This window comes from Eschscholzia californica, unplaced genomic scaffold (genome assembly GCF_041429995.1).
Source record: "Eschscholzia californica isolate CP2 unplaced genomic scaffold, dmEscCali1.0.p SCAF_5, whole genome shotgun sequence".
Classification (NCBI taxonomy): domain Eukaryota; kingdom Viridiplantae; phylum Streptophyta; class Magnoliopsida; order Ranunculales; family Papaveraceae; genus Eschscholzia; species Eschscholzia californica.
The window spans coordinates 33,400,680-33,544,173 of record NW_028238472.1 but is presented as its reverse complement, the minus strand read 5'-3'; the positions used below and the strand labels follow the sequence as shown (position 1 = coordinate 33,544,173).

General features: G+C 37.1%; 11 protein-coding genes, 1 long non-coding RNA gene and 2 other non-coding genes across 30 annotated transcripts in view; 4 read left to right on the top strand and 10 right to left on the bottom strand.

Annotated features, from left to right (window-relative positions):
* Positions 1-4,657, top strand: part of LOC147538730 (chromatin modification-related protein EAF1 B-like) — a 14,488-nt gene extending 9,831 nt beyond the window's left edge. For all 11 annotated transcript variants that reach the window (XM_086638979.1, XM_086638971.1, XM_086638977.1 and 8 more), the window contains 8 exons: positions 109-162; positions 246-326; positions 489-626; positions 771-887; positions 1,052-1,158; positions 1,303-1,500; positions 1,595-1,979; positions 2,538-4,657. In XM_086638979.1, coding sequence (XP_086495105.1) covers positions 109-162; positions 246-326; positions 489-626; positions 771-887; positions 1,052-1,158; positions 1,303-1,500; positions 1,595-1,979; positions 2,538-4,067 — 2,610 coding nt within the window. In that variant the 3' untranslated portion in view covers positions 4,068-4,657. The remainder of the gene's footprint in view (positions 1-108; positions 163-245; positions 327-488; positions 627-770; positions 888-1,051; positions 1,159-1,302; positions 1,501-1,594; positions 1,980-2,537) is intronic.
* Positions 4,658-7,179: 2,522 nt separating this feature from the next.
* TRNAF-GAA (transfer RNA phenylalanine (anticodon GAA)) lies at positions 7,180-7,252 on the bottom strand. The gene has a single exon. It is a non-coding gene; the product is annotated as a tRNA-Phe (tRNA).
* A 1,042-nt stretch (positions 7,253-8,294) lies between these two features.
* TRNAM-CAU (transfer RNA methionine (anticodon CAU)) lies at positions 8,295-8,382 on the bottom strand. Its single transcript is given in 2 exon segments — positions 8,295-8,330; positions 8,345-8,382. It is a non-coding gene; the product is annotated as a tRNA-Met (tRNA).
* A 13,243-nt stretch (positions 8,383-21,625) lies between these two features.
* LOC147538727 (putative protein phosphatase 2C 60) lies at positions 21,626-25,822 on the top strand. Of its 2 annotated transcripts, none has more exons than XM_086644690.1 (5): positions 21,626-22,329; positions 22,711-23,139; positions 23,331-23,698; positions 24,424-24,660; positions 25,224-25,822. In XM_086644690.1, the coding sequence occupies exons 2-5, from the start codon at positions 22,821-22,823 to the stop codon at positions 25,470-25,472; spliced, it is 1,173 nt and encodes a 390-aa protein (XP_086500816.1). In that variant the 5' UTR covers positions 21,626-22,329; positions 22,711-22,820; the 3' UTR covers positions 25,473-25,822. The 2 variants fall into 2 exon arrangements, with proteins under 2 accessions (XP_086500816.1, XP_086500817.1); XM_086644691.1 differs by having other exon boundaries at positions 21,654-22,232.
* A 1,046-nt stretch (positions 25,823-26,868) lies between these two features.
* LOC147538726 (protein CHAPERONE-LIKE PROTEIN OF POR1, chloroplastic-like) lies at positions 26,869-30,227 on the bottom strand. The gene is made up of 3 exons (XM_086644692.1): positions 29,516-30,227; positions 27,890-28,250; positions 26,869-27,165 (listed from the first exon to the last, which is right to left on the bottom strand). Exons 1-3 carry the CDS (start codon positions 29,870-29,872, stop codon positions 26,990-26,992), a joined length of 894 nt encoding a protein of 297 aa, XP_086500818.1. The 5' UTR covers positions 29,873-30,227; the 3' UTR covers positions 26,869-26,989.
* A 2,705-nt stretch (positions 30,228-32,932) lies between these two features.
* LOC147538725 (uncharacterized) lies at positions 32,933-34,051 on the top strand. The gene has a single exon (XM_086642995.1). The coding sequence runs from the start codon at positions 32,933-32,935 to the stop codon at positions 34,049-34,051; it is 1,119 nt and encodes a 372-aa protein (XP_086499121.1).
* Positions 34,052-52,164: 18,113 nt separating this feature from the next.
* On the bottom strand, positions 52,165-55,993 carry LOC147538724 (uncharacterized). The gene is made up of 2 exons (XM_086642994.1): positions 53,819-55,993; positions 52,165-52,557 (listed from the first exon to the last, which is right to left on the bottom strand). The coding sequence occupies exons 1-2, from the start codon at positions 55,991-55,993 to the stop codon at positions 52,165-52,167; spliced, it is 2,568 nt and encodes an 855-aa protein (XP_086499120.1).
* A 3,535-nt stretch (positions 55,994-59,528) lies between these two features.
* Positions 59,529-62,685, bottom strand: LOC147538723 (uncharacterized). Its single transcript, XM_086643737.1, has 4 exons — positions 62,607-62,685; positions 62,386-62,490; positions 61,482-61,671; positions 59,529-59,958 (listed from the first exon to the last, which is right to left on the bottom strand). Exons 3-4 carry the CDS (start codon positions 61,628-61,630, stop codon positions 59,733-59,735), a joined length of 375 nt encoding a protein of 124 aa, XP_086499863.1. The 5' UTR covers positions 61,631-61,671; positions 62,386-62,490; positions 62,607-62,685; the 3' UTR covers positions 59,529-59,732.
* A 1,438-nt stretch (positions 62,686-64,123) lies between these two features.
* On the top strand, positions 64,124-67,847 carry LOC147538722 (protein DETOXIFICATION 33-like). Its single transcript, XM_086644689.1, has 9 exons — positions 64,124-64,435; positions 65,151-65,692; positions 65,937-66,023; positions 66,117-66,173; positions 66,252-66,490; positions 66,815-66,933; positions 67,029-67,115; positions 67,336-67,407; positions 67,504-67,847. Exons 1-9 carry the CDS (start codon positions 64,178-64,180, stop codon positions 67,516-67,518), a joined length of 1,476 nt encoding a protein of 491 aa, XP_086500815.1. The 5' UTR covers positions 64,124-64,177; the 3' UTR covers positions 67,519-67,847.
* Positions 67,848-76,072: 8,225 nt separating this feature from the next.
* Positions 76,073-85,895, bottom strand: LOC147538721 (uncharacterized). 2 transcript variants are annotated; one of them, XR_015226327.1, is made up of 4 exons: positions 85,155-85,895; positions 78,292-78,513; positions 76,858-76,930; positions 76,073-76,562 (listed from the first exon to the last, which is right to left on the bottom strand). It is a non-coding gene; the product is annotated as an uncharacterized LOC147538721 (long non-coding RNA). The 2 variants fall into 2 exon arrangements; XR_015226328.1 differs by lacking the exons at positions 76,073-76,562; positions 76,858-76,930 and adding an exon at positions 77,762-78,210 and having other exon boundaries at positions 85,155-85,867.
* Positions 85,896-107,465: 21,570 nt separating this feature from the next.
* Positions 107,466-110,823, bottom strand: LOC147538720 (peroxidase 64-like). Its single transcript, XM_086644276.1, has 4 exons — positions 110,470-110,823; positions 109,839-110,027; positions 109,516-109,678; positions 107,466-108,065 (listed from the first exon to the last, which is right to left on the bottom strand). The coding sequence occupies exons 1-4, from the start codon at positions 110,674-110,676 to the stop codon at positions 107,671-107,673; spliced, it is 954 nt and encodes a 317-aa protein (XP_086500402.1). The 5' UTR covers positions 110,677-110,823; the 3' UTR covers positions 107,466-107,670.
* Positions 110,824-124,170: 13,347 nt separating this feature from the next.
* LOC147538719 (expansin-A11-like) lies at positions 124,171-126,399 on the bottom strand. Its single transcript, XM_086642573.1, has 3 exons — positions 125,921-126,399; positions 125,372-125,693; positions 124,171-124,897 (listed from the first exon to the last, which is right to left on the bottom strand). The coding sequence occupies exons 1-3, from the start codon at positions 126,063-126,065 to the stop codon at positions 124,591-124,593; spliced, it is 774 nt and encodes a 257-aa protein (XP_086498699.1). The 5' UTR covers positions 126,066-126,399; the 3' UTR covers positions 124,171-124,590.
* A 1,767-nt stretch (positions 126,400-128,166) lies between these two features.
* LOC147538718 (Pentatricopeptide repeat (PPR-like) superfamily protein) lies at positions 128,167-131,876 on the bottom strand. The gene is made up of 2 exons (XM_086642572.1): positions 129,702-131,876; positions 128,167-128,941 (listed from the first exon to the last, which is right to left on the bottom strand). Exon 1 carries the CDS (start codon positions 131,559-131,561, stop codon positions 130,014-130,016), a length of 1,548 nt encoding a protein of 515 aa, XP_086498698.1. The 5' UTR covers positions 131,562-131,876; the 3' UTR covers positions 128,167-128,941; positions 129,702-130,013.
* A 7,630-nt stretch (positions 131,877-139,506) lies between these two features.
* Positions 139,507-143,494, bottom strand: part of LOC147538717 (uncharacterized) — an 11,855-nt gene continuing 7,867 nt past the window's right edge. For 3 of the 5 annotated variants that reach the window (XM_086641006.1, XM_086641008.1, XM_086641007.1), the window contains 8 exons: positions 142,182-142,268; positions 142,003-142,077; positions 141,630-141,713; positions 140,943-141,007; positions 140,609-140,855; positions 140,422-140,510; positions 140,107-140,221; positions 139,507-139,956 (listed from right to left, as the gene is read on the bottom strand). In XM_086641006.1, the coding sequence (XP_086497132.1) occupies positions 139,915-139,956; positions 140,107-140,221; positions 140,422-140,510; positions 140,609-140,855; positions 140,943-141,007; positions 141,630-141,713; positions 142,003-142,077; positions 142,182-142,268 (804 nt within the window). In that variant the 3' untranslated portion in view covers positions 139,507-139,914. The remainder of the gene's footprint in view (positions 139,957-140,106; positions 140,222-140,421; positions 140,511-140,608; positions 140,856-140,942; positions 141,008-141,629; positions 141,714-142,002; positions 142,078-142,181; positions 142,269-143,494) is intronic. The other 2 variants (XR_015225359.1, XR_015225360.1) reach the window with 1 other exon arrangement.

The following is a 143,494-nucleotide window of genomic DNA, read 5'->3' as shown; positions in this document are numbered from 1 at the left end:
AGTTGCAACAAAATTTCTCTTCTCATGGGAGGATATCATGCGGTATATCACCACTATATGTTGGTAAGAAATTATTACTGAACTTAATATACTTTATTGTCTTTGCAGATTCCTACTGGACAGTTGGGGTCAGAGAGTAAATGGTCCCATATTGAAGATCAGGTCAATGATCTTCACGCTGTCTTGATTTCCGGATTATTGTTTAAACTAAAAAGTTTCTGAGACATTTTAACTTTGCACTCCAGGCACTAGTTGTACTTGTACATGATATGGGTCCAAACTGGGAACTTGTTAGTGATGTTATCAACAGCACTATAAAGTTCAAGGTAATGTATATTTAGGGTTTCTTCCGTTACTCCCTGATTTCAGATATTGCTAAGTTCTCAACTTCTCAAATTAATTAAAAAAAGTCATACTAAGCGTCATCGACTCGTCAATTCCTCTTTGGGTACTAAAGACGCTGCTATATTTTATGTATGCACTTGCAGTGCGTTTTCCGGAAACCTGAAGATTGCAAGGAGCGCCATAAGAACTTAATGGACAAGAATGCTGGTGACGGAGCTGATAGTGCCGAGGATTCGGGGTCATCCCAACCTTATCCATCCACTTTACCTGGGATTCCAAAGGCATGATTCTTTTTTTGCTTGTTGATTATTTGAACTTTTTTGCTTTTGTCGTGGTCGTGGGCAGAACTTTGAAGCAACCTAAAGGATTTCAGAGTTAAGCATGTTAGTGTCTATAACCTCATATCTTGATGATGCATTCCTCAGGGCGGTGCGAGACAGTTGTTTCAACGTTTGCAGGGTCCAATGGAAGAGGATACTCTTAAGTTTCATTTGGAGAAAATCATTTTTGTTGGCCAACATCAATATTCTCGTAGGAGACAGGTTCTTTTCTTGCTTTTGTCTTAAAGTCTTTATCATTAGATTCATCATTCATGACTTTGTACATAACTGCCATAGCATTTTGTTTCTCTCTTGCATTTTTGTACTTATGGAGCGATGCTAACGAATTTGATTCCTGTTCTTTTGCCGTGGTTGGCTCTGTGAAGAATGATAATCAGGATCAGAAACAAATACCAATAGTGCCAGTCCACAATTCGCACGTTATAGCTATGTCTCAAGTCTGCCCAGATAACTTGAATGGGGGTTGTCTAACGTAAGTTCCAATTTGTTTTTGCACAGAGCAGTCTCTGTGACTTTCTTGTTGCCATTCTGTTCTTTTGTCCAAATTTCCACATTTCAATAATTTGAAAAACCTCAAGCTTTCTTCTCTCAATAACTTCGTTATTTGATAATGAAGGCCTCTCGATCTTTGTGATGCAACTACTTCATCCCCAGATGTAATTTCCCTTGGCCAAGGGTCTCAGCCTAGTGGTTTAGCAATATCAAATCATGGTTCAGGAACTCCTGTTGCTAGCTCCACGCTACAAGGATCTTCTGGGATGGTCCTTGGTAATAGCCTACCTTCTTCCTCTTCTTCACTCAATGCCTCTTCCAGGTATGCATTGTTAACTACTCCATACAATTACTGTATATACAATTATACATAAATAGCTCATCCAGACGAGATTTTATGATTACGTTTCTTTCAGGGATGGTCACAGATTTAATGGTCCAAGAACCCCAACTTTATCTATCGATGAACAACAAAGGATGCAACATTACAATAAAATGATGTCTGGTAGAAATGTTCATCACTCTGTTCCTGGGACATTAGGAGGAGCTGATCGTGGTGTTCGCATGTTACCTGGTGGAAATGGTATGGGTATGATGAGTGGAAATATGAATAGAAGTATGCCGATGCCTCGATCAGGATTTCAAGGAATAGGCTCTCCAATGTTGAACATGGTTTCTTCTGGTAATATGCTTCCTACAACTGGTACTGGGATTCCAAACTCTATACATATGCAAAATGGATCTGTCTCTGGTCAAGGAGCTACAATGATGAGACCTCGTGATAGTATGCATATGTTCCGGGTGAGTGTTTGAAAGTTCGAACCAATTTCATTCCATCTCATTTTTGGAGGAGCAGATAATGTTTTTTCATGAGCTATCTTTGACTCTAAGTACTATTAGTACTGCAATATTAGATTCTTTTTTCTTTTTTCAGTTGTTTTCACTTTCATAGATTAAATCAGATCTGAGTGGACTTGGCAACTTGAGTAAGATCTCAGCTTGTTTCTTTTATGTCTAACTTATGGGCACCTGGCTTGTCTGAATGGCTGACTCGGGTTGACATTTCGGTTAATTTCGGGTCGAACATAAAATAAGTCAAAATTAGAAGGCCACTATCTGAAATAACTTGAGATGACTATTGTACTCATCACCAGAACAAGACAGACTCAGGTGCTCAAATTTAGATGAGTCAGACTCAGACGATTCAGATGCAGATAATCGGAAAAGACAAACACCACCCTAGTGCTCCAAAGATTTCACCTGATTCTACAGTTATTCGGCAATTCCATTTTAGCTGAGACTTAATTGTCTTTACTGGTTATTACATTTCTGACACTTCTTTTCTTTGTTATATAATAGCCTGGACAAAATCCAGAGGATCAGAGACAGCAGATGATGCAAGAGCTTCAGATGCAGCAAGTGACACAAGGAAGTAGCCAAGGCCTTCCTGCTTTTAATGCGCTGAGTCCGGGATTCTCTAATCAAACTGCCCCGCCACCTGGTCAAACGTTTTCAGTCCAACATCCGCAGCAGCAACATCAGATGACCCATCAACAATCCCATGGCATTTCGATTCCCCAACAGGCCCACCACCCCCATCTTCAAGGAAGCAACCATTCTACCACCACCCCTCAGCAGCAAGCTTACATGCTTCGACTTGCTAAGGAAAAGCAACTCCACCAACGTCTCATGCATCATCACCATCAACAACAACATCCATTTACTACCCCCAATGCTTCTATCCCTCATGTCCAAACACAGCCCCAGCTTCCAATGCCGCCTTTGCCAAATAATTCTCAGATTCAGCAACAAGCATCTTCACTGCCCTCATCATCTTCTCCCTTGAATCAGATAACTCCGCAACCCCAACTAAAACAGCACCCGCCTTCTCATGGCCTTGCTCGGGGTCATCAGGGTAGCACTGGTAACAACTTGGCTAATCAGATTATGAAGCAACGGCGTCAACAACAGCAACTTCAACAACGACAACAATCTCAACCGCAGCAACAAGCTAAATTGTTTAAGGGAATGGGAAAAGGAAATACGATTATGCATCAGAATCTCACTGTTGATCCTTCCCATGTGAATGGGGTTAGTGAGACGACTCGTGCAAATCAAGTATCATTTGAGAAAGGTGAGCCGGTTATGCAGTCGGTGCAAGGAAAGCAGGGCCCAGTTTCAGGTTCAAATCCCTTTCAGCCAAGTAAATCTCCCATGCCGTCTCAGTCTTCGAACCAAAGTTCGCCACAACAAAAGCTGTTTTCTCGCTCATCCTCTTTGTCAAAGCAAGTTCCACATATATCTCCGGCAGCAGTTTCTTCAGGTCATAATACAGTGTCGGTTTCTCAGCAATCTCATCTTCCATCAACTATGAGTTCTGCCCAGCAGAAGCAGGTTGGTCATTCGCCTCATAATGTACAGAGAATGCTACAATCCAATCTGCAATCTAGTTCTGATTCACATATGCGGTCAACAGTTGACCAACAACCTACAAATAGCACACTTTATACCGGGGGAATTAGAGCAGGACCGCCTGAAGCCTGTACAGAATCATCAACCAGTGTTACTCTTGTTTCTTCTGCAAGTGGTGCACCTTCTAATTGGGAATCAGCATCAGAACCAGTATGTGATTCAGGAATTCCAACCACGGGTAGTCACATGTCTGCCGTTGGAAATCCACCACCCTCAACTAGCACAGTGGAAATAGTATCAGAACCTTCCTCATCTGTCCAAGAGATCAGCCAGAAACAGCTGTCAGGAAACCTCCCCACACATCCTGCACCATCAGCTCCACTACCGCAGTCCCCGCCACCACAAGAGCAAAAACAGTTGCAGTCGCCCCAACCACAACAACAAAATCCGCAAGCAGGAAATGGTGAACTATGCTAGGCCCGTTAACACTGGACCAGGATGAAGCATCTAATAGGGTATGCAATTCCCAACGGTCGGTCTAGCCTGCTTTCGTCCTTGCCTTGTTACAGAACTGTACAGATTAATTACAAACTGAGTTCCATTGTGCCTTGTAAGTTACATCAAATGCTTATCACACTTATGAAGATATGATGGGGGCAAGACAGAGACAGTTTAGGATGGGTGTAAGATTTTCGCCTACATTTACATCTTTTTATTCAGGCATGGGTGATGGTTTCCCCCTTTGGATTTGACACTAAGATCTGAAAGTAGCTTTAGGCAACTGGGATGAGCAGATGGAAGCTAGTAGGTAGGTAATGAACTCGAGGCTGGTTTATGTACAGGGGTCTGATCCATTTTTCCTTTTTTTGGTTCTTGGCTGATTCCCTTCATATGTTTCTGTATAGGGTAGAGAAGGGAAGAAAGAAAAAGGGAAGGGTTTAAATTGTTCTTCACTTTCCCTTTTTCTCTTAAGTTTTCCCATAGATGGTCAATGTATTATTATGGCTTTTGAATTAATCTGATAATGCACGAAAAGCCATCTTTCTAATCTTAAAGACTTGTCTGTATCCCTTTTGTTGTTTTTTTTCTTCTGTCTCCTCTCATTTTGTATATGCTTTTGTTAACTGTGGTTTTATTTTCTTTATCCTCCCAATTATATAGCTATAAGCAATTTATAGGCTTCTATAAATTGTGTAGGCTTGCTTATATTGTTACAGGATTGGAACACGAAGAGGTTGATCTTCACTTATAAGGGGGGCCTCTAAAATTTTCCATTATCATGTCATACGATAGAATTTGGACCGCCTGATGTCTAAACCTAAAAAATGTCACTTTAGGTGGTATGCCATTGGGCTGTTGAGGTTAGAAGAAAACAATTTGTTTTGGGTTGGTAGTATTTTCGAAAGTCAGGTTCAAACTTTTACTCCCTGACTAGTTAATATTTCCGGTGACCTTATGTTTGTTTTGTTACTAAAATTGTCTTTCTTGTACAAGAGAGTGTAGACTGTCATATTTGTGTAGCTCTTCATATTTCTTTAATTCTATCTTCATCTTCGTTATCATTTTTAGATCTAATCTTTTCTATCTCTATTTTTCCTTCATTACTTACAATCATTTCTCTTCAAGAAGGGTTGATCTTCACTCAGGATTACTTTGATTGAGATCTTTTAGAGGCAAATAAGGTTGACACAATTTCATTGATTCAATTTCTTGTTGTTCTTGTTATTCTTGTTGATCTTCACTTAGAATTAGTTTACATTATTTCCTTCAGTACTAAAAATGACCCCTAGAAAGAGGGGGGCCGGTGCAATGGCACCGGTTGCACCCTCTTCGACGTCCCTGGTTTTGTATATAATGAACCTATAGCTATGTTTTTATCTAATGCAACAAAATCTATTGCTAGATGTTGTTAAGAATAAAATCATAATACAAGTAGTAGTCAAGCATTAAAGCAGAATGCTCAAAGGAGTTCTCCTGTGCTAGCTTCACAAGCCAGCAAATCAGAACCATTTAAGCCGAAAAAGTTGCAGCAACCCACCCAAGAAGTTGAAGTAAAGTTGGTTGATGATGGAAACCCATAAAACTCTCGGCAAAGGTCTTCAAATCCTTTCTCAGAAGCTAAAAAAGAAGGCAACTGCTTAGATTTTGCAGTGACGGGGTTAGAGGCTCATGTGAAGGTGATGGAGATGGTATGTTATCTTGAATTTGAGTTGATGTCTGAATAAATTCGAGTAGGATTTCAAAATGTTTGCTTTTGTTTGAATCTTGATGCCTATAGAATTTGAATTGTTGATTCGGGTTGATGTTGGGCTTCATCACTCAGACGGTACAGATTGAGACAAGTAAGATACTCACAATGAGAGAACAAAAACATGACCTTAGAGCATCTCCAATGCAACACTCAACAAAAACTCTACTAATGCAATGTGTCATAGGTGACACTATGGAGATCCTTAATTCAAAATACTTCTCCAATGCAATACCAAAAAACTCACCATTTACTTTAGATTTACTCTCGTTATTATTTTAATATATAAAATGATGATGTGAACTAATTTAGATACAACAATAAATGTTGAGATACTCAATATTGAGTATCTCAACATTTATTGTTGACACATCATATTGAGATTCTAGTTGAGTGTTAGAGCATCTCCAATGCAACACTCAATTTGAAAAACTCAATTTGACACATAGGATTATTTGAGTTTTTAACAAAAAAAATACTCTCCAATGTAACACTCAACTAGAAACTCAATATGATGTGTCAACAATAAATGTTGAGATACTCAAAAGAACTCAACATTTATTGTTGTATCTCAATTGGTCCACATCATCATTTAATATATTAAAATAAGAAATAAGAGTAAATCTAAAGTAAGTGTTGAGATTTTTTGAGTGTTGTATTGGAGAAGTATTTTGAATTGAGTATCTCAATTGTGTTGCCTAGGAAAGAGAAACTCAATTCATACTTGACACATTGGAGTAATTGAGTTTTTGTTGAGTGTTGCATTGGAGATGCTCTTACATTGGATAGTTTTTTTCTATTAAAAACTCAAGTAATCCTATGTGTCAAATTGAATTTTTCAAGTTGAGTGTTGCATTGGAGATACTCTTAGGTTGTCAGTACTTAATAGAGAAAGATGCTTCAAAGTTCGAAGTATGTTGTTTACCAAGAAAACAGGAATAATCTTGCCTATTGACCTTAGATCAATTATAATTCCAATTTTCCGAAAGCATAGAGAGGTTTTTTTCACAACGAAACAATGAATTTTGAGAACTTTAGAGCTATCATTCTCGACTCTCGCACTTCGATCTCTTACTCAACTAGTCAACTCTCTCTTTCTCTCTAAAATGCTGTACTTCTCCGCCATGTATTGTCCTATTACAAACTTGTTCAACCATGGTTGAATCATAATGAATTCGACCATGGTTGAATATTGAGATGACAGTTCTTAAGATTTGTATACAGAAAAGAGTAAGGATCACATTTGAGCAATTAAGCAAAAGGCAAAAAGGAAGGAGATTGAAAATCGGAGGGAAAAAACATAAAAGAAGATCGAAAGTCGGAGTGAAAAAAACATAAAAATGCGGTGAGCGTGGATCGAACACGCGACCTTCAGATCTTCAGTCTGACGCTCTCCCAACTGAGCTATCCCCGCTTTGTGATATAATTGGAAAAGTGTTGGATAAGTACATACTTTACATGGAGAAAAACTAGGGGTGAACATTGGTTGAATTACCGACTTTTCGAACCTATCCATAGTCCGATCCAAAGGGTTCGGTTATTATAAATCTCAATCTGTTCATGGTTTGGTTACCGAACCAAACTATGCAAGAACGGTTTGGCTCGGTTGGAAAACCGAACCAAAGACTTGCTTTTGACACCTAGACCCAAGCTCAAATGCTATAGGGTTTTCATGGTAAAAGCTCCACGAGCCTGCCCAAAAGGGCTCGTCGCTTGGTATGCTTGAGCATGCACCAATAGCCCGAACGGGTTGTTAAGCAAAGTGGGACTATAGTAGTCCCTTAGTCACCCGAGAAGTACTCGTCAAATATAGTCTCAGCCAAGATTGGTGAACTGTGCTCAAGCTTCACTTCCTTCTAGTTTAGGTGTTTTAGGGAGAAAAATGGTAAGAGAAGGGAAAAGTTTACAGTACAAAAATGTATAGAATTATACATGATAACTAAGAACAAATTGTCCAACTACTTAGGTACTCACTTTTTTTTTTTTGATGAAGGGGGTACTCACTTATATAACCCTAAGTTACAAAATCCTAAACTTTAAACATTATACTTTATACATAATAATCTATATAATGAAAATAACATTCACAAGAAAGTAAGTGTACCTCCAAGTTCGTCAACATGAAAATAACATTCACAAGAGCTTCACCATTATTGACTAAGCAATCATCTGACTACTCTTGGATTGATTAACCTAGCAGAACTAAACCATGCACAGCCTACATGTATGTTTGATATACTGAAACCAGATACACATACATTCAATTGTTGTACCTGTACATGTCGGTATGCCGTTGCAATGGAGTCGTGGGGCCCTGATACATGACATTTGTAGTACATATTTCACCAACCCGATTCGTCAATCCTTAATTTACTACAAAATTTTGAAGATTAAGGAAAAACCACATTCTTAAGATAAAAGGCAGCCAGATAGATGCAAAAAAAGAAAAAAGTAAATGGGGTGAGAGAGGCTCGAACTCTCGACCTCAGGATTACTCGCTTTAAGCTATGAGACCTACGCGCTAGCCAACTGCGCCACCACCCCATTTTATTATAATTTTATAACTGATTTATTTATTAAATTTAAATGAACGTTTCCTTACCTAGTCACGGTGATCCGAGTAGTTTAGGATGACGATGATGATCAACAATGTGATCTCTAATGAAGAATCAGTTTAGAGAGAGAGAGAGATAGATTTAGATATTTAGTGGGGAGTAGGTAGTTTTTAGAAGATATATATATATATATATGTATATAATAAAACAGAAGGGAAAACGATAATTGGGACAAACATCATTTTTTAATAAAGGATACTGTCTAGAAGCCCTTCTCAAAATTTAAAATACAGTCCTTCGTAGAAATAAAGTTAGCTATTTAAAAAACAATAATCCTTCCTTCTTAGAAATAAAATAACTAATTTAAGAAAAAAAAACAAACAAAATAAATTTCAAGGGTTAAAAAAAGAAATTAGAATCTCTCTATCTCAATAAAATAATAACTAATTTAAGAAAAAAGAAACAAAAAAATAATAACTAATAAAAAATAATAACTAATAAAAAATAATAACTAATAAAAAAGAAATTAAAATCTCTCTCTCTCAATAAAATAATAACTAATTTAAGAGAAAAGAAACAAAAAAATAATACAAAAAAATAATAACTACTCTTAATAAAAATCTCTCTCTTTCAATAAAATATAACAATAAATTTCGTAACATTTGATTGATACAAGTGTCTGTGCTCTAGGACACGGGATATACCTAGTCTATATAATAAAACAGAAGGAAAAACGATGACTGGGACAAACATCCTTATTTAATTATGTATATTAGTTAGAAGCCCTTCTCAAAATTTATAATATAGTCCTTCGTAGAAATAAAGTTACCTATTTAAAAAACAATAATCCTTTCCTTCTTAGAAATAAAATAACTAATTTAAGAAAAAAAGAAATAAAATAAATTTCAATGGTTAAAAAAAGAAATTAAAATCTCTTTCTCAATAAAATAATAACTAATTTAAGAGAAAAGAAATAAAAAAAATAATAACTAATAAAAATCTCTCCCTCTCAATAAAATATAACAATAAATTTCGTAACATTTGATTGATACAATTGTCCGTGCCCTAGGGCACGGGATATACCCATATAAAATAACTATTTGTCGGGACAAACATCTTTATTTAATTATCTATATTGTCTAGGAGTCCTTCCCTAATATTACAGTATAGTCCTTCTTAGAAATAAAATAACCTATCTAAGAAAAATAAGTTATATAAAGAAATAAAAGGTTTCTCGAGTTTAGAAATAAATTAACCTATATGAAATAACTATTTCTTGCACAACACATGTTTAGAAATAAAATAACCTATTTCCTTTTTCTTTTTCTCATAATATCTGTTCCAAAATAACCTATCAAATTGAAAAATAATAGGATTCCGGTTTGATTTCTTCATTATTACATTTCTTGGTAATATGTGTTTATGACAACTTGGGTTATGTTTGATAGGCACTTTTTTAAGGGAAAAAAGAATTTTTTCTCTCAAATCTCTATTTTCCTAGTGTTTGATAGGTTTTATGGGGAGAGAAACTTAAAAGAACACGTGAGTTTTTTTCCCCTTTTCTCTCAAAAATGGGGAATTTCATGTGTTTCAAAGAAGAAATTTTTTCTTCAAATCGGTTACGGATTTGACATAGTCCCTCTCCCTCTTTTTTTTTTCTCTCTCTCCTCTCCCTCTCTATCACTAAAATATATACAGTATAGGCATCTATACAACCTAATCTACAAGAAGGACCAAATGATACACAAGGCGTCCAATGTTTGATTGGTTGTTGGTCTTGTTGATTATGATTATATTCAGGCATAGATGGATAGGAAGATTTGAACCTCATTAATGAGATAAAAATTAATGGAATTCAATTCAAAGTAAAAAAAACAAAATAGTTCTTTTCGTTTCTTACTTTGTTTCTTTAATGGTGATTTTGTTAGTCTGGTTTTGAATATCTAATCTTCTTGGTCTATGGTGATATGCAATTGTCACTTACTTTTACCGATTTTGAAGTTGCCTTAAAAGTTTATTTGGCTAAACATCTTCCCATCTCTCTCTAAAACCCCAGTCTCTCTTTTCTAAAAGAACATTTTTTTCTTTGTATAAAATCATTTGAGCTGACAATGGATTATATTCACCACCACCTCTATGATGTGAATCTTAAAAATTTCTTTAATGATTTTGATTTTGTGTGTAGAGGAGCATGTGATGATGAAGCTGAGATGTTTGTTAAAATGTTTGTGAAGAAAACAAAGAAACAAGTTTTGTTTTTTCCAATTGAACCAAACAGTAGAAAATTAAAAAATATTTGTGAAGAAAATTTTTCTCCAAGAAAAAATTTCTCGGAGTAAATATTTCTCCATTTTTTTCTCTTCCCTTAATTGGTATCAAACACAACCTTGATGTTAGTTTGATTTCTTCAATAATTTCGTTGAATGTTGATTGATATAACTGTCCGTGCCCTCGGGCACGGGCTATACCCTAGTATATATATATATATATCCTTAATTTACTACAAAATTTTGAAGATCACAATGCGTGAAGCCAATAATACTAATGATAACAACCATTCTTCTAATTCTTAGAGAAATTAACAAGAGAGTAGAGAGAAAGAATACTAGTACTTGACTACTAGTAGTAGTCTAGTACTACTAGGGAATGACCATATGAATTATGTACCTTGAAGACTTTACCGATATTAGGACTACACACCTAAAATGAATATATCTATGACGTTGATTCTACTTCTCGATTTTTCCGTTACATATCAATTAAGTGGTTCGTGTGTCAACCACATGCTTGGCTTATGACAAAAATACCCTTCAATTCTTATTTAGGTTTACTTAGACAATGACCCCTAATTATTTAGTAATTTTAGGACTACGTCCCTAAAATGAAAATATGTTTGTAGTCGACTCTTATTCTCAATTTTCCTTCAAACACCAGTAAAGTAGCACGCGTGCCAACCACATGCATGGGTTTTTATATTATAAGTAACAAATCTAAAACTAAGTACTAGACTTTGTATCTAACGATTAAATATCCGAGACTTTATCTAATCTCTTTAATCAACCAAACTTATTGGATGGCCAAATAGTATTGGGGTAAGCATTTTTTTTATATGTTTCCAATCGGTAGCCCATCTAATATATCTAGCCAGGCGGATTGAACCTGTCTCGAATTTCGGGTGGCTTATTTTCCTTGATATTTCTTACTTATTAGGATCGGGTTCTCACTTTCTGTAGAGAATGCAGTTTGAGATCTTAGATTTTTATGTTGTTAGATTAGGATTAAATTTTTCATCACATCTGAAAACCTGCAAAAGTAAAAGGAATATTAAACCGCACGTTAACTACTTAATTGATATTTGACGAAAAAATTGAGAATGATAGTCACCGCCAAACATATTTTTGTTTTGGGAGTGTAATCCTAATATCAGTAACTAGTTGGGGGTCAATGTCTTAACCTAATATTTTATGCAGGGTATTTTTGTCATAAATCACTCATGTAGTTGGCACGTGAACCACTTAACTGATATTTAAAAGAAAAATAAAAGATGAGGGTTAACGTCGTACATATTTTCATTTTGAGAGTGTAGTCCTAGTATCGCTAAATAACTGGGGGTCATTGTCTATTCCCTAAAAGTATATTGACAATACAAGCAATAGGGCACCGATATGGAAAGTGCAATTACAACTAGTTTTTGAACTAATCAAACCCTAATTTTTATCTAGGTTAGACGAAATCCATTAAAATTATTACAAATGATATATCACAGATGTTTCAATACATATCAAAAACCCTAATTACTTCAACAATTCGTTAATGTCAGTATTACATCGCTAACTTAAACTATAATTGGAAAAAGGAAAAAAATTGAAGAAAATCAATTGAAGTAAACAATTTTGTGGTTTTATGCCTATTGAAAAGGGAGATTTGCTATTTGGACCCCCTTTTCTATAATTCACTTGCTGTTTGGACTCCTTTTTTCCAGTGTTGCACTTTAGACTCCCTTTTGATAGAATAATTAAGGAATATTCCGTCTCTAAAGTTATAATGAAAAGAAATCCCACTTTACCCTTACATAACTAATATTGCTGTTTGGACCCACTAATTTATAAGTTTGTTTCATCTCCATTGAAATTTTGATCAACATGTTCGTCGATAAGTAATATAAAACAAAATAGAGAGAGAGAGAGGTGGAAAAAGTAAAACATAATAGTAATTTATTGATTTTGAAATAAAAAAAAGTCCATTTCCAGATGTTGATTTAAAAATTAACTTTAATTTGAACACAATTGAAGTAGTAGATCTAAAGCAACTTCAAATTTTAAAGAATACAGAAATATTGATTGGATTACACAAGGTTTCTCTCTCTAAAAACCATTTGATTTGTGCTAATACACACAATTTCTTTCTTCTTGTATTTGTTTGTGATGCATCTTCACTTTGAAGCAAAAGTCACAAAGTGGGATTTTAATTACCCATTTGCATTTGTTGCCACCTACTACCATCAGAGACACAACCATCGTAATGTTCCCTATCAAGACAAATCAATGCCCTAAGTTCTCTCAACTTAAGCCCGTTAATCCTAGTTTCTCAAAACCCTAGGATTATACCTCTAGATCTTCCTTTATTGTTTCAATTGCAGTCGAAATTTGTTGTTTTTATCTTACGTTTTGGTGCACTATAATTACACAATTTCTCTCTATCTCTCTAACTATCTGCTAAAGAATTTTTGTTTTTGGTTTTTTGTTTATTATTTGAATTGTTAGGGTCTCCATCGCATGGTAATACCACCATGAAGAAGAAGAAGAAGGGTAAAATAGTCCAAAATATTTTGGAACTGTTATATCTAATTTTTTTTAACAAAAAGGGAGTCCAAACAACATGTGAATTATAGAAAATGGGGTTTAAACAACAAATGTCCCTATTGAAAATAATGCTCTTTGAGTCACAATTCTGAATGGAAAGTGTAATTTTGTGATAGTAAGGTTGATTTCTTAGCTTTGATTGTATTTAGGGTTTCGGTTATATCTTAAAACTTCTCCCAAGTAAACAAATATGTGGTTAATGCGTCTACCTCTGATGATAAATAACCATAGGTATTGGGTTCCAAGCTATCTTAATTTCTCTAAGATTAAGATCATCTCTCATGCTAAGCTTCCAACTTGAGTATTTAAGATCATCTATTTAGTCATTCTAGTAAAATTCACCGACAACGAGAACCTATCCAAAATCCCTCTGTTCACCATAAAAACACTTTGAAACGGAGAAATGATTGACCTTAAAACCTTAGTCGTTCCAACTTGAGTATTTAAGATCATCTATTTTAGAGATAATTTTCCTCCAACCAGACTGATCGTTCAAACTGTTAGAGAACATGTTTAAGAGGTTAGATGAATAGTCCCACATGGACTAAGTTAATACTATGACTCTCTTGTAGAGCCTATATAAAGGGCCCAAAATGTAATAGTGAATTAATCTCAATCAATACAACTCTTCTCCCTCTTATATTATTTATCCCACATGGTATCAAGAGCATTGTTACTCTAACGAGTTCGATCCTTGGGTTTCCGACTAACAGGCGGTGGTAGTCCGTCAATGACTACCGTTCGCCGAAATATTATCGGTCTAGTTATGTAGTTTACTTTTTCTATCCAAATAAATTAGATTCTTTTTAGTAGTCAAGTTTAGTTTCAAAGAATTTTGATTGTTTATGTAAGTCTTCAACAATGTAAGGTTTTTCACCATTAAAAGCTTGAAGATTTGAAGATCAATTTCTAACTCTTAGATCTATCTATCCTTACTTGTTAATAGTAGGAGATGAAGATCTAAAAGAGTAAAGCAAATAACTATTTTTTCTTGGTCAACTTTAATGATGGTCTTCTTTTCAAACCCACAACGTCAAAAACTAAACTATACCGATGAACTTCTTCTTCTTCTTGGTGGTTGTTTTTCACAAATGTTGTTCTTCTTTTTCTTCAAGAAAACTCAAATCAACAATAAAACTTCTTCTTCTTCTTGGTGGTTGTTTTACACACTTTATATAGATCTTAAAGTTCACAAGTATCGTCACTTTTCCAAATCAAGTCCATTTCTCTACTCCACTTTTCTAAAAACAGAGACAAGGTCATAGAAGGGAAAAATCAGGTGTCTAAATGAGGGTTTTTTGTGATATTTTGGTGAGATTTTAAAAGATATTTTGGGAGTTTTTTTTTTCTGGTTTTTGGGTTTATGTTCGTCAACCGATTTTGTGTTTTTTCTAAACAAAACGTGTTATTTATGATGGAAATTACTTTTAGAGTTTTTGGATCTAGGATTTCTGTTTTGATTTTACAACATTTTTTGTTAGCTTAGAACAGATGCAGAGATGTTTTGTACAATACATTATATGAAATTTTCAACAAATGATAAAAATTGTTAGTCTTATGAGGAAATTCTTTGTAATTTCATTTGAAAACACAAGTAATGTATTATGAAGAATATGGTTTTTAACTTCTTATTTTTGTTTCCTTCTCAATAGTTATGGGTATGCATGCACACTGATTTGTACAAGAAAAGCCCAAGACATGCTGATAAATACCCAAGACTTCGAAGATGGTCAGTTGATGATTCATGGATGGGATGGAAAAAGATCTGGCTGGCCTTGAACTAGAAAATATATATATTGATCGAATCAGTACATGTTCTTTTATTAGAAATAACACATAGTGATTGAAATTTTTTCATCTAAATATATTGTCCATCGTAAATAATGTATATTATTTAACACAAAATACATTTTGGTATTGTTTTGTTTAAAATTGAATATACATAATATGTTATTTATTAGATATTTTACATGTTACACTGAAAATATATTCATTAATGTTATTCATTTGATACAGGTAAGTGAGAGAGTTGTTGATGAAGAAAGTGAACAAGAAATATATGGTTGAAGTTTACAAAGAAGATGATTATTTATTTAACTCGCGATTGAAGTTCATCGTCTCCATTATATGCATATGAAGCATCCAACATCAATGTAATTGGAAGTACCCTAACATGTCGAATCTTGTTGTTGAATGACTCTGATAGTCGTGAAGATATAGTAGTGTGCCTATGTAACAATAATAGATTAAAACTTGTTTATGATTTATCTTAAATGTGCACAGGTAGATAAATTATGATATGTCCACTAGAAATAATGTATAATTTATGAACAATTCTCTGTAATTTGAAAACATGTTTTATTTTGTAAGTGTAAGAACGATTATTATATGTTGAAATATGAAAATTGTTGAGATCTCATTACATTTGACCGGAAAGAATGAGTCTGCCCATGATGCTGGGTCTAGGGATTGAAAGAAATTGACAACTTTTGACCCACCCATCTCTATCGTTTGGGTAATTGTCGAATCGAAATCGTGGCTTGTTCTTATACTATATTGACGAAGGGCGAACCGAAATGCTTTAGCACCACCTGAAAACAACTGACCAACTTGACTGAAGATTTTACACCAACCATCGGATTTGAGAATGGTCTTCTCCACTACGTTGGATAATTCTGTTGAAAATTTCATAACTAAATCTTAAACTGTAAAGACAAAAATGAATTATATAGTCACCGAAATGAATAATTCATATAGGAAAACACAAAAAGTATGATACATTTTGTAAAATTGGTAATGTTTTCAGTAAATAAAATGTTTAATTTTTGAAAAGACGTTTTTTGTTATGTCATGAAATATTAAACATGAACAATAAATAACAGATTATTTAGGAAGCAAAACAAGAATTAGTAAAAAAAAAATAGTGTACTGCAACTACATAATAACCAACCAACAAATATGTGTTTTGTTATATATAAAAAACAAGTAATGTTTTGTAAAAATATTGTATTCCAGAATCTGTTAGAAAAGAAAAAACGGTACGGAAATCTGGTTTGGATCAAAAGATGAAGAAAACAATGATGAAAATAAACTAAAAACTGGTAAATGATGAAAATGAACTAAAAATTGAGAGATGTTAAAGACATAATCGAAGATGATGAAAGGACAAAACGGATTTATACATGATGAAGACACAGATGATGCATCTTAGAGAGAGAAAACTCATAATAATGAAAGAATGATGATGTTTAAAGATGTTTGAAGATGATGAAGAACCACGTTAAGTTGAGACAGATTCTACTTCTCTAAGCAGCTGGAGTTATTTTCAGAGTTACAAAAGTTGAGATTTGATGATGGAGAACCAAAGAATGATGATGTTTGAAGATGATGGTGAAGAACAACGTTAAGTTGAAGCAAATTCGTAGACCCAGTAATGGAGAAATTGATTGTGGTTTCAGTTTAGAAGTAGGGTTTCAGCTTTAGAGAGATAACACTAAGGTCATGTTTGACGCGCGGGAATGGCGTGGGAATGGAATGTGATTCTTGGGAATCACATTCCAGATCATTGTTTGGCTTGCGGGAATGGTGTGGGTCCGGGAATGTAATTACCTCAAAAATGGGTAATAGTAAACCCAGGAAATGAGTTTGTGATTCCCATTTTCCCAGAATTACATATATTAAATATTTATTGACAAATATATCCTTAACAAAATATTGAATTACCAATTTTATTTTTTTGTAGGATTTGGTATTAATAAGTACTATTTATGTTTATGAACAAAATTTTATTTTAGATAAATTTCTATTTAGGTTTACGAACAAAATTTTATTTTAATAAATTTTTATTAAGATATTTATTTATTATCTTTAAATTCTAACCCGTTGATGTATCATGTTATTATTTCTTATCTACGAATTTGAAAAATAATAATGATTTTAATATATAACAAAGTAGACATGTATATTTTATGCTAAAAAAAAGAGTTGATGTATATTTTATGTAGTTAAGTAAGGGTAAAAGTAAACTTTTACAATTATTTACATTCCTATACGAACCAAACACCTAATTAGGAATATGTCAGGAATCAAAATTCTCATTACTGGTCAAACCAAACATCAAACTACAGTAATCTGATTTCCAAGAATCACGTTACGGGAATGTGATTCCTGAGAATCACATTCCATTCCCGCGCGCCAAACATGGTCTAAGGATTTCAGTTATGGTGAGGAGATTGGAGAGAGAAAATGTGAGATAAAAAAGAAAATAGAATTTTGGGAATTGATTTTCAAAAGAGGGTTATATTTTATATATAAGGTCATAATGAGTATTATGATTAAATATGAATTATAGAGATCTGTTTTTCTATAGAGATGGACCCATTTAGACTATTTTTTTGTTTATTAATATTTTACATATAAGGTCATAATGAAGAAAGTGAACAAGAAATATATTGTTAAAGTTTACAAAGAAGGTGATTTTTTATTTAACTCGCGATTGAAGTTCATCGTCTCCATTATATGCATATGAATTGCATCTAACATCAATGTAATTGGAAGTACCCTAACATGTCGAATCTGGTTGTTGAATGACTCTGATAGTTGTGAAGATATAGCAGTGTGCCTATGTAACAATAATAGATTAAAACTTGTTTATGATTTACCTTAAATGTGCACAGGTAGATAAATTATGATATGTCTACTAGAAATAATGTTTTCTTATTAATAAATAATGTATAATTTATGAACAATTCTCTGTAATTTGAAAACTTGTTTTATTTTGTGAGTGTAAGAATGATTATTAATGTTGAAATATGAAAATTGTTGAGATCTCATTACATTTGACAGGAAAGAATGAGTTTGCCCATGATGCTAGGTCTAGGGATTGAAAGAAATTGACAACTTTTGACCCACCCATCTCTATCGTTTGGGTAATTGTCGAATCGAAATCGTGGCCTGTGCTTATACTATATTGACGAAGGGCGAACCGAAATGCTTTAGCACCACCTGGAAACAACTGAACAACTTAACTGAAGATTTTACACCAACCATCGGATTTGAGAATGGTCTTCTCCACTACGTTGGATAATTCTGTTGAAAATTTCATAACTAAATCTTAAACTGTAAAGACGAAAATGAATTATATAGTCACCAAAATGCATAATTCATATAGGAAAACACAAAAGGTATGGTATATTTTGTAAAATTGGTAATGTTTTCAATAAATAAAATGTTTAATTTTTGAAAAGACGTTTTTTGTTATGTCATGAAATATTAAACATGAACAACAAATAACGCATTATTTAGGAAGCAAAACAAGAATTAGTAAAAAAAAAATAGTGTACTGCAACTACATAATAACTAACCAACAAATATGTGTTTTGTTTTACTCCCTCCGTCCCAAATTAAGAGTCCCATATTGGTAATCCAACTTATTTTCATATTTTTTCTTCTTCCAGATTTATCCTTATTTATTGACAATTTTTCTTGAAGTAATTCAAGGATTATAATTTCTAGTTTTGAAATACATATTGTAACTTTTCTTGAAGTAATTAACTTTTCTTGAAGTAATTAAAAGATTACAAAGAAAAACTAACTTTTGTAATGGAAAAAATGTCAAATATCTTAATTAGCTTAACTAATGCACCATATATTGAAAATATCAAAAAAGGGTATTCATGGAAAAGTAAGTAATTTTATATAATATATAAGGAATGTGACTCTTAATTTGGGACATCCAAAAAAGGAATAATGGACTCTTAATTTGGGACGGAGGGAGTATAAAAAACAAGTACGGAGTAATGTTTTGTAAAAATATTGTATTTCAGAATCTGTTAGAAAAGAAAGAACGGTACGGAAATCTGGTTTGGATAAAAAGATGAAGAAAACAATGATGAAAATGAACTAAAAACTAGTAAATGATGAAAATGAACTAAAAAACTGAGAGATGTTAAAAACTTAATCGAAGGTGATGAAAGGATAAGCAGATTTAAACATGATGAAGACACAGATGATGCATCTTAGAGAGAAAAATCTTATAATAATGAAAGAATGACGATGTTTGAAGATGATGAAGAACCGCGTTAAGTTGAGACGGATTCTACTTCTCTAAGCAGCTGAAGTTATCTTCAGAGTTACAAAAGTTGAGATTTGATGATGGAGAACCAAAGAATGATGATGTTTGAAGATGATGACGAAGAACAACGTTAAGTTGAAGCAGATTCGTAGACCCAGTAATGAAGAAATTGATTGTGGTTTTAGTTTTGAAGTAGGGTTTCAACTTTAGAGAGATAACACTAAGGAATGTTTGGCACGCGGGAATGGCGTGGGAATGGAATGTGAATCACATTCTAGATCATTGTTTGGCTTGCGGGAATGGTGTGGGTCCGTTAATGTGATTCCCTCAAAAAGGGGTAATAGCAAACCCAGGGGGGAGGTGGGTTTGTGATTCCCATTTCCCCGGAATCACATATATTAAATATTTATTAACAAATATATCCTTAACAAAATATTGAATTACAAATTTTATTTTTTTGTAGGATTTGGTTTTAATAAGTACTATTTATGTCTATGAACAAAATTTTATTTTAGATAAATATCTATTTAGGTTTACGAACAAAATTTTATTGTAGATAATTTTTATTAAAATATTTATTTATTATCTTTAAATTCTAACCCTTTGATGTATCGTGTTATTATTCCATATCTACGAATTTGAAAAAATAATACTGATTTTAATATATAACAAAGTAGATATGTATATTTTATGCTAAAAGAAAGAGTTGATGTATAATTTATGTAATTTAAGTAAGGGTAAAAGTGAACTTTTACAAATATTTACATTCCTATACTAACCAAACACCTAATTAGTAATATGCAGGGGCGAGCCCACATAGGGGCCCGTGGGGGCCCATGCCCCCACGATCCCAAATGTGAGCTCCTTTACTATACGAAGAGGTGCCTTTAGTTCCCTGCCTAAATTAAAATTGTAACTCACCAAGCCCAGTAACTCCAAAGACTTCAACCCACCATTAATTACAAAAGCTAAAAATTCAAATGGCCCACCAACTTATGACCTTTATTTATAACCCTCCCTATATCCACTTATGACCCTTGACTGGCCACGGATTCAAACAAACCTAGTGCCCACATCACAAAAGTACCAAACCTACGGTAAGCTCGCTTAAACCCTAATAAATTCTTTGTTTTAGTTTTTAGTTTTAGTTTTTTTTTTGATGAAGGAGTTTTTAGTTTTAGTTAAAATTGGTTTCTCGCTCACACACAAATTTAAAATCAACATTCTGCTCCACCGTTATACACTGGTTTAAACTCCAAATCCAATCCAAATACAAAAAAAAAAATATAAAAAAATATAAAATTTTGGTAGTCACGTTGTTTTTTCGAACCGACAATCTCATTTTTGTTCTTGGTCGTAATTCATGATATCAAAAGAAGATATCGATTTTTTTTCTGTTCACATCTTATTTAATTAAATTGAAGTTCGTAACATCTTCAATTTGTTTCATTCAAAACTAAAGTATTTTTTTTTCTCTCTCTCTCTCTCTCTATGTTGCAAAATATTTTAGTAATTAGTTTCTTATTTAGCTCTTTTATGTTGCAAAATATTACTATATTTGTTAGTAATTTTGAAATAATTACTTTATGTTATGTATGTTTATGATGGGTGTTTGTTCATATTGTAAAAACAGATTACGAAATCGACTGAGAGACGAATAGATAATAATAATATACTTGCATATATTGAGAATTATATATTTGACAGACTTAGTATAGAAGTTGTTATGCAACAATTTCAGAAGTTGAAAACTTGTCGAGCACAACTATAAATATGTAATGGAAAGAAAATTTATATGAATTAATAAAAGTCGAATTTCTTATAGCATATGAATTTGATATTTCTTTTGACCTTAATGTGCCCCCACATCAAAAGATTTCTGGCCTCGCCACTGGTAATATGCCAGGAATCAAATTCTCATTCCTGGTCAAACCAAACATCAAACTACAGTAATCTGATTTCCAGGAATCACGTTACGGGAATGTGATTATAGGAATCACATTCCATTCTCGCGGCCAAACATGGCCTAAGGGTTTCGGTTATGGTGAGGAGATTGGAGAGAGAGAATGTAAGATAAAAAAGGAAATAGAATTTTGGGAATTGATTTTCAAAAGAGGGTTATATTTTACATATAAGGTGATAATGAGTATTACGATTAAATATGAATTATAGAGATCTGTGTTTTCTATAGAGATGGATCCATTAGATCTTTTTTTTTTGTTATTAATATTTTGACTTAATATCCTATATTATTAGGGTGCGAGTAAATATGGGTTCAAGGGTAGATTTTTGGTAATAAACCCAAAAATTATTTCCTTTATTTATAACTTAGGTTAATAAGATGACAAAACTCTCTCTCTCTCTCTCTCTCTCTCTCTTCGTCCTCTTTCTGCCTTCCTTCTTCTCTCTCTCTCTCTCTTAAAAAAAAAAAAAAAAGAGAAAAAACTTTTCCTCTTTCTCTCTTGAGTCTTGACTCTTGTTACGTGGAGCCGGAGCTGTCCCTCTGCTTTGCTGGCTTTCAGTTCTCTGTTTTGGTGGTTATTGTGAGTCTTTGTCGTTAGACTATAACACCTTCTTCTTCACTTCCCACCAATCCCTACTTTTTCCTACTTTCAGTAAACCCTTTCTCCCCCTCTCTCTCTCTAGTTTCTCTCTCTAATTTCTCTTTATCTCACCCAAACCTTAACCCAAGGGAGGGGAAAATTGTGATAAGAAAGAACAAATTTTTCCATCTGATTCGATGGATCTCTAGATCTAATGCTTTATCAATCACGTGGGGATGAGTTTAATCTTTATGTATCTCAATCTTTCTTTTTCTAGATCTCAATCGTTCCCAGCTGTTTAAACAGTGGAGTGAAGTTGACGGAACCACAAATTAGGGCAAGAGAAAAAAAACCCTAACCGGTGAATTTTCTCTTTATTTCTTACTTTCTATAAGAAATTGTGAATCGATTTTTCAAGATTATATTTACTGGGTTTTGATCAGATTTTGAAATTGAAGGTGGGGATTTTTTTTCCTTTTTGGTTAGTTATGATTTTGGAAGAGAATTCTTGAACTAGGTTAACTGACCAAACACTTGTCTTTGTGAAAAAGTAAAGGAAAAAAAAGGTGGATTTGACCTCTACCGTTTTTCAGCCATCTCTTTGTTTTCCTATATTACTCTAGTTTTGATATTCTTGTGCTTCTTTATAGTTCTGAATTTCTGTTCATATTGATAAAGATATAGGGTTTTAACTGTTCAAGATTTCAGACTTTTTGTCTGCATAACTTGAGAAGAAAAAAAAAATATCTTCATATACTGTTCCCTTTTTGTTGTTTATACTTTAATTCTATGACCTTTAGTGTTACTAACTTTATTTCCTTTTTCTGTGGATTGTCTAGGAGAATTGAAGGTGGGTTAGTTTGATTCTTATTTTGGTTTGTGGTGAAACTGCTTTTGCATCCATTGTTGGATGTGTTTAAATTGGAGGTTGATGTGGGTGAAATGAGGGATGTTATCTGTGTTGATGAATCTTCTGAGGGCCTGTTGGCGGCCGTCATCAGACCCTTTTGTTCATACTGGTTTGGATTCAGTGGGTAAACAAGATGGACTTCTTTGGTATAAAGATTCTGGGCAACACTGGAATGGGGAGTTTTCTATGGCAGTAGTTCAAGCCAACAATTTGCTTGAAGATCAAAGCCAGATTGAATCTGGGTCTTTAAGCAATCATGATTCTGGTCCTTATGGGACCTTTCTTGGAGTATATGATGGTCATGGTGGACCTGAGACTTCAAGATTTGTCAATAATAATCTCTTTCACCATCTCAAGAGTAAACATCTTCCTCAATCTCCTATTATTAGGGAATAGAATTAATTAGATGTATATTATGTCTGCGAAGTGAATTATTATTGTTTTAGTTACTTCAATGTAGTGTGTGGTTAGTTTGGTTTGATGTTTAGACCTAAACTAGATTTTGAATTGCAAAATTTCAATTGTGGTATTGGGTTTGTTGCTTTACAGGGTTTACGTCTGAGCAACGTTCAATGTCTGTCGATGTGATAAGGAAGGCATTTCAAGCAACTGAAGAAGGGTTTCTCTCACTTGTTACGAAACAATGGCCAACAAATCCCCAGATTGCAGCAGTTGGATCTTGTTGTCTAGTTGGTGTCATCTGTGGAGGGACTCTATACATTGCTAATGCCGGTGACTCTAGAGCTGTTCTGGGAAAGCTTGTTAGGGCAACTGGAGAGGTTTTGGCTGTTCAGTTGTCGTCAGAGCATAATGCGAGTATAGAGTCAGTGAGACGAGAGTTGCAGGCTTTACATCCTGATGACCCTCATATCGTAGTCTTAAAGCATAACGTATGGCGTGTAAAGGGTCTGATACAGGTATTTAATATGGAAATTGGATGTTAAAACTTTAAAACAAGTTCGACTCTCCAATTTGTGTCTCTCAATTCAAGTATCAATCTCAAGTTAATTTTCCCTGTTCAAATCTGATAAGAGTTATCGACGGGTGTTACTTTTACCATCAACTTAGAGAAGTCTTTGATCAGTTCTATGTTGCATAAAGTCTACTCTTTTTGTTTTGCTTTATCGTGATGAATAGTATAGGTATGCTTGTAGAATCATGTCTCTGGTGAGAGCCAATGTCTCAAGTTCTTTTCATCCTGCTATAGATGCAGATTGATATAAACTTTTACCGATATCCACTAGTTAAACTTGGAACCCCTCGTGCATAGGTTTATGAACGCTAACCTAGCATACCATTTCAAAGGACAAGAACAAATGGTTGTATTCTTAGGGCCACTTGTAGTTAACACTACAGTTCATGCCCCTCCATTCCATTTTCTTGCCACCTTCATCTTTTCATAATCAGTTACCTGACAACTACACTGTAGCTCAATACTTCTACGTCTTGGGTTTCTAGATGTGCTACAATTCTTGATAGATTCGACTTCAAATTGAGGAACTGACTTAAAGGACAATGTTATTGGATAGTAATATATGGAGTGTAATTACTTGCTGTCTTATACATCCATTGATCGTTACTGAGTTTTTCAGCTTCACCTTCTTAATTTTCTTGTCTTTAATGTTGGTATTTTATATTACAGATTTCGAGGTCTATCGGGGATATATATTTGAAGAAGGCCGAGTTCAATAGAGAACCTTTATTTGGAAAGTTTCGTCTACGTGATCCTATAAAAAGACCTATATTGAGTGCCGAACCATCGATCTACGTTCAGGAATTGCAGCCACATGATCAGTTTCTTATATTTGCTTCCGATGGGCTCTGGGAGCACCTTACCAATCAGGAAGCAGTTGATATAGTTCAAAGACACCCGCGTAATGTAAGATATTTATCTTAGATTATCATTTAGTGTTTATTTCTCAATTGTCGTAACTGAGTCGGACTTGTCTGGATCAGAGCGGCCTTGGTCTTGTTTTTGTTAAGGGCACAACAGAGGTGTCAGGTTATATAGATAATGGGTCCGGAATTCAGACCTATATTACACCTAACTCGAACAAACCCAAAATCAGCCCGATTCAGCCATTCAGACGAGGCAATAAAGTATTATCATTCTGAAATCTAAGTCGAGTGAATTTAGATCTCGAGTCAGATTTTAGTGCAGATCTGAGGCTAAGAGGCTCTATATATAATTAGCAGGCTTGTTTCCTTTTTTTTTCAAAAGATAAGGTTTGCTTCTGTTTTGCTTTTGAAATCAAAAGGGCAAGTTAATGTATTATTTCATCTTCTTTTTCTTAACACCCACTTCTCATCATCTTTTATATGACTCGTACCTGGCTCCCATTAACGGACCAACTTTCACTTAATTACGCTTAATGTCTGAACAGAACATCGCAATCCATCTCTGTCGAAATACTTGATACTTCCATTTTTATGTCCATGCAGGGAAGTGCTCGGAGACTTGTGAAAATTGCACTTCAAGAGGCAGCCAAGAAAAGGGAAATGAGGTATTCGGATCTAAAGAAGATTGATCGGGGAGTCCGTAGGCATTTCCATGATGATATCACCGTTATAGTTGTATTCCTTGATTATAATCTCATTAGCCGGGCTAGCTCAATAAAGGGTCCAACTATATCTGTTAGAGGCAGTGGAGTTACCATACCCACTAACACTCTTGCTCCTTGTGCCACTTGATCCTCGTACCACCACATGAAGAAGCCTATACCCATATTCGTGCGTTATAACTTGTATCCTACAAGGATCCACTCGCATTATATGATTCTTCTGGTTTCTGGTTTTCCAATAGAACGATTCTTTGGCTGTGTATTGTAAGAATCTAACTGAGTGGACAGGTACTTTTAGTTTTCAGGCAAAACAAAGAAAGATAAATAGAGAGAAAGCTTCAAGGTGATGAGTTAAAACTATTTCCTTAGAACATTACTTACTAATTCATCTTCTTCTTTTTGGGTTTTTGGGATTTGTAAATTGTGCTGAGACATCCTTGACAATCTAATATTACTCTTTCTTTTTTGTTTCGTTTACAATACTTTTGTTGCTAATCTAGTAGGCGAAAGATGATTCTGATTTAGCGACATTGATATCTCAGTAGCCGATCGAGAGAAGCAGATATTGTTCTTGTTTGATCTCAGGCTATCTGATTGGGCTGGAATGACAGATCCTCCCAAAGGCAGCGAATTTTACTGGTCGAGTTTTATAGCTAAATGTTTGTCTTCCTGACTTTTTAGTTGATATTGATCTGAAAATGTTCTTGAATCAGACTGATTCATTAAGTACTACAACCCAGACCTGAAGTGCATCACTGATTAATGCTATTTTGGTTGTCCTACAGTACTAGTTAGATTTTGTGGCTGCTACGGCTAGGGTTTTTTAGGGGTCCTATCGTTGATTTGTAAACAGGTTATGTAAATTGATTCAACACCAAAAATGATAAAGAATTGCTACATACTATAGCAGGAGACTCCATATGGTTTGAGGATACCCAAATTTGATGCGTTTGTTTAATTGGCGTTTGTCGATTTCTCATTGTTTAAGCGTCGTTCCTCTTAATCATCTACATCAAATAGACTTAAAGATCGATCTGACTGGCCATCAAGAGTTAGATAAAAATATGTACTTCGAAATCTAATGTAACTTTAGATTTCAAATCTAAATTTTATGTTTCATTTAGGCCAATGTGCCAAGAAAGAAGAGAGAACCATTTGATGCAGTTTGTCTTAATTTGCAGTTGAGCGAAGAGAAAATCATCAAAGGCAGTTAAATGTTTATGGCTAACTTTTCATATCTTCTTCTATTTTGAAATTTAAATCTCACAGAGAGCAACAACAATATTGTGGTCCAAGGATGTTGAAACTAGGAAGCTTAAATTCTTCTCAAGTAGATCATAAAAAACAACAAAAAAATGCTTCACTTTCTTTATCTTTTTCTCTTTCTTCCTTCTTGCTCCAAATCTTCTTTATTTAATATCGGCATGTTTTCTCATTAAAAGCTCAAAAATAGGCTCACAGATCGGAGTCAGACCAGTGACAGCCTCTGATATTTCAACCCAACTTTTACTAAATTGGCACAATTATTCGACAACACCAAGCAACCCATAATATATATAGAAGATTAGAGAATGAAGGAGGTCAAGTAGTTGAAATAATACTTACAGGTTTAGGGTTACAATATGAGGTTTTGTTGTAATTCTTTTTCTACAATAGGTACAGGGATACCAGGAACTGAGAGAAGAGTATGAATTCACTTACTACAACAGCAGGGGATTGTATGCCTAGAAATGGAATAATGTCCACTTGCAACCAATTTTCTACTGCTGATCCTGCAGTAGCACCCACGACAAGGCCCCCAATTGTTATAATCGTCGATTTTCCTGCCCAAGGAAAAAAAACACAACCAAGACAGTAATTAGATTATTATAGAAAGAAAATGAACTTGTCACCTCAGTGGTATTTTGACATGCTTTGCTTTCTCTATGGAAGAGGTTTTGGTGTAAATATTATGTAACAATCATCTAAGAAAATGAATAATCTAAGCATTACTCAAACCCTGTTAGCATGGTTCGATATAGTGTAGGTTATTCTTCATAGCATGGGCACTCCCTATGCCACCCACACTTGCCCTCCGGACAGCCTAGGCGCCAAAACCCACTCAAAGGCCTGGCAAATATATACGCATATGTTTTACTTTATTAGCTTATAACAGGTTTGGAATGCCTATTAACTCTCAAGCAGTGCCGGTTAGTGTTTGTGTTTTGATTGTTTGAATCTGACTCCGCACAAATCTGTCGTGGAGGGCTAAAATAATTTCAGGTTATGTCATACAATGAGCTCTTAATGAGACTTATTTTAGGTATGACTCGGAGAGTAAACGAGTCAGGCGCACAGGCCAGATAGTAAACGAGTAATTTGTCTCGAATCCATTTAAAACTTGAGGCAGATTTCATATGAATTCGGGAAAAACAAATAAACATACACCACGTAAGAGCAAGCAGTTCGCATGACCCTCACGTTTCCCATGATATCATCATCTGGCCTTCACCTTATGATGAATAAGATTAAACAAGAGGTAATACACATATCAGTATGGTCTCTTACCTAGACTGATATTCTTTTTCGTCAGGAAGTATAATGATGCTCCAAAGCTACCTGCTAAGATTATCCCAGGAATATCGGCCCCAGCATATGGGGCCGATGAAGCAGCGGCAGCTCCATTGATATATGTTAAGCCCATTAAGGCCCCATATACCCCTGCTTGTATAGCTAAGTTACTAGCAGTTGGTGGTTCCACTGAAACTGGTACATTCTTTACTCTAGCCTGTAGCAATTGTGGCATTGAACTCATCCCTGGACCATTCACTGTTTTCACATCAGCATAACGAATGCTGTTATTAACAACTTTTCCTGCCTGGCGTTGAATTAAGCTATGCATGAGTAATTTATCATATGCAGCCTCTACCTGAAACAACGGAAACAACTTTACGCCTACGAACAAATACAATTTCTGTTGTTAAACTATACGCACGGGAAACTCGGTTATGTGGACTGGAGACTTTCTTCGAGAAATGATCAATCCAGTTGAAATTGGAAAGAGAGCTCCGTCACAAAAACCGTCCACAAGCAATCTTAGAATTGAAAAGTTTGCTCTTAAAATTTGGTCCAGTATAATCAAGTCTTCCATCCACATAACGCCAGACAATATGATAAATAATGTATTAGTAGTTGTTGTGACTGTAGATTGAGCACAAATTGAACCGACTTTGGAAAATGTCATGGCATTAATAGAAATGGGAGCACCTACCTCTCCTAGAAACAATCAAACATTTCCTTCCGTTTAATAGTCAGTAACAAGAAAGCACTAAATGAGCAATATATTCCTACAGTACTAGACATAAAACCTGTCCTCTTTGGGAGCTGACATTGTCCATCTGAGTGCAAACAAATGTACTTGGTCGTATATTATAGGTGCACTCACAGCTATATCAAAACCTTAAATAATTGCAGTATACCCTTATATGACCTAGTTATGGTTGTATCACAAAAGTACCTATGTTTCCAAAACCGCCTGATGGTTGGGACAAATGTACGATCATTGATTACGTTTCATTAAGTAACTGATGATCATGGTAAAACACAAAAATTTTCTACCACACAAGTGATCCATTTCAACATTTCGGGTAAATTCAGGAAATCGATCAAAGAAACATTACGTCCTTCAACTAATTACCAAACTTACGTTGTTAGTAAAATTATACTTACAACGTGCACGAAACAGGATTTTCGAAACTCGTACTATGTACGGAAATTTTATCTCCAAAAAGTTAAAAGCAAAATAGAAATTTTAAATGTGCAGCACAACAAAAGAACATTTCGAGTATAAAACCGATTATATTTGCAGTTAGGGCACATTTAGGAAAAAGGGGACCAGATTTTTTGAAGATGGTAAACTAGATAATCAAATTTTTAACAAACCAATGAAAGTTTTGAGTTTCTTACCTGGGTTCGCATAAAGCTAAAAGGAACAAGATTTAGGTCATTAATCCAAATAAACATGTATAGTTCCCAATTTAGCAAAATTTTTACCATTTTGATGGAAATTTTTAGTTTCTTAAGTAGTTCTTTCTCAAATTGCCCAATAATATAGTAGAATTGGTAAACAGAATAAAACCCAAATAGTATTCATCATTCATTTAATCATTCATGTGGGTTGAAGGATAATTTTACCTGTTCCATAATCTCTTCATCATCTTTGGAGGAATCTAGAATTGAGTTTTTGGCAAGAAGGATTTCATCAAAGGAAGCACCTTCGATAACACCAAGAAGTTTATAAGCGTTTTCGAGTGACATCTCAAAAGGAGTTGAATCTTCATCTTTTGATTTAGCAAGTACTAAAATGGTTGAGGTTCGACCTAACGTGAGAGAAGAGGAAGATAAAAACCTAGTTCCCGGCGATGGGTAGTAGTTGGTTCTGATCCGGAGAAGAGATGTAATTGGTGAAGGAAAATGGAAGGTTGGAGTACGAATTGGTAAGCTAGGGTTACGGATGATGATGGAGTTGAGAGAAGCAACCATTTCCTTCATCTGTTTTTTCTATCTACCATAGACGTGTCCGTTTCATTACTTCTTGTTAGAGAGAGAGAGAGAGAGGGAGAGGGGGGGAGACAATTTGAGTATTATTTGGAATTGGTTCCATGACAAAAAAGGGAATGTAAGAAACATTTCTATGCTTGTGGTAGAGAGTGGTTTTGACAAAACACTCTTTTATCTTATTAGTGAGGTCAATCTTAATTGAGAGATATAAAATGTGTTACTCCATGTTCAACTGAATGGGTAGAAACTTAAAGGTAAGGTACCCTAAGTTAGAGCATCTCCAATGCAAAACTCAAAAGCAAAATTAGTAGTCATATTTTTCAAGTCTAAGTTGAGATTCATTCTCATTATTGAGAATGGACAGTTCACGTCTTTAATACAACACTCTAAATTTTTTAAGATTATTTAAGTGATATCTCTTGGATTGCTAGTTTTTTTAATATAGAAAATGTTGATGTGGATAGTTGAGGTCTCAAGAGAAATCTCAAATATTGAGTTTGTTCTTGAAAAATCTTAGAATTTAATATTGTCTCATCATCTTAGAGTATCTCCAATGCAAGACTTTTTTTTTTTATTATAAGAGTCACCTACCCAAACCGACGGGTTTTTGAGGAGAGAGAAGCTCTCGGTTGACGTCAGCTAGGCGATCGAACTTCCCTCTCCTTTCCCCCAAATCGTAACCCTAATTTCATCTTCCTCCATCGATTTTAATCCTTTGCACTTAATCCGAATCCAGACTGAATCCTTATCAACCAATCAGGCACGCGATTGTCTTCATCAGGCTAGAAGTCGAAGGGTTTAATCCTCGGGAACCAACGCTTCTCTCGCGAATCCAGGTAAGAAGATCGAGTTAGTCAGGTACGCTTTAACTCCATTTAATTAGATGCAGTTAATTTTCAACATGTGTAATAACTAGAAAGTTAGAATTGGACTGTTCGGATCCCCACCCCCTTGCATGCGAGAGTTCTTGAACCGAGGTTAACATCTGGAAGAAGATTATAGGAGGTATTTGACGAACCTCCAAGTGTTCGTTGGGATTTCTGGCTTTCGAAGAAGAAACTTTATCATGGCACTTTCAGCGTGCGGGTTTGAGTATGCAGGTTGGATTGTCATTATGAGTCAGATTCTCGAGGTGATGTTGATCCTTTCCAAGAGAAGATGTTATTCCCATTTGCTTATTCCCTGGGTTCTTATTGCCTCTCTCCTTCTCTTACTTAAAAGCCTAAGTTCATACCTCGACAAACATCTTCTCTCCCCTACCAGCCTCATGTCGTCCTCACCCTCTGCCTTCAACGTCGATAATCTGTCTAGCAACATGGCCCTCCAACTCAACCTCTCTGACTACGGAAACCTCACCATCACTTACCCTAAGCCTGCAGAAAACAAAGATCTTAAGGAGATCTCTTCTGGTTTCATAGCAAGGTTATGCTGCCAATATAACTACGGCATAGGCTTCATCAGGAGACAACTCTACTACCAGTCCAAGTTTTTTCGAGAATGCCAGGTCACTCCTATCAATCAAGGTCATAACTTTTTCTTGATCAAACCCAGTAATCAAATAGTAATGACGGAGATCAACCAAGGCCGTCCCAGGATCATTCGAGGTTTGCTGATTGTTATGCAAGAGATTGAGTTCCCCTTTGATGGAGTACTTCCAGAGCTGATGCAGGAGCCCATGTGGTGCCACTTCTCTGACCTGCCTTCTTCGATCCAGAACCAGCATGACCTGGAGATCATTTTCTCGTGTATGGGTTACATTTTGCAGATTCTGCCAAAGAACTTCCACATGTTAACCAAGCCTTTCATCAAGATCCAATTCATGTATGACGTAAGGACTCCTCTTCTGTCTACTTTGACCTCTATTTTCACAGATGGTGGTAAACCTATTAACTTTAGTTATCTTCGGTTCCCCAAAGCTATTTGCCATATCTGTCGAATAGTTGAACATCCTATGACCCCTTGTCTTCGAGCCACCCCTAGGAACCAGGGTACCCCCATGGACACTTCTTCCAATCATCCTCTTCCTGTGTCAAGTTGGGCTCTAACTGTTGCAGAGATTCCTCATCCCCCCAAAGCTCTCTTATCCCCTCAGGACCTCTTTCACCAAAGGGGTAAGAGGAAGGAACCTCAAGGTCTGATTGAAGTCAAAATTGAAGAGGGAGAGATCAGGAATACTTTTGCTAAGAAGCAAAGAGAGATGTTAGTTGGGGGTAGCTCGTCACAGGGTGGAAGTCAGTTGCAGTGGGTTTCTAAGAGTTCTACTGATTCGTTGGGGTTTACACCTCCAATGAATGAAAGTTGGTATTGTTCCCCTCCTGAAGATGTTGACAGTACGGAAGAAAGAAGGAGACATCTTTTTGCGGATTCTCTGCTGGCCTCTCCTAGTCAAGTTTCGGAGGCAAGATCGGGTGGTGGAAAAGGACAGTCCAATTCTCTTGTTTAGCTTGTTGATAGTGTCTTCTGTTCTCTTGGTTGTTTTTCTAGTTAGTTCTGTTTAGTTAAGTTTCCTTTTCTTTTCTGTGTGAGTGGACTGGTACTGCTTCCTAATCTGATTGGTCTTTGACAATCAGATTAGTGATTTTGATTTTTGTTTTTTGGTGTTTATCTGGGTTTAGCAGGACTTTGTATTTAGTTTAGTTTGTTTATTTCTTCTGTCTGTTTATGATATTAGCTACTTTCTGTCAGTTTTAGTTTCTGGTTCTGCTTTCCCTCCTGTCTTCTGTTTCCCTCTTGTTGTTCCTTACTGTAGTGAGTGCTGGGACTGGTTTGGAGGGGAGGTGTGCTAGTCAGGGCTGCCTTCAGTAGGGGGTGGGGGTGCAGTCAAGCGGTAGTGGTTTAGGCCCAGTGGGGCGGCCACTTGATTGGGCCCGAAGCCCAGGAGTGCCCCTAGACGGAGAACACTCCCTTGTCTCAATGGACAACCCAACGATTCTTAGCTGGAATGTTAGAGGCGCCTCCTCCTTTATTACGAAAAAACACATTATGACTCTCATCAAAAAACAGAATCCGGACATTATCTTTATTTCAGAGACGAAAAATAAATCGAATACTATGATAAAGAATATTCCCATCCGAAAACATTACTCAAATCACTTCGTGGAACCGATAAATAAAGCAGGAGGGCTTGCTCTATACTGGAAACATAACCTAGATGTCAGAATCATTTACGCGGACAATAATATGATTCATACGGAAATTCACAGTCCCAAATATCAACAGACTATTCTGATGACAGGATTTTACGGTTCTCCCTACGCTAAGAGTAAGCTCAAACCTTGGAAAACCCTTATGAACCTTCGAGTCAATTTGGATCTTCCCCGGATAGTGATTGGAGATCTGAATTGTATCCTGGACCCTCAAGATAAATGTGGAGGAGCTACTGGGTCTAATTCTCATACTGACAGGATCAAGGAGATCGTCAGTGACATGGGTCTTACGGATCTGGGCTTTCAGGGTCATCCTTATACTTGGAGTAACAAACAGTACGGGGATAATCTTATCCAAGAGCGTCTGGATAGAGCCTTGGTGAACTTTCCTTGGCTTGGTCAATTCCAAGAGTCTACCATTGCTCATTTAGAGACAGTTGGTTCCGACCACTTGCCTATCTTTCTTACGAACAAGGACCAGAGCCAATCCCAACCGAAGCCCTTCAAGTTCATCCGTACCTGGATGAACCACCCAGACTGCTTCAACTTCATAGAAGAACATTGGAATATTATTAAGCAGAAGAGTATACCCAACAACATACAATGGGACCTCAAGAAACTCAGCAAGAAATTGACTTACTGGAATAAGCACGTGTACGGCAATATAGAAAACAACATAACTCAAGTCACAAACAGAATTCAAAATTGCAACTCGAGGGAGGATTATACTAAGCTTCAATCTGAACTCGAAAACCTCTATCTTCAACAAGAAAGTATCTGGAAGGAAAAATCCCGATCCAACTTCATTTCCTTAGGAGACAAAAATACTAAATACTTTCACTCGCAGGCTATGCAGCGTAACAGGACCAACAGAATAAACGCTATCTTAGATAGCAATGGAGAGTGGAAAGATGAGGTTCAGGAGATCCAAGACGTATTTTCCTCTCACCTCCTGAATATCAGCTCAACTATTAACCCCAAGGAAGACCCTGCAACTAACAGATTATTCAGGCCGAGCATCTGACCCAGTCAAAACATCAACCTGGTGGCTATCCCTTCTATAGAGGAAATTGATGGGGCCATAAACAGTCTAAAGAAAGAAGCAGCTCCGGGTCCAGACGGCTACCCCCCGTACTTCTTTCAATCGAATTGGGAGACAATTAACGAGGATATCTATGCTCTGGTCAGAAACTTCTTCACTTCTGCTTGTCTTCCTCCAGGGATTAACCATACTCACATCTGCCTTATCCCTAAAACTACCTCCCCTCAAACCCCATCGGACTTCCGCCCGATTAGCCTGTTAAATACCACCTACAAAATCATCACGAAGGTTTTGGCAGAGAGATTCAAATCAACATTAAACCTCATCATCTCACCTTTCCAAGCCGCCTTTGTTCCAGATAGACAGATTACAGATAATAATATTATGGGACAGGAAATCATACACTCGTACAAGAAGATGAAGGGTGCGGCGGGATATTTCGGGCTCAAGCTAGACATGTCTAAGGCGTTTGATAGGATCGAATGAAAATATCTTTTTGATATTATGAGTAGGCTGGGTTATTCGGATCACTGGATTAAATTGATTCAAGCTTGCATTACTACCTCCTCTTTGGCAGTGCTCATTAATGGCCGTCCAGGTAAACCTTTCTCCCCTTCTAGAGGTATCAGGCAAGGTGATCCCCTCTCGCCATTCCTATTTACGCTGGCCATGGAAGGCCTTAGCCGCAAACTGATGGACACGGCTAATCAAGGCAGGTTCCTAGGCTTCCCCACCAATCATGTTGATATGGAGATCTCTCACCTTCTCTTTGCAGATGACTGCATTATTTTTGGGAAGAATACGTTAGACAACGTCCATAACCTTAAAAATATTCTGCAGGAATTCAGCGAATCTTCAGGACAAATGATAAATTATACTAAATCCAATATATTCTACTCGAAAAATTCGCATCCTAAATTCAAACGTATGATCATGCGATCTCTGAAAGTGAAATATGCTTCTACTTCGGAAAAATACTTGGGATCTCAACTTTTCATAGGAGCACAGAAAACTAAGGTCTTTAAAGATCTATTAGAACAAATACAGAATAAACTCAATAAATGGAATCATTGTTTCCTTTCTCAAGCAGGTCGCACAGTGGTCCTTTCGGCCATTGCTGCTGCCGTACCCCGATATCAGATGCAGTGCTTTGCAATTCCGAAAGGGATCAGTAAAAGCATCAAGTCCGCACAACGGAACTTCTGGTGGGGTAAGTCTAGAGGTTTGTGCCTTAAAGCTTGGGCTCATATTTGTCTACCTAAAGTCCAGGGGGGACTCGGTCTACACCTACCTGAACTCGACAACCAGGCGCTACTATGGAAGTTGGCCTGGAGGCTTAAAACTAATCCTGAGGATTTATGGGCCAAACTTCTAAAAGATAAATACTTCCCACACTCTACAACCCCGGGCCCGGCGAAACCTCATCATTCGTGGATTTGGAAGAATATCAGGAAACACTACGCCTACATTGAGGAGTTTTCTCAATGGGAGGTCCAATCAGGAACAGATGTCAACATCTGGGAGGACAATTGGATCCCCGATAGTGATGGGAAAGTAAGTAATCTCTATAACTCTAATCTGACCACAGTTTCACAGCTGATTACTAATAATAATTGGGATGAGGATCTCCTGAATGCAAACTTCAACTCGGCTACCCAAAACCTCATCAGATCTATCCCAGTTAACCCTGACGGCAAAGACCACCTTAAATGGAAATTATCTAAATCCGGCAAATTCACGGTATCCTCGCTATACAAGCACTTAAGCTCTACCAATAATAACCAAAACAGCACCTCGCGAAACTGGAAATTCTTATGGACCATTCCAGCCATCCCTCGCATCAAATTATTTATCTGGAAGATTTGCAATCAGGCTCTTCCAGTGAGAGAAAAAATTGGCAAGTATGTTAAAATCAGCACGAACTGCCCTAATTGCATTTCCACTGAATCAATCGAACATGCACTATTACATTGTGCGTTAGCGAAAAATATCTGGTTCCACTATAACATCATTTCTGAAAACATTACCTCCATAACGGATTGGATCTTTTCGTGGGAAGATCACCCGGACAGGTGTCAAACTGAGGAAAACATACATTTCACCACCATCCTTTGGATTATATGGAAAACTAGATGCGACCACTGCTTTCAGCACGAGATCAACGAAGTCACGAAAATAATCAAAATGATAGACAACTTTCCGAAAGTGAATACTAAACCGTCCAAACCCAAGAATAAACAGGTAGATAGATGGAAACCCCCTACAAACGGATATATAAAAATCAATGTGGACGCTTCTTTCACTAACATTTCTTCCATCGTTGGCTTAAGTCTCATTGCTCACGATGATAATGCTAAATTTATTCATGCTCAAGCGAAAACTTCTAGAGGAAGAAACAGTGAAGAATGTGAAGCCAAGGCAATCCTTTATGGGCTGGAATGGGCCAAAGCCCATGGGCATCGCTCTATTATAGTCGAAAGCGACAACTTCAATCTTATCTCTCATCTTCGAAACCACCGTCACACCATCCAATGGCAATCGCTGATCCATGTCAGGAAGATCCAAGTCATCAAAAAAGAATTCGAAGCAGTTCAATTCCATTTCACCAAAAGAACAGCTAACTCTAACGCTGACAAGCTAGCGAAGTGGGCAAGGAAGTGTAACAGGAGCAAAGAATGGGTCAATATTCCTTGTATTTTAATTGATCGCTACTGTAATAACGTTCTGTTCCATTAATGTTATTTTAGTTCAACAAAAAAAAAAAAAAAAGAGTCACCTAGGACTTCAGAGTTTTTTTAATAAAATTATAAGGGTCATTTAAGACTTCAGAGTATTTTTAAAAAAAAAAAAACTTTGATGCAAAACTCAATTGAGATCTTAAGATGATGTAGAAGCATTTAATTTTAAGATGTCTCAATTACAAACTCTATTTTTGATATCTCTTTCGAGTGTCTTGGAGTGATCACAAGAGGATTCAATAAAGCATAAAAGAGATAAAATTTCAGAGTGATTGAAGAAGACTCTAATGTACAATAGAGAGAGAAAGAGATTTGAGCTGAAATTTCAGTAAGAAAATCTGAGACAGAGAGGGAATCGTTGGGGGCTGCTACCGGATTCTTCTGGTTTGGATCTTCTCTCACATATAAAAAACAAAGTGCAAGAGAGTGGACATCATCTCTGGGACAAGGATTGAAAGAGAAGAGTGTCGATTTTATAAGTAATGAGATAAATTAGTAATTTAAATTTCTTCATAAACACATAAGAATCTAAGGACTCATGTTTGTCACAAAATCAATATGGAAATAAATATGCACATCAAGTAATTAGTATATAAAATAATATCATGTCATATCTGATGATGCATAAAATGTCCAGACGTTGACTGACATCAAGAAGTCAAGAATAGACAAGAAGTCCAACGGGTCAACCCAGCTTAAGGCAGCATGGCTGCTGAACCCGCAACGCTTCGCCACCTACGTCCCGAACTAGGACGTCGGCCAAGATCAGCTAAGAGGTATCAGCCCTGTTTTGTCTAAATCACGATCAAATCAGCCTTGGAATCTCTAAAAGAATTAGGGCGTCCACGTAAGATAGGTCGATGCCTCACGCCCTAAACTAGGGAGGCAGAAGCGCGACGAAAGCTTACCGGCTCAATCCTGGAATCTCCCTAAAAGATCACAGTCGGTTAAAGATCTTAAGTGTTTAAGCAAGCTTGGACTTCAAGAGTCACAAAGGAGGAAACATCTCCTAGAAGATCTATCACCTCAACAGGATATCTACGAACTATCCTTGAAGTTAGGAACTTCTATTTATCCTAGATACGAGATAAACTATAAGGAAAACCCTAACCACGAATAGCGGGAAACTTCCTCAAGCGGAGGATCACAATTGCCTCATCTACACCGTCTATCACAATCAGTCTAATTCAACTTATAAAAGGGCCCCCATCGTCTTCCACAAGACAGGTTCATTTCATTGAGTAACTCATACTCGCCCCCAATGAGTAACTCATACTCGCCCCCCAAAAGGTTCAATCAATATTCAATCTTTTACTGCAAAGAACAGTCTAACTGTCTTGAGCGTCTGAGCGGTTTTTGAACCCTTTGCAGGTCCCCCGGCCCCCCTATCGGGAACAGACGAACAGGAGCAAAAAGCAAGGAGTTGGAGCAAGGAGCAGGAGCCAAGAGCTGGAATAAAGAGAAGCAGAGCTGGAAGCAGGAACGTCAGGCTATTCAACCCCCAACATAACGGAGGATTCATACATAACGGAGGCTGTCATGCATCAACTCCTTTTTTCATGCTGATCTAACGGAATGCCAATTTTTGACATCAACATTTGGCGCTAGAAGGAGGGCATCTCTCCAGCAAAACCTCAATTCGGTAACCTGAATCTTATTTATCAAACTTTCCAAACTAACTACTTCCCTGAGTCCCTCAGGCAAACATGTCTTCAGACGAACACATCCCACGTGGGTCACCACACAGGCTCCGCAGCTCAGTCGAGCTCACGACCGAGCTAGAACAAGCCAAGGCCGACTACCTCCGAAGGGATGAGGAGGCAAAACAACTGGAGGAAAGCCTCCGCAAAGCAGAGATGGTCAGGAAATCCGCGACACCCGAAGAGAGAGAAGAAGTAATCAGGAGATACGAGCGGCGACTTTTCTCACCTGGTAATGCATTCTCTTCTGGAGATCTGACTTTACAACCCGGCGACCAGATGCGCTTGGAGAACATCCTGGAGGAATACGGAGCATTAGATCCCAACCGACCGTACATCCCTAAATAGAAGGGGGTTGACCAAGGCTGCACGGACGACCCGACCGTCTGCGAAGTGCTCATACATCAGGTAACAGAGCTAACTCGAGAAAAAGAAAAGGAGAGATTATGGGGGAAAGCAGTAACCCATCAAACCCCTCTCTGCCGAGAGATATTAGAATTTGAGAAGCCGAAGAACTTCGAGGTCCCAGCATTAGATCATTACCACGGCCTGGAGGACCCGGTGGTGTTCATCAACAACTACAATGCAGTAATGAACTTATACACGACCAACCAGAACATATGGTGCGTAGTCTTCGCCACAATACTAAAAGGACCAGCCCAATGTGTTTAGTTATCTCGTGATCTTCCCTTGTTCAATCACGTCCTTAATAAAGCGATACCTGACGTCAATGTGTTTAGTTCTCTCGTGATACATTTGATTTTTGGTCAAATGAATAGCACTCTGGTTGTCGCAGTTGATGATGCATAAAATGTCCAAACGTTGACTAACGTCTGAAAAGTCAAGATCCTGAAGTCTACAGGGTCAAGCCGGCTGAAGGCAGCAGGACCGCTGAGCTCCTAATGGTCCACCAATGTTCCCCCAACAAGGAAGTCGACCAGAAGAAACCAGCCCTGCAAGACGCCCTTGGCATGGACATATCAGCCCTGGGGTCTCCAAAAGAGTGAGGGGGGTCCACACAGGTTCGGCCAGTGTCTTAAGCCCAGAACTGGGGAGGCAGCAGCGCCAAGCAACCTACCGATTTAATCCCCGAAACTTTTAGAAAGATCTCAGTCGGCTACACATCTCGAATTGTTTAAGCTAGTTTGGACTCCACGTATCTAAAGGAGGAAACTTCTCTTTTAGAGTCTATCACACCGGCAAGATATCCACGAAAAATCCTTGAACTTAGGAACATCCACTTATCAAAGATCCGGGATAGACTCTGAGAGAAACCTTAGATACTCAAGAGAGGAAACTTTCCCTTCGGATTGACGGCAACCGCCTCACCACCGCCACTAATCACAGTCGGCCTAACATCGCCTATAAAAGGCCCCCCACATCGTCCTTCACAGGACACGATCTCTTTACCCCAAAAAGATCACAAGAAACTCAGAGTTCTCATAACTCTCCCCCAAAAGGATCAATCAATATTCATTCTTTTACTGCAAAGAGCACCCTGACTGGCTTGAGCGTCAGAGCGGGTTTAGAACCCTTTGCAGGTTTTTCCCTCCTCGGGAACAGACGAACATGAGCAAGGAGCAGGAGCCAGGAGCTGGAATAAAGAGAAGCAGAGCTGGAAGCAAGAACTCCAGGCTATTCAACCCCCAACATAACGAAGGCTTCATACATAATAGAGGATGTCATGCATCAACTCCCTTTTTCATGCTGATCTAACGGAAGACCAATTTTTGACATCAGCAGGAATAGTAAAGAACAATCAAGAACAGAACACAGAGATTTACGTGGTTCGGTTGGTGAGACCTACTCCACGGCGACAACAACGCGATGATTTTCATTGTGATAAGCAAACAAGTTACACAAGAGATTTCGTGAGATTGTGCTACTGATATCTCCTTAGGGTTTAGTTTATATAGCCACTAAACCCTAATCCCACCGCCTCACCGACTCTCTCTCTCTCTACAACCGACATTACATGGATACGCTAACACTAATAACCGACATAAACCTAGCTTCGCATTCCAACTCTGTATCGGAGTCCAGCTCTGCCTTGGAACCCTGTCTCAATAATCAGCTCTGCTAACGGGTCAAAAACTCGGCGCTGAAACCTTCGATTTTGGCAGGCAATTACCATTGCCTTATAAGCGGGTATGCGGGTCTGCGGGTCGTAAATCGGGTTCAATACCGATCCATATTCGAGTCACTTCTAACACATATGAGTGAAAAGTAGTGGTGCTTATTGGTCCCGGGTCGGCTTCAGACCGACCCGTTCCTTACAAGTTTGACCTGTACAAAAAAGGGGCCTGATCAACTTGGGTTTCATCCTAGGCCCGAGTTGGGCCTCTGTTCCGAGCTTGGCAGGCTAGGCCTGGCCTAACCCATCAGAAATCTGGGTTGGGCCTGACCCATTTTTTTTCCTTTTTGAATAAAAAAATTGCTATTAAGGATTTTTTATTTTATTTTTTATGTATGATGTCTTTTCTTTTATATTTGTTATATTTAAAGCAGTATCTTTTATTTTTGAATTTTTAGTTAAATGACACCATCTCTCAACAAAACAAAACAAAACAAAAAAAAGGTAGATTACACCACATGATATATTTTAAATTTTAAGCTTTCAATTTACATTTTTAAGGTAAGTTTACCCATCATCTATTACCCATATTTTTTTTTTGGAAAATTTGGTCAAAACTCCCTACAAAATTGGAGTTTTGGTTATAAAGGATTTATCAACTTTTTATAGGCTTCAGCTCCCTATGACATTTTTGTAAATTATCTAATATAAGGAAAAGACGAAACTGACCTTATTGCAAACCAGTTTGCAAAGCTCTGCAAACCAGATTAGAAAGCTCCGTAAAGTGTGTGCAAAGTTTTGCAAAGTCATTGCAAGGAAAACCAGATTGCAAACCAGTGCAAACCAGTTTGCAAAGCTCTGTAAATCAGATTGCAAAGCAGAGAAACCAGTTTGCAAAGCTTCGCAAACTAAGATTCTAAGGGCAATTTCGACATTAGAAATGGGAGAGCTTTTGAAATTGTCCTTCAAGACTATTTTCGGCCTAAAAGTCCAAAAAGATAATTTGTCTTGTTGGCAAAAAAAAACATGAAATAGGGCCTCCGGTCCAATTTCCTGTTCTTTTTTGTATCTTTCGGTTAAGTTCTTTATTTACATTTTTTCAGGTAAGATTATATTCCATATATTAGGTAAGTTTTTAATTCATGTTATTTTAGGTGAGTTTTTTTTTATGAGAGGAACATTGCATTAACGAAACCAAGAACATACAAAATACAAACAAAATAACTAGAGTAAAGCAGAAATAAAGAAGGTACAGTATTCCACACATTTCTGTAATCATTTCTTCTTCCCCACTTTGCAAGCGCATCTGCAGGAGGATTGCAGTCTCTAGGAACAAAGGTGAAGATGATGCCCTCGAATTAATCTATAAGGACCTTTACTTGTTGCATAATCTTTACGGCTTGCCAGTGGAGTCCGACACTTTGACCGTTGATGAAATTGATAAGAGATTGGTTATCGCTTTCCATATGAGCGTGAGTGATATCCAATTGTAACGCCCATTGGATACTGGAAAGGATGGCTAGGCTTTCACCTTCTTCCACATTTTGGCACCGCACCGAGTCCGCTGCTGCTATAATGAAGTTAGACTCTTCATCCCTAATGATACATCCAATTCCGACCTGATCTGTAATATTGGTAAAAGAGGCGTCGACGTTCAGCTTTAAGTATGGTGTCGATGGAGGTCTCCATATTTGTTGCTTAGTGTTCTTCCTGCATTTGTTAGTGATAATAGTCTCAATCTTGAGAGGAGTGATAGAAGCATTATTTATTCTGTCAATCATTTGTCTCGGGTTTTGTTTGTTCGTGTTAAAACAGTTTTCACAACGAGCTTTCCATATAAACCAAAGGATCTTGGCATATTGATTAGTGATATCCTCATTTAGATTTCTCCATTGTTGAATCCATTGATTAGTAGAGCTAATGTGATCTGTTCTAACCTGAAAATGAAACCATATTGCTTTTGCAAAAGTGCAATGAAGCATTACATGATCTAAAGTTTCGTTTTCATCACAGTTAATGCAAGAGTATGAGTCTCCAATGAATTTGCCTATCTTAGCTTTCACAGGTAAGCTATTGGTACAACACATCCATAGAAAATAGTTTAACTCGAGGGATAGTATTCATGTTCCATATAAAGAACCAGTCGGTTTGATCCTGCATTTGATTTGTGCTTTCTGTTCTCAGATAATTATACATTGATTTTATTGAAAAATTACCTGATTTTGTTAACGTCCACGTCGGTTTATCCTCTTGATTATTTTGAATGTTGATGCTCAGGATTGATCTGCATATCTCATTGTTAAAGCATCGCTGTAAAATCTGAAAATTCCAACTGTTATTAGTAATAAGTTGCGAAACCCATTTAAGGTTAGACTCACTTTGGTTAGTTATGGGAGGGGGGTGGTTCGGGATCCAAAAATCCTGCCAAATGATAATATTTCCTCCTTTATTGATATCCCAGAAAATTAGACCTTCCATTTGATTGTAATGCTTAGTAATCGATTCCCAGGGCCAGGAATGATTGGCTTAGGGAGGAGTAGGTTTATGAGATTTGGGATAGTACTTACTTTTGAGGACGCGAACCCATATGGCGTTAGGGTTATTGATAATGCGCCAGTTGATCTTGTTAAGGAAGGCCTGATTATCAAGAAGAGGGAGGCGAAGCCCAAGTCCACCCAGCTTCTTTGGTTTGCAAATAGTCGACCAGTTGATAGTGTGGAAAGTTTTGGATTTTCCCCACCAGAAATTCCTTTGGATGGACTCAATGCTGTTACATATGCCTTTTGGGATGGCGAAACACTGCATTTGGTATCGGGAACAACCGCTGCGATAGTTGAAATGACTACCGAGCGACCAGCTTGGGAGAGGAGGTTGGATTGTCATTTGGCCAGTTTGTTTTTAATTTGGGTGAGAAGAGGTTGAAAGACAGATTTTTTGTTTCTGTCAATGAAAAGATTAGTGCCGAGGTATTTATCGCCAGCCGAGGATTGATGAACTTTAAGCTCCCGAATTATCATACGCTTGAATTTCGGGTGCGAGTTTTTAGAGAAGAAGATATTGGATTTAGAGTAGTTTATCATCTGATCCGACGCGTCACTGAATTCTTTCAGAATATTTTTGAGATTGTGGATGTTATCTAGGGAATTTTGACCGAAAATAATACAGTCATCGGCTAAAAGAAGATGGTTGATGGTAAGATCCGAATTAGGAATAGGGAAGCCGATAAAGGGGGTTTGGCTATTCTGCTTATCAAGCAGACGGCTAAGGCCTTCCATCGCTATCGCGAAAAGGAAAGGCGAAAGAGGGTCACCCTGTCTAGTCCCCCGACTAACATCGAAAGTTAAACCGGGGCGCCATTAATCAGGACAGCCATGGAGCTAGTGTTGAGGCAAGTACTAATGAGCTTAAGCCAACTAGGGGAGAATCCCATCATATGCATAATTATCTCCAGATAATGCCATTTAATACGATCAAAAACTTTGGACATATCGAGTTTAAGGCCGAAATAGCTTTTCGCTCCTTTGATTTTCTTATAGGAGTGAATTAGCTCTTGGCTTATGATGATATTGTCCATGATGTGCCTACTAGGAACGTAAGCGGCTTGGAAAGGGGATATGATGTCAGTAAGGGTGGGTTTGAGCCTGTTGGCCAGAATTTTGGTAATGATTTTATAGGTGGTATTGAGAAAGCTTATAGGTCTATAGTCAGCGGAGTTTGGGGAGTTTTAGTTTTGGGGATTAGGCAGATGTGAGTATGATTAGACATCGTAGGGAGAGTGGCTTCTCTGAAGAAGAGGGAAACCATATGGATGAGGTCATCTTTGACAGTATCCCAGTTGGCTTAGTAGAAGAGAGGGGGATACACATCCGGGCCAGGAGCTGCTCCAGGTTTCAGAGAGAAAGTGGCCTTACAGATTTCCTCCAACTCAGGAAGGGCAGTTAAAGTTTCATTTTGGGATTGAGAGATCTGCGGGTTGAAACACTCAATGAGATTGTCAGATAAGGTGGAACCAACTGAAGAGAAATATTCTGAAGGTGAATAGCAAACACAGTGGATATCTCTGCTTCATCATTGGTCCACGAGTTTCCATCCGTTTTGATGAAATGGATTTGACTTTTACGATTTCTCGTGGTGGCTTTAGCATGGAAGTATTAAGTGTTTCTATCACCTAAGTTGATGTTGGCTATTCTCGATTTTTCTTTCCACATGCTCTCTTGCTGGAGGAGGAGGGTTTCAATCTGGGTGAAGGTAACTTTGAACCTTTCAACATCTTTAATGGATTGAAGTTGCTGAATGAGGCTCTTAATGTTATTGTCAATATGCCCAAAGACATCTTTAATCCACTTTGAAAATTTAATAGTCAGAGAGTTAAGTTTGGTTTGGATCGGGGTGGGGATGGTAATCCAGTTAGTTTTGATGAATTGCGCACAATTTGGGTGGGACATCCACGTACGAATGAATTTGAAAGGTTTACGGCCAAGGGAGGAGTTTGGCTTGGTAGAGAGAAAAATGGGGTTATGATCAGAACCTAGAGTCGGAAGATGGGTGAGCTTAGAGTGGGGGTAAGTGGTAAGCCAATTGTAATTCACTAAAGCACGATCCAGTCTCTCTTGGATGAGGTTGCCACTAAATTGTTTGTTAGACTAGGTGTAGGGGTAGCCTACAAAGCCAATGTCCTGGAGACCCATTTCATTAATAGTTTGTTTACTTTGGATTATAGAAGTCTGAGAGACCTCTTTGCCTCCTAGTTTTTCAGACTGGTAAAAAATGCAGTTCAAGTCACCTATGACAAGCCAGGGGGTGTGGGAAGTAGGGGCTTGTTGGGCCATGATTTCCCACGGTTTCATTTTATCCTTACTGTATGGGCTTCCATAGAAGCCCGTGATATGGAAGATGCTTTCCTTGACTGTGTGTGTACCTTGCACATGAATCATATTATTGTCAGAGTAGATAACCATTATGTCAAATTGGGGAGACCAGTAGAGAGCAAGCCCACCTGCTTTATTAATAGGGTCTATCACATATTTCTCATAAATATTAGTCAGGTTCAGTAATTTGTCAAGGTTTGTGTTAAGGCATTTGGTTTCAGAAAGGAAAAGAAAGTCAGGGTTATGCTCTTTAATGAGTCTGCTGAGGTGTTTACGATTAGCAAAATTACCACAACCACGGACGTTCCAAGCAAGGACAGAGAGCTCCATGGATGGGATGAAGAGGTTTGTCGCAGAAAGTATAGGGGCAGGCCACCTAAAATCTCAGACCACAGAAGCCGAGGGTTCACTAAGTCTAAAGCCACCACAAGAGGCCCAGAAAAGGCCTAAATGCGGCTAAAACTAACAGAAGTCAAAAGGCAACCAATCCAAGACTACCCTAAAAGCTAGGGTCAAAGATGAAGATTGACTCCACCGGTCAAGATACCAATAAGTCTGACACCACCTCAAGAGGCCCAGGAGAAGGCCCCCAACTACTAAGACTAGTAAATGAGTCTAAGGGCACAACCAATGATTTGAAAGGCAAAAAAAGAAAAAGATATAAGAAATAGAAGAGAGAAAGAGGAAGAAGACTAACAGGATAAACTAAAGGATAAAGAAATATGCTTAAGACAGGAACTAGAAGGAAAGAAAATAAACTGAACAAAAACCAACTAAATAGTCTGAATATTATCTCAATATAGCTACTACAAACAGGATGATTGAAAACTGAGGTGTCTAGTACCACCCAGTTCAACCTATCACAACTTAAGAAATCAAAAGGTCCAGCTATGGACAATAGCTAACAGAGATACAAATCAGATAAACCACAAAAAACTGGTACCAAAGAAACCCCAAGATACCAAGTCACTGAACTGGACTAGCTAAAGACAGACTGAGAACACCAAAAAAACAGGGAACTAGAACATAGGGACTACTAACTAGATAACATAATCATTAAAACTAGACAGAAAGGAGAACACCAAGAAAGATTACTGAGAGGACGAAACTGAAAGTGCAACTTCATCCCCATCCCTTGCATTGGATAAAACATTGAGTCTGTGAGTCAGGAGCAATGATTTTTGTGAGAGACGACGAGCTTCCACATTCTCTAGCATTGTAACATCCTCCATAGAGCCATCCAGAGAGTGATTGGAGTTGGCAGCAGAAGAGGGTCTAGAATTCTCCCTCACTCTCTTTCCAGAGGCTTGAAACAGTTGATGAGGAGGGATGACTCCATGGATAGGAGAGGGTGGTGGGGCAAGGAGTTGAGGAGGTTCCGCCACCACAGAGATCGAATCTACCATAATAGCTTCCATGGGTTCAGGGTTGGAATCAGACTCTTCATCAGAAGAGTTAGCAGAGATAGGACATCTATTGAGAGGGTGTTCAACAATGCGACAAAGTTTACAGATAGCACCTGGGAATTTCTGATAGCTAATCTTGATGACTTTCTCTCCATCAGAGAAGATAGGGTTGATCACTGCAAGTAAAGTGGACCTGATATCATACATAAAGTGAACACTGACAGTGTTATTATTCACTCTACCAAAACTCCTTGGTTTGATGCTTATTATCTTTCCCATGCAGCTAAAGATGAATTCAAAGTCTTCCCGATTTTGAAGAGCTTGAGGGACCTTGTAGAGAGTACATCGCATGGGTTCGAAAAATAAGTCATCAGTAGAATCAGTAAGTGGGAAGACCACTTCTTTGAGAACCAGAAGCATACCTCTTAAAACCCATGGACGACCAAAATTGAGAGCATCAAGAACGAACTGACTTTTAGGCTTGATGAGGAAACTAGTGTTAACAGGACCAACGGTAGGGTAATAGTCACAATCACGAAAGAACCGTGACTGTGGGAAGAACATCTTTTTAATGAAGGTCAAACCTACATCATAAGGACAAACCCAACGAGCTATGAAACCAGTGTCAATGGGTTGCAGCTCCTGTTTAGAGGAAGGTTTGATAAACTTGAGGGTTAACTTGCCATGGGTAGAAAGAGAATATTGAGAAGCCATAGCTAAACAGAAAAGGTAAGTAATAGAACAGAGAAGGAAGTTGGTGATGAGAGGGAAATAGGAGCTATGGGTTAAATAGAGGAGTGGAAGCTCGAAGAGATCAAAACAAAAGAAAATCATTGCTCAACATGCAAGGGATTAGGGGTTTAGCTACACTCCAGAGCCGTCTACTCGGCTGAAGTGGAAGTGACCGGTGACATACTCGATAGAGAGAGAGAAGAAGAAAATTAAGACAGAAAAAACAAAATTAAAACTAACAACTAAGTAGTAATACCGGCAGAGAAGAAGAGGAAGAGTTGTTTGTTACCTTTACGTGGTGATAATGGCAGAAAAGGTGTCTAGATTTTGACGCGTAGAGCTCGTAGACTGCTACTCGAGTTGATGCTCCCCCAATCCCTAGGGTTCTTGACTTGAAAAGCGAGATTCGCTGCTGTAAGTACTAATTGTTGCTGACTGGTGCAAAATCTTTGTGGGGTAGTAGGTGGAGAGTATTAATTATGCTTTAGTTTGCTAAGATATGAAGAATTTATGGTTGAAGATGGTGAAAACTAGGGTTTTGAATATGGGGATCTAGAGGTGGCCTAATTAATAGTTGATTGTTCGTATATGTAGATGAGATGAAAGGGAGTAGGTGGATGTGATTGCATGTGAGCTTTGGGTGGTGGAGTTGATGATTTAGTGAAGATTTGTTGGAGTTGTTAGGGTTTTTTTTGTTGTTGAACTGGAGTTGTTAGGGTTTGCTGTGGAAAGGAGAAGGGAAGAGACAATCGTCTGCTTACGTCAGCCGGGTCTCTCTCTCCTAAAAAAACAGCCTCGTCAACCTATCTATTTTAGGTGAGTTGTCTCCTACTTTTTTTTTTTGTTGAAAGAGTTGTCTCCTACTTTATATCCCATATTTTTTTAGATAAGTTGGCCCAGAAAGTGTATCTGTGAGTTTTGGGTAAATTTTGATTTATATGTTGTCCCACAAATTATATCACATGACATTTAGGTAAGTTGTTCCATATGATATAGTGGCTATAACCCATGCTCCTAGGGCACACAGTTGTATCTAACACATTAGATAAGGTTAATGGTTTTGGAACAGATAAGTAGGAAGAGTACATACTTCACCTTTGCAAACAATAAACAAAAAAAACAACAAAGACAAGCGGGAAGAAATGAAACTAAGAAGTTACAATAATTCAATAGTTTTGAAATTAAAAAAAAATTAAATAGATTATTGGTGTTGAAATCAACATAAAAATTTCTTATAAGCTTTTAATTCATTTATACGAGGAAACAAATGATTGTACTTTTATCAGAGGACATGTATATTAATTAGTTCTTATTTATTAGTTAGAAGTTTACAATGAGAGAGGAAAACATAGTTATAAAATTAAAAAATCCAAAGTAATTAATGATTTGAAACTAACATAGAAAATATAGCGAACAATAAATGTGTTTTAAAGGATTGAAAAGTTATTTTACTTTTCAAAAGAAAAAGTTGTAGTTACGAGAAATAAAAGATGAGTATATAGAGTAGTGGATGGGCAGAAGATTTTTTTTTTTAGTTCATTAGAATTTTCATTCACATGTAGGAATTCGATCTAGTACATCACATGGTTTTGAGACTTTTGACTCCTTTGAGTACAACATGAGATTTACATAAGTAAATTACAATCCAGAACTTACAAAAGTAAAGTACAACATGAAGGTAAAGAAGTACAACATTACGATAACAAAATAAAAAGACCCTAAAGGTCGCAAATGAAAAGATCCTAAAGATCACAAATGAGAAAATCCTAAAAGTCTTAAACTTTATTATACTAAAATATATGTAGGAACGATGAACCAAGTAGAGGTTGATGATCGAATCAGATGTTGTCATCTAGATTCAGTATATGTTGTCCAATCTTCTTTTTGGTGATATTTCTTTGTTCTTCGTCATTGTTCTCGCCAAATCCGGTTTCATGACGTTGTGAAGATTGTGAATGTCAATTTAGCGGATTATCACTCTATTCTTTTGTTCCAAGAGAGGACCGGGAGCTCCATAACCCAAGAAGGGTCGTCTAGAATAATACGAAGTTCCATTGTTGGTTGGACCGGAAACATTGATTTTCTCTCTTACTTTATCGAACCTGTGACTAAATACTTTGAATCCAAGGATAAGCCCAATCAAAATAACCACCAATATCAAGAAGAAGCAGATCCTACACATCGAACACCCACAACACATTTTCTCCCTTCTTCAATTAGTACTTGTTAAGATTTACTTCTTACGCGATTACTTTGCTTTATAGATTTCTCTCTACCTTTCAATTGTCAGAGATATAGGAAAGAAGATGATTCAGATTGTTTAGAGAAGTGGGTTTCATGAGGGGAAGAGAAGGACTTAAAATTAAAAGTAAACTTTCATTTGTTTTGGGTCTTTTTTGTTCATCTTCTCCGGTGATAATACCCATCGGTCTCTCCCTCTCTCAGAGAGAAAGAGTGATGCAGGGAGATTTTCATCAGATATTCCAAGTATCTTGGATATCTTAAAATCTAGTTATTTTAGTAGCATAATATTTTTGTTAGTAGAGAATTATTATTTTTAGCAGTTTCATATTTTTATGAAACTTTTTAGGTTTTAGATTCTAGTATTTTATTTATTTAGAAGTTGTTATTAGAATTTGATTAGGTTTAGGAAAGTAGTATTTTATTTATTAGAAATTGTTATTTGAGTTTGATTAGGTTAAGGAAACCCTAAGTCAATATAAAGAGGGATCTAGGAGTTGTTTTATTCATTCAAGTTTATCAATAAAGTTCAGCTTTTTAGTATTAAATCTTCTTAGTTTTGGTTCTATAGTCTTTAGACGGAGATCAAAGACTTTTTTCTGGGTTCTATAAGTTTTAGACGGAGTTCTAATTCTTTTCCGGAATTTTCCGCTGCGTCAGTTGGCATCAAGAGCAAGGTTTCTCCTGGCTTAATGGCAGAAGACGAAGCTAGAAACACAAACCTCGACGATGAACGAGGTAACAATGTCATGTGGGCAAAAATTGACGGTTTGAGTCATCAACTAACCCAAGTTATGGAGATGATTAACAACCTGAATGTCAATACAAACCCTAGGCAACCTATTAACAGAGAACGTGTTGAGGGATTCGCCCACAACCAAGCTGTTAATGGAAACGAAGGCAGAGCACAACCACTTCAACAATATGCTGGCAACCAAGAAAATAGAGGTAACTATTATCCTAACCAATTATATACGCGTATATATTATGATGAATACAAAATCAAGGAAGAAATACCACTCTTCAATGGTTATTTGTCGATCGAAGAGTTCCTTGATTGGCTACATGAGGTTGAGCGGCAAGTGAATATGTCATATACTGTTCCTGGTGAACAGATGGTAAACATTATTGCTTGTAGACTGAAAGGAAGTGCCGCTGTTTGGTGGGATCAGTTACAACGTCAAAGAGTGGGGCAAGGAAGGGCTCCAATCCAGAATTGGCCGTCTATGAAAAAAAACCTGAGAGAGAGGTTCTTACCACCAGATTATCAACAACACTTGTTTATGACTTACCAGAACTGTAGACAAGGATTGCGTTCGGTGGGTGAGTACTATGAGGAGTTTTCAAAACTGGCTTAAAGAAACAATATGGAGAACATTATAGAATATGAAGATGTTGTAGCAAATCGATTTTTAAGCGGATTAAAATTTAGTTTTCGAGAAAAGGTGGGGATAGTTACAGTATGGACTATTCAGGAGGCGTACAACTTGGCCTTAAAACTTGAAGCTGAGGAACGGAAATATAGGAAGTTTGGATTTCGAGGGAAGAACAACCTCACTTGACTATTAAAAAGGTAAAAACGACTCCCTTAGAGAATGTTGAACCACCACAAATTGTGAGCATAGAAAATTCAAGTAATATTACTCACAAATCAAAATCTAACATTATTGTGTTCACAAATAAATCTCCTGATATCAATTTACACGGTAAGGAATTTGTTTCTAAAGAAATTATTCAGAAAATTGAGTTAAAGGAAGTGGTTCAACCAATCGAGTCAAAGGAAGTTGTTCAGGAAATTGAGACAACGGACGTTGTTCAAGAAGCTGAAACAAAGGAAGGTGAAAAACTTCGGAAGTCAAACATTAGTCTAATTGAAGTTCCTTCATACGAAGATCCGTTCTCAGAATTTGGCGAATCTAAAATTGTTTCACGTGGATTGATAAGTTGTTTTATTAGAAAGTCTTCATCGAAGTTCGTAATTTTCAATCACTATACTCATGATCTATACAAGTTTATTTTTGGAGTGAAAAGGGAGTTTGAATCACATCACAATTATAGTCCGCAAGTTTTCTGTGACTTAATAAAGTCTCCCGTCCAATCTGATAGCTTGGTGATTCCCATGCACAATTCACGACAAAGTTTTCTCATGGGTGTACCATTCAAGACAACCTTCCAATCAATCAGTAAACTCGGGGCGAGTTTCTTTGAAGTGGAGGAGACTGATGCAGGGAGATTTTCATCAGATATTCCAAGTATCTTGGATATCTTAAAATCTAGTTATTTTTTTTTTTGAAGAAGGAAAATACCATTAAAACCAAGCGTCTATTATATAACAACTAGAAATCCGAAAAAAAAGACACAACATCATTCCAAAGTTTCTTACACCCGTGAGCTCGCCCCCATTTGGCTAACGCATCTGCATAATTATTACTATTCCTAGACACATGAGAGAATATAATTCCTGAAAAGTTTTCCTTGATGTCTTTGATCTGCCGGATGATACTTTGAGATTGCCATTGAATACATCCTTCCTCGCCATTGAGAGCTTGGATTATTGCTTTATTATCACTTTCTAAATGCACATAAGATAGTTGCATTTGCCTCGCGCTAAGTAGACCATATAATACCGCTAAACTTTCACATTCTTCAGCATTTTGCCCTCGTACACTATCTGCTACCGCTAGTATAAAGTTGGCTTCTGCATCTCGCATAATGTAACCGATTCCTGCCTGTTCATGTAAGTTAACAAAAGAGGCATCTACATTGATTTTAATATAAGGTGTCGATGGAGGTCTCCATGTTTGTATAACCGTTTGTTTTTTACCCTTCGTGGTAGTGCAACTCTCAGTTCTGAGAGGGGTAGTAGTGGTTTTGTTTATCCTTTCTATCATTTGCATTGGATTCTGTTTAATCGTCAAAAAGCAGTTTTCACATCTGGCTTTCCATAGAAACCAAAGAATTTTAGCATACAAATTAATAGTTTCTTCGTCAAGGGATTTCCATTGGTGTATCCATTGAATAGTGGTACTAATGTGATAAGTTTTAACTTGGTAATGAAACCAAGTTGCTTTCGCAAACGGGCAATGCAACATAACATGATCTATGGTTTCCTCCTCATTACAGTTCACACAGGAGTAATTATTACCGATGAATTTGCCGATCCTTGATTTTACTGGTAAGCTATTCGTACAGCACTTCCATAGGAATAGTTTGATCCTAGGAATAGTATTCATATTCCATATGAAAAACCAGTCCATCTGGTCCTGCGTATTATAGATAGTATTGGTGCGTAAAAAATTGTACATGGATTTAAGAGAGAAGTTACCTGATTTAGTCAATGTCCAGATTGCTTTGTCTTCATCATTAGGATTAAGGTTGATGCTAAGTATCGCCCTGCAAATCTCATTAGTAAAGTACTTATTTATTTCATTTAAATTCCACGTACCGTTCGTGATAAGTTGAGAAACCCGATCATAGTTACAACCTCTATCATTAAGAATAGGTGGAGGATGGTTAGGTATCCAGTAGTCAGTCCAAATATTGATAAGTTCTCCTTTGTTAATATTCCAAAAAATCAGACTCTCACTTTGATCATAGTATTTCGATATAGATTTCCACGGCCACGAATAATGATTCTTGGGGGGCTTAGGTTTCTGGGATTTATGAAAATACTTCCCTTTCAGCACTTGGACCCAAATAGCCTTCGGGTTGCTGATAATACGCCAGTTCAGTTTGTGAAGGAAAGCTTGATTGTCGAGTTGAGGAAGACGAAGCCCGAGACCACCATATTTGCGAGGTTTGCAAATAGAATTCCAGTTGATAGTATGGAAAGTTTTGGGTTTTCCCCACCAGAAAGTCCGTTGAATAGACTCAATGCTGTTGCTTATGCCTTTAGGAAGCGCAAAGCACTGCATTTGGTATCGAGGAACAGCCGCTGCGATGGTTGATATAACTACCGAGCGGCCAGCTTGCGAGAGGAGATGAGTTTGCCATTTGGCGTTTATTCTTGATTTGGGTGACAAGAGAGTTGAAAGCTTGTTTCTTATTGCGATCAATGAAAAGTTTAGTACCTAGGTATTTATCCCCAGATGAAGATTGGTGAACCTTAAGTTCTCTAATAATCATCCGTTTGAACTTAGGATGCGAATTTTTCGAGAAAAAGATATTCGACTTAGCGTAGTTAATCATCTGACCGGAAGCGTCACTAAATTCCTTAAGAATTTGCTTAAGATTGAAAATATTCTCAAGAGAGTTTTGGCCGAAAATGATGCAGTCATCCGCAAAAAGGAGATGTTTGAACGAGAAGTTCGCATTGGGGATGGGAAAGCCAATGAAAGAGGAAGCATTATGATTTTTCTCTAGAAGCCGACTAAGACCTTCCATGGCTATGGCAAACAGAAAAGGAGAGAGCGGATCCCCTTGCCTAATACCCCTGCTCACATTGAAAGTGCTGCCCGGACGCCCATTGATGAGCACCGCCATCGAACTCGTAGAAAGACAAGTGTTAATGAGATTGGTCCATCTGCTAGAAAAACCCATCAATTTCATAACACTCTCCAGATAACTCCATTCAATTCTGTCAAAAGCTTTAGACATGTCTAACTTTAGCCCAAAGTAGCTTTTGGAACCCTTAACTTTCTTGAATGAATGGATAATCTCTTGACTGATAATAATATTATCAGTGATTTGTCTGCCAGGGACATAAGCTCCTTGAAAAGGGGATATGATATCAGTTAGAATGGGTTTCAGTCTGTTAGCCAGGATTTTGGTAATGATCTTATACGTGGTGTTTAGCAGGCTAATAGGACGGTAGTCGGCCGGCGATTGCGGAGTTTTAGTTTTAGGCAGAAGGCATATGTGAGTGTGATTCGACATCTCAGGAAGAGTAGAGTGCTGAAAGAAAGAGTTGGTCATGAGATGAATGTCATCCTTAACTGTTTCCCAATTAGATTGGTAGAAATAAGGAGGGAAACCATCTGGCCCTGGTGCCGCCCCAGGCTTAAGAGAGAAAATTGCCTTCCGAATCTCATCGGAATGCGGAATCGCTGTAAGAGACTCATTTTGCTCATCCGAGATCTGAGGTTCGAAGCAACTAGTAATAGTCGAGGAGATAGTAGAACCCACTGTGGTGGAAATCTGCTGAATATGTCTCGAAAAGAGCGTCGCAATTTCCGCTTCATCATTCACCCACGTATTATCCTCCTTCTTAATGGCCAGAATCTTATTCTTACGAAGTCTAGTGGTGGCCTTGGCATGGAAATACTGAGTATTTCTATCACCCAAGTTGATATTAGCAATTCGAGATTTTTCCTTCCAAAGACTCTCTTGCTGAAGAAGAAGATGCTCGATCTGGGAGTAAGTAGTTTTGAACGCTTCAGCATTATTAATCCTCTGAAGATTCTGAGTGAGCTGCTTAATAGTCATCTCCAGATTACCGAATACTTCTTTGTTCCACTTAGAGAGCTTAATGGCCAGGGAATTAAGCTTGAGTTGAATCTGATGGGGAGGTTTAAGCCAATTGGTATTGATAAAGCTAGCGCAATTTGGGTGAGACATCCAAGTGCGAATGAATTTGAAGGGTTTACGACCTAGAGCCGATTGATTCTTGGTCGCAAGAAGAATAGGTTTATGATCAGATCCCAGAGTATCTAAATGATGGAGTCTAGAATGCGGGTAACAGCTGATCCAATTATAATTTGCCACTGCTCTATCCAGCCGCTCTTCAATCAGATTCCCTGCAAATTGCCTATTGGTCCAAGTATACGGAATCCCAACATAACCTAAATCATGAAGGCCCAGATTGTTAATCATATTCTTATGCAGTTGAATCGTAGGAAGATGAGCCGGTTGCCCACCCAGCTTCTCCGAGGGATCAAGGATGCAGTTAAGGTCTCCTATAACTACCCACGGGCTATTACCACTAGGGGCCAGACTAGTAAGCTTTTCCCAGGGTTTCATTTTATTGCTTTTATATGGGCACCCATAGAAGCCCGTGAGAAAAATCTTACTACCCAAAACCACCTGTGTAATTTTGACATGGATCATATTAATATCAGCATGAATAATATCCACGTCGAAATTGGAATTCCAGAAAAGGGCAAGACCACCAGCTTTATTCACCGGGTCAATCACATGCTTATAGTATATGTTATTGGTATTCACCATTTTGTCTATGTTGACGTTCATGCATTTAGTCTCAGAAAGGAAAATGATGTCCGGGTTGTGATCTTTTATAAGACTAAGAAGATGTTTACGATTAGCAAAATTATTGCAACCACGAAGGTTCCAGGCCAACACTTTTAAATCCATAATGCACTAACCCTCCAAACGCCAAGCAAAAACCTCGGCTCTACAGGCACTCCCAAGACCCTGCTAACTCAAAATCTGGAGGGCGCCTAAAAGGATGATACACTAAGACTACCTCTCTAAGCACTCCCCGCGCCTGCTCTCAGGGACCAGACTCTGAGAGCACTCCAACAGAATGCCCTCAAAAGTCCACTACCAAAGCACTACCGAACTCAAAACTGAAAGCACCTAGAAAAGGTCTACAGAACTCTTAAAATCTGTCGATACTCCCTACCCCACGCCAAAAAGCACCTACTAACGAACTAGACCACCCACACTCTCAACGCTCTCAACCCTAAACACTAAAGAAAGCGATAGAACAAAGAGCTACCCTCTGCCGGCACTCCCTAATCACCGCTGAGCTCTCAAAGTCTGCAGGCACTCCCTACCCCAAGACTAAAGGCACCTACCACCGAACTAGTCCAACAACAAACTCAAAGCTCTCAACCCTATGCCGGCACTCCCTAACCTCAACAGAATTATAAGCTGCAACCTAAAAAAACTCTGAAGGCACTCCCTCCCCAAAAAAGCACCCAAACTAACCCTCAAGCAGCTTCCACCAGCTACTCGGAAACTACTGATAACTGCCAGAAGAAAACTAATAAAACCCACCACAAAGGAAGATACAAACACTAAGATGCATCACCAACATACACCAACACGAATCAACACCAACAAACTAATGAAACCAAGACTAAAACAAGCCCTGAGAACTTCTTTTTTTTTTTTTGATGAAGAAGCCCTGAGAACTTAGCTAGCAATATAGATAAAATGAAAGGCACAAAACCACAAAAAGATCTAAACGAAAAGAGCAATGGAGACTAAAAGAGATTAAAACTAGACTAAACCCCTAGACTCGTAAAGAAAAGAAAAAAAAACAGGAATAATACAAAATTAACCACAATACGAAAAAACTTACATAACACGAAGATTAATGCTCAACTAAGACATATTTTTATATTTTTGAAATGGAACTAAACAAACTAATACCCTAGTAAACTAATTTTTAGATGAGCAGCACTTATTTACATGAAAAAAAAATTAATCACACGACTAGAACACAAGGATAACGTACTAATAAAGCAATAAACCAAAGATCGGACAAAGAATAGATTCACATAACTGCTAAGAAAATATGATAATCACTAAGAAAGATAAACCATACACTAACACAGATATCTCTATACCTAAGCAACTATCTTATACTAGTTGCAAATAAAGTAAGCTTCAAAAACTAATACTCCTGACCTCTGTGCTAGGGTTAAACCAAGAAGAACAGAGCTAAGTATAACTTCAATCAAGCTAGAACACTAGAGCAAAGCAAAGAAAATAGGCATAAACTTAAGTAATTAAGCTAAGGACAGGAAGGGACTTCCCTGTTTGGCTGCCTTTGCTGGTTGTGATTTTGCTGTTGCTTGTTCGTGTGGTGTATGCTTGGAAGATGGCTGTTGGTGATTTGTTTGGTTTTGGTGTGGGACAAGTTAGTAGTAGGTTAAATTGATTAGGGCTTATTAATTGATTGTTGTTTGTGGTGAGTTTTTTTATGATTGCATGTACTCTTATGTTACTTTGTATTTGTAATTTGGATGGTGAGATGAGTTTCTAGGGTTTGGTTAGGGGAAAAAGGAGAAGAAGAAACGAAGGGTGGCTGACGTCAGCCTGGTGTTTCTCTCTCCTCAAAAACGCCCCATTACCCAAAATACTTGCTTTGCAGATTTTTGGCTTTCATCTAGTTATTTTAGTAGCATAATATTTTTGTTAGTAGAAAATTATTATTTTTAGCAGTTTTATATTTTTATGCAACTTTTTAGGTTTTAGATTCTAGTATTTTATTTATTTAGAAGTTGTTATTAGAATTTGATTAGGTTTAGGAAAGTAGTATTTTATTTATTAGAAATTGTTATTTGAGTTTGATTAGGTTAAGGAAACCCTAAGTCAATATAAAGGGGGATCTAGGAGTTGTTTTATTCATTCAAGTTTATCAATAAAGTTCAGCTTTTTAGTATTAAATCTTCTTAGTTTTGGTTCTATAGTCTTTAGACGGAGATCAAAGACTTTTTTCTGGGTTCTATAAGTTTTAGACGGAGTTTTAATTCTTTTCCGGAATTTTCCGCTGCGTCAAAGAGGAACTTCTAATTTAAACCTAAGACATAATATAACTTAAAAGGACATCTTCCCATTCAAAATTGACGGAGATTCCGACGAAGGAAGGGCTCCTTCACCAGAAAGACTATCAAATACTTGGCTTTGTCTGTCTCTCTAGAAAACGGTTCTTGGAAGTTTAGCCCTCTGAAAGTTTTAACCCCGTAGTGAGAAATATTTATATCTTTGATTGTGCACTGATTGTCTTTCAAATATCAAAACAAATATTTTTTCTAAAAACAATTTTTATATTAGTAAATTAAAACTAGTAATTCAAGTTAAAATTGATAAAAGAGAAATTATTAACAAAGTCTATAGAAGAAAAGCAAGAGAAATTTATACAAATTAAATTAAATATGTATCAAAAATTTACCCAAGAAGAAGATATGTTCCTCTATGGGTTTACATAATTCGTAAACTGTAGTTAAAAGATCGTAAGAATATCAACTAATCTTACTCATCTCGAATCAAGTTTTGAAACAAAAACTAGATTTCAAATTGTAAAATTTGAAAAAATAAAATAATAATGAACTCTCAAAAGTGATGATCTTTCAAAACGAGTTAGAATTGACTCAAGTGGTAGAAAAAGATTGAAAACCAAAACCTCAAAAATATTGACTTAGGGACCGAAATCCACTATATAATTTGTATAATAGAATGAAAATAAAACAATAATGAGAGAGAGAAAGAGAGATTTGCTTAATATCAATAATTGTATTTACAGTCAAACATTTTAGTAAACTTAAGGAGAATACGCAATATTAAATTGATAAAGAGCTATGTCGAATTTGCGTTATCTATAATATATCAATAGTTACATAATAATAACATTGGAAAACTAATACTAAATAACTAAGAAAAGTAACATTTGTTTCATTAGTCTGTCTAAATCACAATTTGTTATCTTTACTACTGAAATGCCTACGAGGTATCAATAATCAAAACGGGAAAAAAAATCATCATCAAGTAGATTTGTAGACAAACTCCTGCCCAATATTGTTTTTTGCATATCTCTAGCTAATACTTCTTTTGTAATAGCTACAAGAAGAATTAATAGTACATAGATAAGAACAAACTTGTTAACGATAACAATTCTACTAATAAAGGAGAAATTGTAGTGAGCAAGAGAGGGAGAAAGAGGTGTGAGGAAGAAAGGTTTCCAGAGGAGAGTATATAGTGATAACTAATGCATAATTTAACAGTTAAGACACAATTTAACAGTTTCAAAATATAGAAATAATTAATGCAGATCAAATGAATTTGAAAACAACAACAACAACAACAACAACAACAACAACAACAACAATTAATGTAGTTTGAAAACAACAACAACAACAACAACAACAACAACAACAACAAATGATAACGACAAATGATAACGACTCTGACCGACTAACCCCCCTTGTATCACCATTCCTCAGCAACACTTGTCCTGTCCCGATGACTGGCCCTCGGTAACTTTGTCGACAAAGATTCTAGTCCATACATGTTTCCCATTAATGCGATACTTAGCCCTGTCTTTACCACCTAAGATAGCAGCAACAATGGCAGCAGATCTAAATATAACACGAGCAAACAGTGGTTGTCTCTTCTCAGTTACTTCTTGCATCTGGATATCTTCAATACAGTTTTCTCCATGTAAACTGCATTTCAACAATTAATATAGTTAGACAAAAGTATACCTCTATATATATGTAGATAGATAGATTGAGAGAGAAGACATACTTGTTGAAAAAGGCTCTCAATTCTCTAAGGGTAATTGGGTACCTTCATCTTAGTCCTAAATCTAGACCTAAATATATTCAGAATGGATCTGAATCAAACGTTTTCAACTAGTCAAATATCTTGAGCAGATTCTAAGGTGGAACGTATGGTTCCCACCTCGACTGACCATGCTCTTTACTACCTCCTAATTGTCTTTTGTTATTCATTCTAAGAAAAACTAATTGGGATTCCTTTTATTTTGAAAGAAGAAGATGGAAGAAGCAAACGAAGGTGAACGTCACCTACATTAAAAACCGGTGTTTATAGAGAACTCGAGTCAATGGCCATTGACCCGAGTTAATAAAATTTCCGGATGCTAACAACCTTTTGACCCGGTACCTTTAGAAGCAACCAAAATTGAATTTGCAGGTACACAATCAAAAGAGCTCAATCAATAGTAAATAATAAACATACAAAAATCAATATAAGAATAGCAGTGTTGTACAAGTTTCAAGTCTTATTTCACAAACTTGAGCTACATCAAATTTACCGTTTTAATATGTAATAAGAACTTCAAAGATAATATATATGTTTGTAAAGCATTATCTTTAAAGTTCTTATTACAGATTAAAATCCTAAATTATGTAGCTCAAGTTTGAGCTTCATATACGAATGCACAAGAACTTTAGAGATAATGGTTTACAAGTATAAACTATTGAAACTCTCTCAATTCTCAAATAATGGGAGCATGTAATGAAACTAAATTACATAAAGTGGTGGGCGGGATATTGCTTGTATTCGGATGAATTAAAATCATAATATAGTCTCCTGTGTACTCGAATATCTCAACTCGCAATGAGTAGAACTCGACACTCGCAATATACACCAAATCTGTTACATTTGACATTTTGCTTCTTCTTTCCATCCCTGTTTCATTTATATTGGACTTTAGACTAATTCGTAAATGCAAATAATTTAAATTATTCGTCTCTCATTTGATTGGCTAGGTATGTCAGGTGTCTTGTGCATCTCACCTCAAAAGCTATCCTAAGAGGTGACGCCCCCGACACTGTCAGATATTATCTCAACAATTTATCTCAAATGTTGGTTTTTAACTTTGATAGACTATTGGGATAAGATCTCTCTCGTCCTAGGTTCTGATACTAGTTTTTGGTGGTCCGGAGCTTTTTCATCCTAAAAACTTAGTTCAAGAGGTGAGGCTTTCCTCCCACTTTCACAATCAATGTGGGATTACCCAACAACATCAAGTTTGAGATATATAACACAAGCCATTCGAAGTCTGATCCATGCATTGTATAACTATAAACACAATTAAGACTATTACTTTTGATTGTAATTGTCTTAATTGAAACACTATCAAATGTTAGGTAACCAAAGTGGAAACACTAGTTTATAATAGTTGGAGGAAGAATCTGTTATTAGAAAGAGAAAGAAATCTTACCGGGTATGGTTGTCGATTCCATTAATGTATTGACCAATGTTTCCATGTGTATTTGGACATTCTGAAGGATCAGAGGTAGAAATCAGAGTCATCATACAAATGATTCTTCCACTAATCAACATCGCCACTAAACTTCGCCATAGGCTCATCTGCCTCAACAGCAAAACCTCTAACAGAACCTCCAACTGGACTACATTTTCAAACAAGAGAAAAAAGAACAAGTAGAACTAATTGATCATGATGGAACATTGATTATTTGATTTCGAAGAAACAACCTACCCTTTGACGAAAAACAAAACCTCTATTCCTAAAACAGAAGTGAAGTAAATACTTATTGATTATGGCCGCGGTTTTGAGGAATAAAGAAAATTCTCCGGGGAATAAATTTTCGAGGGAATCCAGATCTTTTTGAAAATTCTCCGAGGAATAAATTTTTATGGAGAATACATTTTTTTGAAAGTTCTCCTCCATCTCATCTGTTCTCTCTGCCACTTCATCTTCTCCAGCGAAGGTCGCCGGCCGGCCAATTTTCCGGCCAACGACCTTTGCCGGAGAAGATGATGATGTGGCGAGAAGATGAAGTGGCAGAGAGAACAGATGAGATGGAGGAGCCTTCTAAAATTTGTTTCTAACTCGGATCGAACTAAAATCAGTCTCAATCAACTGTTAAAATGAAACAGATGCATGAGTCATATAAAATATCAAACAACCTTGAATACACCCGAGTCAATTCAAATATCAAATTAGATTTCTGATCTAATTATGAAAAAAAACACTACCTATATCTTGACAATCAAGAAAAGAAAGTAGGCAAAGTAGAAAAAAAATAGAAAAAAACCTTTGCTCTAAAAATTGAAAATACATAATCTCATATATTTTGAAATATAATGAGATATTTAGTTACCACATTTAAGGGCTAAGTGGGAGGCCTCGGCAGTTGCTTTCCCATACCACGCATTCCTAAATTGTTTCACTTCACCAACATCACTATTGACATGGTATTTCAATTCTATAAAAAAAAAGATGGAGAAATTTTAGAAGGTTCTTAGATCCAAAAATAAATTAGAGGATAAAATTCATACAAAGTAAAATAAATTGGACAAAATCAAAATTAGAGAAACTTACCATCATTTTCGAACCCCTTGACCTGCCCTATATGTATCTCAAACGCCAATACTATTATTTTAGATAGAAAATTTTTTAGGATGGCATAGAATGTGTCTATGGTGTTTTTTTATATAGATCCAAAGCCCATAGTTATATCTCCAAACCGCGGCGATGAGCCCCTAGTTTTGAAAAACCCTGGTTTCAAGAAATATTTCTTTCATCTGACGTGGATCCTAAGGTTCTAGTTTCTAGAAATACCTCACTTACTCTATTTGCTTCTGTTTTTCTAATATACCGCTTTGCATATCACGTTGTAAGAGTCTCAATTCATCTCACGTGACTCCTAGGTAGTAATTTTAGAAATAATTCTGCAATCTCTTGCTGGTCAGGGATCTTACGTAATGATTTTGTTAAAATGTAAACTTTTCATATCATTCTAATTTTCTTATATTCAGAAAAATAAGGTAATCAAGGTAAAACAATATTCTTCTTCTTCTTCTTCTTCTTCTTCTTCTTCTTCTTCTTCTTCTTCTTCTTCTTCTTCTTCTTCTTCTTCTCCCTTCTCTCTCTAAACTCTCTTGCGAAGGGGAACCCCTTCAACGAAGGTCTGGTTTACCAAATCTGGACTAGACCTTCAACAAATCTTGAAAGGTTTGTTGCTGACCACATCTGCAGCGAAAGGGCTCTCTTTCGCCACAGAGTTTAGAGAGAGAAAAAAGAACGGAAAGTGTGTGCTGAAGAAGAAGAAGAAAGAGAGAGAGAAAGAAGAACAAAAATATATTTTTATTTATAGTTTGAAGGTCGCCGAAAAATTTGACCGACCACCGACCTTTGTCAAAGAAGGTGGTTAGTTAGAGAGAAAGAGATTAAGTGGAGGAGAGAGGTGATGAAATCGAGGAGAAAGACGATGAAATGGAGGAGAGAGGGAGAGATGAGGTGAGTTAGAGTTTTTTTAGTTTCTGAGGGTCAAATCGAACTTTCAAACACATATAGATGTCAAATCAGTGAATTAGTCACAAATTAGAGGCCAAAAGCAAACTATTAATGATAATAATAATAATAATAATAATAATAAATATCTTGGAAACTATCTGCTGCACATTATTCTTGGAACGTCCACCAAAATGAAGATTCACTACATACAAAAAAAAAATGATTTCAACAAAAAAAAACCATACAAAAAATTGTTCCAAATCACCAAGAAGATATCGAAACTCTATCATAATTAGCCGTAGATTGCAGATCCAATATTTTACTTTGTGAGATGTACATCACTCATGACTCACTTTGGACGGGGAAAGGCAAATGATGCCAAACATGCTCCAAATTTAATATTAAAATAGTGATGTTGACATTTTAACTTGCTTATACAAATCCCACGAGAAATCTGCCACTCAAAATTTTCTAACATTAATATTGAAAAATATAAAAACCAAATATTTTGCAGGCACCTTCTCTGCTTCTTAGACTCCCACGAGCTTCTCGTCTTATACAAATCATATAAACAAAAAAAAATTTACAAAAAAGGAAGAAGTAGAAAACAAATTAAGAAGAAAACTCACTTGATCAAGAAAGGAAGAGGAAAAGAAATGGGGGATTTACAGAAACCATTGCTTGATCAAGAACCAGATATTGGGGAGATCACAAATTGTGGTGAGTTTGTGAAAGAAGCAATTGTGGAAAACAAGAAATTATGGTACTTAGCCGGTCCAGCAATCTTTACTGCAATTGCACAATACTCACTTGGAGCAACTACACAAGTATTTGCTGGTCATCTTACTACACTTGAGTTAGATGCTGTGTCTACTGAAAATATGGTCATTGCTGGTCTTGCTTTTGGAATTATGGTATGTGTTTTTCTTAATTTTCTTAATTTTTTTTTTCTAAACCAGTGGTCTTTTGTTACACCTCGGTTACACTTGTCTATTTGGTTCAAATGCTACTTGTGAGTTCATCTACGTTAGAAATGAAATTTTTGTTCTCTAAGCAATTTTAGGATAGTCCGGTCTAACTTCAAATCTTGGCTCCGCCCTTGCTTCTGAACAAGGTTGTCCGTCTGAACATAGCACACTTTATAATGTTTTCTTTCTTTGCATTAGTAAGCGGGTTAAAGGGCCCGACCCTGAACAAGAGCAGCTAGCTAAAAAGCAACAAAAAAACAAGAGAAACAAAACTCCAAGTCTTTCTTAGTCTAATAACACCATTTTTGTCGTCTCGGACTATAGCAATCAGCTCAGCTGGTAGCCTTTGTAAATCAATTTCCTGCTCCTCGGCCGGCCCACTCTTAGCAAGGAAGTCAGCTGCCATGTTCACCTCCCGAACCACATGCTTAATAGTGCATTCTTGAAAACATGTACACTTTATAATGTTTTTTTCCTTCGAAGAGGCCTCATGTGGATAAATTAAGGGTAGTTTGCAAGATAAATAGACAATACATCGGTCGAGTAGCCCAATAGAAAGTGATTTATTTTACCTCAAATTTCAAATCGACCGGCAAGTACACTTATTAGGTTTGATTGAAAAATGTAATTGCGCAACCTAAAAGAATGTTAAATGATGCAGTTGGGAATGGGCAGTGCATTAGAAACCTTATGTGGACAAGCATTTGGAGCAAAACAACATCACATGCTGGGAGTTTATATGCAAAGGTCATGGATCATATTGAATGCAATGTGCATATGTTTGCTACCCATTTACATTTGGGCTACTCCAATCTTGAAATTTTTCGGGCAAAACGAGGAAATTGCAGAACTCGCGGGAAGATTCGCTCTCTATATGATCCCACAATTGTTCGCATACGGATTTAATTTCCCGATACAGAAGTTCTTACAAGCACAAAGCAAGGTTTTAACCATGGCTTGGGTATCTGCTTTGGCACTAGTGTTCCACATAATCATGTGTTGGTTACTTATTATAAAACTTCAGCTTGGCTTGCCGGGCGCAGCTATTGCTTTGAATCTATCTTGGTGGATTGTGGTTTTGGGCCAATTTGCTTACATTTATTTTGGTTATTGCCCTGGTGCTTGGACCGGGTTTAGTATGAGCGCCTTCCGTGACTTGGGAGCATTTGCTAAGCTTTCAATCGCTTCTGCTATCATGATGTGGTACGACTTCTCTCTCTCTCTCTCTCCCTCTATTGTTAACAATGGCTTGTTCCAAAAATTCGAACTTGTAAGAGGAAAGGGTCTCTAAAAGTACTTCGAATTGGCCCATGTCTAATAGAATGGAACTAGGACTACTCAGGACCACCAATTAGTTTTACTAATTTGATAAAATTGTTAAGTTATTCTGAAATCTTGTATATTAAGGTTTGAATTATTAAGCTTGTTTTCTTCTTGATAAATGCAGTCTTGAGTTTTGGTATTACATGCTCCTCGTCGTGTTAGCGGGCCAACTTCAGAACCCTAAAATTGCAGTAGCTGCTATTTCCATCTGGTAAGTACTTTTGTTCATTCATGGCAGAAAATCTTCACAATTTTTCCATTTTGGAGTGACAATTTGCTAATGAATAATGTTCATCCGTTACAGTACTAACCTAAATGGATGGGAGATCATGATATTCTTGGGATTCAATGCAGCAATTAGGTAACCTTGAAACACTCGCACTAAATGTGATTAAGTATACATTCTTGTGTTAATAACATTTTTAAAACTTGTTAATAGTGTGAGGATCTCAAATGAGCTTGGAGCTGCAAGGCCAAGAGCAGCTAAGTTTTCTATATTAGTCGTCGTTCTATCTGCGACATTGATCGGAATAGCGTTCTTTGTTCTAGTCTTGGCTACAAGGAATGTGTTTCCTCTCCCATTCACTAACAGTGCTATAGTAGCTAAATCCGTCTCTGATCTCGCTGTACTCTTCGCCTTCACCTTATTACTCAACAGTATTCAACCAGTTTTAACAGGTAAAAATTAACAAAATCTTGATTAGGGATAATGTTTTTACCCCCTAGTCTTTTAAATTGCACGACCGCACTTTAAGCCCGTAGGTGTGGGCCTCTATATGTTGCTTCACACCATGACTGGCTAACTTGATCAACCTGACTTGGTCCTTTAATTGGATCAAGTTAACAAATGGTTAACCTAAAAGCTTGACATATCAAAGATTACAAATTGTCCTTCTGATACTCCGATATACCCTAAACCCACGAACTTAAGTTTTGAACCTTGAAATTACATTAAAGATTAGTTACTCGGACTATGAGTTCTTATAATGTATATGGATGCAGGGGTGGCTGTTGGAGCTGGTTGGCAATGGTTGGTAGCCTATGTTAACCTTGGATGCTATTACATTGTTGGTCTTCCCCTTGGGTTCTTGCTTGGATCAACATTCAACTTGGGAGTAAAGGTGATTTTCCTTTCAATTAGTTTACTGTTTAATAAAATGTATTGATCCACTAATTTTCTCTTTCTAAATGCTAATATATGATTCTAAAATTGTAGGGAATATGGAGTGGAATGATTAGTGGAGTTGGTTTACAAACTTTAATCCTTCTTGGGATTACTCTTAAAACAAATTGGAATAAAGAGGTCCACTCTCTCTCTCTCTCTCTCTCTCTCTCTCTCTCTCTCTCTCTCTCTCTCTCTCTCTCTCTCTCTCTCTCTCTCTCTCTCTCTCTCTCTCTCTCTCTCTCTCTCTCTCTCTCTCTCTCTCACACACACACACACTCTCTCTCTCTCTCTCTATCTCTCTATATATATATATATCTCATATTGGGAGTTTCTTACTCATCTCTTACTCAACTTACAGGCATTGTTAGCCGACTCTAGAATTAAAGAATGGGGTGGATCAGTAGAATCAAATGGGGAAAACTCTAAAACTGTAACTACTTCAAAACTCTTAACCCAAATTTCAAAATTCTTAATGAGTTCTTATTTCTCATTTCTTGTGTTTTTCTCTTTTGTTTATCTTTTACAGGACAATAGACCTTAAAAGAATGTGGGCCTAGCTTAAGTGTATGATTAAGGGAAGGAAAACACTGATTATTCTTTCAATTCAGGCATTGATGTCTCATGACAGAGTCAATAACCAACCACTAATCTTCAGAATTGAAAGCAGAGTGATGATTTATGATCAAAGATGATGTTTTTATCTAGTTTAGGATGAAGTAAGATAATGGAGAAGTATGGAGTGCTTGTTTTGTTATCTAGCCTTTCTTGAAGTTAAATCTTTTTTTGTTGATGCTCTAAATATTGATGTGTTAATGGTGGGATTAATGTATTCATATTGGGGTGATCTATTCAATTACTCATTTTTTCCAATGATCGTTTAATCATCATAGCATAATTAACACATATGATGAAGAAATAAAATGAGTATGGAGTAATCAACCGCCACCAAATAAAATGACATCCAAGTGAACAACTATTTAGACTCATTTACGACTCCCACAAAAAAACAACCCACAATTTGATAGAAAAGTACAACTATTATTGAGCCAAATATTAGTTAGTTTTAACTAGTCAATAGATTAACCTAAGCCACTCAGGGCAACGCATATGCGCCCTACGAACAAAACTTTGATAGAGCCATCAAGGGATGGATTTGACGGAGCAGTACAACGTAAGACCAACTCTAGCTAGAGAGACTGTTGGGAGGTCGGTACGGGTCTCCAAGGCATCTTGCACCCAACGCTTGCTCAGAGGTAAACAAAGAGGTGGATCCGAGTCAGCTTTGCCCCTTAGCTCTGCTTAAGCCTTAAAACAAAATAAGGATGTTTGTGGAAGTCAGCTTGGTCCCCTTAGCTCTGCCCTGCCTCTATGCAAGCAGAGATTCACATCAAGGCAGCTCTTCCAGCCCTGGTCCAATCAAGGAGACGAAGCAAGAAGGTCTATGTAAGTCAGCTCGGAACCTTAAGTTTTGCCCTTCTTGGAGAAAATGACAAGAAGGGCAGGCAGTGCCAAAGATTCACACAACATCATCTCAATCGGTGCTTTGTAGTTGACTTGATTCTCATTAACCTCAAATGAAATGAGTACAAGGGTATTTAAAGAGAGATTACAACTAACTCTCTAACACATCAAAAACAGAAAACAGTTTCTTTCTCTAACCAACTCTAACTAACTATAACAAACTTAAATTAGTTAGGTTCAGGTGAAACACAAGTGGACAAGGCTTGGTCCAGCCATAACAAACTAAACAACCCTTGAGGTGTCATGATCTGGTGGATAGGAGCCGAATAAGAGTTGTCCATCCTCAAATTTGAATTATGCTCTATTACCCTCCCTCAAGCTAAGCGATGGGAAAGAGCTTAAGCTTGCACCTAAGTTGGGTGAAATGAGGACCTGGAAGAACTTTAGTGAGCACATCAGCTGGCTGATCAGAAGTGTTGATATATGATACTCCCACTTTCCCTTTTGATTTGTCTCAAATAAAAGACCCATTTCTTCTTTTATAATATAAAATCCATCAAATTTCCAACATTGTCCTTTATCTCTATATTATACATTTTTCTCCTCAAGCATCTATTTTCGGTAACAATCTAATTTGGAAGAAAAAACCCCATCCAATTTGAAAGTAAAAATACCATTCAAAGACATGAACAATTTGGATTGTTACCGAAAATAATTTCAGCATTAAATAAAATCCAAATTTATTCCACTTATTTTTTGTAAAGAAATTTAATTTGAATTAAACCAAAAAGAGAAATCTCACTAATCTGAGCATCAAATGAGGGTATAAGTGGAAAAAAATATTTGAAAAATTTGTAGGAATTTAGGTCTGGGTCTCTTAATTTGAGACTGAGGGAGTAGTTGAATTCTCTTGTTAACCACCAACTCTCTGATAAAATGAAAATCCAATGCAAGATGCTTTATTTTGGAGTGAAAGACAGGATTTGATGCTAAGGCTAAGGCTGAAACATTGTCACACCATAGAATTGGTGCAACAGAAATAAAGCAATGTAAATCCTTCAGAAGAGAACAAATCCATAAGGTTTCAGCTGCTGTGTGTGCAGGAGAATGATATTCTGCTTCTGTTGAAGACCTGGACACAGTAGGTTGCTTCTTAGCTGACCAAGAGATAGGATTTCCACCCAAGTAAATGATGAAACCAGGTGTAGATCGACTGTCACAGACACTACCAGCCCAATCTACATCAGCAAATCCTTGTATACTCAAAAAATTGCTCTTAGTAAATTGAATTCCATGTGTGATTGTACCCTTAAGATATCTCAAAATTCTTTTCAAAGCCAAAAGGTGAGAAGACCTTGGTTGACTCATAAATTGACAAACAAGATTCACTGAATAACTTATATCAGGTCTTGTCCATGTAAGATATTGTAAAGTTCCCACTAAGCTTCTATAATAGGTAGGATCACTAAAGAGCTCACCCTCAGTAGGATTCAACTTTGTTCTGTGTGGTAGTGGAGTTGAACATGGCTTAGAATCAGCCATTTGAGCCTTCTTAAGAAGATCTAAAGTATACTTAGTTTGAGAGAGATAGAGTCCAGACATATCTCTCTTAACTTCCATGCCCAAAAAATAATGAAGAGGACCCAAGTCCTTCATAGCAAATTGTGAACTCAATGTTGTGATGAGGGATGCCCAAGCTGAGGTAGAGTTACCAGTCACTAATATGTCATCCACATAAACTAACACATATAGAAGAACCCCATTGTCTGACAGAACAAACAATGATGTGTCTGAGAAGGATTTCTGAAAACCCAGAGCTAGCAAAGAATCCACCAATTCTTCATACCATGCTCTTGGAGCTTGCTTCAAACCATAAAGAGATTTATGAAGTTTACAAAAATAATTAGGATAAGAAACATCTTGAAATCATGAAGGTTTGGTCATATAAACCTCTTCCTTGAGATGACCATTAAGAAATGCATTGCTAACATCAAGTTGTTTAATCATCCAATCATTTTGAACAGCTAGAGAGAGAAGAACTCGAATTGTAGTTGGCTTGACCACATGACTGAATGTCTCTGAATAATCGATTCCTTCTCTTTGGTGAAAGCCCTTTGCCACTAATCTAGCTTTATATCTTTCCATACTACCATCGGACTTTTGCTTTAATATAAAGACCCATTTGCAACCAACCAAATTTTGATTAGGAGAAGGAGAAACAAGGGACCAAGTATTGAGATCTTGTAAAGCCTTAAACTCAGTAGCCATAGCTTCTCTCCATTGAAGAACCTTGTTAGCTTGGGTAAAATAAGTTGGTGTTGGAGGTAAAGTTGTAGTGGTCAATGTAGAAGAAAGAGGATGTTTAGTTGAAGCTAGAATGTTTTAGGTTTATAAATTCCAGACTTAGCTTTTGTTTGCATTGGGTGAATGGATTGAATTGTGGGTGGTGGTTGTTCATGAATAGGAGCCTGATCAATAGGTGAAGGAGGTAATTCAGGAATGGGTTCATGAATTTGGTCATGAACAGGTGATAGGGGTGAATGGTCATGAACAGGTGATAGTGGTTCAGGAAGAGGGGAAATAGGAGTTACTGGTGGTTGTTCGTGAATAGGAGTTATTGGAGTAGGTTCCTCGTCAGCCGTGCTAGGAGGAGAATAGGTTGTTGGAATGGGAACAATTGGTATAAGATAAGGTGATGATTATCATGAGAAGCACCTATGTTAGAATATTTGGGAGAAGATAATGGGAAATACTCTTCATTGAAAACCACATGTCTTGAAATGTAAACTCGACCATTAGTGGGGTTTAAACACTTGTAACCCTTCCGATTGGTAGCATAGCCTATAAAAACACATTCCTTGCTCTTTGGTGCAAGCTTATTATGTGCATATGGTCGCAACCAAGGATAACATGCACAACCAAAAACTCTGAGGAAGTCATAGTCAGGTGTGCAATAGAAAAGCTTTTCTAATGGTGAAATATTTTGCAAAGTCAGTAGAGGAAGCCTCTTTATGAGGTAATTAGCTGAATGAAGATCTTCAAGCCAATAGGAGCTAGGAAGTGAAGCTTGAACAAGCAAGGTTCTAGTAAGATCAATCAAATGTCTGTGCTTGGATTCAACCACTCCATTTTGTTCTGGAGTATGAGGGCATGTCATTTGATGAGTAACTCCTTTGTTTTGAAGGAACAATTTAAAAGAAGTAGCAAGAAACTCCCCTCCTCCATCTGTTCTAATGGTTTTTATTTTGTGACCCAATTGATTTTCAATAGAAGTAACAAAAGACATAAAGCAGAAGTGAAATGTGATATATTTGATAAAGGTAATATCCAACAGAACTTAGAGTATTCATCTATCACATTAGCATAGTATTTGTAGCCACTAACAGAGACACTAGGAGCAGGACCCCATAGGTCTATATGTAACAAGTGTAGTGGTAAAGAAGCTACATTATTAGAAGGTATAAAAGAAAGTTTCTTGCTTCTGCCTAGATGACAATCTGAGCAAAATATTGGCTTGATGGAGGTATTGGTGAGGAGATGCTTCAATTTTTGCAAAGATTGAAAAGATGGATGGCCCAACCTCTTGTGCCAGAGAGCAGGTGAAGCTGTCCTTGCTAGCAAAGCCTTTATTTGAGGTTTGGAAGAGAACCCAATATCTAGCATTATTGGATACAAACCACCTCTAGCTGGCCCTTGAAAAAGAGTCTGGTTCGAAATGAGATCCTTCACAGAATATTGAACAGGATCAAATGTTATAGAACAATTGTTATCCCTTGTGAATTTATTCAAAGACAACAGATTATGTGTAGCTTGAGGAACAACTAACACATTCTTGAGAGAGAAAGTATGATTATTATGCTTAAAGATAGAATTACCAGTTTGAGAAATAAACATACCTTGGCCATTAGCTGTGGGGATTACCTCTTTACCTTTATAGTTAGAAGTGGAAGAAGAGGCTATGTTAGAAGCATCTTGAGTTATGTGGTGTGAAGCTCCAGTATCAGCATACCATGGGTTTTCACCCAAAATATTGGTTGTAGCAAGCATAGCTGCTAAATTATTGGGTGGATTACGACCTTGATAGGAGAAGTTCATGCGATGATAGCATTCAACAGCAGTATGTCCCACTTTACGACATATTTGACAGACAGGGTTTTCACCATTAGTGTTTCTTGAAGCTTGATGAGTATATGGCTTTAACTTGAGAATCACTATTATTGGTAGCATAGTTCTTTCCTTGAAAAGAATTGTTATTATAATTTCTTGTTCCCTTGTATCGATTAGAATACGAATTGGAAGAATTACCGGCATTGAACCTTGGTTGATTCGATCGAACTTGAGGATTAGTGAATAAAGCTTGATTCACATTGAGCATAGACCTCTTTTGTTTCTCAGAGATTGTGATTTCCTCACTGATTAAAAGATTTTTTTTATCCCAGTGACAGAAACAGGAGGTTTCCTTAATTTAATAGCTACTGAAAAAGAATCATACTCAGATGGAAGAGCTCTCAAGATGCTCACGACTAACTCAGCACTAGAGGCTGGACTACCAGCAACAGCAAGAGAATCTGATATCTTCTTTACTTTCGTAAGAAATTCAGGCATTTTCTCTGAGTCTTTCTTCAAATCACGAAGGTTTTCTTGCAATTGAAAGATGTGAGAAGTACAAGCTGAAGCAAAAGAATCCTCAAGATTCTGCCATAACTCTTGAGAAGAAGTATTTCCTACCACATAAGGAATCACAGAGTCTGACAAAGTGGAATTTTTCCAAATTAACAAAGTCGGATCTTCTTCTAACCACTCAAGATATTCAGGATTGATTTCCTTCGATTCAGTATCCAGAAATTGAACAGGTTGTGGTCGAGATCCATCTATGAAATCAAGCACTTTGTATTTCTTAAGTATTGGAATAAAAAGTGATCTCCAAGCCAAATAGTTATCACTTTGAAGCTTGATTGGGATAGCGTTTCCCATAGAGTTGATAGCCAAAGAGGTGATTTTAGGATTCTCCATTGTTTTATAGAACAATTAACGAATCAGAAGATAGAAGATAGATGAGAAGGAAAAAGATGATGAAGGAGAAGTCGATGGAGACGAAGATGAAGAAGAAGAATTTTAGAGAGAGAAAGTGAGAATAGAATTTTCAGAGATGAGGCAATTAGCTCTGTTACCATAGTTGATTTGATTCTCATTAACCTCAAATGAAATGAGTACAAGAGTATTTAAAGAGAGATTACAACTAACTCTCTAACAAATCAAAAACAGAAAACAGTTTCTGTCTCTAACCAACTCTAACTAACTATAACAAACTTAAATTAGTTAAGTTGAGGTGAATCGCAAGTGGACAAGGCTCGGTCCAGCCATAACAAACTAAACAACCCTGAGGTGTCATAATCTGGTGGATAGTAGCCGAATAAGAGTTGTCTATCCTCCAATTTGAATTATGCTCTATTACTTTGCCACTGCCTAAGCATGACAGATTTTCCCGGAAAGGGTGACGATTCTTGCACACTCACTAAATTATTTTTTAAACCTTCAGCATTTGACTGACTTCCCCCTCCCTCCATCTAAGATCATAATCCATTAGAGAATGACATTCAAGAGAGCTTAAAAGATCAAATTTCTAAGAGTTTCCCTAAAATAACTTTTCCACATCATCAACTATCATGGCCAAATCAGGCCAATAAATATGTGCAGGCATCATTTGTATTTTTTTTTTTTGTTGAATAAGGCATCATTTGTATTGGTTATACTATGGAAACATCTTAAATACCTTAAAATGCACAAAGTTAGTGTCCGGACGACAAAAAAAAGAATAAGAATAAAGAAACGTCATTTTATCAAAGGCGCAGCTTTAGGACATAAAGAAAAATCTCAGTGGCATAAAGAGTTTGGTGAACACGATTTGACTTACGGGGCGTCTTCATTTTGCACCCAAAAATTGTTTAATTTTGTCTCCCTAGTCTTCATCTTCTCCTCTCCTCCACCACTATAACTTCCGACCACCATCACCATTCCGACCATCGAGCACCATTGTGGCCGCCTCGTTCTCTCTCTCTCTCTCTCTATCCTGCCATTCTCTCTCTGAATCACTATCTTTATGATTACAATATTACAGATTTGTTATTACTTGAAGAAGTTCATGAGAAATTATAAGAAGAAAGCCTTTTCAAATTCCTTGATATTCCATGTATAAGAACTAGGCATGACCCGTGCCTTCGGCACGGACAATTTCATAACGCACTTTATAGGTCAGAAAATGGTAAAGGAAGAGAATAAGTACTTACGATTAAGTCATTTGGACTATGTCCATTATTGTTTTTTTTTTTTATGAAATCTATGTCAATTATTGTTATCTAAGGAATCTCACGTCTTATGCAACAAAGAATTTGAGTTCTTTCTAAACTGCGTCCATTAGCTCAAAATATTATGATGAATTGTGTTAGAACATCATCTATATGTCCACACGGATATAAATTTCCCTACAATATTAATTACATTTGTTTCAATGAAGTTGAAGTTGAAAAACTAACATATGAAGAACTTCATCGAAACCGGTGATAGGAAATAGGAAAAAATCAAATTCAAGACTAAATTTACGACAAAAATCAAACTTAATAACAAACCCTACTAACCATATAAGTTTTCACCCAAACTTAAGCCCTTAGCATTTGTTGAAGGATAATAACAAATTCAAACCGGTGTTGCGTTCTCTCTTTCAACTTGGTTTTGAATTTATAACCTACATAGCATAATTATTTTAAAAATATTTTCAGATTGTTAGATTCCATTATGTATTTTTAGCCTTCCATTCACATTCGAATTAGTTTTAAAGAAAAAAATAGCAACAAAGATAAGTGACAATTTCAAAGACTCCAAATGTCCTTGTTCTTTCTGTTCTTGTTCTATTTGAACCGGATACAAAGTGCAAATGACAAACTATTGTCATACGGGAAACCGAAGAATTAAACTTTTAAACCAAAATAAGACTACCTTTGTATTGAAGAGAAATTCAAGTTTCTTTATATCCCTTCAATATGTCATTAACTTGCCCAAATTGCTTCTCCCACTGGTTTTTTTCACCTCCATTTTCGAATCAAGCTGCAGTTCAAGTTCTTGTTGAAAATATACCTAGCCGGAATAATGTCGTTGCCCGAAGTTGGCCGACGACTTTTTCCTCATCTCTCCCTTTCTCTCTTCTCTGTTCTCTCTATTCTTTCTCTCCCCATCCTCTCTTCCCTTTCTCTCTTCTCTGTTCTCTCTCTATCTTCTTTCTCTCTCTTCCTCTCTTCGGCACAGGCGGATTCTTTAGAAATTAAAGTTTCACTTTTTAACTGTTAAAAAGAAAGGTGCGTAAAACTTTTCTAGTTATTCATATTTGGGTGTTGACAAATTTGTTGAAAATAAACATTTTTGACTACTTACCTTAAAACCTGAACTTGTATGTCTACATTATCCATTATATAAAATAAAACTTACAATCAATTACAAAAGTTCGAATTGAACACCTAATATCAAGAAAAAAAAAAAGAGAACTCATAACATCATACAAATTCAGACACCAAAAATAATTAGAAAATATTAAATAAAGCAAATTAGAAAGTTACATGTTACCCGCACAACTTCTAACGTTATTAAAGAAATTTCAACTATAATATACTCAAATAATATTTCAAAACTACAAACTCAATATTGTAGCTCATGATCATATACAGACTCTATATGTTCAAGCTCTCTCATGTTCTCTCTCTTTCCTTTAGTTCACAAAATTTATGGAGTATAGGTAGTTTTACTGCACAGGTAACATGACTTGATAGGCACCTTAAAAATGTACCTGAGACGAGGTTACAAGTTTGACTTCAAGCTATAAAGTATACCTTTGCTTTTCCTTTCCCTTCGATTGTTTCTCTAGACTTCTGAACCTCTAGCTCATAATTGAAGATGATCACTATGTAGTTCTTTATGGATAGTTAAGTAAGAAAGACAACCAAGAAGAGGAACAAACTTTTTGCAGTTCCTTTTTGCTGAAAACAGAGACAAAATGGACGGTGGTGTTGCAGGACGACAGGAGAAGTAGTGATAGATGGAGTCATAGCAACTTCTTCACGTAAGGACACTTAAGAACTGCAAAAGACGACGAATACACATATGAAGCTAGTAAAGCAAAACATATAAAAATATACAAATAATCATGTCTACTTTACCATATTAGGAGAATGTGGTTACTTATAGACATCAACCAAAAGCTTAGTAATAAGTTTACCATAAGAGGCAAAGCTATCAATTTTTTTTTCGGACAAAAACCTATTTTAGGATTGCTTGTCAGCCACCATAAAATAATTTCACAAAAGCGAAGGGATTCGCCTAATCCATAAAGGAGAAAAAATAAATTGGAGGTAACCCAGTAACAAAATATTACCTACAAAAAAACTTGTAACTTGAAGACAATAGTCATGACCTCAACGTTTTGATGGTTCTTCTACATAGACGTCCTACATAAAATATCAACCGACTATTCATTTCTTTTTGTTTCATGACCCACAATCAGGAAATATACTTTAGAGTTTAGAATAGGTAACATTGTTCACCATTAAAAGTAGTTGCGCTTCAAATATTGTTATTTTAAATCAAAGATATAGAAGAGCTTAAGATATATAAATTTCTATATGAACTAATGTAGTGATAAAATAACTACGAAAACGTTTCACACATTACTGAACACAACATTATAAATGACCAACAACTTCACAAGGCTTTTTAGATTAAATCAAAGAAGTTGTAGCACACGAAGAACCACGAGATCTGTCCAAACGAATCGTCACTGTCATTCTACTAAGCCTTTCTTCTTGGATAACTAAATTCCTATAGTGAAAATTTGTGGGGCTAATCTATGTAACAACACTTAGCTGCAGAAAAATCACTTGATTGCATATTTCTGTTTTGAAGCAGGTATCCAAACTTCATAGAGTAGATTAAAAAACTTATACCAATGAATATGAAAAAATTAACACACAAGTACACAACATCGATAAGGAAATCAGTAAAACAAACCACATGTTCAGCAATTTCACGTATCTAAATCTTCAACTACCAACAAACACGCATTCAAATCACCAAAATCGCCTCAAATCCCTCGTAATCATTTTCTCAATCTGCTTACGTTAACAAAACATTATAAACTACACGAAATATCGATAAGCATCGAAGAGAAATTAAAATTTGAAGTATTCAATAACAAGTAGAGATCATGTGCGCATACACATGCTCACAATGGGCTCCAAGTATTCCTAGAGCTAATCTATCATCGGCTTGTGAACACCAACTGTTTCAACTTATAAATATAAATAACATACTACTGGAATTGTATCCACCATAGATGCAGAATTAGTTGTCGACAAAAGTAAAATCCTAACTAATCAACCAAAACTATTACATTCTTTCCAAATATTTGAAAATAAGATCAAAGAGTTTTACATTGGACATCTTGATTAGGGATTCCAAGCGACAATCATCGAAAGTACCAAAAATGAGAAAGTCTTGACAAAATTAAGTTTATAGATGAACATCGATTCAGATACACGCAACAATCATGTATAACTTGTAAAACCTTGCACCATTTGTCTATCTATTTATGCTGCTAAAAAAACCTCAATTTCCAGTATCATCAACCGTGCGAACCTTGGTACGGAAGTTATGCACGAACATAATGCTCACAATTTCCCGACATATTTTTTTTGCACACCCATACATCTGATTTCCTATAGATTATCAGCTATTTTCGAAGAGACATTAGTCCGGATGCAAGTAATCAATTTGAAGACAACATTAAGTTAAACCAAGATTGAATAATTACCTGATCAAGAGGTCGGGTCTTCTTCTTCTATCTATATGCTTATGTGTAATCACAAGTGAATTTCACCACCTCACTGCATCAAAATACAAAAGAAATCAAGAGAAATATACTATGATTATCTAAAGATGGAACTAAGTATAGGTGACTTCAAGGATTGAACATGAAAAGGAACAAATTGACATTAATGTGAATTTGCTAAACTGCAATTCTAACCGTCCAACCCTGTTGGGTTTATACAATGGTTGGGCCCATTTGGGTGATTCCATGGTTGGGCCCATTACCATCTAATAATTAATTGAGAAGTGAGCCTCACCCACTCACTACTAGTCAAAACTATTTGTCTTCTAGTTAGCACATGGGTGGGGTCCACCTCTAGATGTAAGATGGCATTCAAAGCTCTCTTTCTCTAGATAATTAATGTCTCACATCTCTCAACTAGTGAAACTAAATGTGCCTTATAATAAGTTGCTTGACAACTCATTGTAAAGCACATGGTGGAGTAGAGAAGGCTCTCACACGCGCGCGCACACATGTGAGGCATTTGGGCTTTTAACCAATTTGGTCTCTTTGGCTATTTGGGCTATTTGGACCACTTGGGTTATTTGGGCTATTTGGGCCACTTGGGTTATTTGGGCTATTTGGGCTTATGGGCTTATGGGCCTTTGGGCCGTGAGCCCGTGAGCTCGGGTGCTCGGGAGCTTATAGTGAAAAGACTCTTTTGCCACGAAGAGTAGTTTTACTCAAACTCGGATTTTGACTAAGTCGGCGGGATTAACCTAATCAGTATTTGAGTATATCTCTAACTGATTTCGTAGGGTTAATCAGTTTCCGAGTTTATCTCCCACTCCCTTAACTTCTCTACCACGTTTCCTAGGCGGTTAGGGTTTTCTCAGAGGCTATATATACCGGCCGAAATCAAGAGAGAATATACACAACTCAATTTCGGCTATCTTCCTCTTTCTGACTGTTCAAGCTTTCGAGTTCTGTTATCTCCATTACTATCTCTGTTAGTGCAGACAGAGGAAGTAAGCTGTGGTCAATCCCTGGGGAGTGATCGGAATCAAGTAATTAGCACCCCGGTTACTCCGAAATCACTTTCAAGGCAGTGGCCTCCATACCACAACACAGTGAATCCGTTGTTTTCTATCCGACAGTTCCATTGATCCACCCTATATTTCCAACAATTTGAAAGTGATTTGTTGATCAATGGCTGCTGTTAATCTCAAAACCCTACCTGATATGTCATAGATGATCCCTCTTGATGGAACTAACTACAAGAGGTGGTCGCAGAAGCTGCTTATCTTCTTCGAACAACTCGAAGTTGATTATATTCTGTTCGAGGATTTATCCACTGTTTCTTCAATCGACATTGATATTACCCCTGTTAAGGATAGGTCTTCTACTTCAAATGGTGATGCTGTCAAACAACAGAAAGACAACAAAATCGTTCGAGGACATCTGCTCAATCATATGGACAACAAGTTATTCGACTTGTTTGTCAACTACAAATCTGCTAAGGATATCTGGGATACCCTTCAAAAGAAATACGGAGCTGACGATGCTGGAAGGAAGAAGTACATCGTGGGAAAGTGGTTACAGTTCCAAATCAACGATGACTCTTCCATCATGGAGCAGGTTCATGTCTATGAGAACCTGGTTGCTGAAATACTTGCTGAAGGCATGAAGATGTGTGAAATCCTTCAAGCCAATGTTCTGCTGGAAAAGTTTCCTCAATCCCGGAGTGACTACAGAAACCATCTGAAGCACAAGAAGAAGGACATGTCCCTTCAGGAGTTGATCAGTCACATGAGGACTGAAGAGGCAAATCGCCTCAAGGATAAGTTTGCTAACCTCTCTTTGAATTCCCCTTCTGCTAACTTGGTTGAATCTGTTCCCTCTGGAAATAAAGACAGGTCCAAAACTAATAAGAAGAAGAAGAAGTCTGGAAAGAGTAAGACTGGAGGAGTCAAGTCCAACTCGAAGATCCAGAAATCGAAAGGTCTCTGCTATGTCTGTGGAAAATCAGGACACAAAGCATACTAGTGCAACCAGAGGAAGGACCAACGCTCAAACGTTGTTGTACTGAATATCGCTGAACCTGAAGAGATCATTGCTGCAGTAGCCGAGACTTGTTTGGTGGAAAGCAAACATGAATGGGTGCTAGACACAGGAGCTTCCAGGCATATGTGTGCAAACAGAGAGATGTTTCAGACCTTCGAGGAGATGAACGATGGATCCAGCGTCTACATGGGCAACTCTGCAAAAGCTGGAATCGTGGGCAAAGGAAAGGTTCTTCTGAAACTCACCTCTGGAAAGAATCTGTCTCTGAACGATGTTCTCTACGTGCCCACCCTAAGGAGGAATCTGATCTCGGGATCTCTTCTCAACAAAGCTGGTTTAAAATTAGTTTTTGAGTCTGATAAAATTGTAATTTCTAAGAATGGAGTCTTTGTTGGGAAGGGATATCTGAGTGGGGGCCTTTTTGTAGTGAACGTCGATTCAGAAATTAATAATACTTCTAGTTCTGCTTATATCGTTGAGTCTTCTAATTTATGGCATGGTAGACTAGGACACGTTAGTTACGCTTCTATTAAGAAACTTAAAGAGAATGGAATCATCAGTGCAGACGATTTTGATGATCACACTAGATGTCCCATATGTGTAGAAGCTAAACATGCGAAACTGTCCTTTAAGAATGTCACAATTAGAACGACAGAACTTTTAGAACTAGTACACTCAGACTTAGCTGATTTCAGAAACCTAGCTAGCAGAGGAGGTAAGAGATACTACATTACCTTCATAGATGACTACTCAAGGTACACGAAAGTTTACCTCTTGAGGTCTAAGGATGAAGCTGAAGAAGCTTTTCTGAATTATAAGGCTGAAGTAGAAAACCAACTAGACAGAAAAATAAAGAGGTTTAGGTCTGACTGGGGAGGAGAGTATAACTCTAACACCCTTAAATCCTTCTGTGAAAAACATGGAATCATCCATGAATTTAGTGCTCCTTATACGCCACAACAGAATGGTGTTGCGGAGAGGAAAAACAGGACACTCAAAAACATGATGAATGCCATGCTTCTAAGCTCAGGATTACCCGATGAACTGTGGGGGGAGGCGATCTTATCTGCCTGCCACATACTCAACAGAGTACCCCACAAAGGGCTAGACAAAACACCTTATGAATTATGGAAAGGTTATGCACCTAACCTGAAATTTCTAAGAGTGTGGGGGTGTCTGGCCAAAGTGGGTATACCTGACTTTAGGAAAGTCAGTGTCGGACCAAAGACAGTTGATTCTGTATTTATTGGTTATGCTCAAAATAGTGCAGCATATAGATTCATGCTATTGGAAGATGAAACAATAACGGAATCTAGAGATGCTGAATTCTTTGAGCATGAGTTTCCTTTGAAACTACCTGTTGAAAATATTCCTATGAATGATTCGTCACTTACTAATTTACCCACACATGAAGAAGTGCCTAACAGTATGCTCCCATCTATCTCCACCACAGATAGTGTAGAAGATGGAACAGAACTTAGGAAAAGTAAGAGACGTAGGATAGAGAAAACTTTTGGTCCCGACTTCATTACTGCTTTTCTATCTGAAGGTGTAGACTGGCTTAACGATGAGTTTGTATCTAGTTTCTTAATTGAGACTGATCCAAAGACTTATCATGAAGCCATAACTTCAGTAGATGCAAGCTTATGGAAAGAGGCCATAAAAAGTGAGCTAGACTCTATCCTAGTTAATCATACGTGGGAGCTGGCCGACTTACCTAAAGGGTGTAAACCCATTAGCAGTAAGTGGATCTTTAAGAAAAAAATTAGGCCAGATGGGACCATAGATAAGTATAAAGCCAGACTGGTGATCAGAGGCTTTACACAGAGAGAGGGACTTGACTACTTTGATACCTACTCCCCAGTAACTAAAATCACCACAATTAGGTCTCTTATCGCGTTGGCTGCCATACATGACCTGGTAATACATCAAATGGATGTTAAAACGGCCTTCTTGAATGGAGATCTAAATGAGGAGATTTATATGTCTCAACCAGAGGGATTCGTAATCCATGGTCAGGAGAGTAAGGTATGTAGACTGAAGAAGTCCCTCTATGGTCTAAAACAGGCACCCAAGAAATGGTATGAGAAATTCGATGATACCATGTTGAGCAATGACTTCACTGTGAATAACTCAGACTCATGTGTATATTCTAAACGGTGTACGTCTGGATATGTCATCATATGTCTGTATGTTGATGACATGCTCATCTTTGGTGCCAATGAAGATGATGTGAATAAGGTAAAAACCTTTCTGTCATCTAAGTTTGAGATGAAGGACTTAGGAGAGGCAGATGTCATACTAGGGGTCAAAATCAAGAGAACCCTAGATGGCATCTCTCTAAGTCAACCTCATTATGTTGAACAGATACTGAGAAAGTTCAACTCCTATGATGTGAATCCTGTGAGAACTCCCTATGACCCTAGCACAACTCTGGTGAAGAATGAAGGACCAGGTGTCTCACAATCCGAGTATGCTAAGATCATAGGAAGTGTGATGTTTCTGATGAATCACACAAGACCTGACATTGCGTTCGCAGTAAATAGACTCAGTAGATACACACACAACCCTAGTGAAGAACACTGGAGAGCACTTCATCGCCTGCTTAAGTATTTAAGAGGTACAATTGATCTAGGCCTGCATTATGGAAAGTTCCCAGCAGTGCTGGAAGGCTACTGTGATGCTAACTGGGTCACTGACAATGATGAAGTCAGTTCAACTAGTGGTTATGTATTTGTGTTGGGTGGAGGTGCTGTGTCATGGAAGTCTTCCAAACAGACATGCATAGCACGTTCCACTATGGAGTCTGAGTTTATTGCTCTTGAACTGGCAAGTCAGGAGGCAGAGTGGTTGAGGAGTCTCTTGGGAGACATACCACAATGGGGAAGGGAAACTACACCAATTTCCCTTCATTGTGACTCACAGGCTGCCATTGTTGTTGCAAAGAATAATGTGTTCAATGGCAAGAAGAGACACATCAGGATAAGGCATGCTGCAGTGAAGCATATGCTGAAAAATGGTGTAATAGCCTTGGATTCTGTGAGGTCAGAACAGAATCTGGCAGACCCACTCACTAAAGGCTTAACGAGGAGACTAGTTCTCGAGACGTCTAAAGGAATGGGGCTAAAGCCCCTGTGCTGATTTTCCATTCCTGTGATGTGGAGCGGAGTCAGCTAGAGTAAAACTAGCAGAGCTCCATTAAGGGGTCAGAGTTGGACCTGAGGATGAGCCTAAGGCTCTTAATGTATTCATAGCCCTTTGTGGTGGTTCTAATGAGACGGACTTGATGAATACACCGATAGCTAATATATCCATTACCGTAATGGTGGTCCTATTGAGACGGACTATATGGTGTTTAGCTGCTGATGATGATGATGAGGATGAACTTCCAAAGTTCTTAATGATTTCAAGACCCGAGTAAGGGGTCAGAGCCTGCGATGAGGTAGACTCAATGAGATCACCTAAGTGTGCCCGAGGGTGTAAGGCCGCCCTCTATAGAAGACAGACAACAGTCTTCTTAAAACCTCACCAGTCCCAAGGTATGTTCAGGGCCTACTTAATGAACATGAACGAATCGCGGAGAACGCAGAACTCACCGGGTATCGTATGTGTTGTGGGGGTCTCGGCCAGAAATCTCCAAGTTCAAGAGTAATTTCACTTGGTTGCTTTATTTTTGGTTGTTGCCTCACTCCACTATGTGTCAATTCAAATCGAAAGATATTGAACACTTAAGTACATGTCCCACCTCCAGCTTAGCAGTCAGAAGTCTTTGATAGCCATCTTGTGGGGGATTGTTGGGTTTATACAATGGTTGGGCCCATTTGGGTGATTCCATGGTTGGACCCATTACCATCTAATAATTAATTGAGAAGTGAGCCTCACCCACTCACTACTAGTCAAGACTATTTGTCTTCTAGTTAGCACATGGGTGGGGTCCACCTCTAGATGTAAGATGACATTCAAAGCTCTCTTTCTCTAGACAATTAATGTCCCACATCTCTCAACTAGTGAAACTAAATGTGCCTTATAATAAGTTGCTTGACAACTCATTGTAAAGCACATGGTGGAGTAGAGAAGGCTCCCACACGCGCGCGCACACATGTGAGGCATTTGGCCTTTTAACCAATTTGGTCTCTTTGGCTATTTGGTCTATTTGGACCACTTGGGTTATTTGGGCTATTTGGGCCACTTGGGTTATTTGGGCTATTTGGGCTTATGGGCTTATGGGCTTATGGGCCTTTGGGCCTTTGGGCCGTGGCCTGTGAGCCCGTGAGCCCGTGAGCTCGGGTGCTCGGGAGCTCGGGAGCTTGGGAGCTTATAGTGAAAAGACTCTTTTGCCACGAAGAGTAGTTTTACTCAAACTCGGATTTTGACTAAGTCGGCAGGATTAACCTAATCAGTATTTGAGTATATCTCTAACTGATTTCGTAGGGTTAATCAGTTTCCGAGTTTATCTCCCACTCCCTTAACTTCTCTACCACGTTTCCTAGGCGGTTAGGGTTTTCTCAGAGGCTATATATACCGGCCGAAATCAAGAGAGAATATACACAACTTAATTTCGGCTATCTTCCTCTTTCTGACTGTTCAAGCTTTCGAGTTCTGTTATCTCCATTACTATCTCTGTTAGTGCAGACAGAGGAAGTAAGCTGTGGTCAATCCTTGGGGAGTGATCGGAATCAAGTAATTAGCACCCCGGTTACTCCGAAATCACTTTCAAGGCAGTGGCCTCCATACCACTTCACAGTGAATCCGTTGTTTTCCATCCGACAGTTCCATTGATCCACCCTATATTTCCAACAAACCCAAACTTAATTTTATGAAAGAATACAGATCAATACTTCACTTCCAAGAACAAAACAAAGGAATAACATCAAACATCATAAAAAAAAATTGAAGGTAACAGCAAAGAGAACATATTAATCAAAAAACCAAGTTGATAGAAAGATAAAAAAAAAAATGCCTAAAGCTAAAGACGGTCTCTGTAACTTAAAGAGGGGCTGGAAAGAAGATCTGAAGTGGGTGATTAAGTGTATCTAGGGGTTTTCATCATGTAAGGTCATGTAACATTCAGATCAAATGAGAGAAAAAAAAAGATTTATTGGGGAGAGATTTCTATTGAATACATAAAATCAGAGACATGAAGTGTTTCAAATACATAAAATTAGAAGTCTGAAGGGCTTCAAAACTAAAATGGTGGCAAGGAGCAAGAGATGATTTTGAGTAAAAAAAAACTATTTTGGGCAAAAGAGAATAATTTTTATAGGGTTTTTTTTTCCTTTAACATCTAAAAGGCCAGATTAAAGAAGAGTCATTATGGTGTTAATGAGGAAAAAGTGTAGAGAATTCATGCAAATAGAGAAAGAGATTGAAGGAGATAAAGGAGGATTGTAACGTGCCATTTAGTTAAGGAAGTATTCAATGGAGGGGAAGAAAACAAGTTTGTAACATAAGTCTGCAATGAAAGATGAGGAAGGAGCTCAACCGATGTGGGGAGGAAAGTAAATGAATCTGAGTCAATTTGGGGAACAAGTCTTTTCTCATTAATCTCGCCCTTTCGATGGAAAGTCAATAATTATCAATAAGGATCCATGTGTCCGAAATATTTTGAATAACACACCCACTCGAGGGGTGGGAATCAGGCGGGCGCGGACGGGCTAGGGCAACAATGAGCCGGACTCGGGCGGATCGGGCTCGGATAAGCCGAGCCCGCGATAGGGAGGCGGGCGGATCGGGCCGGACCAAAAACACCATATTGGCGCCCGTAGCCCGTCCGAGCTGGCTCCAACGGGCTCGGGTCGGACGGGCTCGGGTTATTTTATTATATTCAAAAAAATAAATTTATCTTATATATATTTATATTTTATATATAAATAAAATTTTTATTTTATATAAAAACAAATAGTTACTCAATACTCAACCACCTTGTGTGAGGAAAGTGAAAGAGATACTTTAGATATTTGAGAAGATGGATATAAATAACTCTTCTCCAAGTACTTTTTCTCTTGTCCCAAAGGTGTGGGACTAAAACATGATCCATCACAATACAAGAATTGAAGATCACTTTTTTTTGCCTCCATTCATCTATTTAGTCCCACACCTCTCATATTCTCTCATCTTTTCACCTATTTATTCCCACACCATTCTAACTTTATAGAAGATAGTTCATGTATGTACTGTAACAGATACGAGTGGGTTCATGTATGGCAGTAGCTAAAAACATGGGTATTTCATCTCGTTTGCCTTTTGATATCAGAAGACTTGTTATTATATGTATCAATAAACATAGTGTATAGTACAGATGGGATCTAGTTTAAACCATGAGTTGGTAGTTTGTTCCTTGAACAACAATGGGTATTTCATCTCGTTTGCCTTTTGTTTATTGCTTGTTTCGTGTCACCTATGTTCTTGTATGAATACCTTAATTTGCAGACTACGTTATTGTCACAGAACATATCTATTGCTCCTCTTATATTTCATCAGCAAGACCAGCAATATTACATTAACGGAGATTTTAGGGTTTATATTGCATGAATACCTACCTTCACACTCTGGAGCTAGTAAATTTGTCTAGTCAAGAGCTAGTCCACTACATGTTGCCGTAAACTAGTTACTCTGCACATATATTCAGAAAAGAGGCCATGAGTTAAAAACCTTTTCGGGGTTATACTAATTAGCATGGAGGAGTCCATCTAGTATTAGATTCTTCGACCTCCTTCACATAAGTTCGTTGTTCTGTCCTGATTCAACCGACCTTGTTTTCTACACACGTATAGACATGCTAATAACAAATTCCAATAGATAATTTTGACTTGATGTTAGTAGTTTCTTGATATATTTTTGTAGGAAGACTCATCAGATATAAAAACATTCAGAGAAGAGGCACTAGATATCATTCTTGAGGCAATTATATCTGATCAAGAAAGCTCTTCGACCTGTATATTATCTACACACATTTTATCGAATCTTGGAGGAACTTATGCTTGGACAGGAGAACCATATACAGCAGCACACATGGTTATAAAAGCAGGTTTAACGTCATTTCGTCACAGGAATATGATAAAGAAATTTCGATTGGTCCGACCAATGCCTACAGGTTAGCATAAAGATGACATATGTCACTGACTACAGTTTCATCGGTTTAGTTAGCTATAGTCCAGGCTGGAGCAACTAGTACACTAGCCTATCGCGATCCATTTAAAATGGGATTTTCGCGCACGGGTTTGTCACTCTGTCCTACCCATTAAAGTCGCTTTATCGCTTATATAAACTAGTCCCACTGACTAGAAATGTTTGGTTCCGTCTCTGGACGAGGTGTTGAAATAACAAGAATTGCATCAACCTTGCAGGATAGTAGCATAGATCCATGGTGCAGCAAGATGGCAAGGAGAATGATTGAATTGGGAGAACCGTATACACCATAGTAAATTTGTCTAGTCAAGAGCTTTTTTTTTTTAGTTCTGTTTTTCGCTAGTTGTTAAAAATGATATAAATCAGAAATTCAATTCAATTTGGCTAATGGCATGTAACATGAAACGTCATATTATTATAAAGCAGTCATCATAGTAAATATTGTGGCATTGGCATCCACTATGAACAACTTTAAGTTAAAAGCTCTCTTGCTAAATCTTGCTATAATGTTTGCAGAATGGACTTAATGCCAAGGTTGAGAAGTCAAGGAAGCAGATGAAGGAAAGAAAGAACAGAGCCAAGAAGATTCGTGGAGTCAAGAAGGTGGATATTAGTTTTCTAACTTCCTTGTGTTTTTGTAACCCTTTATTGTTTATCGCTTGCTCTTTTCATTTTTCATTCGAACAGTTTTGATAAGTTACCGTTGTTTTATGCAGACAAAGGCCGGTGCCAAGGCAGGAAAGAAGAAGTGAGTGTCTCAAGGGATTTTAACTTAAAAGATGAAACAAATGCAATAACAAGGCTTTTCATAGTTGTAATCTCTCTTTTGCTCATTAGTATGCTCATCGATGAAACAAAGAACGTTAGTTTTGTGTCCAGATTGATCTATTTTATTTACATACAGTTTTGGGTATTTAGATTAAAGCATTAAACTTCAATTTTGCTGGCAAAATCTCAATGCAGTTTTTATATCATCTGTAATTTAGCTTGCATTGTGGTTCAAAGTCTAAAATATGAAAATTATGCTTTTTGTAGATTTTGTGTGCTCTGGTCCATATTCTTCATATTTTGGTCTTGATCAATTTCACCAATTATTTGGTCGTAGTTTTTTCCCCACTTAGTGACTTAGACCATCTCCATCAACTATATTTCTCAAATGTGAATATGGTCTGACAATGGTGAAAAAGAAGGCTCATGACTAAAGTATTTGGGTGCCTAACTATATATATATAACAATCTATGTGACAAAAGAATTATATGCTCATTCCCTACAACAATTCTATAGAGAATGTGACATATTTGTGAACATGGACCACTCCCCGCCTCTATAAGAAGACCCCAACTCTTCTTTATTCTCCATAATTCAACACAAACACTCACCATTGAACGAAAAACCATTACAAACACAAACAAGAAATAGTCTTATATTTGTGTTATTACCACTACTCGACAAACAAAGAAAGATGAAAATGATGAACTCAAGTACTTAACAATGGGAGGATCGAAGAGAAAGATTACAAGAGAGCTTGGGAGAGTTCTTAGGAACAAAGAGGAAGACTCTATATCATAAGAAGTGTCAAACCATTCAAAATATCTATCAAAATATTTTTGTGTTGAAAAATAAAACACATCAAAGTTAGGAGAAAAAAAACATGGTCATAGAGACCATTTGACATAGTCAATTACTATTGACCATGCCCCATAGTTAGTGAAGGTCACAAGAAGGCCAACATCACACAACAAACTTTAAGCAAACTTCATAATGTTAGTCCCACACCTTTGAGTTAGAGATAAAAGAAGCAAAGGGGAGAGGTTACAAGTTCTCCCTCTTTGATGTTCAATCATAAAGCTTTCAATCTTTAGTACCAGATTGATGGTCTTATAGATAGAGATGCAAGAATAAAGGTTATAAATTACTCCTTCATTTGCCTTTCTCAAAAGGCTTCTAAAGGCTAAAATCATAAACTCATAACTTGAGATACTTTCAATAATCATATAATAAAATGTATAAATGGACATGTTTGGGTTTTTTCTTTTTAAAAGTTGTACAAATTTATCTTTATTCTATCTTATGACATTAGACCCGATTACTAATTTTCTTCTTTCATTTAAAATAAGAGATTCACTTCACTTCCACTTAAGTCTCAATAGGTGATGTAAGACTAATAAATAAAATAGACTTGATGTTTTGAGTGAACCTTATTTTCTATTTAATAAGAGTCTCAAATACATGTTCTAACTGTAAATAGGTGATGTGGGACTAATAAAGTTAAGAGATTTTTGTTGTTCTCTTTGGAGACTTAGTCCCACATTGAACATCTAGAGAAGAATTCATATGGGGTTGTGATTATATGAATCAAACCACACTTCTTGGATTGCAAGCAAGTTAAACCTATTTAGTCCCACATTGTTGGGGGTGAAGATGAAGGAGAAAAGGGAATGGTTATATATAACCTCTTAAACACTCTACAATAAAAGCCTCTTCAAGGCCAAACTTTATATAAGTTCCATCTCTTAAGTCCCTCACTATTGGGTCAAAGATATGGGAGCAAGGCTTTTTGATGGCCAAAAGATTTTACCCCTTGGATCACTTAAAAACATAATATTTATATGTTTGATCGGGCGGGTTTCGGGCATCACAACTCGGGCGGGTATATCGGGCGGGTTTCGGGCATCGGAACTCGGGCGGGTATGTCGGACGGGTATAACGAGTCGGGACTCAGATTTGAGGTTATGTCCGAATCCCGGCCCTATTAGCCCGATTCATCGGGCCGGGTTAGCCCGGCTCGGGTTGGCTACGGGCAGCGGTTTCCAATGGTCCGGGCCGGACCCCGGGGTCTCGGACCGTTTTCCCAGCCCTACCCACTCCTATCCTTCAATTACCTTCCAACATCAAAACAGTGGCAGATCTCATGCTTTTTTTTTTAAAGGATAATCGTAGTATTATTTATGAGACAAATACGATTACAACACTTGAAAGAGATAATACAGACATGAAGAAACAAAAATTACAATTAAAATTAAACCAGTTTCCTCCATTCTGTGTCTTCGACAGCGGATGTCCTTCTCCGTAGTAAGAGGAAAAGAGAGAGACTTCGAAGAACAAAACCTTACTATGTCAGTGTAGCTGTCTACTATCCGATCCAACAAAGACCACCACTTCAAAACCAAAGTAAGTTCGAACCGCACCACTGGAATAAGATGGAACCAGAAGCTCAAAACTGTAACAAAGTCATGAGAATTCTGTAAAGAGGAACCCGAAGGTTCCAAGGTTACCCCCAGTATTCTCTCGATAGAGAAATCATATCCCACCATAACCGATAAAGATTATAATTGGATACCTGGAAATTAGGGTTGCTAGCGAAGCCCAAGCCGAAAGACCTAGCAAAGCCAGTTAGATACTGCAGTCGAGCTGCAAAGGGTGATTGGTGAAGTCGAGAACTAAGGTTGGTAAAAAATGATGAAATAGTTGAGACCGAGATAACAACGCTAAACGAAACAGAAGGGACCTTTCTCATTTCTGAATGAGTCAATAGTAGTTTACCGGGATCAAAAGGTTTACCCAAAACATATAAGAACCCAGCCCTTTTTAGTTCTCCTGGGTCAAAAGGGGTGCCCACAAAATAAGCTAACTGGTTCCGACTCAAGAAGTATGTTGGCCCAAAGTTATGGAACAAGCCCAGTAAGTGTAATAGCCCACCACCTGTATAACAAGGAAAGGGACATGTGGCATCGAGAAGAAAAGAAGAGTCGTGTTTCTGTGCACGTGTGAGTTCGCCGGAATCCCATCGACTGTCGTCATCGGCACCTGGATCAGAGAAGATGGAGATAATAGATTCTTGATAGAAATAGTCAAATAAGTTCAAGATGTATGGTTGATCCATAATCATCAAAACTCTATAACTTATAGTAGATCTAAGGGAAGAAAATTAAACAGAACAAGTTAGATCTAGAGAGGAAGTTAAGTATAGGAATCCAAGAAATCACCACTCAAGATGATAGGTAAGTCATTTAAAGGCATGACTAGCCATTGCTCCCGACTGAACGAAGCTTGATGAACAAATCAAAGAAAAAACTAAGATCTGATGTCTTTGAGTTGAAAGAGATGGATAATAGTGAGAGATCTCTAACAGAAACTCCAAGAAACAAAGAGATCGAACTAGATATGCTTGCTCTTAATGCTTTGCTCTTTGTAAAAAAACCAAATCTACTTTCTCTCTCTAATGTCGGCAGATCTCATGCTAGATAACCAAAAACAGTGGGATATAATAAAGCTAAACATGTATTTTGATCCACAAACAGTACAGGAGATAGTTCAAATTAGACTTAGTGAAGGAAATAACCTAGACAAACTCATATGGTGTCCAAATGAAACAGGTAAATTCACCACTAAATCATATTATGCAGAAATCAAATTACCGCCGACATTACCTGAAGAAGCCAGTGCATTCCCATGGAAGATTTTTTGGGCAAAAAAAGGTATGAACCCAAAAGTTTAAAATTTTATTTGGAGGATAGTTCATGATGGAGTTCCAACTCTAAGTAACATTCAAACTCGAATACCCCATATAGATCAAACTTGCATAATGTGTGAGCAAGAGGAAATAGAAAATATTACTCACCTCTTTGGCAGTTGCCCTTGTTTCGAAGATCTGAACTATAAAGCAAGTACATCCCACCTAAACCAAAGATATAATGATCCTATTAAAAATCTAAGGCATATCCTTCTTCAAAAAGAAAATGGTAATAAGGATTGGTTTACCTTTACCTACTTAATATGGGAATGGTGGAAGATTAGATGCGAAAAACATTTCCAGAATAAGCATCCAGATCTTGATCGCTGCTGGTGGAATACAAGGGATTCCTTGAGGTATGTTCGTGAACTTCAAATTTCTCTTTCAAATTCAACTAACTCTTTGCAGGAAGATAGCTGGTTTCCACCTCCTTCCGGAAAAAAAAAAAAATTCGATGGAGGATACAGAGAGGTGAGGGCTTCATGTGCAGCCATTGCTAGAGATTCGGAAGGGAGGATTTTGGGGACGAAGGTAAGAGAACTTACCCCTCGATCAGCGTTGTTTAGCGAACTAATGGGGCTAGAGACGGCTCTAGATTTGGGGGAAGATTTAGGGTTAGAAGAATATATAGTGGAGGGAGATGCACAGGTGTTGATCAATCTAATCCTAAACGTTGATCGTGAAATCCCTTGGCGCATGATAAACGAGATCAATGATCTACAACGGAGGGTCAGTATACACCAGATATCCCTGGTTTATTGCAATAGGTGGAATAATCGAGAAGCCCATGAGCTGGCAACCTCGGTTTTCAATTCCACTATTTCTTAAGTATGGCGTTTTTATCCTTGGAGTTAACTTTGTTTTAGTTTAGTCCTTATGTAATTTTTATTTGGACTACTCTGTAACATTCTTATTTATAGATTTTGCCTTGTCAAAAAAAAAAAAAATCTCGCCCTTTCAAGCTTGGGATAAACCGTTTAAATAGATTGGTCTAACCGCAAGATTTAAGGTGAAACAAAGGGTTATGATTTAAAGTTTGTCCCAATAAGCAAGAGAATATATTTATTTTATCCTAGTCAGCTGCATTAATTTTGTCCCAGTCAGCACATACCCATCCTGTTTTGTTATATAGATTCCAAATCGATCTAAAAGTGACGACAATGCTCGTATTGTGCTTTCATCGCTAGGTCTTATTCAACTACTCTAAGAAGCAAACAAAACTCTACAAGAACTTCACCTGATTTTCGTGATCTTGGTTTTGGTTCAAAATCATGGACCTCCTCAATTACCAACACAATTCTCTAATACCCATAAATCCAATTCTAATTTCAAACCACGGTGGAATAATTTTCAAAAATTTTGGATGCTTATTATAAACAGCAAGAAAGAATAAAAAATAATTAGTTCATTAAGAATACACTAGTCTAGGAAGAGAGAAGGAGATGAAGATTAGGGTGCAAAATTGAACAAGTCAATTCTTGAACTCAAAGTGAATATTTATCTTAAGTCAAATCTAATTGTCCAAAATCTTTACTCGTCAGAGACTTTTCTTTATGGCCCAAAGCCGCAGTCTTTTACAAATAATGTGAAATACATCTCACATGTATATTATGCTATTTTTCGTATGACCCTCTAGTTTATAATCTAATTCTCGCATGGTCCTTTATATTTGGAGAATATCTAGATGACCCCTTCCCAAAGTTCATATGCATAATATACATTGGTTTTCTCTTGACTTCTATGTTTTTGATAATTTTGAAGATATCTTTATTCTGAAGTCCAAATTGCTTTTACCAAAGACATCTTCATCGTACTCATCAAATCTTCAAATTTAAAAAATAAGAAAAATAGATATTTTAAAAAAGAGAATCTCAATAGTCTCATTAAGAAGAGAAAATTTCAATTGAAAATTAACACTTCCGATAATTCAATTTTTTCTCAGATATTTGACTTAGAGAAGCTTTAACATTTGCTAGCTTTCCTAGAAAAATTGTTGCTCTAGAAATTGGATAAAATTAGAAAAAATTGTTGCTCTAGAAAATGGATAAAATTTGAAGAAATTGGATAAAATTTCTTACCTTCAAAATATCTTTATTTCTCAAGAAAAAGCCACCGATATATTTTGGGATTCTCAAAATCTTTACGGAAAGAGAATTTCCTAATTGGACCTACCCGCCCATAGAAATTTCCTTGTCGGGGTAGTGTCTATTTCTTGTCACCTCATGTTTAATTGAAGGGGTACTTAGCGATACCCTTTCATCCCTAATGTCCAATTAGGGATACCCCTTTTGTTAGAAGTGACTCGAATATGGGTTGGTATCAAACCCGGTTACGACCTATCGAATCTTGGACCCGTTATCGGAGCTGATTGGTGAGACAAGGTTGGTATGCGAAGCATGCTCCGAGGCAGAGCTAGACTCCGAGGCAGCTGGAATGCGGAAGCAGGGCTTATGTCGGTGATTAGCGTTATCCGTGTATAATATCGGTTGTAAAGAGAGAGTCGGTGAGGCGGTGGGATTAGGGTTTAGTGGCTATACAAACTAAACCCTAAGGAGATATCAGTAGCACAATCTCACGAATCTCTTGTGTAAACTTGTTTGCTTATCATAGTGGAAATCATCGCGCCGTTGTCGCCGTGGAGTAGGTCTCACCAACCGAACCACGTAAATCTCTAAGTTCTCTGTTCTTGATTGTTCTTTACTATTCCTATTGCTTTTCTTGGATTACTCGTATCGTTCACATTAACCCCGATTCACATAACAAATTGGTATCAGAGATGAGGTTTTGAGGTTTCTGTGATGGCGAAATACAAGATAGAGAAGTTCGATGGAAGTAACGATATTAATCTTTGGAAGATTAAGATGCGAGCAATAATAGTTCAACATGGTCTGCTAAAGACGTTGAATGGGAAGGTTGCACTCGCTTAATCACTTTCAGAAGCAGAGAAGGAATATCTCATGGGGAGAGTTCATGGTAAGATTCTACTCTGTTTGAGCAATGAGATCTTGCGGGAAGTAGCGACAGAAACTACAGCCGATGGGAAATCTCTAACTAATCGTTTGTATCTAAAGAAGAAATTATTTAGTCTACAGATGTTAGAAGTGGAATCGCTGAAAGACCATATGGATGAACTCAACCGAGTATTCTTAGATTTGGCAAATATAGATGTCAAGTTCGAAGAAGAAGATAAGGCAGTACTATTGCTTGCATTCCTGCCACCATCATATGCGAGCTTTGTTGATTCTTTTATGTCTGGTAAAACAACTACAACCTTTGAGGATGTTAAAGTAGCATTGAACTCGAAGGAATTGAGACGAAGGTCAATGGAAGAAAGCAGCTCAGGAGATGGTTAAGTTGTAAGGGGAAGGTCGCAGTATGTGGTCGATGGGAAGGGTCGTTCACGATCTAAGTCGAAACCTAAGAAGTACAGATGCTTTAATTGTAAGAAGGAGGGACACTTCAAGAAGAATTGTCCCGAGCTTAGGAAGGTGAGGCAACAGTCATCAAAGAAGATGATGGTAGTGTCTTGGCAATCATTGAAGAATGTGATGAAGTTATGGTTCTGGTGATCAATGCCTGCTTCGCTGAAGATAGGTGCAATTTGGATTCTGGTTGTACATTCCATGTATGTCCTCATAAGGAATGGTTTTCCACTTACACAGTCATTAATGGCGGTAAGGTGTTTAGTGGAAAATGACGCTCCTTGTAACGTGGTTGGAATTGGTACTATTCCGATCAAGATGCACAATGGTGTTGTGAGGACTATAACAGACATCAGACATGTTTCAGATTTGAAGAGAAATCTAATTTCTTTGGGAACTCTGGATGATAATGGTTGCAAATATACTGGTGAAGGTGGTGTTCCTCGGATTTCTAAGGGGAGTCTTACAGTTATGAAGGGGTTGGAAAAAAAATGGTATATATGTGCTACAGGGTAACACTGTTACCGGATCTGTAGCAGTATCATCATCAGACAAGGAAGTTGAGACTACCAAGCTATGGCATATGCAGTTAGGGCATATGAGTGAAAGGGGGATGGCTATACTGAGCAAGCAGGGTTTACTCTGTGGGCAGAAGGTTGGAAAACTAGAATTCTGTGAACATTGCGTCTTCGGGAAACTTTGGGTTTATGCCGAGCTATTGGAAGAAAGTTATGCTCGTTACATCTGCCGAACTCCCTGTGTCAACCATTATCCAGTTTACACTCTAGTTTGTTATTGTTGTAGTGATTATTAACAGATCGTCGTGTGGGGTAATGATCCACAACAGGTGTTCATCCGTAAAGATGATTCGAGGCATTTCAGTTTCTGTGAGGGGTCGAATTCGCAGGTCAAGAAGTTGATAGGATCGGGTCGTTGACCAGAAGTCAAACTTTCACCAGGTTAATATTTTTGCGGGTAGCGACGACGTCTTTGGGCTTAACTTGTGACAAGAGACAAGAACACAAGTGACCGTAAGATAGTTTGGACATCGGGATGGTGTCGGCCTAAGGGGGCTCTGACGGTCAAGTCAGTAAGCTTGCAAGAAAAGTAATAGGTAAGCGACTGATATCGCTGGAATGTTACCGTTGAGGAAAATGGTCGAAGTTTAGGCACGACTCGTAGAGTGACCGGAGCTCGATATCTACGGATGGACTGACTTGGTTGGAGAGAGGTTATGACAGCCCATGAGGTATGTCCTTGACTAAGGCAACACTGGTGAGATATGCCTTGTTCGGGGTATGCACCGTAAATAAATAAAGTGAAAAGCCTTAGGGGTCTAACCTCGTATATAATCACGTGGGTGAAGTAAAGATGGCCTAACCTCTGGGAGAGATAAAGTAGCTTGCCTACTTTGATCGTCAGGAGGGAGAAGGATAGGTCGCCCTTCCTTGGTCATTAGGTCGCCCAGGAGAGAGAAAGGTAAGTCGCCCTTCCTTGGTTGTCAGGTCGCTCGGGCAAGAGAAATGTAGGTCGGTCTTCCATGGTCGTCAGGTCGCCCAGGAGAGAGAAATCTAGGCCGCCCTTCCTTTGTCGTCAGGTCGCACAGGAGAGAGAAATGTAGGTCGCCCTTCCTTGATCGTCAGGTCGACCAGCAGAGAGAAATGTAGGTCGCTCTTCCTTGGTCGTCAGGTCGTCCAGGAGAGAAATGTACCTCGCAAGGGGTTCAGACGATCATCCAAAAGAATGTCCTCAGTTGGTTGTTCGAGAATTGGATGTATTAGATGATCACTCAGTATGTTTGTTGATGATCAGAGGGTCCCTCTATATGAGAGAGAAAGTAGATTCTCAGTTGGTTGCACGGAGATAGGAATGATCGATAGTAATATCAGGTGAATATTGGATATGCTAGGCGATGACCAGATGTTCTTCTCGATGATTGGATGCCCTGTATCCTCTTTGGTTCTGCCATTTTACAGTGTGTTGGGTTGAGCATTACCTAGTGATGAGTTTTCTCTTTAAGACGGTAACGCATAGAGTTGTCATCATAAATGTGATATTGTAACCCCCCAACGGATATATCCGCGATATTGTAACGTCTCCCCAACGGATATACGTAGGAAATCTGTTGAGGAGGTGAGGGTGGACCTCTTTATCTAGGGCTGGATGTGCTTTGCGTGTTTTAACTTTGCTTCGGAGTATCCAGAGATTAATGGGTTGGGCCCGTTAGTTATTAATTGATGGGCTTGGTCACCTGCAAGCCCATTAATCGTGAATTTCTGGGGGCGCTCTTGGTGACATATTTTGGCCCATACAGTTTCAGGCTTTCTGTAGATGGGAGGCGGGCCTCTCGGCTCTTTTGCATATCTGCTGCGACCATTTCTTGTGTTGCCCCCTGTCGCGGGTCCGCCTGCTATTGTCACAATAGCCCCACTTTAGCAAGTTGAGGGGTTTCTTCGTTAGTGGACTCTTTCTCGCTCTTTTCCAAAGTAAAGTGAGTTTCGGTGTCGAGCCCTGATCCTTCTCCTCCTTTTTCACAAAAAGCCCTTTGCCTTATGTTCAGAAGTTCAGGCTCCATGCCCCCTTTTGATGTATTTATCAAGCTCTTCGCTTCTTACCAACCCTTCTAAAATGTTTATGAGATGCCTATAACCCTCAGTTTTATGCCTGTACTCATTGTGGAAAACGCATCAAGCATTCGGGTCTTTGAGCGGAATATCCTTTTTTTCTAAATTAGGCTTTGGCAGCTAAACTTTGTTGTCTTTTATTAGAATTTTTAGTGTCTCCCCCTTCTTTCGGCTCTGAGGGGCACAAAAGTCGTAGTCTAGCCCGACTCTTTGGTATCGGTCGCGTTCAATAACACGTTGATCTTCTCCTCTTTCTTTTCTCCTCGATGGCTCTTTTTCTGCTAGGAGTGTGACGATTTCTTTCATCTTTTGGTATCTTTATTCCGTTGCTACCACAGATTGTTCGATAAAGCCTCGCAATGTTGGAGGTTCATCTCTAACTATCTCTTAGATTATACTTTCCACTGCAAGCCCTTGTTTAGGGCTATGCGAATGACTTCAGAATTCTTTTACAGTATTTAGACCATCTCATTTACGGACCTTTGCCAGTAGCTTTTCAGCAACTCTTCTTTTCCTTAGACAATGCTAAACAACTCCTCCATTGTTTTGTCCATCACATGACTGCCTTGAAAACAATGCAGAAAACTAAGGCGAGATCATTGAACAAATTAATAGTGCATGCCCTAAGGGAATTGTACCATGATCTACTCGGTCCCATCAAGACTGTCGAGAAAACCAGACACCACATAAATTTATCAGTGGTAGTTAGGTTCATGAGTGATACATAATCGCGAATGTTTGGATCTCCAATGTCGTTGTAGCTCTCCGAGTAAGGACGTTTAAAAATTTTGGGCCTCTGTGTTGCGAGTGTCCCGGGACTCAACGGGGGTGATATTATCCTTGCGTTTGCTGGTGTATCCCTTTCTTTGTGTTTCCTAATAAGCTCTGCCAACTAATGTACGACAAGACCGCTTAATAGAAAATCCTCCTGGTCCCTTAATATTTGGGGCATTGTATGACCTCGACCTATTTGGTTTCGATCAAAGAAGCGACTGCCCCTTGATGGGTATCCAAGTTCTCGATTTAATCTGCATCCTTTTTCTCCTTTCTCGCGATGCGCCACGAATACACTGGCAGGGGTTGAAAACAGATTGGCAAAAGAGATTTTAAGGTTTCCCTCTGTTTTCAGCATTTTTAGCTTTTTTCAACGAGTTTGCCTCTTATTGGGCTCTGGAGAGGCTTAGGACAAGTCCAACGTGGGGCTCGGGCTCCCAATTTTGGGAGCCCCTAAATTTTGGGAGCCTCTGATCTTTTCTCAAATCCAACGTCGGGCTCCCAAATCTAAATTTTGAATTGTTGTAATTAAAATTAATTTAAGACTTAATAAATGATTAAAATTCATACATAGAAAGTACTGAATAAAACTTTAAAATATTTTAAAACTAATCTAACTCGTATTCATCCAGTTTGAGAATAATTTCCTGTGGACAACAAGTTGTTCGGGATTCATGTTTGAAGTATCTTTGTTCATCAATTCCACCCCAATTTGCATCCGAAAATTTTCTTCTTTTAGGTGTTGAACGTTGTTGGTTTCTCTTTGCACATATATTTGTTTGTTTTGGAGGACTAGAATTTTTTTTTGCGCATTTATGGAGTCATGGAGAAGCTTATCTCTAGTCTCCTAATTCCCATTTCTCTCTTTCCAAAACTTAGTCGCTGTAGAACTTTCACCATTTTTGGCTTTATCTCTAGCCTCCTTGCTTGCTTTTCTTCTAAGTGGTCTTTGTTGGATTGTAGAGGGAGATCTTTCGTCTTGGTCCAAAGAAGGTTTTCTTTTGTTTGACGAAGATTGAGATAAATTTGATGACCATTTGCGATAGTCTTTCAAAATTTTATAAAAATGTTCTTAAAAGGTTTTCCGCCATTCAACTACAAAATACAAATTTTTGTTTAAAAATGTTCTTAAAAGGTTTTCAAGATTGAGATGAATTGTTTTGTTTAAACAATTCATATGCGGAATTCAACTACAAAATACAAATTTTTAATTTAATGTGTTGTCAAAAATAAATATAATGTTCTCAAAATGTAATATCAAGAGTAATTACCCGATCATTATCATTTTCTCCGCTTTTTGGGTTCCTTTGCAACAATGACAAATGGCCACAAAACTTCGCGCATTGCGTGTTAATCTCGCTCCAACGACATTTAAGACCCTTCGGAGCATGATTTTGGTTTGGACGCTCGTTGAGGTGTTCGGCAATCTTGTTAAGAAAAGTACCCGCTCTTTGATCATTACCAATAATCGCATCGATGGCAATGTGTAAATAAGCATTAACGAGCACATTATCATACATGATTATAACGCTTAGTGGAAATTGATATTACAATCAAAAGTTTCTTCGACCCCATCATTTGATAAACAAACATCATCATAATTATTTAACATGTCTACATAACTTCCAACATTATTGAAATCGGAGTTTGGACTATCCATTGAAGAGAAAAATAGAGAGAAATATAGAGATTGGAAAATTCATATTGAAGAGAGAAATACAGAGAGATTGAAAGAGATTGAGAAAGAGAGATTGAGGTAGAGAGAGTGGTAGGAGTATTGGGGTGGATCCCCTATTTAAAGGGGATCCACCCCAATACTACCGTTAGGGACTCCCAACTGTAAACTTTGGGGGTTGGGAGCCCCCCAACCCGGGCTCCCGGGTTGGGTTGCTATGGGACTCGGGTTGGGGCTCCCAAATTCACATTTGGGAACCCCATCCCAAACGTTGAAATTGCCCTTACTCGCATGGCTTACAAGTTGTCCATGTCTCGTTGTTTCTCGGCCTTGAGACGTGTAACCTCATCAACTAGCTCTTCTTCTAAAGACATAGTCGATTTCAAAGTAAATTTTGAATATAAAATAAGGTGTGATTCCTCTATATATCGAGCTTACGATTCGGGTTACCGAATGATGATAGTTTGCTAGGGCCGGTCTTCTTTCGAGTGCCTATATATTGATGCCTAATCTTATCCTTCTAGTATCATTCAAGATATCGAGACTTCTAAGTCGAATCCTGCTTTGTTCCTCTCGATATGGGGGTGAGCATACAAGGAACTCGAAACTTCTTCGATGCTCGAGACAGTCAGATTGCCCTTGGAGTTAAATAATTAACTATCTAGTGATCCGACTTTAGGAATTGGACCTTTGATTGATGGTATATGCTTTGGAGACCATGGTTTTGAGCGTATTGTGTTTGTGCCTTCTTCGAGGCGAGTTCATTACCTTGCAGTTAAATAATTAAGTATTAACTAATCCGAGTTAGGAATTGGACCTTTGATTGATGGTATATACTTTGGAGACCATGGTTTTGAGCGTATTGTGCTTGTGCCTTCTTCGAGGCGAGTTCATTGTAGGGATTTATACCCTTATACTAGTGTTTATAGCGGAAATAAGACATCTAATGTCTACACTAGTATCCCCAGGATCACATGCAAAACTAGTAATTAATCTAATGGAGATAGTAGATTACCTTAATCGCTTTTCCCTCGAACTAGTTGAATTGATTGAAGAAGACCAAGAGCTTCAAGTGTAGCTCCTCTACTTGGGACACGAGCAATCAATTTGATCTCCCACCTTGTTGTATAGCTAGCACACCAATGGTGGTTGGATAGAAGAACACCTTCTTCTTTGACTAGATTGATAGTAATGGGAATTAGCTCACTTTCTCCTCTCTACTTGATGTGGTAGAGTAAGAAAGCTTAGAGAGAAATTTCACACCTTATTCTCTGCCCTAAGAGTGTTTATATAGAACCCTAATAAGAATCCACCTCCTTTTAGGTTTCCTAAAACACCCTTTAGAATAAGATTTAGGGAAATAGTCGAAAATAGCAACTATTGGTATTTGCTCAATTCCCTAAGGAGGAGGTGCCCAAACACCACGAAAATTTGCAGATATAATTTTTATTATATCAGCAACTAACCCTCCAGAATTCAGCCCAATCCGAGTCCTAGAAGTACCCGAACCGGTCTAGGCCCAAAATCCCTGTTTTTGGCCTTTTTGTACTATCTTTGCCTAATTCCTTTTTAGGCCTATGAGATATGTTTATGGGACACTCCCATGATTATATCTCACTCCCACTAGTCATATCCTAGATCAATTTGTCACTCTTATGTGTAACCCGTTGTAGGATCCGATCGAAGTTAGCCGCGAATTACTTCGTAATTCGACGATCGTAGTTGGTCTCTAGCTACAACTCTACGATCCCTAAATCAATCGGACTTGATGATCTTCCACATCAATTGTCCTATCCGACAATTTGTTCGCATTGTCACCTTGGTCGAAGGACATCTCCTTCAACTCCTTCATTCATTACCTTGCAGTTAAATAATTAAGTATTAACTCATCCGAGTTAGGAAATAGACGTTTGATTGATGGTATTCGCTTTGGATATCATGGTTGTGAGCGTCGTGTTTGTTCCTTCTTCTAGCCAGCTGTTGATAGACGATGTTCATGAGGCGGTCGAGATCCACCGTATTGTATTGAAACTACAATTTTGTAGTTGTAAGATATTAGGATCCTCTTTGGGATTACCTTGTAAATTTGATATAGGCAAGTTCCTTATTCAAGGATAGTAGGTATTTAGGTTAGATGGTGTTTCCAATAGTGTTTATCTTTTGGGGAAAGTTTCCTTCCCGTGGGACTCTTGCATCCCAAGTTTAAGAAATACTTAAGATCCTAAAAAACTGGGATCTTTGATAGGATTCAGGATTAAGTCGATAAAGCATTAGGAACGCTTTGGATAGCATGGTTGTGAGTGTGTTTGTGCCTTCTTCTTGGCGAATCTATTACCTTTTATAAGCTTCTTTGGCAGACTGTTGATAGACGATGTTCATAAGGCGGTTAAGATTAAGGGTGAAACTAAAGACCGCGAAGACCGAAACACCGGTGAAAACCAAACCAGACCGGACCAAAAAAACCCGGTCTATAATGGTCGGTCTTTTTCTAATTTATTTGGTCTTTAGTACTGGTTCGGTCCTTTTTTCTAACAAGCATGTGAGGCCCGAACTGGACCGCATTAAATGGCATATATATTTTCTATACAATTAATGGTAAAAAATATTAATGGATAATTAAGTGTTATATCTTATAATGGAATTGCGTTTGTTCTCAATTTTATTTTCATACACTATTGAGTGAAAGAAAATACGCGAAATTGTTGTCATTGTTGGGTTATATTCATTTGAGGTATTGCGCACGATAGTAGCCTCAATATAATCTTTAGATTGTTAATATTTCGTGAAATAAAGTTTAAATTAGGTTTAAATTGAAAAACCAGACCGAAAGACCGATTTTTAAGGGATGGTATATTTTATTGTGCACGGGCTTTTGGTCGGTTTTTTTACATATAAGAACCGGTCGTTATAATAGATACCCGTTCAAATATGTCAAAAAATCGTATTGTATTGAACTTACTATTTTGTAGTTGTGAGATATTAGGATCCTTCATCCTGTATATTTGATATAGGCAAGTTTCCTTATTCAAGGATACCAGGTGTTTAGGATAGATTGTGTTTGATTAAGTCTTACGCCCCCATATTTATTTATGTCGTAAGTAAATTATTTTATGTTATATTATCGAATAATAAGTAATTTTATAACATTTATTTTAATACGAATAAATCATTCGATTGATACAACTAATTATAATTTTATATTTAGTAGTCAAATTAGTATAAATACTATATATATGTTATGTAACAAAACAATATAATTAATATTCAAAATAAGATAATAAGTTCAATTCAGATATTCTTTTCAATTTTGATATTTATCATCATATTTACACATATGAATATGATTATAAAGTAATACATAATTAAAGTAGATTTTAAATTATATTATATTTAAAATAAAATTATCTATATTTGTATAATAATATCATGAAAGCATATATTATATTATCATTTAGTAATATGATTGATACATACATTATTCATTATAAACTTTTTTAATATTTGATATGTTTATTTTTTTAATAAATGTAGAAGATCTAATTTGCATAAAAAAATATTTAATTTTTTAATAATTTAAATATGAAGATTATACTATCAAATACAAAATGAAAACAAATTATACAAATTTATAAAGAATTAGTTAATATTTTAATAAAATTATAATTATATTTAATTATGAAAGAAGGTTTCTTAAATATAAATAATTATATTAACTATTTAATAATAATTTAAATACGTATACTGATATTTTTTTCTCAGCTTTCACTTATCATAGATTTATAAAGATATCTAATAATTTATCTATTACGCAAATGACACGTAAGTTATATAGTATATTATTATATATGTAATGATATAATTATATAATATATAACTAAGTTATCTAATAGTTTATCATAGATTTATAAAACATCTGATAGCTTATCTTTTAGTCTTTATATTTTGGTTAAACTAAGTTTGTTTTATATAAAACTAAGTTTATGTTATATGCAACTAAGCTTGTGTTAGTTGAAGTCGGATGACAAGAAAGTTACATAAAATAAAATTATATACGTAATTGAAGTTGGATGGCATGTAAGTTACATAAATTTGAATGACATGAAAGTTATATACAATAGAATTATATATATAATTGAAGTCGGATGACAGGTAAGTTATATATTATGTAATTAAAAATCAAAATTATTTAACAGTATAATTTTATAATAGTACATTAAATTATTAAGATCAAATCTATATCATATTTTAATAAAGACGATTATCAATATTTAATAGTTTATTATAATCTTTTTAGTTTTGATTATATAAAATTTATTATATGTAATTTATATACAATGTTTTAAATACTAAACTCTTACATTCAAAATACTTAAACTTTTAAAAAAATTTAAACATAAATAATTATACTATCAAATTACACATAAACTAAATTATCAAAATATTTGTTAACCATTGATTAATTTTTTTAATTATGTAATTAGGATTTAAATATAAAAAATTGTACTAGTCGATTTTAATATTCTGATTATATTTCAAAATAATTCTCATATATTAAATATGTAATATTGATATTGAAACGTATTTTCGTATCATGAATATTTCTTAGTTGTATTACATACATATTTATATTTATAATTTAGTAATAAAGATTAAAATATAAAAGTATACCATATTATTAAGTTGTTTTAAAATATAATAAAAATATCTATAGTTAAATATATTATTAATTAAGATAAGATAATGTATATTTATTAATTTATTAATTCAAGTTTATTTTCTTACATTGTCATGTCCACTAATGTCTAGAATCACTGTTTCCTTAAAAATTGTATAGATGGTAACTATCCTCCACCTCATCGTCGCGGTTTACAAAAAAATGTAACAACTTGTTCCTATTTTCAAGCAAACTTTATAACGTTTAATTTTAATGGTTAGATCATAAAAATAGAAATCAATGATATTAATAAATCTCTTTCTTCACAAATGTCATTCATTTTATACTTACCTTCTCATCTTCACTCTGTCTCATTCATTATATACTAATCTTCTCATCTTAGGTAGTTTAAGTTTTATACCACACCAATTTCTCATTTTACCTTTTTTGTCGGGCGTTAATCACCCTCTTAATTAACTATAATAAAATTTATTTATTTTTTGTGTTTTTGGCATGAGTAATGCCCTTGATGAAGGTGTCCATCTGGTAAATCTTGTAAACTAATTGAGTTTATACACAAAAATTCAGCTCCAACCTCAACCTCTTTTTAGGCCTAAAATTTGTGCATGTGAGAAACGCGTGTGTGCTTTTTGTGGGTGTGTAGAAAACGTGTGTGATTTTGTGTATGTACGAAACACGTGTTTGAACTATTTTCAAAATAAATTTTTTTTCAAGGTTGGGAAATTATTCGCAGACCGACACGTTGGTGGGATGTATTTTAATTATTAATCTGTGACTTTTTGTTAGAGTTTAAAAAAAATCAAAACTAATTAAAATCTAAAAAATAATGATTACATAAAAAAAAAAAAGGACCGGATACTAGAAAATCCAACGACTAGCTAACATGACCGTTGGGGACATCCCCAACGATCTGTTGAGGCCTTCAGCCACCCCTTAATTAAGGGCCAGCTGGGGTTGGACCTGGGACTGGAAATTCAAATTTTCAAGCCCAGCTGCCCCAAGTTGGACTTACTCTAAGAGTAATTTCCAGCCCCAGCTGCCCCAAGTTGAACTTGCTCTAAGAGTTTATGAGGTTGACTTCGTCTGTACAATGAGCTTCATAATAGAGAAAACCCAAGGACTTTAACTTGCAGGCATAATTCCATAAGAGTAATAAAATTATGAGTTTTACTTAACAAAAAAAAAAATTATGAGTTTTAGTTACACTCCAAAATGTTGGAAAACACCCATGTTTTTTTAGGGTGTAAATAAACAAACAACTCCAAACTAAAGAGTGAGGGCATCTAGGGAAATAGACAGAAAAGAGAGAGAATATAATAAAGGAATAGAGGGGGAGATATCTCCTCGTTGTTTCTCATGTTTTGTATCTCATTTCTCAGCTTCTTTTTTGTCGCTCACTTTAGTCGTTGGTTATCGATTAGATATAAATTTTTTATCATGCCTCCTTAACATTTTCACTTCCACCCTTTTTAGCAATTCATTTGCGATCATTTGTTGGCTTAGTTCGGTATTTATACCTATACTATGACAACGATCCCAATTACCAGATGTCCGACTCATTTCTTTTATTTAAGATTTGAGGGGGCATGGTCTCTTTATTCAGAGAATATTGTGGGATAATTTGGAATCAATTTTTAGTTCCACCCTGTGGGCATCCTTTCCCTTCGAAATTTTAGGTGTCCATTTACAATGTTACATGATGCTAGATAAAAGTTTCATCTTCCATTTAACTATGCAGGCTTCTATGACCAAATTCCATATCATTTTGAAGACGAGTTGTCAGAATTACAAGTCATAGAATGAAGAATATTTTCTGAATCAAAGTTATTTTATGCACTTCCTCAATTCTGTAATTTTGATTTATTTAGTTTGTATTGTTGCTACGTTTTAATTTAATGCATCTATTTTTCAACAGAAAAATAAAAGAATAAAAAAAAAAAAAAAAAAAAGAGAGAGAGAGAGTGGGGGGGGGTGAAACTAACCGGCATGTGATTGTGGTCATGGGCTTGTTCAAGTTGGGCAACTTATCCTTCTAGTAGTCCTATTTTGTGAAAATGGCGCGTTAGATTTAGCAGAAAATTGATTCAAGATATTCAAAACATATTATATTACTGACATTTTGACACGGATTTCTCAAAAATATAAGAAGATAAATATGTGAACTCATGTTCCAAGTAAGCTTTGATAATAAAATTGGAATGCCTATGAAAACTGAACACAAAATGGAAGAAAACTGTATCTTATTCTAATACCATGCAACGATATGAAAGGCACAAATAGTAGACTATTCTCCCAAACATAAGATAGTAAACCATGCTCTATGTTTTATGTGGAAACTTACACATACATTAACTAATTCCTTAGTGCATTTAAAGCAAAAAAAAAAGAGATTAAGACACCACATTCGAGTATTCGATAAACGTAAACTATCATTCAAACCAATAATCAACTATAGTTTTGAAGAACAAGCGACTTCATTTGAGACACCCTTTAAATTTCTTTTCACTTAATTAACAACTCTGCAATCTTTTCTCACCTCTTGACCACCATTCATGTTACTCATTTTGATTATGGAGTTAACAAAAGCATTTGCAAAAGCTTCTTTTGAGGTTGCATATTTATAGACAAGTCCTTTGGTTTTTGATGTACTAAGGAGAGCTTGGTCTGAAGAGAAAAGAGATTTTCCTTGTATGAGCAATTTGTAATATGTATTATCGAATGTAGTCGCAGATGGATCCATTGGAATACCCGCATTTTTCGCTTTATTATGCGCGAGACAAATATTTTTCAGACCCGCTGCAAATGCCGGACGTAACGTTGGATCAACATCGTGATTGGAATCGAAATCGTGGATTCTACTCTGGAATGATGAACAATGAGAGAAGCCAAGTGTGTGCCCTCCTACAAAATGAATCAAACAATAGCTCCATTTCAAGAAGTTGAAATATGACTTGGGATTTTTGTATACATTTTTTCTTACACTATTGTTACACTTCAAAACCGTGAAAAAATAGTCCCGGAAGTAGGTGTTGCGGAGATGATATAAATTTTTGAACTAAAAAATACTGGTGGTGGGAAAAAACCACTCTCTTTTCTTAATGATTGCGTAGGCACTTAGTGTAAAATTACCCAAAAGACAAAGAAAACAAACACAAGATCTCTATATGCTAGTCTTGCTTTGTCCGCACCACATTATATGTTTTCTCCACATTTTGTAAAAATATTTGATTGGTCATTTCAATTGGTTTTCACTGTTTTCTTTTACTTTCTTACCGCTATTTCCTATTTTTTGTTGAAATATTTTTTGACCGTTAATTTCTACATTCTTTTTTTCATTTCTCACTATTTTCGAGTATTTTCTCTACCGTTTTTTACTGTTTTCTCAATGTTTTTTCCCAGAAACATACTATCTTAGTTTCTTGTTGTTTCTAATGTATTCTTGTGCCCTTTTTCGTAGATATTTTTGACCATTTTGTTTTTCAACTCATTGATGATCGTTTTCCGAAACATTTTTTGTTTTGACAAAAATAACCATTTAATTTCTACCTATGTGGCCGAAAACATTACTTATTTGTCTACAAAACTAGTGTTTGTTTTGAACAACAGTTGTTTGTCTTGATCAAACTGTTTGTCGCAAACAAACTAATATTTGTCTTGAAAAGCTGATGTTTGTCTTGAAATAATTGATACTTGTTTATTATTTTTCATTTTTCGTTTTCATTGTTTTCTAGGTATAACATGTTGGTCCCATTGACATCACAATTAGTATGTAACAAACAACAGCTTGTAACAAACAAACAACAGTTTGTACTGAGCAAACCATTGTTTGTATCTAGCAAACAACATTTTGTATCAAGCAACAAACGGTCGGTATCGAGCAGACAATCATAACTAGCAAAAAACATGTTTATATCGAACAAACTATTGTTTTGAAAACATATATGATTTGTAAAACATCAAAAAAAATATATATCAAAAACATCAAATATATATCAAAACATATCAAAAACAGATAAAAATCATCAAAGATAGATCAAGACGGATATATGAAACACTAGAGATTCGTCAAAATTAAGAACAAAAACGAAAAACCTCATCATAATTTAGAACATATCTCATTTTCAAGTGAAAACAACTGTTTGTACAAATGGTAGTTTTGTCACTATTAGAAAACTGTGAACATCACCGGCGTGTGTGAACAAAAATTATGACAGAAACTACTATTTAGTGGGCTAAACGCATGAGACTATATTATTTTAGTTTTTTGAGCCATATCGATATTCCGGTGTTTTTTTCCATTACACCACCAAATTAGTTTGGCGCAAACAGTAATTTTTTGTTGTTATTTTACCTGAGAGAGCTACTAGATCTTCAATGGAGAGACCTCTTTGAGAGAAACTGTGTTGCAAGTGAGAGATGTTAAATGTTGGAGCTGGTAGTTCATTGGTCTCACTAGCTTTGGAAACTCTTCCATCTCTTCTTCCTTTTTGTACTGCCCAATATGGACCTCCAGACTACAAATAAAGTAAATTTTGGTAAGTCAATATATGATAAGCCTTAATTAACAATTATGTTGAACTTTAATCAAATCTACCTTTTATTTTGAGTTTTCTAGTTTTTATCATAATAAACCGTTAACTAATAGTTATGCTGCTTTTTCGATCATTAACTTACTAGAACGACAGCGTCTCTTGCAGCTAGAGCCAAGATATCAGCACATGAAACCACACCAGGACACACAGCTTCAACGTCCCGCTTAGCGTCGTCAATCACATAAAATCCATGCAAGGATTTATTCGGAAGTCCATCCTTTTCGGCTTTGTTTCCTCCTACTGAATTCAACAATACTGAAGCATCGCAACCCTTTAAATAACACAAGAAAAGAAAATAACACTAATTATGCCGAGAGCAGAGTATTCAAATAAAACCATTTATTATATGCTCAACACAAACAAAAAAGCTACGAGATTACTAGCATTATTCCACACCCGATCGAACCTATAGAATTTGTGAAGTAGACAAGTACTTGGAGAACACTTTCCTAGCAAGTCAGTTTTGAAGAAGGTTGTGCCCTGTGGCCTGTGAAACTCTAATATGTGAACTCTAATATGGTCTTGCAGCTAGTATTTAAAAAAGAGCAATGCTAGAAGAGGCTACAAGTCAAAGTCTACACCAGACTTACACTAAATCAACTGTCTGGAAGGGGTTAATAGCATATATATATATATAAATAGGAAGCCCTCTCAATATTGTAATAGCTAATAAGGAGAGTTACGCCCAAGGGACTCTAGCTAACAGAGATTACCCTGATGAAGCAATCATGAAAATGGAGCCTGAGTAATGCTGCAGACATTGTCTTATCTTTGGCAATTGCATTCTTGACTGCAGTGGTAACAATTGAGTCGACCTTTGGGCATGTTTTACCATAGTAATTTGAGCTCAAAGCATCTCCAAAACAAGAAAATGAGAAAATAAGGAAATATCCAAGTAGGACTGCAACAATGGCTTCCATGGTTTTAATTTAAATCACTCTTGATTGTGTTTTCTTCTTCTTGTTGTGTGGTAAGATGAAGTGAAACTAATTAAGGAGTATATATAGATAGATAGATGATCATATAAGAGGGAAAGCTCGAGAGAGCGAGAAAGAGAGAGGACAAACAAGAGAGTACTAATTAGTGGTAGTTATGATTTTACATTTGGTGTGGAAGAATCTTAGACAAAGGAGTTGTAGTATTTTTTAAGCATTAGTGAGTAGAAAAAACAAATTTCATGTCACAAGTTGGTTATTTTGTTCTATGAAATCTTTGCTTAGACTTTTAAAATTATTTATTATGTCTTTCACTAATTACTTGTTAGACTTTTCTCAGGACACTAATGAAGTATTCATTCAGTCATTTTTACTTCAAAATCTAGCAGATTAGTGGGTGAATGAAAGAATTAGTTTAGTATGATTATAGAATGTTACATACCTCTAGTTCTAATAAATATCTTAAGTAATTGACAGACAAAAAATAATCAACAAGAACAATATGATTACCCAACATGATACCCTAAAACTAAAACATAAAAGAGCATCAAGTACACTTGATTTAGATTTCTAAATTTTCAAAAGGGATGATTCTTGAATTTCAAGATATAATAATTACACATTTGCACCCGTATCAACCTACATCATTGGTAAAAGTTTTTCAAGTTAAATTTTAAAGTGAAAAACAAAATGTAGGTTGTGTTTGTTTTTTTTTTTTGTCTGAATCTGAATATTGGTTTAATTTTTTAATGGGCGGAACTGAATTGGTTTGAATTGGTTGAATCTGAACTGACTAAATTATTTTACAACTGGATGTTTGTGTTTCTAATCTGAATATTAGCGATGAATAAAATTTTGACAATTATACCCTTGAATGATCTTAACAAAAAGGGAAAAAAATAATTTTTATTGTCTCTTTCTGCTTCTCTCCTGCGCTCTTTGTCCTCAATTTTTGATTGCGACTCCTCCCTCTTTAGAACCGAAAATCAGCCAAAGCTCAAACCTCACTAGATCCGATGAGGTTTGAACAACATGACCCTTGCTAGAACTGACGAAGGTTCAAACAAGATGACCGGAGGATTCACAAAGACTTCCCATGGTGGTGCTGGTATGTGATGTGGTTGTGGTGTGTCCTGATGTGTGATCATGGTGTGTGGTGGTAGTGTGGTATGTAGTGTTGGAGGGGTGTTGTGGTATGTGCTGGTCGCGTTGTTGGGGTGGTGTGGTTTGTGTTGATGGTAGCGGTAGTGGTGGTGTGCTCATTGGTGGTGATGTCAGTGATAGTGGTGTCTGTGGCGTTTGGTGTTCGTGGTGTGGTATGTGGTATTCCTACTGTGGTTTGTGGTAGTGATGTCACTCTGGTGGTGTGGTGTGTGGTGGTGGTGGTTGTGTGGGCGGTGGTGAAGTATATGAATATGGGATAGACCACATTCCAGAAGTTGATTCTTTCTTTCGGACTTGTTTTGAAGTCTGGAATGAGTGAGCTTTTTCTCAACCAAGGACCCAATTCAGCTAATTTTTTTAGATTCTCTTAAACTGAAAAATAAACATACGAAATCTAAATTGATACCCAATTCAAATTTCAAATTTGAAAAAGGCAAAAAACTGATACAATTGTAGATAAAATGTTTCACAACTTGAATTTTGACGTAAAGTTTTTTGCAATTCCACCGTCGTAAGATATCGAGATTCCTTTTTAGGATTATCCCGTATATTTGATAGACGCAAGTTACCTTATTCAATAATATTCTGTATTTTTGATTGATTGAGTTTCCGATCATATTTATCTTGTGGGAAAAGTTTCCTCCCCGCGGGACTCTTGCCCAAGTTCATTAAATACTTAAGATCTTCAACGACATGTGGTGGTACTAAACATTCGCGGAAGCTATCGAACCTGTCCTAGAAATTGATCCGACTATGAAAATTAATCGAAAAGCTAAGCCAAATTTGAATATGCGAACATAATTAACGAGGTTCGGCTTTAAAGCCTACGTCCTCGGGCGAACAAGAAATCTTTATTGAAGGATAGATGAAGACGACTCACACAACCCGCAAGTTCGTCCCAAGATTTTACCGTATAGAAATTAACCTTCTATACTAGATCTTCGACGACCGAGAAATTAAACACCGCTCAAAACTAGGAACAAAATTTCTCTCTCACTTGCTCTCTCTCTAGCTCTCTCTAAAGAAGAGTTGTTGTTGAGTTGTTGTGTTGGTGATGATTGTTACAAAGAACTCAACCCCTTATTTGTAATTACTATAAGCCGGTTACTATGTCCCAATTTTGAGCAATTTCCAAATTGGAAATCCAATTTGGTTAAGGATTCACCAAACCGTCTCAACCAAACCGCCTCTTCTCAACCAAACCGCCTCTTCTCACACAAAACGCCTTAATTGGTTTTGTGAAACCGCCTCTTACAATTCTCCACCTCGTACACAATTTGATATACTTCAAATTTTGGACGAACACCAGGATACTCCTTGTAAGATATATCTGTTTCTTGTAACTTCATCCGACTGCACCATATGACCATGGCTGCCTACGTACCCTTTTATAGGATCAAGTCTACCGTAGTTCTACCAACCCTTCACATAAAGTTTACCTTGTCGCCATTACGCCCTTTCGGACAACTTAACACGAGCCGATTTATAGCAATTCCAAGCAACGCTGAAACTTGCTACACGTGACCACTTTAGTCAACATGTCCGCGGGATTCTCATCTATGTGAACCTTCATGAGAGAAACATCACCTTCCTCTATAACATATCGTACAAAGTGATACCTGACATCGATATGCTTAGTGCGAGCATGATGAACCTGATTCTTCGCCAAGTGGATTGCACTTTGACTATCACACCATACATCTACACACTCTTGCTTAATCCCTAGATCATCCAGAAGACCCCACAACCACAATGCTTCCTTCACCCCCTCGGCCATAGCCATATACTCGGCCTCCGTAGTAGATAACGCAACTGTAGATTGTAACATCGGCCGCCAACTAACTGGAGTACCATGTACCCTAAATACATAACCAGTAGTAGATCGTCTTCTATCTAGATCGCCAGCATAATCTGAGTCAACATAACCTCTTACCTGACATGTGTCTCCACCCAAGCACAAACCCGTATCAATTGTACCCTTTAAGTACTTCAAGACCCACTTCACAGCTTCCCAATGTGTCTTCCCCGGGTTTGCCATAAACCTACTAACCACACTGACCGCTTGTGAAATATCTGGACGAGTACACACCATAGCGTACATCAAACTGCCAACTGCACTAGCATACGGTACACGATCCATTTGATCCTTCTCCACCGTAGTAGTGGGAGATTGTCTTCCCGAGAGCCTGAAGTGTGGTGCCAAAGGTGTTGACACCGCCTTCGCATTCGGCATCCCGAATCGAGAAACTACTCGTTCGATGTAACCAATCTGTCTCAAGTACAGTTTCTTACTTGACCTCTTAATCTCCATTCCCAGTATCTTCTTTGCAACGCCCATGTCTTTCATCTCAAACTCTTGACTGAGTTGAGATTTCAACTTATCTATCTCCACCATGCTTCGAGAAGCAATAAGCATGTCATCCACATACAAAAGGAGATAAATAAAGTCACCTTCGCGAAGTTTCTTGATGTATACACAACAATCATAGTCACTTCTGCGAAAACCATGCTTTAGCATGAAAAAATCAAATCGTTTGTGCCATTGGTGAGGGGATTGTTTCAATCCGTAAAGAGACTTCCTCAAACAACATACTTGATTTTCTTTGCCCTCAACCTTCTATCCCTCAGGTTGAGCCATATAAATTTCTTATTCCAAATCTCCGTGCAAGAAGGCGGTTTTAACATCGAGTTGTTCCAGCTCAATGTCACTGTGAGCAACAATACTCAATAGCACTCGAATAGAAGTATGTTTCACGATCGGGGAGAAAATCTCATTGTAGTCGACCCCTTCTTTCTGTGCATAACCCTTGGGCACTAGTCTTGCCTTATACCTTGTACCCTTGATTTCTGAAGAATCCTCTTTCTTCTTGTACACCCATTTATAACCAATAACAGACTTACCTTCGGGCAATTGGACAACCTCCCATGTCTTGTTCTTGTGAAGATACTCCATCTCTTCTTGCATAGCAACCAACCAACTCTCTCTTTCCTCCGCGGTAATAGCTTGTTTGAAGGTGACTGGCTCGTTGTCTTCCTCCGAGAGTGCATATTCAACCACATTTGCCTGTCCGTAATGCCTAAGAGGTTTGTCTGACCCTAACCTCTGTACCGGCTTATATAACCGTTTCGGCCTAGTGTGTAACGAAACATCCTGTTGTTGTTGTTGTAAAACTTGTGTACCTTCCTCTTGAACCTCTTCATGATCGGGTTCATCAATTTCCTCATCCTGAGTATTATACTGATGCTCCACCTGATCATGATCCCTAGAAACTCGTTGGTCTTCGGCTTCTACTTCCACTACTTGAGCTTTAGTAGACCCAACATCACCACAACTAGGCCTCGTAGCTTTTGCCATAGCTACAACAGATGACTCATCAAACACCACATCTCTGCTGATTACAAACTTCTTGTCTTCCGTACACCATAGCAGATAACCCTTGACTCCTGTAGCATATCCTAAGAAAATTGCCTTCTTTGCTTTATTGTCAAGTTTGTTACCTTTAACATGGTAATAGGTTGTACAACCGAAAACCTTAAGTCTCCCGTAATCTGCATGTTCACCTGATCATACCTCGTAAGGTGTGCCGCCATCTAAAGAAGAATGTGGAGACCTGTTCACAATATAACAAGCTGTAGCAACAGATTCTACCCACCATTCTACGCCTAATCCCGAATTAGAGCGCATACATCTAGCCTTCTCAAGTAGTCTACGGTTCAATCTCTCTGCTTCTCCATTCTGCTGAGGTGTGTTTACTACTGTCCAGTGCCTTACAATGCCTTCCTGATTACAAAACTCCTTGAATGCCCCATCTGTTAACTCGGTCCCATTATCCAATCCTAACGTCTTAGCTTTCGACCAGTTTTGTTCTCAACCATTGCTTTCCACACCAAGAACGTGTTGAATACCTCATTCTTATGCTTCAGAAAATAAAGCCAGACAAATCTCGAATGATCATCAACGAATGTAACAAAATACCTAGAACCTCCCTTAGAAGCTAACTTTGCCGGTCCCTAGACATCGGTATATACGTAGCCTAATACCTCTTTGCTCATGTGCTTGCTTGTAGAGAACGTCACCTTGAGTGCCTTCCCGAACACACAATGCTCACAAAACTCCATGCAAGGCTTCTTCATGTCCTTCAACAAGAATTTCCCGCACATCAAAGATAGACCCTTTTCTGACATATGCCCAAGGCGCATATGCCAAAGTCTCGTACTAGCCGTTGGATCCCTTCTACTGAATCCTACTGCTACATTTCCCGTAATTGTTGTCCCCAAAAGTTTGTATAAATTACCGTAACGAGTACCTCTCATTACCACCAAAGAACCCTTAACGACTTTTATGGAGTCATTCTCTGTAATTATCTTACAGTCGTTCCGCTCTAACACACCGAGAGAAATTAGATTTTCCACAAATCGGGTATGTGTCTTACGTCCGTCAATGTTCTCACCACTCCATCGTGCATCTTGATTCGTATTGTTCCGAGTCCCATAGTTTTACATATACTATCATCACCCAGTATAACTGTACCACCATCTATACTCCTATAGGTAGTAAACCACTCCCTATTTGGACACATATAGTGTGACGCCCCTGAATCAAGCATCCACTTATCGGAGATCTTCTCAGCCACCTCTGTTACCGAGAAACATTCGTCAAGTTCTTCTGACACATATCTCGCCTCTTGCATCTCTTGTTTCCCTTTGTAGCCTTCGTTCTTTTGCTTCAACTTTCTCTTTGGACAAGTCGCTTTAAAGTGGTCAAGCTCACCACAACTAAAACCTGTTTTCTTGAAAGAGCCTCTAGATTTGGATCTAGATTTCCCGCCCTTTGCCTTTCCCCTTTCATTATTCCTCCCCCTTGTTACAAACAACCCTTGTGTTTGATCATTGTCTACTCCACCTGACGTCGTACTGCTAGTAGCAACCTTACGAAGGTCATCCGCTAATAACGAATTTCTCGTCTCTTCCATGCTTAGACTGTCACCAACAAGCATCAAAGTTTGAACAAGGTTCTCATAGGATTTAGGCAATGAAAGTAACAATATGAGGGCTTGGTCCTCATCCTCAACCTTAACATCAATATCCTTCAAATCTGAGATAATCTTGTCAAACCTATTCACATATTCCTGAATAGAAGAAACCTCTTCCATTCTACATGTGAATAATTTGGATTTTAATTTGACCCGATTCGTTAAAATTTTCGTCATGAAATTGCTTTCTAGCTTTAACCACACACTCGCCGCCGTTGTTTCTCCGTTTACTAAGAACGCCACGTCCCTCTCAAGACACAACATAATGGTTGTCCGTGCTTCGAGATCTAACTCTTCCCAATCCTCATCTGATATATCTCCTGGTTTCTTTCCCGCCAACGCCTTGTGTAATTTCTGTGAGATTAACAGATTCTTCATCTGCATCCGCCAATAAGAAAAATCGTTTTTCCCATTGAACTTCTCTATCTCATATTTCCTTGCTTTGACCGTACCACTTCTCGATCCCATCTTCTCTTCATTCAATCTCAACCTGGCTCTGATACCAATTGTTGGTACTAAACGTTCGCGGAAGCTATCAAACCTATCCTAGAAATTGATCCGACTATGAAAATTAATCGAAAAGCTAAGCCAAATTTGAATATGCGAACATAATTAACGAGGTTCGACTTTAAAGCCTACGTTCTCGGGCGAACAAGAAATCTTTATTGAAGGATAGATGAAGACGACTCACACAACCCGCAAGTTCGTCCCAAGATTGTACCGTATAGAAATTAACCTTCTATACTAGATCTTCGACGACCGAGAAATTAAACACCGCTCAAAACTATGAACAAAATTTCTCTCTCACTTGCTCTCTAGCTCTCTCTAAAGAAGAGTAGTTGTTGAGTTGTTGTGTTGGTGATGATTGTTACAAAGAACTCAACCCCTTATTTGTAATTATTATAAGCCGGTTACTATGTCCCAATTTTGTGCAATTTCCAAATTGGAAATCCAATTTGGTTAAGGATTCACCAAACCGCCTCTTCTCAACCAAACCGCCTCTTCTCACACAAACCGCCTTAATTGGTTTTGTGAAACCGCCTCTTACAATTCTCCACCTCGTACACAATTTGATATACTTCAAATTTTGGACGAACACTAGGATACTCCTTGTAAGATATATTTGCTTCTTGTGACTTCATCCGACTGCACCATATGACCCATGGCTGCCTACGTACCCTTTTATAGGATCAAGCCTACCTTAGTTCTACCAACCCTTCACATAAAGTTTACCTTGTCGCCATTACGCCCTTTCAGGCAACTTAACACGAGCCGATTTGTAGCAATTCCAAGCAATGCTGAAACTTGCTACACGTCACCACTTTAGTCAACATGTCCGCGGGATTCTCATCTGTGTGAACCTTCATGAGAGAAACATCACCTTCCTCTATGACATCTCGTACAAAGTGATACCTGACATCGATATGCTTAGTGCGATCATGAATGTGATAAGCTTAACACAAATGACAACTCTCGAACCTCTGGTCAATTATGACAAATGGAAACTAAAACATCATTTGACGTCAGCCATAGGTAACTTATGGGGGATTGGAGTTCATCACAATTGGATACTGGAAAGAGGAATACCACCAAACCAATACCTGCTAATACTTTGAAAACAGACAGTTTTAGTGAGAGATTAATCCAAGCCCAAAAACAATACCCACTTATTATCTGCTAATTCAGCATGCACAACTTTCAAGAATCAAAAAGTACATGCCAATAGTTGGATTGCATGCAGGAAGTTTTTAATCACACCATTACTTCTAACTTTCAAACACGCTAAGCCTATCATGGATCCTAACTCTTTGTCATCTACCCATATTACTCCGTTAATTCCTAAGCTCAACACAGATAATAGAACTCATAACTCCATTACCCATCTCACAGTTACTCGATTAGCTAATAAAATGGAGAATCAGCTAACTCTCTCCTCTGCTAATGAACCAGTTGTCTACCTTCAAAAAAAGCTTTCTCAATCAGTGGATAACACAAATGTAAACAAAAAACTGATAGTGAAAATTTATAGTCACCATTTCATTCATCTCTACAAAATACAGAATCAACTCAAACGAAAGTGGGAAGTTTCATTCCCGTTCACAATGGAGCCGATACCAAATAGAATGAACTACTTCATTTTCGTGTTTCAAGTAGAGGAAGACAGAAACAGAGTTCTTCTCAACAAACCATATGTGGTGCTTGATTACCTTCTGATCCTCCATGCAATGGATGTTCATACTAATCCACTAACAATTGGCCTGAATTTTGATATCTTCACAGCGGTAATGTCCTCCATTCCCCCTTGTCTCCATTTCGAGTCTGATCTTCGAGTCATTGCTAGTCCATTAGGCCATGTCCTTAGATTCTCTCCATCAGAATGGACTACTTTACCTGATAATTGAAAGTTGATGTAGTCTGGAATGTCACTAAACCTTCTCCCACCAGCACTACAGTTCAATTGGAAGGTTCTACCATCAGAATAGAATACAGATTCTTCCCCTTCCCTAAGTCCACATGCCTTTATTGTAGAATAATAAATCATTCTCCTCACCTATGTCAACTTCCCGTAGAAGGAGAAACAATCAGGAACCAAAAACTTCAAATAACCAAGCCAACCCCACTCCCAGCAACCCTTGAATCACTTATGAGCTCTCAAATTATTGGAGATAAGGTAGATGTTTTAACAAACACTACAAAAGTGCTCACTAGTATTTTTGTCTCTATGGGCACCCAACACCCTAGTGGTTCTTGTACCCCTATTCCAGGAAGTGAGCACCCCCCAATTGTGCACACTATAGGATAACTCAATCTTAACCGACCTAATACTAATTGGAGTAAACAATTATTAAAAGATCCCCACTATGGCTCAGACAAAACACCCTATGCTAAAGGAATTAACATCAGAGAGCCACCAATCCCAAAACAAACTTCTAAAGAAAATAGTATTAAACCAAATGACAAAGGTAAAGGTATAATGGGAACATAATCAAAATTGTCTAATTCAGTGGTGCCCATGAACTTTCCCCTCTCCCAGCCTGTAGTTTCAAATCTGTTGCCAGGACTTAAGGAAAAAAGAAAACATCTGATGGATGAAGAATTGGTTAAATGTACCATTTTTGATGACACTGACTCATTTGTAAAAGGATTAGAGCACTTCTGGAAAAGGTATAAGGAAGACAAACATCTCGATTATCCCTATACTTGTGACAAGGAGATTCACCAAGGATTCCTTACTCCTACTAGTCTTGATCACTCTAGCATATATGCCCCCTTGTCAAGTGTCTCTACTCTTCCCACTATCCCTAGAACCTTTTCTGAGGACATAAACTTTGACAAAATTTTCGGAACTACTGATACTAACAAGGGGTCGAAGAAAGTTAGACAGTGCAGGAGCTATAAGTCCAAAGGGCCAGTGAAGGAGACAAAATCATTTGAAACTATAGTTCAGAACACTACTCAAGAGAACCATCAAGCCCAAGGAGCTATAAATCAGAGCATTGGAGAGGCTACTCAAACTGTAATTCTTCAAGTACCAACTCTAAGTCAAGTCTGTTCCTCATCAACCTCCACCAACAAGGTGCCTTTTCTATTCTTTTCCCTTATGTTTTACATCTTGGTTCACCTATTACTTCTCAATATGATTCCAAACTACCCTTTAACTGTGCAGAGCTGGAATTGCCAAGGATTAGGTTCTAAAATTACTAAATATCACTTAAAGCAACTCACCAACAAACACAAACCAGACTTGAGCTTCCTGACTGAAACAAAGCAAAAAGACAATTATGTGACCAGAATTATGAACCAAAACAATTTTGATTCTAGCATTATCCAACCTCCTTCAGGTACAAGTGGTGGGATAGTAGTAGCATATAATAATGCCCTCTCAATTATGGTTGTCTACCTAACACATTTCTGGATACATCTTAACATATCAAACTCCAGAAACGACATAAATTGCATTGTTATCTTCATGTATGGATAACCAGATAAGAAGAAAAGGCTCAAATCTTGGGATTCTTTCACCTCCTACTGTGACTCCCAATTAGATAAATCTCAACCTTACCTCATCATAGGTGATCTAAATCTCATTCTCCACTCCTCTGAAAAGCTTCGGGGAAATAAACCTGATATGACTAAACTCATGGTATGGAAGAATATTATGCAGCATAATGGGTTCATGGAAATCCCCTATCAGGGTTCCCCATACACTTGGTCCAAAAAAATCTCCAGATCATTTAGTCCAACAACTCCTAGATAGAGCACTAGCTTCCCTTGATTGGCTAGAGACATTCCCCTATTCTATTGTCACCCATCTCCCTAGATTGGGCTCAGATCACAATCCAATCATCTTGAATACTTCAAAGAACTCCAAACTCCAAATTCACTAAAAACCCATTCAGATATAACCCAGCCTGGAGCAAGGAGATTGACTGCTCTAACATCATAGATAGGCACTGGAGCAAAATCAACACTGATCACCCATCTATCCTGGTCCACAACAAACTCATTTCACTTCAACCTCTTCTTGCAGATTGGAACATCAATCACTACAACAAACTTTTAACTAAAATCAGCCATACTGCCCTATTGGTTGAAAAATGTAAAAATCCCTCCCAATACTCTAATCACTTGGAAACTCTGACTCACCTTCTAGATGAACAAGAAATGTATTGGAAGTTAAAATCAAGAGATCGGATTATTTCAATAGGGGACAGAAATACAAAGCTCTTCCATGCTTTGACTTCATCTAGGCAGAGAAATAATAGAATTAAAGGATTGAAAAACCAAAATGGTGTTTGTTTAGTTGATCCAGATCTCTTGGGAGAAATGCTAAAAGATCATTTTAACCAACTCCTAACTACTTCCTCCCCTCCTCAACCTGACTTTCTAGATGATCTGTTTCACCCTGTTATCAACATGGTGCAAGATTTCTTCACTAACAAACATCTCTCTAGTCCTCTTAATCACACTCACATAGCTCTTATCCCAAAAACCAAATCTCATGTCTCCCTTACTGATTTAGTCTTTGTAATACCACTTATAAAATCATATCGAAAATTATAGCTAACAGGTTGAAGCATCACCGAGACAGCACATAAGCCCATATCAAAATGCATTTGTCCCTGGAAGACAGGTTACAGATAACATCATTATAGCAACAGAGATTATTCAATCAATGAAAACTATGCATGGGAAACAAAAATACTTGGGCCTCAAATTGGATATGTCAAAGGCTTTCGACAGAATGGAGATTCCTTTTGACTATCCTTCAAAAGCTTAGTTTCTCGGAAGATTTCTGTGTACTCATCTCTCAATGTATTTCCACCACTACTGCCTTTGTCCTTCTCAATGGACACCTGGGCCATCTTTCTCTCCCTTCAGAGGGCTAAGACAAAGGGACCCTCTGCCCCCATATCTATTCATCATATGCATGGAAGCATTGAGTAGACTGCTTGGTGAAGCAAACACCAATGGCCTAATACAACGATTCAAATTCTCAGAATCATTAACAATTCTCACCCATTTGTTCTTTGTTGATGATTGTTTGATGTTCCTTAAGATGGATATCCCTGCAGTTCATCAACTTCTAGAGTTCCTGAAACTCTTTGGAGAGGCCTCTGGCCAGGTAATCAATTTCCAAAAGAGTGGTATATTCTTTAGTGCCAACTCCCACCTCAAACACAACAGAATTGTTTCTAGAATTCTTAAAGTTAGAGACATTAACAAGGAGGATCGCTACTTGGGGGTTAATATCTTCATAGGAAGATCGAAAGTTAAACCTTTCCTTCCCATGCTTGACAAACTCCATCAAAAACTTAGTGTGTGGAGGAAAAACCTTCTATTTCAGGCTGGAAGAGGAGAATTAATCAAATCCTCTTTAGCAGTTGCCCCTAGATACCAAATGGCTATATTTGATCTCCCAAAAAAGATCACTCAAGCCATGACTTCCCTACAGAGGGAATTTTGGTGGGGATCTAGTGATAACAAGAGGAAAATCTACTTCAAGAATTGGAATGCCATTTGTAAACCAAAATCTCTTGATGGACCTTTAAACCAAGAACAAACACACCTTGGGTCAAGATACTAACAGAGAAATACTCTTCAAACAGGCACTCCAGAGCTACTTCTTCCTGGCTTTGGAACACGATTAGGAAGAATCAAGAGAACATTGATAGTCTCACTTAACATAGGAGATGGTAGTAATGTCAACATCTGGTCTGACAGCTGGGGATACCAGGAATTCAAAAATTAGATAGAACTGATACTTCTCATCATTACAATATGGTCTCACAACTCATTACTAAGAATCATGAATGGAATTTGCAAGCCTATCCGATCTTTTCCCTCTTGAGATCCAACAAAGGATCATGGATATAATTTTAGGAAGTCAAGTTCATCACACATCATGGAATAATTTTCAAGAATGGTTTGTTCACTATCAGAATCTTAGCACAGGTCAAGAGCTTGGCCACACTCTTAGTGCTCTTGAGATTACATCTACTGCTCTATGGCACATCTGGAAGTGCAGGTGTGATTTGATATCCAGAGGAAAACAACCACACACACCACTTCTTTGATCATCCAAATCAAAAGCTTCATTCATATGCCCAAACTGCTACCCTGAAAACACACTCTTTAAGCCAATTATCTAATCCTCAACATTGGACCCCTCCCCAAGAAGGAGTCATAAAAATCAACTATGATGTCTCTTTCATGAAATCAACACTAACTTCTGCTCTGGCTATTATAATCCATGATAATGCAGGAACAGAATTTGGCAGGGAATCCTTCATCACCACCTCCAGATCAGTAGATGAGGGAGAAGGGAAAGCAGCAGAACTAGGCAATTTTTTGGCTCAGAGACATGGAGTACGAAGAATCATTTTGGAGGGAGGTTCAGTTAACATAAACAACTTTTTTAATGGCTTCTCCAACTCGATGCATTGGACAGCTAGACATGTTCTCAAGAAGATAAAAGCTTACTCCTCTTTTGAAATGATAAAGTTTTTGTTTGTACATAGAATTCTAATAGTAAGGCTAACTCCCTAGCAATTACCTCAAGAAAACGAGGATAATGTCTCTACTTGTCTTCCTGCTTGTTCCTTCTCTCATCATAGCAACAATGTAATGAACCACCTTATGAATGAATAGATGTTGTGGTTGTTATAAAAAAAAAAAATTATTGCCATGTAACCATGTTATTCATATGGAAGAAAAATTGGTAAAACATTTCAAAAGATGATAAGGATATTACACCATATATGATAATTATAAGGCAAAATAAATAAAAAATGTTGCAGTATAAAATTGGCGCTAATCTATAATACATTCCTTAAAATAGATAAAAAATATTCACCACAATAATTACTATTTTGGGTTCAGATTTCTCGACAATAAGATAAACTTTCTTTCCAATAACTCTTATAGTAGCACATATCACGAGTACGAGTCTTCAAGAAAACAATAAGCTTGAATGCTTCAGTGCCAAGCTTGCTCTCCTCCAATCTTAGCCGATATTATTGTGAGTGTTTCATAAATACGTCTAACTTCCTAATAAAACGTTTTTAGATGTCTCTTAAATTGCTGCCAAAACTCCGCAGTTGCTTAAAAAAAAGTACATTAACTTTTATTCTTTCCTATTAAATAACAAATAAAAATACGTACTTTTATCTATAAAAAACAATCGGAAATTCGCAGTATTTTAAAATTGAAGAGAACTAGTAAATGCTTGACCGAATCCCCAAGAAGATGGGCTAACATCATTGAAGGTTCGAGTAACACCATCAGTAGTAGTTACTCGAAATGAAAGTGATTGACCATTTAAGTATGAATTTGATTGCCAATTTGCTCCCCAATTTCTTGACATTGGTAGCCAATTAGTCTTTGAACCTTTAATTGATACTGATTGGACTGAACCAGCTCCTGCTACATTTGTTATTAGAACAAGTTCGAAGTAGTCTCTCCCATTTATAGCAAAACGAACTCCACCTGTTTTCCTACAAGGAACCCTGCAAACATTCCCCCTCAAAAATGTTAATTACTAAATAATGTTTAAAAACGTCGAAAAAAAAAAGCGTTAGTTATAATGGCTTTTTTTTTATCGAAATAAAGTATTGTAAAATTATTGTAACAACTCTTGGCTGGTATAGTTACTAAGTTGGTTTCCGTCCTTTAGATCCGCATACGCATTGGAGACAATAGGCATAAATATTAGTTGGAAATCTATGTTTCCCCTTTTCTCTATTTTCACAAAATAATGGTATAATGGTTAAATTGCAAAAGATGGTGAAAATGGGAAAAATGGTAGTATTTGAGGTTTATTACCAAGAAATGACACTTTATATACTATATGTAAAATGTAATAGCTTTCGTTTTTTTGGACATTGGTTAGATTTGTGTATCAAATGGATGGTTTCGCGTTTGGGCAAGAGGTGATCACCAAGCGTTTTATTTACAAAAGAAGAGAATAAATTGTAACAAACCTTCGGAAATTCACAGGAACAATACCGCCTCTGTAAATAGCGATCGTCTCCCATGCAGGTTGAGCCATATCAAAATGTTGAAGTGGTGGGTTACACCATCCACCATTGTTACTTGCCTCAGCAAAATTTGGAGGACAAAAGTTGGTAGCAGTAATAGTTATAGATTTGCCTTTCAAACACCATTTAGGATCTGCTTGATAATCACATACAATCTGATAACATTGCCCACATGAAGCTCCATCATTGAACAATGCTGTACTTAAAGCTGCAGTTCTTGTCCCATACTGTGTTTGGTACAAGTTTCCATACCCACAAGCTCCCCCTATAATTTACCAAAAAACATAGAAAAGATTCAATCCTGGGTCACACCGATTATATAAACAAAACTTGTAGTCTAACCGACCCGACGCATTGAGGTGGACAAGCAAGATCTAGTGTCTCTCCCTAAATCCTGACTGTCCACCTCGCCTATCGTCGAGCTTAAAGTCAGACAGACTATAAGCGTTGTTTTACAAATTTAGAGTTAGAGAGAAAAAGAATCCGACATACCCATTGTTCCTGAAGCATCGCTAAATCCATAAAAAGTAGCATGGCCTTTAGTCCATCCAGAAACCGGAAATCCATCGACACCAACGGATGGATAACTCAATCCAATTACAACAAGCAATGAGAGAATGATGAAATGGGTTTTCATTCTTCTTCTTTTTTTTGCTTATGAATCCACCTACTTTTTTTAAATCCAATTACTAATTGAAGAGGGAAGAAAGAAAAGAAGAGATATTGGATAAGGTTTAAAGCCCAAATTATAGTTTGAGGAAAGACATTGGTTTCTCTTTAAATAGGGAAACCAAATCCTCTAATGGAATAATCATACATGTTAGAATTGCAACTCTTAGCTCACATTCAATTATTCCCATGTTCTCTCTTGACAACAAACCCACATGCTCTTTTCTCTCTCTATCTCTAAACTATTAAGAGCTAGGGAATGAGTCAAAAAATTAAAGAGACCAAAATTGGTGTTTTCTTCTGTTTAAAAAAAGTTCTTTTGTTGCTGCATATTTGATCTGAATCTGAAAAAAGAGTTAATTTGCACTCTCTTCAATGGGTTTTTTTGGATTCATTTGATAGATTGAATTCTTGTGTCTAAAATAAATTAAACTAGTACATCTGATCACATGCTCTTTTTCTGACTTACCTAATCAACACTCCACTATACTATAGAATAATGCACATGTTCCTAATTGATACCCACACACACCAATTGAATGGTGATTTCTGTCACTAGGGTTTTTTTAGCTAGTGTTTTGTTCTATATGGTATGAATTGGCTCCTTTGCATGTAAATTGCTTGAGTCTAATTCATTTTAATCAAGAAACACACTAGTTATTTCAAATTATTTTTGATAGTAGGATCATAATTCCAACTTATATTGTCTCTAATTGAGATAGGATAAAAATCAACTTAAGTCATTAACATGACCCAAAAAAAAACAAATATCTTGAATTACTTGAATCGAATTGGATCTCAAGTCAGATTTTAAAGTATTTGTTGTAGCACTATCTTAGTGGCTAACTTGGATTATATTGAGCATATTTAAATCAAACAAAGGTAAGTCTAAATTAAGAATCCGCTGATCGAAATTACTTCAGATGACTATTGTGCTTCCGACTAAGACAAATACACGAGTCAGATTTAAATAGTGAGAACAACAAAGGCCTAACTTTATTAAATACTAAGTGCTATTGGAATATCACCTCGATAAATTTGTGTTTGTTACATTAGAGCAATAAGCTAATACATGCAAATGAGGGGGTGAATAGAGTCAAAACTAGCATGTTCATGTGCTTCTACTTAGTTCTATAACTAAGATTCAGATCCCTCTCTACTTTATATGTATAAGAAAGTAGATACAGTGTTTAAGGGCCTTTGGTTTTGAACCCAAAAAGAAATTAAAGACTATGGTACCAATTACCCATATTACTTAAGGTTTGTTTTGGCATGAGAAATGCTATTTAGCTCGAAATTGGGGACCGACCACAGGCCTAAGACTGATGTAGCCGACTCTCATTAGTGGGGGCCATGTGGAGGGAGATGTAGCCCAACAAATGAGAGTTGGCCACATCAGCCTTGGGCCTGTAGTCGGATCCCAGTTTCAGGCCAAATAGCATTTTTCACTGGGAATAATATCCATACTCCTACAAGTGATGAGAGAGAGAATAAAGCCCCAAAATATCCTTAACCATGTTAAAGTGAGGATATATGAAGGGGGTCACTAATATCCGTACTAATGCTACATTAATCTTCAATAATATAATAAACCTCTCAAGGCCTATCTGTCTTAACTAATAATATCCAAGACAACCCATATGTTTGTCTCCTAGGTCACCGTATGATGATTGATACTGCAATAAGGGTCGGTTTTGTAGTATTCGACGTTGTTTCTTTTTTTATATATAAAATCTGATATAAGATCTAAGCCGACTAGGGTTTAAATTTTGAAGTAAATAGTTTTTTTCTTGATAAGTAAATCCGTCAGACCTAGAGCCATGTCAAGCCTAGTTCTAGTCTAACTCATTTTATAATCTAACAAGATATAGATATTAAACGTTGTTCAAATTACTATTTTATCATAAAAAATAAGATATATATGTAAATCAGGATTAGACGACTCAATATCATATGAATCAGATTCATTTGAGAAACAACACCTCATTTCATCAAATTGTTTTCTTTTTCGAAAACAATCCATAGATCAGTGCTTAAGTTGAGCTTCTCTGCTCATTTGTGACAATAAATTAGGACTAGCAAATGAATATTGTCAGAAGATAACAATGTCGTTCAAACGCCACAAGGATATATTTCTTCTTCAAATCTATAGCTTATATACATTAATATTTGCCCGATTTACCGCAGATTTTGAACAGTTGAAGAGATCTTAAGTACTTCATATTTTAGAGGATCGCTCCTCTGACAAGATGACAACTCTTTTATTCATAAATGCACGACATCTTGTTTCTTTTATAACAAAGATTAGAACCCTGCTCTCGGCAATGTAGAGACACACATGTACCTATTCAACAAACTCATCCTGCTCCGGGATATGCTTAGCAGTCTCCTCCTCCTACTGCTGTAGACTCAATCTCCATTTTTCTGCACATTTCTTCTGATTTTATGAGTTTTCGTTAGAAATCAATATGCATGAACAGTCTCATTATGCATGTCAAGCCAGAAAGGCTCCCTTGTTGAGTAGATATCTGCAGTCTCCTTTACCATCTACCCAATTGCATAATCTAATTCGACATCAATAGCACCATTTCGCTTCGAAACAATGATCTCAGCACCAGTCAATCAGTCATTGTATTTGTAGAACCCAACTTCAAGGACTGGACATTTTTTGAGCAAATCTGCCAGAGAAATTGAGGAATACGGATGCTGTTGTTTGGAGCACCAGTCCTTATGACGTTATGACACGAGCTCACGATAAGATTGCGGGTCCTGTTTGAACTGAAATCCATTGTGATCTTCTCTGCCACAGTCCTAAGGAACTCCAAATCTCCTGTACTGTACAGCCTGAAAATGCAGACCTTATCAACAAGCGGCTATATTGGAAATTCAGTGGCAAAATTGAAACTTTGTGGACTCAAACAATGTTGTAGCCCTCTAAACCAAAGCAGAACCTAGTGACTGTATACTAGGTTTCTGAATCTGACTCGCCCAAGTCTGACCTGTCAAAATCTGAGTAGTCTGACCTAAATCGGTCAAGGGCATAGTAGTTATTTCAGGTTGTTTCAGACAATGGGCTCTATATTCAGACTCATGTTACGTCTGACTCAAATTGACCCAAAATTCATCTTACATTTAGCGAACCAGATTACAAGAACATTCTCAAATCTGACTTGAGTTGATTCTAATCTTGAGTCAGATTACAGATATGGAATCGAAAAAATGACCACCAAATATAAACTACAAATGGCTGTCTGTTGATGAAATATACCAGATTACAGCTAAATCATTCAAGTATGTTGACACCTTCAAATAAATAAACCCATAGAGGCATAAGAGCCATAAGTCCATAACTATTTGTTGACATTGCGAATTATTCAGCGCAATCAAACCTTTATAGACTTCGAGTCTTGGGTTCTTTTTCAAAGATCTGAGGTCTAAGAATTCAAAAACCAACCACTTAAGCCTAGAATCTTCATGCTGTGTGTCAGTGGATTTCAAATTTTTAAGTGTACAAAAAAATTACATCCACAGAAACGCGTATTAAAATTTCATACTCACAATCTCATGAAAACAGGAAATTTCGAGTTTGATAGGACAGACTTACATTTGTCATCTCAGAGTATGACCTTGAAGCCATCTGCATGCCTTTTCTCTTCATGAAGACAGCAAAATAGTACGCAGGCCTTGATAACCTATTTGTTGCATAGCACTCCAAATCCATGGACTCCACCAGGGGGTTTTCGAGCTGAAAGACGCCCATCTTTTGCATCCGTACACTCCAACTGGGTCATTTTAATCTTTCCCAAGTAGAAAAAGTATTGACAAAACTTTATATAGAAATAAATACAGTTGGACAATCTGACAGTATAAGCTTATCAGTTAAACATAATTGGCAAGGAAACTCCCATTTACCAAGTTAAACGGTAATTGAACTACAACCAGGTGTCTTCGGAATCCCATTTTTAACCATAATCATCCTCGTCTTTTCTGCATTTTCCCATCGATTTGAAGCAGCATAAATATTCGACAGAATTACATAATGTGCATCATCATCAGCACGTTCATAGTAATCTAATATCCTAACCTCTTTTACCACTCTCTCGGCCATTTTCATATCAGAATGAATCCTACAAGCTCCAAGTAAAGCTCCCCAAACCGCATCATTTGCTTTAAGTGGCATTGTCTTAATCAAATCATAAGCCTCATTTAATCTTCCTGCTCGTCCCAAAAGATCAACTACACACCCATAATGGTCAATTCTTGCATCTAATCCGTATTTCCTTTTCATCTTAGAGAAAATTTCTAGTCCTACAGTTACAAATCCACCGTGTGCACAAGCTGAGAGCACAGAAAGAAAGGTTACCTCATTTGGATTCTCACTTGATTCTTCCATTTGAGTAAAGACTTCAAGAGCTTCTCGGCTTTGGCCGTGAACAGCAAGACCTGAGATCATTGCGTTCCAGCAAACACTATTCCTACTAGTCATCCCTTCAAAGATTCGTCTTGCGTTAATTATATCTCCACATTTCGCATACATATCAACCAACCCATTAAGAACAAACTGATTAAGCTTTATATGATTCCGATTAATGAGCTCATGGATTCTTTTACCAGAATCTAATGAACCCAACTGTGAAGAAGCCGATAAGGCACTAGCAATTGAAACTTCGTCGGGTTTAAATCCCTCAGCTTGCATTCTCCAAAATGCTTCAAGTGCTTCATTACAAAACCCATTTTGAGCATACCCAGCAATCAAAGCATTCCAATTAACCAAGTTCCGGACTACAATCCGATCAAAAATAGATGTTGCCTCTTTGACTTCACCTTTCTTACAATAACCTGAAATCATTGACGACCAAACGAAGAAGTTTCTCTCAGGCATTTCTTCGAACAATCTTCTTGCTTCCTCCATCTCTCCATTACTCACATACCCATCAACCATTACAGTCCAAGTCACAACATTTCTCATCTCAGGCGGCATCTGATCAAATAAACCCCTAGCAGAAACAATATCACCATCCCTCGAAAACCCATCAATCATTTCAGACCAGGTAACTGAAGTTCTCATCTGCATCTGTTGGAACAGAAACAAGGCAGAATCCATATCCCCATTTCTCGAATACCCACCAATCATTGCGTTCCAAGTAACAACATTTCTGTGAGGCATTTCATCAAACATTTGACGAGAATCAACTAATTGGCTACATTTAGAATACAAACTTACCAAACTTGTGCCAACAGCAACGTTGGAATCTATGCCAGATCTTATAGATAATGCGTGCAGGGATTTTCCATGGTGAAGGAAGGAGATAGAAGAACAAGCTTTAAGAATTAAAGGGATTATTTCAACAACACCAAGTTGGAGGGGAAGTCCTTGGCGATGAAGTTGGATGTGCAAGAGAAGGGCTTCTTTTGATGCTCCTTGAGAGATGTAGTTTCTTATGAGTTGAAATGAAGACCTCATCAATGGGTCTGGTATTTTTTGAAGGTGTCTTCTCCTCTCTTTTTCTTGTGATTTACAAATTATAGTTTTACTTTTGGAGGGAACTGTCCCCAGTCTAATTCAAAGTGCATTATGAAATCAATGTCCAAAGAAGTTACAAGTTAAAGCCTACTTCTACACGAAATGGTTTGTGTTTAAGGGAGGTTGTATTTAGTAATCACGGGCAGACCTAGCTATCCACATATCTCCTATCCCATTTTTACTTGGGACAAGATCGGACGAGCTATATCAAAATTTCAAGGTGGCTAATATATGGACAACCAATTTTCTTATATACACAACTATTTTATGTGGACAACTATTTTATGTGGACAACTAGAAAAATTAAGAAATTTATATGGACAACAGTCTTCTTGTTCTACTACTTCTTCATCACCAACAAATTTGTAGAGAAGTAAACTTTGGAAAGACATTTTTTATCATTCCACCAAAAAAATCAAACAAAATTGTTGAAGAATATTCCCACACATGAGTTGTTAGACAAACTTAATTCAATCTATGGCAGATTTAGTCTTCTTCGTGAACTCTAAAGTTCTTTAGTGGGGGTTATTCGTTCCGAACTTTTGTGAGATCTTCAATGTTTTTAAGATCTTAAAAGTTTGGCGTTATTGGTTTGGGCCTCTTTTTAAGGACTTTGAAGTTTCGTGTTATTCGTTCAGATCTTTATTTAAGAAATTTAAAGTTTGGCGTTATTGGTTCAGATCTTTTTTTAAGAATTTCAAAGTTTAGTGTTATTGGTTCAGACCTTTATTTAAGAACTTTAAAAGAACGTGTTATTCATTTTTTTAGAAAAATCAAGAACTTTTAATCTAATGTCCGACCCAAGATCTTTTGGAGACAAATTTACTCACAATTTGTCAAACTCAAAGTTTCACCTATATAGGTGGATCTTTGGAGTTCTTACTGCCATGGGTGGATATTAAAAATAATGGGTTAAATAACTAAAAAAAACTCTTTTCTCTATTATAAGTAAAAAAAAAACTCTTACCAAGTCTCAAAAAAACCCTGAAACAGGTAATCTTCTCTTTCCTCACCTTCTCGGTTTTGAGCTTCTACAAGTAATTTTTATTTTTGTAACAAATAAGGTTACCGACTATTCTATGATACCATGTTTTCATCATGATGTTTGTGTAGTCGAAGAACATTACCCAGATGACTAGGTCGAATTTAGCAGTAGCCATCTCTATTACTCATTATTCTACAAACTCATAATAAGTAACCATTGTTTGTGAAACTCGGTAGTGACCCTAAAACATGTGTTTGTATGCTAAACCCGGTTTTGATTTCCCAAACAATAATGTCAAGAAACAAGGGTGAAATTCGGTAGTAACCCCAAAAACAGGTAGAATTCAGTAGTAGCCACTTCTTTCAATCCATGCATAATCCTAGTAGTTGAGAATAATAAATTATTTATTATGTAATTGGGAATTCTTTATTCTTAAAAGTTGGTTGTTGTTATTTATTTTGAGAATTCTTTGGTTAGACAGAGATGGATAGTCTATTTATTTTAGGAAGATAAAGCTGAAATTTGTAAGTTTGTGTAATTTTATGATAAATTTGGAGATAAATTTTTTTGTATTCAATTTGTTGTATTAAATGAATTCACAGACGACAAAAAAAAATACATGAAATAGTCTCAAATTGAAAATAAAGTGTTGCTTCAACTTATTGTTGAAGCCATGAATAACGGTAAATACGGCAAAGACAGTGCCACTTTCAAAAACGTACCATGACCAAGTTATTATTCCGGCTCTAAATGAAAAATGTAACGATAATAAAACAATAGAATATTTCACTTTTTTCTATGGCATCTCGCGTTTGCGCAAGAATAATGAGAGAGATAAATGAGATTTGATATTTTTTCTATGTCGTCTCGTTTTTTACATAAGAGTGAGAGAGAGAATAAAAAAAATTATGTTGTCTTGTATTTACATAAGTGTGAGATAGAGAGAGAGGAACAGAGAATGAAAGAAACAACAAATATTTATATAACTTTTGTTTTGATCTTAACCATTTGTTTGAACGACTTAGATTTATACATTTCTAACAAAAAAGGATCTAGAACTTCAAATTTTTAATAAGAATGATCCAGAACTTAAAGATCTGGATTTTTAATCTCTCGAAACATAAAAAGTTTTAACACCTAAAAGATTCTGGACCTTCAAAATTTTAATAAAAAATGTCTCGGAACACAAAAAAAACTTTTGGATCTTTGAAGATCCGGACTTTGAAGATCTATTAAAAAGACCTTAACGAATAACAGGCTTTTAAAATCAAAAGATGAAACCTTGAAATTTGATATTTTATATCAAATAACCGTCAGGTTAACTCTTATGAACAGTCATGGGCTCGTGAGTTACCCCGCGAAACACTAGCAGTGATCTGCTAGTGTTTCGGGGGTTTTCCCCGAAACAGTAAACTGCAACTGTTTCGGGTGTTTTCCCCGAAACAGAGGTAAAATGGTTTAGTAAGATCTAAGTGCACATGATGAAGCCATTCAATATAGGCAAGTCCCCAATTCCCTTTTGGTGGAGGCTAAGAGATTGTGTGGATAATGGTGATTGATGAGCTTTTGTGATGGCATAGGCTAAGAGGACAGTTGTTCCATTAACAAGTGTTTAATTCCTTTTTATCCATCTACTTTTGGCCTGTCTACTTTCTACAATATTATTATTCTACCCATCCCTGCTTCATTGTGAACAAGATGAAACGGATGTGAGTTTCAACCAAAAAAAATGAGAACTATGTCACCCTTCACCGGATGCTCCAGTAACTCTACCCTTACCTTTATCGATGAAAGATGAGTCACTAAGATTTTCATTACTTGTACAAAACTCAATTTAAACACAAGAAAAGATAACTATACCAGAAATAACATAGTGAAGTGTTGGTTTACTTTTAGTAGCCGGAAAGGAATAAGCACAAGACTAACAAGAAGAAGAAGATGGTGATGATGAAGAAGATAGTTAGGTTTTTCATTTTTTACTATTGTTTTTGTTAATGGTCCACAAATTAGTAATTGTTAATTTTTAAGGTTTTATGAAGTTGTCCCCTTATTAAATCAAAGTCAACTAAATCATAGTTGACTCGCAACTGGGTCCGAAAATAGTTGTCCCTATAGAAAAACAGTTGTCCACGTATTGGCCACCAATTTCAAATTTTCTATTCAATAAAAAATTGAAACACGATAGGTTCACTCTCTCTGGGAGTGTAGCTCAAGCGCTAAGCTTACTACAGGTCTAGATACTTTCATAGAGAAATTCAGGCTTCCCACCAAAATGATTGAGAACGGATTTCGTTCTCTCATTATCAGTTTTCTTTTTTCTTTTTTGTTGAACACTCTCAATATCAGTTGACAAGGTCAAAGCTATTTTATCTAATTACTTATAGATAGTTTTCAACAACAAGACATAAAATCAAACAATGTTGTGATTTCAGAAATGGACAATTAAATAAAAATAAGACTTTGTCTTTTTTCGAATCAACACTCTCTCTGTATGAACTATTTCACTTTGTAGTTGAATTTTATTTAGGTCGGGATACAAGTTTACTTTTGCATCCAATTCTATCATTTTCTTTTTTAATTGTCTCACTCTCGGGTAGAATTTTATCATCCAAGTGCAACTTCACTGTTTTAACAAAAAAAAAAGTCTAACTTCACTCAGTTAGGTGCTGTTTGTTTTTTAAAATTTTCAGATCTGAAATCTGAATAAGGATCAATTCAGATTTCAGATGTTTGTTTTTCTTAATCATTGAAATCTGAAATGCTGGCTGAACTAAGTCCATGTCTGAATGGGCTGAAAAATAACCCAGAATTTTCAGACTTCAGAACAAGTCTGAAAAGAGGATGGAACTTCTTAAATGTGTTCAATGACCGTTCTACCCCTGTGAAAATAGTAAATGTTTTTTGTATCTCCCTCTTCATCTTCTCCACACCAACACCATCACTGACGACAACAACACCACCACCACCGACTTTAGAAACACAGATCCAATCACCACCAAAAAACACAGATTTAATGACCACCTGAACCCAAGAAACACAGATCTGGTCACAAGTTTGACAAATATGATCCAACACAACACCTACACAGATATGGAGGGTTTATATTTCTCAAGCATATGTTAGAGAGAGAAAGAGATAGCGAAAGAGAGACCCATAGAGAGATGTAACCTCGATTAGAAAGAGATAGAGATTCGAGGAGAAGCATAACCTCGGTTAGATAGAAAGATCCGGCGACGTTCAGAGAGAGAGAGAGGGATCCAGTGAGAGTATAACTTCGGTTACATAGAAAGATCCGTCGACAGAGAGAGAGAGATGCCAGAGCCTCCCATCGGCTAGAGAAAGAAAGTTGAAGAAGGAGGCTGCGGAGATAAAATTATTTCAATAGAAGGGCAAGAAAAATTAGGTTTTTATTATTTCAATAGAAGGGCAAGAAAAACCCTAATCTAGGGTTTTTATTATTTCAGTAGAAGGCCAAGAAAAATTAGGCTGCTGGTCTGAGTTGAAATAATAAAAACCCTAATATAGGGTTTTTATTATTTCAATAGAAGGGTAAGAAAAATTAGGCTGCTGGTCTGAGTTGAAAACTTGAAATAATAAAAACCCGGTTTTTATTATTTCAATAGAAGGGCAAGAAAAATTAGGTTTTATTGTGGTCAAATTTATTAACTAGGGGTATATACGTCAAAATCAAAATTCAGATTTCATGATTCAGATTTAAAAAACAAACATCTTAATAGTAAAATAATTCAGCTAATTCAGATTCAGCCAATTCAGTTCAGCCAGTTCAGATTCAGCCAATTCAGATTCAGACGTACAAAAAAAAAAAACAAACAGCACCTTAGTCTCTCAACAAAAAAAAAAAATCACCCAGTTAGAGGTACAATGGTGGTAGGGTAGTTTTATAGGGGCGCCATTTTTGTTAAAAGGCCTTCTTCTTCACCCTTTTGACTTGGTATGTTCTCTTTGACCAAGCTTAGTTACAGGGTCCCTTCTGTGTAAGGATTTATTGGTTTAAGACCCACTTTGAGGGTTTGTTTCACTCATGTTACTTATTTGTTTCCACAAAAATCGAAATCTTATATCTCCCAAAAACTCAAATCCCGAAACACCCATCTTCTTCTCACTCGAATCACTAAGGTCACCCATCACCAGCGAGCTTTAGAAACGACCTCATAGCACCAAGTTCGTGCATCCATCTCATTTTGTTGTTGCCTCCAACTTTGAGTCCAAAAATTGTCTTCTTTGTTGCAAACCACCATGGATGGAGCAAGATCTAGAAATGTTGGGGGAACATCCGAGAACTCTACAAAATCGATTTTTTGACATGATTCAGTCTCCAAATAGGTAAATAAACATTAGTTTCTTAATATATTATTACATGTTTGGTGAATTAGTTTTTTGTTATACGAAGAAAAAAAATAGGTTGAGCACGAAGGGTCTGGTTTAACCAAATTTGTATGTAATGATCAATGGGACCAGACCAATTTGAAGTTTTGAACCCCCAAATAATAGAGATAAACTTCAAAGTTTTTAATCGGTCGGCTCGGGTCGAATTAGTTGGAATTAAGCGATAGGACCATACCGGATCAAACTCCAGTAACACACTTGTTCTTGAGAAGTTGAAACCAATTGTTGAAGGAGGTGTCCTTCGATCAACATGGCAATGCGCTCAATTTGTTGAGTATGACAAATAATGAAGAAGATCGTCAAGTCTTGTCGTTTTAGGGATCGTACTCTTTAGCTAGAAACCAACTGCAATCGACGAATAATTTGGATGCTTCAACTCGACGGAAGATCTGACTCGGGGGAATAGAGATGAGAGATTAAGGATTAGATCCACGTAAAAGTATCCTAAATGATCCGGAAAAAGCCCGGACGAAGATAGCACTAGATAAAGCAAAAAATTGCCAAAAGCTGGTCGAACCCATGGCATGGGTCATGCTAAGGGCAGCCTTTCAAAGGTCTGGGCAAGAGCATGGCCCGCCAGCAACAAGGAGTCCCAGATAAGACAAAGTCCAACTAGATATTCTACTTAGACTAGGACTCTGAGTCTTTTTGTTTCCGATGGAATCCTAGTTTGATTAGGATTCTGACTCTAGGAGACTCTACATAAGGACCTCATTGAGACAGAAATGTGTAAAAGTTTCGCAAGAGAATTTCTGTCTCTGGCTACATTAAGTAGAAGATGAAATAAAGAAAAGTTTCCAACTATCAATTTAATCTAAAGAAGAAGCAGTTTTTTGTCTTCATTGCCAAAGAATGTTCTAGCAGACTTGAAAGGCAAAAGATCAAGTCAATTGCTTAGGTGTCTCAAGTAGAGGAGCTGCACAAGTGGGGTTTTTTATCTTTGGGAAAGACAAACAGTTTAGTATGTGGGAAAGCGATATGAGGTATATTTCTATCCTAACTAGTTCATCTTTAGTTTTGAAATGAGTTCTGGACAACCTAATGTAAGACGTATAGACGTCTGATGTTCCGCTTAGAACATTAAGGGACACCACAACTCGATAGTTGTGTCATATCAAATATCCTAAGGAAATTCGTCTCAACTGCACTTATTTTAACTTCCCAAAAATCAGTATGTTGCTGGAGTTGAAATAGTGTGTCCTTACCGATATTACTTAACAAATTTCGGAGAACGTGAACCAGTAGATGCATTTAAAAACGACATTAGTCCACCATTCTAAAACTAATTTATTTGTCTTCTCTATGCTTCCCAGGACTCAGTTTTGTTCAGCTTTCTCAATTTTCAACCCAAATGACTTCTGTTTCTTCGGACTATTGAGGTATCGATACCCAAATGACTTCTGTTTCTCCCGAGGCCAACCTTGAAATGCCTAGCAATGAGGTTCCTGTTGATAAAGAACAAGATCGCTAAGATATGGGATCAAATGAAGCAGTGGTAAGCATAAACGTTTGTGAGTTTTCAAATTGAACAAGTGTTTGAATCATGAGACCACTTAGTTGAATGGCCAAAGGAAATTGGAAGAAATCACATATCCGTCGTTATTATTGTGAATCCGGTGTGAAGAAAAGTGGTAAAAGATCAAAGATAGGGCTGAGATGTGAAAGAAGTGAGAATATCACATCTTAAGGCGGAATTAATCCTTCAAACAAGGTGTTAATGCCTATGATTGGTAAATCCGCTGGAAGGAGTTAAAAAACAAAGTAGAGCTACAATGAGGAAGAAGATAAAAGAAGATCAAAACAACATGAACGGAAGTGTTACTTGGCCAAGCATGGTCATATTGCAACATTTTGGAATTCCTACTGTTCAACAACAATGATAACAAAACTTCGAGAGCCAAGTCTAATTGGGCACCTTCTCAACAAAAAAGAAAATCGTCACTCCATGACGGAGATAAAGATTTTGGTCAACTGGATTTAACTTAAGAAGTAGACGTGATATTGTTTTGAATTGTTTTTATCCCCCACCCCCCAATCTTCATGCCCGACGTTCCATTGCTACCAACCACCACCAACTTCGACCAACCACATCTCGCCCTTTCTCTCTCGCTGTTCCGGCAATAGAACCATTCGCCGGAACCCCCTTCATCTCACGAACTTGAGAAGGGTTTTCAACAAAACCCTCAACGAGAGTTTCAATATGTAGTCATGTCCGTCATCCACGACAAATCTCAAATCTACTGGTTTCTAGAGACTGAAAACTAGAAGAGAAAGAGAGCGAGAGAAATAGAAACAGAGAAAGAGGGAGAGATGGTAGTAATGGTTGTCGAAAAAAGTACTGGTCGGAAGTTATGGTGGTGAAGGTGAGATAAAGATTGAGGGGCAAATTCAATCAAATAAAATTTTGGACTACAAATTTTGTTTGATTGAATGCTCAAAAGTTGCAGCTAACAGAAACAATAAAAAAAAATTATATCAGCAATTCAATCCTAGTTTATAAAGCCACAGGGAATAACCCAAGATGTTATAAATAAGCAAACAAAAACAGAACCCCTGACATCTGTCATAGTCAAACCTAAAAAAAAAAACTTAACATACCCCTAAATAAAACTTCCTTCCAAATCTTCTATTTCGGCCTTCTACAAATCTCATCTTGAAATGCTTAATAGACCTTTTTCAACTCACCAAAGTATAGAAGATGGAAGTAGAGAGATAATCTAACGCTTGTAACCCTCGAATGTATTATGTATACATACTGACAATAGAAAAAAAAAAAAAAAAAAAAAAAAAAAAAAAAAAAACTCCTCTAAAATGGGAAGACTTGAGCAACAAATATGGATCTAGAGCTCTACTTTTGTTTCTTACACAACAGTAAAAGGACGGCGTACTTATTTGATCGAACTACTTGCCGTCTGGGAATTTCATTTCGTAGTTCAGCGGCAACTGCATAATGTCCCAAAAAACATAAATTGATTAGAACTCCAGCCTAATATTTAGCTTAAACTTTGTGTGCAAGCCTTTATGTGCCTAAGTGTTTGTGTCCACATGTGTGCCTGAGAGAGAGAGAGAGAGAGAGAGAGAGAGAGAGCTCACCATGTAGGTTGCAGTAATCATCTTCCCAGCAAACCACCTACCATGAAGTGAACGCTGTGCACTCATAGCAGCTTGTGTATTTTCAAACCTCAAGTAGACATGCCCAGCGCTATTTCTGTTATCGAACATCGAATGTGAGATCAAGAGTAAGAAATTTTGGGTCCATGATTTTTACTACTCCCTTGGCCTCCAAATATCCACCCTTAGTGGGAAGACTAAATTATCGAAAATTTCCAGTATTTTCACATCTCTTTCTTTGGTGCAAAAATTTGTAGCAAAACTTAGAAAAACAGTAAATGTTAGAAATGAACTTACTTATCCACAAAGATGTGCTTCAATGTTCCATACTTCGAACATTCATCTTGGACGTCTTCTTTGATATCCAAATCAAAATCTGGTTCAGTCTACAACACAAGACAATGATTCATTATAGTAAGTTAAAGAACTCACTAGAATGTAGACAAATGGAATAAACGGACTAGATAAGGTTAGTTTAACAAACCTCCAGCTTAGGATCGAACATATTTTTCAATAATAGGCATTCACTAGGAACACCAATTGTATCAAGAGGCTGTACAGTCGTAGAAGGTACTGCAAGGCCCGTCCCTGGAAAACCTGTCAACGCAGGCGCGACGGGTTGTCCAAGTGGGGTGATAAGTTGAGTAACGGCAGGTGCACCACCAAGGACTGATGTTGGGAAAGTAAGGGGAGATCCAGTGACAACAGGAGTACCGAGTGCACCAGTAATGCTGCAAATAATAATGATAGAACTGAGTTATAGAAGTTTAGATCGACCAAAGCTTAGTAAAATAAAGAGTATTGTGCTGAGAGCTAACCTTGAGGCAGTGCCACTTCTGTCTAACTTCTGCATGAGGATGGCTCTAGAGTGAGCATTGAGAGACTGCAAAGAAAAAGGACCAGTTTTGTTAGATATCAACAGTTACCAGACAGCAAAGAAATAAAACTTCTGCATCAGATTCTTGTGTTTAACATCGTCCAAGTACTTGCAGCGGGAGATTTGGGGCTCACTGTAAGCCCCAAAGCCTCGAAAGAAACCAAACTAATATGGCAGACAAACACTCGACAGGGCCCACCAGCCATGAGATGGTCATCCCCGGCCCCATGCTGATGGGCCAGGCCGTCGCAAGACTTCTGAGCTCTGTCCCAGTACAGCAACAGCCTGTTTGTAGACCATGCCCCTGGTATGACCGGCACAGCCTGTTGGAACTCTAGCTTTTTGCTGGATGTGGAACTCTATTTTTTTGATGGATGTGGAACTCTAAATAAGGATTATCTAGTTTTATTTTGGATCAGATTTGGATATACTAGTACACATATCCAAATCCAATAAATATTCGATAAGATATTCGAATTTCCTGATTTTTCGGATACATATAGAATATGAATTTTTTGCTATCCTTTGACAAGATTTAAATATCCATATCATAAAGTTTCAAAAAATAGAGCCATATCAATATAATTTTCAACATATTTAAGAAACAAACAAATATGAAATAACTAACCAAGCCTCCACCATCATCATCATCAAAATCACCAGGATTGGCACCAACATCTTGCATCCCCGCTTGATCTGAGACACTTGATACCTATAGAAAAAACAGTACACGCAATTATAAGATAAGCAAACAGAATTAACAGATAATACAATAATACAAACATTACCATTTCTCCTACATTTTTGCAAGTGGTATAATAGTCCTAAATGACTGCATATGAAGCCAATCTAGATTTTGTTTCTTACATCATACTGCACTTTGACAGGCTTTTCCAGCTTTAACTGTTACTCTCACCTTAGGAATTTATGACTTCGCTCTTCTGTTTTTGACGTGTTCGTCTCATCAATCACTAGGAAAAGATAATAACCAAGTAGCTTACCTTGATAATCCGCCCTGCAATGTCTAGTTGTCCATTTAAACTTTGAGCAGCTCTAGCATCTTCGAGACGAGCGAACTGAGACACGCCACTTTAATACATTAGACTACAAGTTGAATAAAAAGAACTAAATGTAAAGTTTCAAAAAAAAAAAGAACTAAATGTATTGTTACTATACTCACTTGGATAAAACCAAATCCCTTGCATTGCCCAGTCTCTTGGTCACGAGGCAATTGCACCAACTCTACATGACCAAATGGTTCAAATACCTGGAACAGTAAGCAGAATAGTTAACATCAAAGTAGTTTCCTCGAGGAGATCAAAAGTTTGGATTACACGATATCCGGTACAACAAAATAATCATTATCATTAACTACAATTGCGGTGACTGGATATTACATATTTACATGTAAGCTTACCTCGTAATTTGGATCAATTTCTGGTTTGCTAAGTCTTGGTTACTTGGTTCGACAAATAATGGAAAAAAGAAAATATGCCCAATACACCTAAGGTGATCAGGGGCTGACTACACACACACACACACACACACACACACACACACACACACACAGTCACCTATCAATTCAATGTTTTCAATATTAATTCAAAGTTTTCAAAAAATCTATTATAATAAAACAGGTCAGTAGGTTATCCAGGGGATAAGTCTGGTCGTCCATTTTCATTGAAAGTTTGATAAAGATCACATCCGACGATTGATATAAAATCTCCATGTAAATCGACTCAAAACAGGAGGGTATTAGTGTCAACGATTAAATCAGTTAAAATCCACCTAAAATATCTCAACACCCCCATGATTTCTCTCTTTCTCTCTCCTTTTTCTCTCCCTTTCTAACTTCTAAATAATTTCCTACTCTCCCTTTTAAATTTTTCTTCTTCTTTCTGAGAAAAAAATCTAAATATCATCTTTATCTTCTTTCTTCCGAATTAAATGTGATCTACCAGCATAGCCAATAGGGATTTGGGCGTCCGTAGTATGAACTATAAACATACACAGACACATAGTTATACACATATATACTCAATAATAAAAATTATACTTATTTAATCATTATACATCATGAACTAGCCAGCTAATCAACAAATTAACAACAGAGTATTCAAAGTACTAGAAAACTTAATTGTCTAAATGAACAATCTCTAAAGTCCATACTGGTCATTTTCACAAAACAGACTCCAGAAATATAAAAATAGGGCCCTTTGTTACAATATGCCTCTCGAAATCCAACACTAGTTGACAACTTGATTTTCTTTTTTTTGAAACATTGAATGAATATATGAGAAAACTGAATTATAACGAGCTTTGGAGCTAGGCTACATCTTACAACATCCAAGCTTCCCAATTGTCAATGAAGTTTCTATACAATATCATTTCAGCCAAATTAAGGTTTCTAGACCAATGGGATAGAATCCCTTCTACATCCTCTTCCCCTAGGTTAGTACAAAAATTTTCTTCCTTGAAATATTTGATATTTCT

Excerpts from the sequence above, each read along its gene's own strand:
- LOC147538727 (XM_086644690.1), top strand. The coding sequence starts at position 22,821 with ATGTTATCTGTGTTGATGAATCTTCTGAGGGCCTGTTGGCGGCCGTCA. Across the intron at positions 23,699-24,423 it reads GTGTAAAGGGTCTGATACAG|ATTTCGAGGTCTATCGGGGA; the intron begins GTATTTAATATG and ends TTTATATTACAG. Across the intron at positions 24,661-25,223 it reads TTCAAAGACACCCGCGTAAT|GGAAGTGCTCGGAGACTTGT; the intron begins GTAAGATATTTA and ends ATGTCCATGCAG.
- LOC147538726 (XM_086644692.1), bottom strand. The coding sequence starts at position 29,872 with ATGAAGGAAATGGTTGCTTCTCTCAACTCCATCATCATCCGTAACCCT. Across the intron at positions 28,251-29,515 it reads ATGAAGAGATTATGGAACAG|GTAGAGGCTGCATATGATAA; the intron begins GTAAAATTATCC and ends CCGTTGTTTCAG. Across the intron at positions 27,166-27,889 it reads GAAAAAGAATATCAGTCTAG|GAAAATCGACGATTATAACA; the intron begins GTAAGAGACCAT and ends TTCCTTGGGCAG.
- LOC147538725 (XM_086642995.1), top strand. The coding sequence starts at position 32,933 with ATGATAAAGAATATTCCCATCCGAAAACATTACTCAAATCACTTCGTG.
- LOC147538724 (XM_086642994.1), bottom strand. The coding sequence starts at position 55,993 with ATGGTGAATACCAATAACATATACTATAAGCATGTGATTGACCCGGTG. Across the intron at positions 52,558-53,818 it reads TCAAGAATAAACGCCAAATG|GCAGGAATCGGTTACATTAT; the intron begins GCAAACTCATCT and ends TTACATGAACAG.
- LOC147538723 (XM_086643737.1), bottom strand. The coding sequence starts at position 61,630 with ATGAGCCTATGGCGAAGTTTAGTGGCGATGTTGATTAGTGGAAGAATC. Across the intron at positions 59,959-61,481 it reads GGAATCGACAACCATACCCG|TTTACATGGAGAAAACTGTA; the intron begins GTAAGATTTCTT and ends GTTGAAATGCAG.
- LOC147538722 (XM_086644689.1), top strand. The coding sequence starts at position 64,178 with ATGGGGGATTTACAGAAACCATTGCTTGATCAAGAACCAGATATTGGG. Across the intron at positions 66,024-66,116 it reads GTAGCTGCTATTTCCATCTG|TACTAACCTAAATGGATGGG; the intron begins GTAAGTACTTTT and ends CATCCGTTACAG. Across the intron at positions 66,174-66,251 it reads GGATTCAATGCAGCAATTAG|TGTGAGGATCTCAAATGAGC; the intron begins GTAACCTTGAAA and ends ACTTGTTAATAG.
- LOC147538720 (XM_086644276.1), bottom strand. The coding sequence starts at position 110,676 with ATGGAAGCCATTGTTGCAGTCCTACTTGGATATTTCCTTATTTTCTCA. Across the intron at positions 110,028-110,469 it reads TTCATGATTGCTTCATCAGG|GGTTGCGATGCTTCAGTATT; the intron begins GTAATCTCTGTT and ends TGTTATTTAAAG. Across the intron at positions 109,679-109,838 it reads CAAGAGACGCTGTCGTTCTA|TCTGGAGGTCCATATTGGGC; the intron begins GTAAGTTAATGA and ends CTTTATTTGTAG.
- LOC147538719 (XM_086642573.1), bottom strand. The coding sequence starts at position 126,065 with ATGAAAACCCATTTCATCATTCTCTCATTGCTTGTTGTAATTGGATTG. Across the intron at positions 125,694-125,920 it reads CGATGCTTCAGGAACAATGG|GGGGAGCTTGTGGGTATGGA; the intron begins GTATGTCGGATT and ends GGTAAATTATAG. Across the intron at positions 124,898-125,371 it reads GTTCCTGTGAATTTCCGAAG|GGTTCCTTGTAGGAAAACAG; the intron begins GTTTGTTACAAT and ends GAATGTTTGCAG.
- LOC147538718 (XM_086642572.1), bottom strand. The coding sequence starts at position 131,561 with ATGAGGTCTTCATTTCAACTCATAAGAAACTACATCTCTCAAGGAGCA.